At 42.4% G+C, this 144,179-nt stretch overlaps 5 protein-coding genes across 11 annotated transcripts; 2 read left to right on the top strand and 3 right to left on the bottom strand.

The window, feature by feature from the left end:
• Window positions 1-2,350: 2,350 nt before the first annotated feature.
• On the top strand, window positions 2,351-4,634 carry LOC140278052 (uncharacterized). The gene is made up of 2 exons (XM_072372936.1): window positions 2,351-2,745; window positions 4,279-4,634. Exons 1-2 carry the CDS (start codon window positions 2,469-2,471, stop codon window positions 4,632-4,634), a joined length of 633 nt encoding a protein of 210 aa, XP_072229037.1. The 5' UTR covers window positions 2,351-2,468.
• A 2,821-nt stretch (window positions 4,635-7,455) lies between these two features.
• Window positions 7,456-21,591, bottom strand: mrtfba (myocardin related transcription factor Ba). Of its 5 annotated transcripts, none has more exons than XM_072372822.1 (15): window positions 21,359-21,591; window positions 16,317-16,382; window positions 16,105-16,160; window positions 15,813-15,888; window positions 15,511-15,672; window positions 15,256-15,449; window positions 15,027-15,158; window positions 14,660-14,907; window positions 14,029-14,200; window positions 12,799-13,833; window positions 12,583-12,690; window positions 12,241-12,390; window positions 12,008-12,142; window positions 11,401-11,461; window positions 7,456-11,303 (listed from the first exon to the last, which is right to left on the bottom strand). In XM_072372822.1, exons 1-15 carry the CDS (start codon window positions 21,522-21,524, stop codon window positions 10,789-10,791), a joined length of 3,276 nt encoding a protein of 1,091 aa, XP_072228923.1. In that variant the 5' UTR covers window positions 21,525-21,591; the 3' UTR covers window positions 7,456-10,788. The 5 variants fall into 5 exon arrangements, with proteins under 5 accessions (XP_072228923.1, XP_072228924.1, XP_072228925.1 ...); XM_072372823.1 differs by having other exon boundaries at window positions 15,027-15,155; XM_072372824.1 differs by having other exon boundaries at window positions 15,256-15,431.
• Window positions 21,592-30,145: 8,554 nt separating this feature from the next.
• Window positions 30,146-36,498, bottom strand: ercc4 (excision repair cross-complementation group 4). The gene is made up of 10 exons (XM_072373496.1): window positions 36,047-36,498; window positions 35,429-35,609; window positions 33,866-34,061; window positions 33,563-33,770; window positions 33,189-33,369; window positions 32,929-33,060; window positions 32,718-32,822; window positions 31,560-32,226; window positions 31,343-31,455; window positions 30,146-31,260 (listed from the first exon to the last, which is right to left on the bottom strand). The coding sequence occupies exons 1-10, from the start codon at window positions 36,221-36,223 to the stop codon at window positions 30,518-30,520; spliced, it is 2,703 nt and encodes a 900-aa protein (XP_072229597.1). The 5' UTR covers window positions 36,224-36,498; the 3' UTR covers window positions 30,146-30,517.
• A 17,551-nt stretch (window positions 36,499-54,049) lies between these two features.
• On the bottom strand, window positions 54,050-83,227 carry cpped1 (calcineurin-like phosphoesterase domain containing 1). Of its 3 annotated transcripts, none has more exons than XM_072373317.1 (7): window positions 83,013-83,227; window positions 80,382-80,600; window positions 68,555-68,727; window positions 67,934-68,062; window positions 67,658-67,790; window positions 56,090-56,353; window positions 54,050-55,968 (listed from the first exon to the last, which is right to left on the bottom strand). In XM_072373317.1, the coding sequence occupies exons 1-6, from the start codon at window positions 83,074-83,076 to the stop codon at window positions 56,127-56,129; spliced, it is 945 nt and encodes a 314-aa protein (XP_072229418.1). In that variant the 5' UTR covers window positions 83,077-83,227; the 3' UTR covers window positions 54,050-55,968; window positions 56,090-56,126. The 3 variants fall into 3 exon arrangements, with proteins under 3 accessions (XP_072229418.1, XP_072229417.1, XP_072229419.1); XM_072373316.1 differs by having other exon boundaries at window positions 54,050-55,956; XM_072373318.1 differs by having other exon boundaries at window positions 54,050-55,956; window positions 83,122-83,222.
• Window positions 83,228-85,294: 2,067 nt separating this feature from the next.
• On the top strand, window positions 85,295-137,177 carry shisa9a (shisa family member 9a). Its single transcript, XM_072372889.1, has 4 exons — window positions 85,295-86,662; window positions 87,184-87,290; window positions 122,290-122,466; window positions 129,899-137,177. Exons 1-4 carry the CDS (start codon window positions 86,148-86,150, stop codon window positions 130,738-130,740), a joined length of 1,641 nt encoding a protein of 546 aa, XP_072228990.1. The 5' UTR covers window positions 85,295-86,147; the 3' UTR covers window positions 130,741-137,177.
• The last annotated feature ends 7,002 nt before the right edge of the window (window positions 137,178-144,179 follow it).

The raw sequence follows: 144,179 nt of genomic DNA, 5'->3' as shown, positions 1-144,179 counted from the left end.
GCATACATATCTCATCTAATTGGCAAAGTGCAGTGAAATAAACACCATAGTGTGTTTTCTTTATACTCGTCTAAAAGAAGCTGTGGATACTACTTATCTAAAAGTAAAGCAGGCTGTCACTTATTCATGATAATGATTTGAAATAAGGTTATATTGTTTGAAGACAAACATGTTTATTGTAATGTAATTGTTCAGTCAAAGTATTACATAAAACCCAATTTTCAAAGGCAACAAAAACTGTAATTTCGTATTTTGTTTGAATCTTTTTTTCACTGTCAAAAGTCCATAGAAAATGTACATTGTCACTGTTGACTGAGCAAGATCATATTTAGAAGAAGAGGGACATAAAGATTTACAGAATGCACAGGCGACACTGTTCTGGGAGATTCTACAGTCAGCAGATTAAGTCCTAGTTTATACTCCTCCATCATGTTGACGTCGTCATTGAGCATTCAAAGTTCTGCATCGAGGGAACACCATGCCGGAAGGGAGGTGTGGCTGTGTGTCTGTGTGGTTCCTGGAGTTATAGTCAAATCCTTGCTTTTTCTTCCGATCAGAGTTAGCAACAGTAAACAATGGCAACCGAGATGGAGCAGCTGTATTTTCAGATGGAGCTCATCAATATTGAAGAACAAATGCTTATATTGCAAATGTTGAAGCGCAGGCAACAGAGAAGACGTTTGCTGGGGTGGTCTGTGCGACCGGCCTAGGCTGGGAACTGGTGTGGATTTACAACCTGGATGAATAAATGCACTTTCGATAATTTTCGAACGTCAACGAGCTTCTTCTCCGTATACAGCCATTAAGACCGGAAAATGCAACTGCCAGAAATTACGTTCTGAGCGGACCAATCACAGCCCTGACGGCCCGCGTCTACGCGACCTATTAGTTAGCATTTTTTGGAGGCGCACGTCAGGCTACGGCGTAGGGGTCCATGTCGAGGTCATAGCTAATGACGGAGAAGCATAAACGGCCCTTAACTGGTAAGAGGTGAGGGCGTCAGGATTGGGTATAAAAGCAGCATCCACAGAAGGCTTAGTCTTTCCAAGCAATGATGGATTGTGGCTCTCTGTTTTGCACCATCACAGAATCTGTAGCATAAAGTAATCTCAGGAAGACAGTAGACACATATTAAAATGAGTGGTCAGACGAATCCATGTTCTGCTCGCTTTTTTTGGGGGAAAAAATGACGCCTGATTCTACATGCCAAAGATGAGAGATAAAAACAGAACCAGAACGTAATCAGTGAAAGGTGCAAAAGCCAGCGTTAGTGATTGGGAGTGTACCAGTGTCCAGGGCAGAGGTTCATATTGGAATATTGGAAAACCTAAGCAACTGTCAAGGTCATTTCCCACGATTTTCATGGTTATTTTAGTAGGACAATGCTAGACCTTTATCTGCATGACTTCCAACGTAATGTCTTCACAGACACATAGTGTGTTTGGTTGACTGACCTGCCTCCAGTACAGATCTGTCTCCTCTTATTCAATGATTGTATTACACTGAATTGGATTACATTAGACTTGAATTGGAATATATCTTTGAAGTGCCTTGAAATGACATCTGTTGGGATTTGGCATTATATAAATGAAAGTGAACTGAATTGAATTAAACTGAATTGAATCATTGAAGGTGTATGGAGCATTATGAAGAAAAGAATCAGACAATAACCTCAGAATGTTGAGCGAATGAAATGACTGGACACAGATTCTTCCTGCACCAATCAGTATCCTCAGTATCCCAACTTCTACATATTTTTTTTTAAAACATATGTTTGAATAATAAAGATTCAAACACTGTAGATCCATGGCAGATTACAGATGAATGTTTTCATCAACACAGAAAAAACATTTTGCCTAAACAAGAATGGGAAACAAGATTTTTTTAGCAAGGTCATGGAATGTTGATACCATCTATGATGGAATAAAACTCTGGTACATCTCCATGAGACCAAAGCATGAGTCAGACCAAGGAATTTCAGCATTGCGTCACCAAGCTCCTTTTCATATTTTCTAACATACCCTCAAGCTCAACCGGCTTTCATTTGAAGTCAGTTACAGTTAATTTTCTGGCATAAGTCCCAGGCTTACAATATTTGCATGTTTTACTGACTTACAGTAACTCATTTGTTTATGTGCACTGTTTACTTAATTCAAATGGGACTAGCCTTACTGATGCCTGTGACATCATGACACGAGGCTGCACAGATGATAAAAGCATTTTCTTCTGGTGAGTCTGTTTTACAAGTTGGAGTTAGGAGTTAACTTCATGAGGCGGCACCAGGGAATGTTTGTTGCATTTTTTCTAGGCTGCAAAGAAAGCTAAACTTGTTGCCAGAGGACGGGAATTTCAGATTGTGGGTTTGAGCTGGAGGTTTTTCTTCCTGTTCATCAGCCCAGATTGAGGACTTGGGTTAACTTGGCTCAAGCTTGCTTCAGAGACGTTTGGATTTCAGTGTCGTAACTGGGATGGAGAATGCAGACAACCACGAGGTGCGCCTGCAGTGTTTCAGGTTGGTGGGAAGTAGGAAGAGGTTGAACACAGGTGAGAGTTCAGAACCAGAACAGCAGCGGACGTGCCCACTCGAACCCATCCAGGAGACACCTGAGCCGAGAAGAGGCGCCCCAACGCTGGCCGACATCGACTTCCGCATTCAGCAGCTTGAAAACAGGCGCCTCCTTCTACAGAAGATGCAGCTCTGCATTAAGAAACAAGCACAAAACTGCAAAGGGACCACAAAGGAAAGTGAGTCATTGAACAAATGTATTGTGTGTCATTTTGTGCATCTTCATATACTCAGTAACGTACACAGCCACACTTCTATTTATAAACAGCTTCCATCTGTGCTGTTTCTTAATCTGTTCACACAATCGTTATCTTTTGAAACAGCAACAACAGTCTCCAAAAGCTGCTCAAAATGGTGTGTTTTCTTCCATCACTTTGAATCTCACATTGGAAAAGAACCAATAGGTTTTCAAGAGTATTTAAGACAGGTCTTTCTGATTTAACCAGGCAGTGGAGCACTTGAATGCATTGTAGGGGTCTTGAATGCTGACGATTACTTCCTGAAACACTCCTCGGTGAGAGTGTCTTCCAGAAAGCAGCAGCTGATTTTGTTGTTGATTTTCAGTCCATCTTCAACCCAAGAAGGTCTGTTGAGCTCATCCACATTAACGGCAGCCCACACCAGTACTCCTCCTCCACCCAGCTGGGGCCTCTCTTTGGGTGCTGGCCCTTCTCCGTGCTCCATGAACTGTTCCTCTCATTACATCTGACCATTAAACCTTTGAAAAGTCCATCTTAAGGTATTTCTTGGGCCAGTTTTGATGCTCCAGCTTGTCCAGCCCTCAGGAGTCTGTTCCTTGGCCATGGTGCTGAGCACTGGACACCTTATCCATCTGGGCCCTCCAGGTGGTACAGGATGATACTGAGTTCCTTGTGGATTAACATTTAATATTTCATCATTTTTTATTTTGACAAATTCGGTAAAATGTAAGTGATGCCATATCAGAAAAAACAACAACTTTTCATACATTTTTTTTTTCATTTTAAGACTCCAATACATTCCAAAAAGATTTTACCAGTGTTGCCACCGTTTCGCACAATACTTTCAACATTCTGGTATTGAGGATACCAAGTGCTGAAGCATTTCAGGTGTTACTTCCTGTTCACAATACAGCATCGTCATTGTCGCATTCATAAGTTCTAAAGTCTCAACCCATGTTGGTCAGGCCCGACCAGCACCCGCACACCTCTTCTTCCTCAGACTTGCCTTTGAAAAGTGTTGAGTGTGGTTTTCTATTGTATAAAATGCACAAAACGCTCTTGAAGTTAACATCTGTTGCTCTAAAATCTCAGTGAACTTTTCTGCTTTGATGCTGCCATCACAGAGGTGGAAATTACCTTTGCCAAAGTCACCGATACAGCCCCACACCATCACAGAGCCTGGCTTTTGGACTGATCTTTGGTCCAGATCATATGACATCAATTTCTTCTCGAAAATATCTTGAATACTGATTGGTCTGATCACAGTACACAATTCCACTTCCATCCCAGATTCCTCCGAGCCCAGAGAAGTTGACACCACCTCTGGACAAAGTTAACAGAAAGTAGCATTCATAAATGGAACTCCTTCCTCTTGTTCTGGACAAAGATTTCTCACAGTAATCCGTTGCTACCTCCCTCCCCCTTGTCTACCATCTATTTTATAAGTGAGCTATATTAAAAATGACAAATAGTTAATACGCATTTAAACTCTGGCTTGTGTTGTGTCGTCAGTTACCAGTGAGGACGATGAAGAACAGTGTGAGCTGGTGGCCATTCAGAAAGAGCTGGAGGAGCTGCACGGGAAGAAGGAGGAGATGAAGAAAAACGGAGCAAGCTCCAAACCCCAAGCAAACAGAGGCACGAGCTCTTCTCTCCACTCAGTTTACTGTTGGTATTCTGAGTCTCTAACGAACATCTTTGAACTTCTCATTTTTGAAAAGCAGGAGACCAACAAGAACCTGCTGTTTATAAAGAGACTCCCCGCAGAGGTATCTACATACTGCCTCCTGCCCAGCTGGAACAGAGCGACCTTACAGCTGCAAAACCAACAAGTCTCATCGTCCCAGGTGTGTAATATCTTTTCATAAAGTGACGTATTTCTTCAAACAGTCACAGTAATGCTTAGTTCTAGAAAGACTTGCTCTGTTTTGTTTTAGAACATTACAAACAGCACGTGTAGTCACCTGTGTTCTTGGTCTTCCTGTTTCTCTTTGGGTGAAGTGGAGAGTCTGGGTCTAACAGCAGAGATCACAAAGTGTCCAGCATGTGAGGAGGTCGTTGTCACGGAAACCAGCAGCAATGTGGGCGAGGCAGCGTGGATAATGTGCATACTGAGCTCCATGATGGGGTGAGTTGTTGGGGAATGGACACAATAACTAACCTCTTACCCTGAATCCAGTTCAGAAAAGACTGTGATGTGTGATAAAATGTGAATAAAACAGAATGCAGAGACTCATAAGCAAACATTTTATTCATATTTGAAAATAGACAAAAATGAAATGCTGAAAGAGGGACATTTTACTATTTAATGAATAACATTAGCTGATCTTGAAGTTGTCAGCAGCATCACGCCTAAAAAACAGATGGGATGGGGCAAGAAAAGGCTGGAAAAGGGAGTGGTGCTAAAAGAAGAAAGGTCAGTAACGTTATTGTGTCTTAAAAGAGCACCTCGGAGAGGCAGAGTCTCTCAGAAGTGAGGAGGGGCAAAGGTTCATCAACTTTCAAAAACTATATTCCTTCATCTACGGTTGACGTATTTTAAAAAATGCCTCTGTGCAAAAGGAACGCAGCTGAAAGTCAATACTGGAGGTCCGAGGTCCTCAGGAGGCTCTGCATTAGAAACGGGTCTGATTCTGTCACGGAAGTCACTGTTTGGGCTCAGGAACACTTCCAGAAATCCTTATCTGTGGACACTGTGCCATCCACAGATGCAGGTTAAAGCTCTATCATGAAAAAAAACCTGTTGATAAAAGAAGAGAAGAAGAGGGGGTGCTACACAGTGGTAAGCGTGGCCCCGTACCCACTTATTGCTGCCATCATATTCGAGATGATCTAATATATTTTTGTGAAATAGTAAAATGTGTGACTTTCCACATTTGATGTTTCTCTGTTCTGTTGAAATATGAAACGTGCAAGTCACTGCATTCTGTTCTTATTGATATTCTACACAGCGCACCACCTTCTAAAAATGAATTTTTCTTACTCATGATGACAGCAATGTTCCAATTCACGCTTTATTACTGCCTTTATTTTTAGCTAATGTGCTCTCCTCCCAACAGCTGTGTCGCAGGCTGCTGTTTGATCCCCCTCTACATGAAGCGTCTCAGGGACATCCACCACCGGTGTCCTCAGTGTCGGGCCCTTATTCACACACACAAGCCATTGTGACACGACATTTGTGTGTTTGAGGGACTGTACCCATTTAGGGTGCTCACACTTGTACTTTGTATGATGATGGATTGTGCAGTGCTCCAACGCCTCGAGCACCAGAAACGCTCTGACATTTTTGCCTTCATCTGGACTAGACCTTATTTTGCTCCTGATGCTCCTACTCATGTATTCTTTGTGATTACTGCTGTTCATCCTTCCTCACAGATAGGAAACGAGCCGAGTACGTAGTCAGTCCGTTCCACAACCGGGAAATTTGCATATTCATTATTCCTACAAAACACGATGCTGAGGGGAAAGTTTCCAGACCCCTGAAACTCTTCCATATTCTGTATCGTTTCAGACTAGTCTTAAAAAAAAAGAATAAATAAATAATCTATTTATTCTACACACAATGTCATTTCCACAGGTTTCCAAACACTTTGCCATGTTTAAACTTTTCTGTGATGCATCCTACTTTTGTCAGTGACTACGCAGAACTATCTATGACAGGTAATACCACGGCGACGGCAGCATCATCCTGTGACATGTTTTTCTGTGACAGAAGCTGGGATACTCGTTGGGTTAGTTTTCCCAGGAAAACTGGAACTGAAGCTGGTGCGAATAGGTACTAAATATTTAAAGAAGTATAAACATAAATAGAAAAAACTGATTGTACAACTCTAACAAGCTTGTCAGTCAATATTTGGTATAAGCACCTTTATTCTTCGGAACCGTCTCAGACGAGCTTACTTGTCATTTCTTTAAGGAGCCTTCAGGAATAGTTCTCCAGGCTTCTTGAAGGACATCCCAAAGCTCCTCTCTGGGTGTTGGCTGCCTTTTGTTCCATTTTGTGTCAAGGTGACACAACACCCCAACACAACACTGGTTCATCCCTAAAGTTAGGCGCTTTTATGCTCAAATGATTTATAAATCAGTGTTAAGCTGCTTGACCAACCAAAAAGCACATTCCTCTGAAAATGGTCAGAGGCGGCCAACGTTCAAAGAAAACACTTTGCAAGAGCCCCAGAAAGCCTGGACAACTATGACTCAAGAAGGGTTAGGAGAGAATCAGGCTGCTTGGAAGCAAAATATTAAGAAATGAAGGGCGATGCAAGACTTTTGTGGACTGTGGAGATGATGATGGGGGGATCTAAATCCATTTTAAGATGAGTAGAAGATCTGAAATGGGTGGTGAGCGCTTCTCTAACTGGTTCTCGTGTAAAACTTTAAAAAAACTAATCCATAAATAAAAAATCATGACCTTTAAGTGGCTCCAATGTTTACCGTTCCCAGTTCTCTGCTTTGGAAAAACATATTTACGCATATCCATCACCACAGGGAAACATGGAAATGCATTTTCTGTATGCAAACACAGACGTACAGACAGTTAACAGGGGACCAAAGCGCCATTTTAAACACAATACAGACCGATATGCTGCGACTGGCTTGATTCCCTGTTTTATGGAAATAAAGTCGGCATTGATATCATCTGAAATGATTAGATGAGGGGGAAAAAAAAACTGATTTCTGCTGAAGCTCTTCACAGTACACCAAATTTTATTGACACATAAAAGCAGACAGTACTTATATACATCTTTTAGAGTATGTACAAAATAGAGAGCCCATGGATGTTACACATGTATAAAAATATGCATTACATCTATATAAATATGTACACAATGTGCAAAACATATGGCGTTACAAACAAGGAGAGGCATGGCATGGGTGGTGGACATGGACAGGAGACTCGGCTACAATGTGCAGTGGAAATCTTTCCTGGTTCTCCTCAACTGTGCATCAGCTGATGAGGGAGACGACTCTCGCTGCCTCACCTGCGCTCCCCGCCAATGTCCTCTAAACGCACGCCTTTGAGCGTAAATCCAGCGGAGACCCTTTGTTTAACCCCTCCACAAACAGAAAAACGCAGGGTTGTCACCTGATGACGAAGGGTGAGGAGGCCGAGAGCCGCACCGTTCACAGAACCGGCAGCGGTTCTTTTCACTGGTGCCGGCTCCACAAACCTCCCGCTCAATCCGCCGGCTCAAACGAACCCCCCCCCCCCAACCACTCAGATATGAAGTGCTTTTAAACCGTATTACTATGCAGTAAAGGCTCTTACATTAAAACCAAGGCAGGATTTGACGTGCAGAACAACATACCAGGGGAGAGCAGCCATTGTTGCTGTTAGCTGCCCTCGCCCGGCCAGGCTGCCAAACGTTTACCGCAGCTGAGAGACCTGCGCGTGTCACGATATGAAAGAGAACACCGGAAACGACTCTGCAAACCAAAAACAGAAGTATGTCAGTCCTCTTTGACAGATTTCACATGAGCATTACTTTAAATCCTAAATTAAAAAAAAAGGACAAAATACAAAACTGTGAGATACTTAACAAAACACAACAATATGTTCCAATGCCTTTTTGGCAACAGAATATCAGACACGCCAGCCTTAAAGATGGCAGACTTCACTTTTAACTCGTGGTCTACGTCATCCTGTGTGAAACCTAACAGCATTGTGAAGAAAAAAAAAGTAAAAATAGGTATATTGTAGTCCAAACACTCAAGACAACAGCAGGGGACCAAAGCTGCACAAAGCAGAGGATGAGGTCCTCCAAAAGTATTTGGCATTACTTATTCAGGTGGGCCTACATTTCCCATTTGAGATGAAGACGGTGAATGAGTAAGAGCGCACGCTGCTGAGGACAAATCAGCACTAAACTGGCAGAAAACATTCCGTTTGTTCTAATCTGCTGTGAGAAAATGACCCTGAAGCGTCAAACAGCTGGAGTTGAAGCTGTGCCGTGAGGCCGCGGGAGAAGAGAGACTCTGCCCTCTAGTGCCCGTGGATGCAATTACAGGACAAAGTGGTTCAAAAGGTACTGAGACGATTAAAAAAAGAAAAAGAAAGAAAAGGGTTTTATACAGAAGTGACACTTTGCAGCGATCCTAATGAAATAAAAAAGTGGAACATAAACAACAACAAAAAAATACATACAGCAAGTAGAATAAAATGGAACACTGATCCCCCCCCCCCGCTGTGCGTTTTCCACTGTAGGACACAAGCAGTCAAACAGTCATCAGAGGCCTTTTTATGGGGAAGATTTGGAACATGTTGAGCAGAGCGCAAAGGATTTGCAACTTGGGTTGTTTTTGTTTTTTTTGGGACGACTTGCAGTCAGCAAAGAGCTTGAAACGCTTAGACGCGAACACAATCATGCACACGGACAGACACGTACATGCAAGAGGCGGGAATCCACGCTTGAGCGCGCGCGCGCACACACACACACACACACACACACACACACACACACACACTAAACATGCTCGCTTCTCTCCCTCACCCACACGGCCGGGAAAGCTAAGGCTGTCTACAAGCTGATGCGACGATTGTCACCAGCCACACATCATGCTGGAATATTCCAATTCCTCCAAAGAGTGGTTGGTTACTTTAAAGTGAACTAGTAAAGCAAACTAATCTCCCATCCTGACACACACACACACACACACACAGAGACAAAGTGCAGGGATACTGTATGACAGCTTGATATAAAGCTCATCGAAGACATCTTCACTCCTCTTCCCAGCTTGCAGCGCACTCATTCCAGATGTGCGTCTCCTAAACTCCTTTGTTCCCTTTAAGCTGTTTTTTTTTTCTCTTTAAATCAGAAGAAGAAAAGAAAAGCTGCCAACTTTTTAAGTAAAGTCAGATTTTTCCTCCTTTTTTTTGCTTTGATATCTTTAAAAGTACATTCAAAATAAGAGACTTGGACGACTGCATCGTGATCTCTATCTCACAGTCATAGCAATGACTCTTTAACCATCGCCATGGATACGCAGCGATCACACTTCCTTGTTCTGAGGCGCGTCCGTGTGAGCTTTCTGCCTCTGTAGTGCATAGCTCACGCGTTGACGGAGGCATAGCTCACGCGTCTTTCGAGTCGTCGGTCGATCGGCTCGACCTGGAGCGGTCGCGGCGGGAAGAAAAACAATCGTATCGGATTAGTCAGCGAACGCATCGCCCACAGTGTGCGGGAGACTGACCCCTCTGTTGTCCCTTTAAAACTTGGCGTCAGATCGAGACATCGAGTCAGGAAAAAAAACAAAACGTAGACAGATATGAGCACCTCAGAAAGGCTGAGGCTGCTTCTTGAAGCCCTAGACTGATTTTGTCTGAGTCCAACGTCCTGAGACGCGGAATTTCCTTTAAAGAGACCGTTTTGTTGTAACCACCAGATTTTGTAACCTAGTATGGCACAGAATGCTTCAGTGGAGCAAAGACCCTCATATTGGACCACGTCAGGAAGAGCTTAGAAACCCTTTTACACGTTTTAGATACTGCGCTCTGACAGGCTTCACTGAAAGCCAACCAGTGAATCCTCCAGTAGAAATCAATACTACTCAGGCTCTCTAAGAGAGTGAAATTGAAGTTGTATTAGTGCGGTTTAAACTGTATTTACAAACAGTCCGTTCTGCCAGTCTTCATTTGGCTCCGTCTCCTTGGCTCTGTAAGGAATCAATAAAATGGTGACATCAGACAGAGAAAGTCTGCTCTGTTTAAAATCCCTTCATCACCTCAGCTGCGAGTGACTTTTCCTGGCAGGTCAGCCATCATCTATTCTAAAGCTGTGCAAACACTAGTTGTAGTTCCACTAGAATCAGTGCCCTGCCTGTGCAGGCCGTCTTCTTGTAGGAAAGTGGAAATAATACAGATGTTGAATGATTTGGCACCGGAATGCCAGGTTTTCTCCTTCTTTTGCCTCTTCGTTGCAGATGTCTGCCTCCTTTCTGCCTCCTTTCTCCATCCATCACTCACTCCAGCCTCAGCCTCAGCCGCTCTGCCCGCTCTCTTCTCCATCCTCCTCGTCCGATCAGTCATTCCCAGTGCAGCTGCAGATCATGCGTATCCAGGAAGTCCGTCGGGATTCCCAGTGGTGTGAGCGCCCCAGCGGGACCCGGAGGCATGGTGAGGTCCAACCACTCCATGTTGTCCAGCGCCGGGTCGGACAGGCCCATGTTGAGCGAGGATGGGGGCGAGGAGGAGTCACAGAAAGACAGGTCTGATGTGTCCATGGGGGAGTAGGGCTGCTGGTCCATTAGCTGGGCCTGCAGCTCCTCCATCAGGCCCTGAGTGCGAGGGTCTGAGGTCGGCGGTGTGTTGGCCAGCGTCTGCTCCAGGAAGGCTTCCAGCTGATTGTCTGTGGCCAGAGAGGAGAGGCTGGGCAGGCTGGGGTTCATGAGGGAGCTCATCGTGGGAGGGGGGCCCACCTGGATCTGTGGAGGGGGTCTGGACAGGGCGGTGTTGACCGGGAGGGTGGTGATGTTGGCTGTGACCGGGAGGGTCTTAGTCATAGAGGCTGGAGGCTCTTGCTGAATAAATGGAGTGATTTCTGGTGGAGGGGACAGAGAGTTGGAACGAAACATGAAATACCACCAAGAATCATCAAATGATGTCACCACACTGAGAGGAGGAAACACGCCAATTACCTCCACTCTCTATAAGGATGTCAAACAAGTCGTCCATATGTTGGCTTGTTGCCGTGGGAACCTGAAAACATTCAAGAACACGGAGACACTTGAGCATCACCACACATTTAAAAAAAAACAAAAAACTTTTCTTGTAGTGTGAAAACACGCAGCAGCTCACATCACCGACCATCGACCTACGGGCCAGCTGTGTTCTGACACTCATGCAGATGTTATTCTGGCTATTCTCAGGCCAGAGGCCCGAATCTGCTTTCTGGCACATCAAAGTCGCGTGTAGGTTGATTTTTTTCCTGTGATTAACCTGCAAAACCAGATTCAAAATATATCTGGAGGTGGCTTCAAATCGGATTCTGATGTGATTTCTACAAGTTCTCCTGCTCGGACATTCAGAGCATTGAAGGGACAAAACCCCCCAGAAAAACTCATTTCAAACGCCACACTTCGATTAAATGAAGGGAAGCCAGCTAATAAGAGAGGGATCTACAGGGATCCAGACTACCTTTCCCCCCAGTAGCCCTGCTGCTCTTAAAACTGAGGCTGGTCAGTGCGCATACAGGACGGTTTTAGTGGCGTTCATGTCTGAGTTTTGGCGTTGCGTGCGTCCCACCTGTGACACGTTGTTAATGTGCAGGTTGCGGCTCTGTTTGACGGCGTCCTCGTAGCGGGGAGGCTCTTTTGTCTTAGGAGGCTGAGCGACCAGGGAGGTGTGCTGGAGGACGAAGGCAGGCTGTGGTGAGGAAGACTGCGAGGATCAGAGAAAGAATTACACTCCCGTCCAATCAGATTTGTAATAAAAGCAAATGATCCGAATAAGTAGTAGAAACAGTTCATTGCTGATACCTTACTGAGGGGTCCGTTGGAGATCTGATGGTTGGGAGAAGCCCTTGGAGACACTCTGCTCTCTGGGGAGCTTCTCAGGAAACACTGGGGATTCAGCTCGGGTCTAGTCTGGTTGTCCAAACCAGTCGTGTTATTGCACATAGTCAGAGTCTATCAAGGCAGAATTTTGGGTCAGATCATCATGTGACACAAGCTCAGCGCACAGCAACGACATGACAGTGATTCAAAACATATCATCTTCATCCACACAAATTGCAGCTGTTTCAAATATTCGGAGAAACCGAATGCGGCCAACAAATCAAACGTTAAATAAAACACAACTAAGTAGAACGTGAGACTGACTTGTAGCAGCGACTGATGGCTGGGCGCCATCTCCATCTTGGAGTTCTGCAGCTGGGGAGCTGAAGCCTGGACCAGGCCTGGATTTGAGACTGTAGCCTGGAGAACAGGCTGAGAGGAAACAGAGAATTAACTTTGTGGGACGAGCACACTGCACACTGTCACTGATATTTCTCTTTCTTTTAATACCACAATCATCTTCAGCAGAGGCCTACATACCTGCAGCTGAATGGTAGCAGCGCTGTTGGGTAGTGAGACTGGGAGGAGGATCTGAGTTCCAGCCTGGCCAGTCGTGGTCAGCAGAGTCTGAGGTTGCCCAGAAGCGGTTAACAAGGTCTGAGGCTGACCCAGCACTTGGGACATCCCGCCACGGTGGCTGATGAAGAACTGCTGCAGGCTGGGAGCTGCGGGTTGAGTCTGTGCCTGGACCTGAATCTGAGGACTTTTCTGGGACTGGGAGCGGAGCTGTGGGCTGGGGGTTACTGGAGGCTGGATCTGGGTAATGAGCCCTGTTTGGGACTGGAGATTCAGCGGCTTGCCAGAAGAAACAGTTACATCCTCCAACTTCACCACCGTAGGGAGGGGGGCTGGGAGACCCTGGGAGCCAAAAATTGAGTTTGGGATGGCAGCAGTGGTGGACGAACAGTTTGACAGGACGGTACCCTCCATCTTTACTACATTTGAGTTGAGGGCAGACGGAAACGTGTTGACAGCAGGCAAAGAAGAGGGAGATGCAGAGGAAGAGTCGGCCTGACCTCTCTTCTCCACCTGAAGCTGCATTTTAAGCTCCTCCACCAACCTCTGCTCCTGTGCCAGCTTCCTCATCAACTCCTCTATCTGCCGCTCCTTCTCATGGAGCCTTCTGTCCTTTTCCGCAGGGACTTGGAAAGGCGACAGAGGCGAGAGCTGTATCCCCGTGGAGCCAAAGCTCCCGATCTGAATCTCAGCTGGAGCCTCAGACATACCTACATCCTGCTGGAGGGTGGAGGGATCAGCGGGACTGGGCGAAACCGGCGGTGTGGAGGTCATGCCCTCTGTGGCAACCTGCTGGACTGGAAGGACGAGGGCAGGTGCAGTGGTTGTGGTGACCTCCATGGGGATGGATGAGAGGGTGGTAGTGGCAGGAGTGAGAATGTTGGATGGAGTGGTGGTGCTGGGATTGTCCTGGAAAGGCTTCAGTCTTTCTATCAGATCTGTTTTCGTTCCCGACACCGGGAGGCCACGGAGCTTTAGCTCCAATTTTAGCTCAGCCACCTAAAAGACAAATATGATCACGTTAGCTTCAAGTTTACACCGGGGACGGAATACAGTTGATCTGAAAGGGAGCTCATCATAAATTTTGGAAGTTTGCTACTTTGGTATCTGTGCGGCTGGAGTCAACAGATAGCTTAGCATAAAGACAGCAACCCTGGCTCTGTTTAAAGGGAGAAAAATCAGCAAACTAGATACCTTCATCTCCTCCAGATTGGCTGGCAAGACTCCTGGCTTGCGATTGGACAGAGAGTTGTTTGGCCGAGTTGGAGCTGGAGGCGGAGGGGGGAGGGGAGGTGCGGAGGGCAGGGACACCATAATGGAAGTCGGCAGCGTACCGGCAGCGTTACTCTGACCTTCTGCCATGGGTCTGCAGCGAGACAGAGCCACAAGGTCACTGTTATTTCAGCTAATGTAGCACTGAACAGACAACTGGACAGAGACAGAAGAGTAAAGAGAGGAAACAGTAACAACAATATCTGTTGTGAGTGTGAGCAGCGCCTCCGTCCTGCGAGCTTCGCCTCACTAACCGAACCAAAGCGCACCAGCGCAGTTCAAAGGCAGCCTGAACGTAACGTGCCGCCCCAGTGAGAGCATTTCTGATAACAGCTGCAGACCCAGCATCCTGTTAGTATTGTTCTTTTACATGATCAGACACAAAGTTGTTATTGGAACACAGCTAAAGGCCCTCAGCGTTGCTGCACACAACAAAACCTGGCTCGGGTTTAAGGGATCAGGGATAAAAAATAAAAACCCTTCCATAAATCGCTGTGATGTAGGCAGAAAAAGAAACAAGAGAGCTATTGTTTGCATTGTTTTTCACACGTACTTCAGTGGTGCTGGTAGTATAGTCTGGTAGTTGTAGTGCTGCTGTTGCTGACTGAGGATCTGCAGCTGCAGGAACAGCTGCTGCTGCTGCAGGAGTCGAGCGTATGAGGAGTCCATGGGCGCCTCGCTGGCCTCCTGCTTCTGGTCAGGGGGAACGTACTGGTGGTACTTTAGCTTTTTCACCCTCGACTTTGCCTCTTTGCCCTTCTTGCTCCGACTCTTCTCTGAGGGAGCTTTCTGCTGGCTTTGCTGTTGTGAAAGTGGGAAAAACTCTTAATAACACACTCTGCCCGGCAGGAGGCGGATAAAAAGACTGAGGCGGTGTTATATTCAGTGGGGGGGGGGGGGGGCATGAGCGATGCGCTTACTTTCACCAGAGTAGGGGCTGGTTTGGGGGGAGCAGCTGTAGTGGCTGGCTGAGCAGGGGGGGCAGCTGGGCGGCTGGCGGGCAGCTCTGTGGTGGAAGTCGCTCTTGTGAAGTCTATAGTTGGCAGGGCCTGCTGAAACAAACACAATATTCCTTAGAAACGTTGCTCAAGTCCAACAATGGGGTTGGGAAATGACAGAAATGTGTGAATAAATAGTCCACAGTCAGACCTGCAGCATGGGGCTGGGTTGTGGTGCTGGTGCCGGGCCTGGAGAGGGTGTTTCTGGCACCCTGTTCTCCCCTGGAGAGGGGGCAGGGCTCTGAGACTCCTGGCTGGCCGGCTGCTCCGGGGACAGGGCCTCATTGCTGTCTTCATCCAAAACCTTGGGATAATTCACCTGGCCTACTAAACACAAGCACAGAGCTAAATGACAGATTTTTATGACTTGGTCGATCAAACAGAGATGAATGGCCTGGCCTCTCACCTATGATGGCCTCTTTGAGGCTGGAATCGACCGGCAGGATGTTTTTCTCCACCAGCTCCATTGGGCCTGGTCTCTGGGCGATCTTCTCGTTCAGGTTGTCAGCCAGCCGAGCCCGTTTCAGCTTCATCTGAGTGGCCTGCAGCGAGGGTTCAGCTCCAGTCTCTAGGTTACCAGAAAAAAAAAAAAAAAAAATCAATTCAGCCCAATTCACATAAATCTGGGCAGCTGCTATCAGCTTTCGGCATCTTATTTGCAGATTAGACACAAAGTGTTTGCATGTGGAACTGCAGGATTATCAGCACCTTGCAGGATGTGCATCCTGACCAGCTCTGCTCGCTCCGGACGACTGCGGATCTTGTGCTTGAGGAAATTCTCAGTCTGAAAAGAGAGACACAAGCATATCACTGAGTTGATTCTTTACATTTTAAAACGTTGCCTGCACTTCTCATACAAGTCCAATTTTTAGCCGATGAATTGAAAGTAGCTGGAGATTCTTTGTAGATAAAACTTTTTCACAGAGATGAAGTTTTTAAGGCTCGCTGCTTTTATTTCTGTCCAGGTTTGCCCCCCCCCCCCCAAACAGGTGCTGCTTACCCTCGCTCTCTCCAAGCTGCGAATCTGCCCATGGAAAGCTGCCGGACTCTTCAGAGCTGCAACGCATAACATTTTTGATCAACGCTCAAGCCTAAGCACAACTTAACCTGCGGCGAAGTCCCGCAGATCAACAGAACAGAAAACATCCACACCCCCCCCCACTACATTAGGCCTTCTGCGTGCAATGGACACCTGGCTGCGTGGCTACTCACGTGGCATTATGCCCTGATCAACCAGCTGCTCCCGGGTTCGCCTCTGTTGAAGCCTCAGCTGCAGCACTGAAAGCAAAAGGGAGAAATGTTGGAAATTACAAAAGCAACTGAGAAGTAAAGCAAAAGAAAACAAGTAAGAAAGCAGAAGGTGTGGTCAAAAACAAACTCAAAAGGTAACCCGTCTCGCCCCGCCCTCACGTGTGGCTCATTTCCTTTCTGCACACGAAGCCGACATCACACAGCGGCCGCCTTGTGGCTCGGATTTGATAGCACAGACGTTTAATGTCAGAGGTGGATCTCACAAACAAAGCAAGTAATAAATGCAACAGCTCCATAAACCGCTGTGAGAGAGGCCTGCTGTGTTAAATCAGCCTTCCACCAGTGTCCAGATCAAATCTTTGTTCATTCTTACGGAATACAAAAATTCCGCTGCTCAACAGTCAGACTCCTCCAGAACGGTGTCACGTGTATATGTTATGCATTCTTTTTCCTTTTCCTGTAACCTCTGCAAACGTTTGCCTGCGGAAATGAGGCTTGTGAAGACGAAGACGACTTTGGGAAAGACGAAGGCATCCGTCAAAGATTTCATCCGATTGATTTAACCAAAGCTCATGGACGTAACGGATTATCAACCAGACAGAATGAATATCAAGACCCGCTGTTAACACGACACACGTGCCAGCCAAGTGGTGCCGTCACCATGGCGATGACAACAAACAGGAGGCGCTCTCACCTGCTTTTGTTCTGAAGCTGGAGCAGCACTCGCTGAGACTCTCCAACTCCATACAGTCCATAGGTTTGAACTGTCCACATCCAACTGAGCGAGTGGCCCATTTACTTCCAGGATGACAGCCGTATTAGAACCTCTGACACGTCCAAACTGTTCAGCACAGCCAAGTGTAGAAATAGTGCACCGCTTGACTGTCCCTCCCTCACATTTCTGTTTATGTTACAGGGCTGCTACCCCAGTCCTCCCCTTCCACTCTTACCTCCCCATCTCGCTCAGGACGGTTCGGAATGGAATATTTTCTGGCTGTACAACATTCTGCCAAAGCACAGCCAGAGGTTGTGCCTCTGGTTTCGTGAAACTTCCGAGGAAGTGCCTGACTCAGCGCTGACAAAGAGCGACGACAGTAACTGCATCCTAAACATAGAAAGAGGAGCTCGTGGCAGCGATGCTTCTTTTACTTTTGCAATTTTGATCGTCTGCAAGACAAGGAAGCGTCACACTGAAGGGATTTGCACAGTTTAAAAAGGGACCACGAGTGCAAACACTCCTCCCACAAAGAAAACTTACAGCAAAACAGATGTTCAGACAGGAAACAGCTGGCCTGACTAACTTCACCTCTTTTGTCTCCCTGTCTCTGTTCCACTTCATCGCACTAATAAAAAAATGCACAGAACACAAAGCCCTTTTCACTTTTTTTCCCGGGGAGCACCGCAGCCGTGAAACATTGACAGAAATCTTTCATGTGACATTGATGCAGGCACGCTGCAGCTTTGGAAGCTTGAGGGGGGGTCCTTGAACTGAAGGTGGAGCCTCACTACACTCTGCAAACAGTGATGTGTGTGTTTAAGGTGACTCAGACAGCGCTGTCCTCGACTCCTCCGGGAAAAGCTGCTGCTCAGCCAGACAAACACAAGTTGACCTGTGACCTCATCGGTATGAGGAAGGGTGGACGACATGACTAAGCTGTTTTGACACACACAGGCACACAGACAGAACCACAAGCAGCGCCAGAGGACACAGTGGCTTCCTTGCTAGTAAATGAATCATTTTTCACCTGCAGTTAGTAATCTAGCTCCTCAAATGTATTCGCAGAGGTTCTTAGGACACAGATATGTTTCAAAACACATGTTATCACTAAAATAAGAAGTCCACTTGCCCTTATTCAAACTCTTAGGTATGGAAAAAAGGCTAGTTTTGCTTTATCCAAAGGTAAAATATAGTTGTGAATTTCAAGCTGGCTTTCTGCATACAGATCAACCTGAAGGCAACACGGTGGAGTTTTTCCACTCAACCTTGAAGGATCCAGGTTAGCCTACGCGCTATTCGTGCCTCAGCCACATGTGACCGGGCTTCCACCTTATATTTCACCGCCAGAAGCGTCGATAATCACATCCAACTAACAGCTGGACTTTGATCACACTGCGGCTTTTTCAAACTCCAGGATTTGCAATCTTTTTTCAGATGAATGGTATTCCCTGTCACACAGAGAAGGAGAATTCAACAACACTGGTTTTGGTCAGGCTGACACAATAATTTGCTTCTTTTCTTGCGTCATGGTAACATGCTCAAGTCTGAAGCAAAATCTCCCACTTTATTTGGAGAGCGTCCGTATTCTCATCTTTACGCAACAGCAGAAGCTTTTCCTTCACGGAGCCTCCTCAGGCAGCCTTAAGTTGCTACTTTCCTGAGAAAAAGCTGCTTTAAGCACCTAAAAAGGAGGTAAAAAGTGAAAACCCAATGAGCTTCTCTGCCACAAAGCGATCCTGCGTCTGCATCGTGCTACAGATTATTGGGGTCACATTTATCATCTTGCAAAAACCGGAATGACAAATGGGATTAAAGAAAGTGCCCACGGTGGTTCTTTGACATTTGGCTGCAAAACTAAATCCACAGTATTGCTCATCAAAATGCAGGAAGTTGAATAACAGACACAGAGGCCCTCGAGGTAAACAGCTGGCATTGGTACTTCTCTCCCTAAAGCACCATCACCGCCGCAGAAGGAGGGTGGAATGAGATGGTGGCATTAAAAAGAGCAGCAGTCCCACCCTAAATAGTGGAAAATGAAGTGGAAATGGAGATGAAAATGTGTTTCTGTTAGATTCATCCTGCTGTTTTCATACAGAGGATTAGAGTGATTAATGGAAAACGACAGGCACCTCAAACAATTGCGATCATGCCATTATGTAATGATTGCGGCAGCTCCGCCTACAGCGGGATATCTCCATGAATTTGCATTAAAATGCCAAAAGGTAAAGCTGGATAAACACGAGGATGTGCGAGTGCAGTCACTAGTGAGTCAGCGCATTTTACAAAAATCGGCGTAAAGTTTAAAAAGTAAAGTAAAAAATTTAAAAATAAATAAAATCAACTACATTTTTTTTTTTTTTTTTTAAGAATTACTCTACCGAAAAGTTTGGTTTAGCAAAGAGTCACCTTCTTAATTTCAAGGATAGTTTACTGGCTTCAAGGGGGCTTCTTAAGAAAGTCCCGACAAGCTCCGATTGTGCTGACAGCAGCACTCTCGCCTTCCCGTCTCTCTCTGAGCTGTCACCACGGCAGACAGATTAACACCTGCGCACCTAAAACCAACACGACTGAGGGGACTTTGCGGCTGGCAGAGTGCTGGGAACGGCTCCTTCGGTGGAAAGTATGAGGTGCGAGTTCTCACTGGAGGGGGAAATGACAAAAGCCGAGATGATGAGTGGGTGCTACTACTGTTGACATTCCACAGAAACTTTCCACCGCCAAAGCGCTTCACTGAGCTCTCCTGCAGACAGCAGCAGCAGCGGTGCGTGACAGCACAGAACCCCAAACTGGGCCTAAACATTCTGGATCCAGCCTGGAGGAGCCCTGACTAAACACCCCGTGTTTGTTGAGATTGTATCTGACTAATCAAACAATAGTTTGCTGTGCTTGGGAATCAATACCGCAGTCACTGAACTGAGTGACTGAACTCATCTCTTTTCACCATCTAAACCATGATTAGGAGCTGGCAAACGCAGCAGCGAATAAGACTCGCTCCTAAAGCCTGATAATAACGGACCCATCCATCAGTGTCAGAGCTGGTTCCATGTAGCAGCTTAAAAAACACCGACAGGCTGAGGGTGAGGAAAAGCAAACGTGCAGCCTGGCCAGCGCCATGAGCATAATTGCCATGTGCACGGAAAAAAAAAAGAGGCCAAACTTAAATTATCAGTCGATTCGGAGTGTACGTGCTTGTTTATGTGTCCATCATCCGTGTATGAGGGACGTTAAGGGCTAATCAAGAGCTGCTGTACAAAAATAAAGAGTCTGACTCATTCTTGGCTGATATGCGACAGCCTGCATGCATGAGTACATGAGTGAGCTTTATCACATCTTATTCTCCAGCATGTTCAGGGGTAACGTCGTGTAGCCTAACCACAGCCACCGAATTTCCCTCTAAAGGTCACTGCTTTTTATTTTGTGGACAAAACAAGTCTGCAGCGATGACTCCGAGGCTCCCGTTTGATCATAATAATAACAAAAAATAACATTAAGAGCACGTAGCGCTTTGACCAGGAGGAGGAATCCCTCTGGTTTAATCATCTCACTACTAAATGTGCAGATCTCTGTGTGCCTGAGTGCCCTCTTCACCGAGCAGTGGTGATGGTAGGTAGGTGTGGGATATTCCTGCACCTTGGAAATGGTTTACAGGGAAGCTTTCATAACTATTTGAATCGGGTAGTCTGACTTCACTGGAGGAGGGTTTGATACCCAGAGGGACCCGACAGACAGCAAAACCTCTGCAGCACGTTCATGTAACAATTCTAACAGGCAGGCTCGGCTTGGGAGTCACAGGATAGCAACTCTGCAGTCGACCTCAACTACATTTAGCCCTCGAAACAAGCCAGACGGGAGGGTGGTTGTCTGGTGGACAGCTAAGCCTCGGAGGGTGGGTTTGACCGTGGCGACAACCGTGATATCCCTCCGGTTGGAGGTAATGGCCTGCTGTGGCGGACAGGGAAAACAACGAGAAGCCAGCGGACTGTGGTGCTCCCTGGGAGATCTTACACGAGCGGTATGCTTTATATGATGCATCTGTCAGGCTATCCTGAATTATGGCAACATGTCCTTTAGTAAGAAGATACTGGGATCAAACCTCATTCTATCGCACTATACAATCCCACAAAAATAGCAGAAAAAAGATAAAAGCATGCATGTGCCTTAGCTGCCGTACATCTGCAGGAAGCTGTAAGAAGCGGCAAAAGCATGATGTGAAATGTGGGACAGGAAAAACAGAAAAATGACACATGACACGCAGTGGGATCATATGGCGGCGGCGTGTTCTCACCATTTTTGCGTTCGCTGAGCGGCAGCAGACTCTGTGTGGGCTGCAGGGACAGCTCCTCCATCTCGTGGGTCACCGCCTCGCTCTGCGGACTGGGCACCAGTAGATTTGACATCCCACAATCCCCCTCTGCCCCTAGCTGCCCCTGGGAGGCCTGGGGCTCCATCATGGCTCAGGAGGGGCTTTTTGGAGGGCAAGCAAGAGGCGTATAGGTCACCAGTCCCTTTATGCTACGTCTCCTTTTAGGAAACAAGGAAGGAAAAAATAAAATTAAAAAGAGGGAGAAAATGAGCATTTTGAAGGAAATCAAATGACTGCTCCCCTCCTCAACAGGAGCAAAGCATCACTCAGTGACATTTTGTGGCCTCCTGAAAAACAACCGCTATTCAGTATCATCATTGGTATGACGACTTCACCCAACTGGTGAAATTCGAAGGATGGCATTTCACTTCAGCCATCTGGAAGAGTTCAGTCGGAGCCGAAATTATTCATTAAAGAAGCCGGTTGACTATTACGTCGCATAATCCCTTCAAACCGCTGCTCAAAGCAAACAACGCCAGTTTGGGCATGAATGTCCTCTCTGTTCAGACAGGACACATCATCTGGGGTGTGAGGTCACCGTGGTGGTTTCAGGGAAGTAAAACATTTTGGGGAGCAAAACAAACAGTTTAGTATCCATGGATTCCCAACTGTGGATGTCATTTATCGCTTTCCAGCAGCACTTATTCTTTACCAACCACCCTGATGTCTTGCTTTTGGCTAAAAACATCATGGCTGACTTTTAATCTTCATCTGTTAAAGACATTACAGGATTGTAGGATATGCAATAGATGCCTCTCTTGACAATTCGGTGCTTTTTTTTGTTTTTTTTCCACATCAGAAGTGTACATCCAGCTTCACCGAGTCACAGTTCACTTGGGACTTGATCTAAATAGCTCCATTTTGAAAGTGGCTTTGGCTACAAAATTCTCCCACGCTTCAATCCTTGGCTTCTAATCACGCTCTCTGGGCCGTAGTGATGATAAAGTGCCACTAAAACTCCAATTTACACATGCAATTCAAGCCTTGATGGCAAACTGTTAAGCCTAAGTGGTTCTCTATTCCAGGCCTGCAGTAATATCTCTAGTTTGGTATCCGTTTTCCATAGATAACAATAAAATACTGCACGGTTCTACAAGGGTTTTTTTTTCGTTGAATTTCTGGGGTCATGTCAATAACTGGACTTGTACTTTGGATCTTCATCGTCCTACCGTCTTGCAGCTCCTCGAATGCACCAGACTTAAAGCAATCGACATCAATTAAAAGTCGATGCCGGCTTTAAAAACAGAGCCTTTAATGCGTATTAACATAACTGATACAAGTGGTGAGAAAGAAATTTCACAAAGCGTCACATTTCATCTCAAATTTACAAGAAAGGACGGGAGGGGAAAAAAAAAAAATATCACAAACTTGTGCTTGTGGTTTTTCACCTTGTCTAAGGTGGTCTAAATCCCCAAACCATAAGCTGCTAATCGTAAGGCTGCTCCTGCATCGTGTAATCATACGCAGCGGGCGGTGACTAAATCAGCTCAGGGATAAGTGCAACTGTTTTCAGTTTAAAGGGAGCGCTGAGAGAGACACACACATACGGAACAGGAAATGTCATCGAACCGTTTCTACCCTTGTGGGTTCCGTCCAATCACAAGAAAGAGCCGCCGTCCCTACTTTTCCCTGTGAAAATGTTGTTGTGTTTTGTGAAATGTTTCTCTTTCACATTTGGAATGGTATAGAAGAAATAAGTCCCTCACAGAAGAGTTTTACCTGACTAAAGGAAACATTGCTACCTCTTTCACAGAGAGGCACACGGAGGGGAGTGTCATGGAAAACTGAAACGGGTTCTATTTGTTTGCATCATCGCATGGCTGGGAGCTGACTGCAGGGCACATAGCGTTGCTACTTGTATATCAACTTTACGGGAGTCTATTCCTACCTGTGGTAGCAGAAGACAAAGGGACAGGTACACGGGATGTCTGGGCTAGAAGCTGGCAGGCTTCACGCTAAGCCATCGAGTTGAACCTAGAGGAAGATAAAAACAGAACATTACAACATAAACAGTGTTTTCTTTGGACTTCTGCCTTTGGCCACTTATTCTGGCTGTTGCCGATCCATCTCACTCTTTGCTGATGGAAATCAGTCTCGCTGCCTTTTCTGTCGTGCGATTAGTGTAAATGCAGGGTAACAGACTTTTAAAGGTGAAACGGTGGAAAAAGAAACCACATAATGGGACGACTACTCCAACCTGGTGAGATATTAGACATATAAATGTCAAGTTCATTAATAAAAACAAAACTTAAATGACAACCCACGCGCGCAGACACAGAACAGTGATGCTGCTTGAATAAGAGTGTTTGAAGATAAGTGGAGAATAAAACATGATGATGGAGTACCTCTTCAAGCTGCCTGGCTGATGCTCAAAGCTGCATCAAGGTCTGAAAATTATTGTTTACAGAGAAAACCTGCAGTGGATATGTATTACCCACAGACACACAAGAGAAAGTCCTGAAGTAGAAAAAAACAACAGCATGCAGAAGCTTTTAGGACTCCTCAAGATATGTGCTTAAAATACAAAGCAAAGAACTCAATTAGATGCTGTATGAGTTTAGAGACACTCTGGGCACACAAAAGCTGATAGCTTTTCCAGTTATGTTGGTTTATACAGGTTTCTCTCCATCGCCACGGAATAGGGCTGGTTGGAGTCGACCAACCTCATGTGTAAAGCAGCACATAGTGGTCTGACAGCTTTATTATATCTGTGTGGGCTTTGAAAATATCATGCAATCACTGTCCGAGGCTGTAAAAATGATATGAAGTGTAGGGCTCAGTGTTTCAATGTAAACAGAGTCACAGATTACATGACAGCCATGGTAGACAAAACAAAAGTGCTGCTTCATCACTGTAGCCAAATGCTGGGAAGTTAATAGCAAACTGGCAATGCTTTGTGGGGGAAAAAAAATGCACACTTCAGTGAAGCATCCATTTGGTCAAAGTCAGGGTGCTGTTTTAAAGGTAGAAATGTATACACAATGACAAAATATGTACTTTATTGGTCTTCCATCTACTTCTAGAAAGTTATTTAGTTTTGCGCTTCACTTGATAGTGTGACCTATTTGTGCTATTAATAAATGTACAATTTAGCTTATAATATTTGATGTACCTCAAATATTAGCACGTTTGTACTATAACACATGGATAAACATTCTGTTTAGTTTAGTCCGGTGGCTTTGAAAAGAGCAATATTACCATAATCAGAAGTGTCGTGGAGCACCTGTCTTATGAAAAGTGGAAAAAATGTTCAATCGAGTTCATACAGGTCCAATAAGAAAAAATCTAAGTAATTACATTGCCTAATTCTTACTTCCAAGTCTTTTCAGAAACTGATTTTAAAGGATTGTTAATGTGAAATGAGCGCAAGTTTAGTGCGTTTGTGTAACAGCAGCTGCTTACTCGTACTTAATCTGATTGGCTCAGAAGGCCGAGAACTGAAGAGTGAGCTGAATCCTATTTAATATAGTTGTGCATCCTCACCACAGAGCCTAAAAAAGCAGCAATAAATATCAACTTTTGCCAAATGTTGGCCACTTAATAATTCTATCGTGCGCTGAAGACTATAGCTATTAATTCTACTTATGTAGTAGGGAAATGTGTGTGCAATTTTCTTTTTGATTGTGTAAAATGCTAGTAAACATGATTAAAGTTTAGATCAATAGCTCTAAAACTGTAGATCTGGGGAAAGAAATACATTAGTCAAGCTGTCAAATATCAAAAGGATGACAGATGGAGTTTATTTTGCAACAACATAAGATGGTAGAGAAGGATGGAGGCATTCCAGCCAAGAGAGCTACAAGCTGTGAGGGGATACAGGTTGGAGGGGTGAGCAAGTGAGCACAAGAGAGAAAGAAATAAACAACTGTAACGGCTGAAAAGGCATTGTGGGATAAACGGTGTGCTGCCCCAGCAGAATCAAAGAGCAGATCCAGATGGCAGGCGCAGCATGTGCTCAGCCCTTCACTGTTCTCTTAATGGCACGGGGCAACAAGTGCCATGTGTTTGATCAAAGGGCAGCGTCCACGTACATGGAAGCACATTCTGAGAATCAAAAGCAGGCGCCATGGTAAAGGATGAGCTAAGTCTACAATTGTAATACAGTTCCGTTTGGTGTACAGGTTTCCACAATAAATGACGAGTCACCTTTACAAAAGAGTTGCAGATATGTCGCAGGACGAGTCCAATGAGTGCTGCAGTTCTTTTGATACCGTCTGTGTTTGACGTTTTAAAAACAAAAGCAACACGCAGGGTCACTGCAGTCACACATACCTCCGTCAATCATCGACACTGCGCTACGCAACCACCAAAATACTGACTGACATATTTGCAGCATTAGACGGGGTGTCAGTGCCACATAGATAGTGGGTCCTATGCAGGATATACAATCAAAATCTGCTCTTATTGTTTTTTGTTGCTGTTTGCATCCACAATTTGAGCTTATTTTCTTATCCCTCAAATCGCTGTGGCTGATGGATTCACAATAGAACATCTGAATGCCCTTCAGGTGTACTTCATATCTTGGCGCAGCTGGTTTGACAGCACAGACATGCACAACACCTGACTTTTCACCCAATCCAGTGGGTGGGTAGCTTTGGGCTGCTTGTTACCACTCTGAAGCCGTAGTAGTAGAAGTTAACACTGCAGTGTGTTAATTCCCTTGCCTCTCAGCAGTCCTGTAACTGAACCATAATCTGATTAGAAACCTGGCAGGGTCATCCTTTCATTTATTTATTTACTTCTAAAGTCTACTTGTGAGACTTTCACCTCTAGTTGTCCTGCTGATGTCATTATGGCATGGGCCTTCCATCTTTGTTTTTGGCTTCCATTTTGATATCAGTCAGCGCTGACACTGCACTGACAGCAACACAAACTTTTCATTTTTTCATCCCATTACGCAACTTCTACTGTTCTGGAAGAGCACATCTTTACTTAAAGTTCAAGTATCCCAGTTTCCCTCCTGTTGGAGATCTTCTTCTTAGAGAGTATTTTCACACAGCCCAACACCTTCCTTTACCGTTCAGGGGACATAACCATAAAAATTCAGGCAAAGCACATAAAACAGGGAGTCTGCAAGAGCCTGAAAAGCTCGACCTAAAGACTCAACAAGCCAAGTGAAAAAGCCACCCTCAGATCCCCGTCCTCTAACTCAGTTTAGCTTCATGCACAGTTGAGTCGAGCTCAATTTGGCCATCTATTTTCCTTGTAACAGCTTGCATTCACAGGAGGGGAATTTAATTATTGACCAGGGCATGTCTGATGCCGGAACCTCGTGGACAGTTCGAGAAAACATTCAAGACATCCTGTTGCCTCTAACCGTCTCTATAGGACAGTGTTACACAAGCAAAGCCAAATTCACCGCACTGATGTCGTCTTTAAGCTACTTGAATGGTGAAACGCTAAGGTTGTACAATCAAACTTTTATTAGAGCAGAGCGACCGAAAGTTGGCCCGTAGACATAAGGGGCTGATTTTCAGTCACAATTTCTGAGCCGTTTAGCCGTCTGACAAAAGAAACAGAAAAACGTGAATGAGAGCAGCGTTCCTGGGAACTCGGCTGTATTTACGTTCACTTACACTTGACTGTTTTTAACAAAAATTTGCATACAATTAAAAAAAAAAAAAAAAGGAACTTTGGAACCCCCAGGCCCGTTTGAATCTAGTTGAGTGAATACATGTAGATAATTCAATCCCAAACCACAATATCTGGGTGTGTTAGTTTGAATGTTTGACTTAAAATAGAGTAACAGTGCTTTTACCAAAACAGACCTGAGCTTGATAGCCATTTAAAGATATGTCCCCACAGTGGCTGTATGTCTACGCAGCACCCAGTGAATGCATCTCAGATAAAAACTAACCTCACAAGTGCAGAGATTTAACTCATAACAAACGCTGGTTTCAGGTTTCATCTTTGATTCAATATGCTGTGAGTGGTAATATCTTGAAAAAACTTTTCTGCAGATCGATGACACTGTTTGGGTGTGCCGGTTACCTCGGGCTATTATAAAAGCCTTCCCAGACGCTGTGTAGGTGAGAGGTTTCGTACTTTTGTACTGGGAACACTTTGCTCATCGGGACTGAACGACAAAGACAGAGGGACTGATGATGAAACATAAAATTTCAATACACACGCACAATAAGCACAATAGTTACATCCTCGAACGCAGCCGTTAGAGGAAATGAGAACAGTGACAACCGCGGTCCTGTGGGACAAGAGCAGAAACAGTATCTGCATACTGTGGGAAGGAGGCCACGGGTCAACACTACTACTGATAGGCCAGGATGTGAGGAATGCCTGTGATAAAGTGCCCAAGAGGAGTCACATACACACACATTCACTGCAGTGAGAGCATGACAGGAGCTCATAAACTATGAACAGTGCTGTCTGGTTTCTGTTAATGGACATTAATACAGCAACTCCCAATAGCATTTCACAGAATTAACTGAGACGCTGATGAAATATCTCACTATCAGAGACGGTGAGAAGGTCACAGGAAACAAACAAAGAAGAATGTCTGAAAAGTTCTATATTGAGCACTGGCAGGAAAGTACCACAATCTGTATCCTGAGTTCAAGCCTCATCCCACACCCTAATTGAGTTTGTTGTTTTTTTTCAACCTACTGCTTTGCGCTGCGAGACGGGCCAGAAGTTGAGCATGACACAGCAAAAAGAAGTACCCTCTCTGTACCGAATCTCGTTAGATTTTCAAGAAACCTTACATAAAACAACGCGAAGCACGCTAAAGAAATGTGGCCCACACATGCACAACACAAACAGCATGAGAACCACTCTGCGCCACACTGCCGTTCAAGTATGCAGTTCTCTGGGCTTTAAATAGAGCCCTCTTTGTCCAACAAAAACATCTACTTTTATCCTGAAATAAGACAGAAATGATGTCATCACTGTGGCTCACTGACAGAGTCAGTATTCAGCCCTGTTCCCACAGACATGTGGTGCAGTTTCCTTCCGCCCCTGCCTTTGTGGACTTGGAATGAAAACACAAAAGAAAATGATTTACAAACAAATACATGACGTCGCCTACTCAAAGTTAAAGCATTACCGCTGCCTCCAAGTCTAATCTCAACTCTAGTGCTAACCGGTTTAATTTCCATTTCATTGCTCAGAGGGAGAGACATAGCCCAAGTCTATGGGAGCAGACATAGCCCAAGTCTATGGGAGCAGACAGCGTTCATGCAAACTCGCTGGGATGTTAAAAAAAAAAAAAAAAAAACAGGCAAATCACATATGGATCCAAAGCGTACATACCTGACATGAACCGCGCACCACCGTGTGTGTGTGTGGTGATTAAGTTAACGTGGATATTTCACACTTTTCAGTGACAGACTGAGCGGATAAAGCCGCCTCTGAAATCACCACATCCTGCCTGATGGTCTGCATGAGTCAGACAAAACGCGACCTGCTTGGATTTGCTGCAGCACCACCTCAGTCTGCACACCTCCACCGATTGGAATGCACTACGGACCATTAGCTTCGTGTTACACAGCGTCCGTGATTGGAACGACTATAACAACCAAGGCAGGCTGCTCACAGTGATACAGGAGACTTGCCTTGAATTAATTCAGAGCGCATCTGGGCTCAAGAGGCTGATATAAGCGCATACACAATACAAATACCACATGCATTAAATTAATTTTGAAAGCGAGGTTAGAATAACACGTTTCATTGCTTCAGTGACATGGCTGTCGGAATAACTAAAACCACGGGCATAGCAGCGGTGAGGGTGGTTGGGTGTGGAATAAGCTAACACTGGCTAGCTACTTTAAATCTGACAGGTGAGTGAGTTGCATCCAGTGCAGAGCCTTAAAGGCGGCGAGGCGTTTTCTTGGTGGTAATTTATAGAAACGGAAAAACGTACCTTATGACATTTAATAGTCAAATACACGTCCATGCTTTACGGTTTTAATTGTACCTAGACGTGTCTGCTGTCTCAGACTGCATTTCACGAACGTTCCTCAACAACAATCTTTTCACATTTTCACTAGTTAGCTCGTTTTAGCCAAGACAGGCTAGCATGCTAAAAACAAGACAGCGCCGCGCGGGGGCTGTGGTCTTACCGAATTGCGATGACACAAAACTAAAATCCATTCGAGCTGGGGTTCACAACAAGGTATCCATCATTGTAGAAAAAATCATGGGAGACACTTGGTTTTTCGTCTGGGTTTGAGAGTGAAGTTTATTTCGCGGAGTAAAATGGCTGCGACTGGTCTAGCTTCGGATGCAGAGTGACGTAATGACGTCGCATAGGAAGCGTTGGGGGGCGGAGACCCTTTGGACTACTTACTTACTGATCTGCATGAACGAGCGAGTTGTAAACGGGTGTAACGGTGCACTCTGTGACCCAAATACTTTATTAATTTTAAATTAATTACCATTGACAGATGCTGTATTATTCTCGTACTATCTCGTACTTTTTCACGAGGTGTTACCAAAAATATGTAATGTACAAGTAAACTCGAAAATCAGTGGCAACAATATTGTAACAAGACTTTTCATGATAGTTAAAAAAATAAACCATTGCTGCAGGTCCTGTCTGTATAGCACAAACAATTCAGTGGTCAATATTTGGTCAAACTTCCATGAAAATGAATTGTGAGCCACTGTAAATACCGTTACCCTTCTGGATAAAACATTTATGTACATTCATTTAAAAAAAAAAAAAGAATGATCGAAACATAAATTTAGAGACGATTCAAAGCCAGAGCGTTCTTTATTTCTCTCCAACAGCTGATCATTCCATGATAAATGGGAGCATGAAAACTGAGCAGAAAGCAATCTCTGATGGACGTGAATCTAAATATGGTTGAGCTGTACGAAGCTGCTGTTTCAGAAAGCTTTAGTTTGAAATACCAGGTAATTATAACTCATACAAGACATTATTATTAAAATATTTTATTACCCCCCCATATATAATTTTAAAATGTATAAAAGTTTCACACCGTTTGCACAAGCTGTTACAAAAGTCTGTACTGTCCTTTTAGCACCGCTTTCATCCAATCTTTAAAATGCTAAACTAACCTTTATGACGAGTAAAATTCATTAATATACACAAGTCAGAACTGGTCATGTCTGTTTGGCCTTCTGTCCACCAGGAGCGGGTACATCTGCAACATTATGCAGAAAGTCATGCAGCAACTTTGCATTGTTGGCGTTCCCAAGTATTTCTGCTAGCTTTTCCTGGCTGAGTTTGGCTAAGTCTGCCAGGCTGTCGGCATTTTTTACGAGCGCCCTGTAGTTTTTCATATTGACACCCGGCATTTTCAACAGAAAGTCATAAGGTCCGGGGTTGTAGAGGTCTGCCGATTCGGCCACCGTGTCAGACTCGGCCGTGATTGCCTGGGCAGCTGAGGCGTCTGGCTCTGCGCGGCCCTGCTTCAGTTCCAGGAAGAGCTCGGCTGTGGCGTGTGGGGACGGGCACCAGAGAATACGGAGCCGGGGGAAGTGCAGTGTGAGTAAGGTGAGTTTTGAAGAAATGTCGTTCGATGAAATCTCATTACGGAAATCTGACCGGGCAGTCAAGGAAAATGGTTTAGCTGGGTCGAACTCAATGAGCAGCACCGGCTTTCTGTAGTAGCGGGTCATGGAGAGGCACTGGGTGTAGAGGCGGCCGCTCTGCAACGAGCCAATCAGGTCGCTTACGCTCTTCCGCTCAACGCATGTGTCTGGGGTCAGAATGTAGTCGCCCACTTCGAGGGTGATGGGGTCGATGTCCAGCCCACGGCGGTGAAGCAGCGAGGGCAGTTCACTGCGGAACTCACGCATGTCCACGATGACTCTTGAGGGCTCTTTGGGCTGATCCTGACCTCCTGGGAATGGAAATAAAAATCCAAACCGGTCAGATGTTAACCGAGGAACATTTTGAATGTATATGAAACAGAGCAAGTATACCTGCTTTGCGGGTATTAGTGGTGGCGTTGGCAGGCTCTAAATTTCTGGCGAGGTCCAAGTTGGTGTCCTCTCGTCCTTCCCTCTCCTCTGGGATGACCATTGTAGCCTTTTCTCTTCATAAGAACACACATACAAGCAGCATTGAGAGGCCAACGCTTCAACAAAGCACATGACAGATACTCCGAAGGGACCTGACAAATAAAGAGATGTTTCTTACCTGATGAGGTGTTCGAAGGCTTTCTTTTCCTTCGACAGTGCTGTCAGGTACTTCTGCTCTTCTGTCGAGCCTCCATAGATGAGGAAATACACTCTAAGCGGCTTTCCAGGTCGGTTAGCTTTGTAGATCTCCAGCTGGCGGACAAAACTCAGTTCAGCATCGTACAGCACCACAAAACTGGGCTCCACCTCACGCAGCACTCGGGTCAAGCTGTGGGGGTCGGTGCAGCCTTTCAGAGGGTGGATGACGGTCAGCGGCTCCTTCACGACACCGTAATAGGAGTCCGACGACAGATCTAGCTTCAGCTGCTCGTCCTCGTCTTCATCTCCCTCCATCAGACCATCCTCATCTCCACTGTAGCCCATAACTCCTGCTTCACCCGTCTCTTCTTTCCCCATCATCTGGGTCAGGGTCAGAGAAGGTCTGCTTTTGCTCTTTGCTGACTTTGCGGTTTTTTTCTGCACAGGCTCCTTTCCCTTGGCTCCTTTTTTGACCCAGCCTTTTCCCTTTTTGTGGGAGTCCAGCTCGAAGGCAGCGGCTGCAGAAGAGTCCCGTTTGCCGATCGTGCGGGCATAAAGTCGGTTGAGGAGCCAATCGGAGCCGTGCCTGATGTACTGCTGGAGCTGGGCACAAGTCCGGTCGTCACTGGCACAAATCAGCACACGACCTACGGGTGACAGGTTACAGTCAGACCAACTCACACACACATCCTGGTCACACTTGGTGAATCAACATCTTAATGACTCTGCGTGGACCCTTACGTTCTCTACAATTTAGAATCATAACACTGTGAGGCTACATTTGTCAGTAACAACAGCTGTATAACTCTCACCAATGGGAAAGTCAAAGTTAAAATATCTGTTTATACTGCTTAGTTGGAAATCTGACTTGAGAGATGTCCTGGACTAAATGCCCATGGTTCTAAAAGGAGTGCTCATCAAATCTTAGCATTTAGGCTAACACCGGTTAGCTTTTCCAGCTAATGGGCAGATACTGAACCACCCTGAGAACATCTTTGTTCTCATGAGCTGTATTAGCATAGAATTTAAAAACCCAATCATAATGTTCAGAATCTAAAGTGGAACCATAAAAGAATTCTCTTAATATGGTAGATCATATGTACATTCATAGTTTAACAGCACTAACTTGAGCTCTAACCTGGTTCATGCTGAGAGCTCTTGTTTTCCCTCTCAATCTCCTCCAGCACCTCCATCAGAGCCTCCCACTTTGGGCTCTTCTCCAGCACCAGTTCTCGCTTCACCTCTGAAACCCACACACACGCACAAAGTGCCTTTAGTCATTTCAACACAAGCAGTGGATAAATACTCTGACCAATGAGTAGGTCTCTGATGACGTCTTCTTCAGTTACCCGAGGCAGAGGAGGACTTCTGTTTTTCAGCCTCTGCTCCAACTCTGAGTTTCTTTTTGCTCTCAGGAATCCTGTACACTCTGCTTCTGGCGTTCACAAACATGGAGGTACTTGAGTCCAAGAAAAGCCAACCTGATGGATCAAATCAAACACAAACAAAGAAGATTGATTACAATCATTAAAACAGATGCTTTTTTTTTTTTTTTTTTACAGAGTGGTTCCAATCAGAAATTGGAAACAGCGAAGTGCGTTTAGTTCACCTGAATTGGAGCCAAAGATCTTTTGGCTGGAGTGCAGCGACTCGAGCAGATTGAGAAAGGTGATGCAGTCGTACTGGGTGAGGTAGAGTAGGAGCACCCTGAGCACCTTGAGGTCCTGAACCAGGGCCTTTGTTTTTGCTCCTAACTGATGCCACAGCGGGTCCAGGTAGTGACGGATAGTCTGGATGGGAGGAAAGAAAAAAACAAACCCTTAAAGGAAATCCCTTACAAGTCATCAAGAGGGTGTCACTGCAACAGTTTTGTTGGTGTAAGTCTTATCGTTCTACTTTAAGTGGAAGTTTTAATTACACTCATTAGCTCTAACTCCAGAGTGTTTGCAAAAGCAGATTAACGAGTCTATTTGATGGTAAGACCTTTTCAAATGCATTTCCAAGAGTGTTCTCCAGTGACAGATCCTCAGCCTCTAGGGTAGGGTTGTAGCGTTTCAGCTCCTTCAGGCAGGCGCTCATAATGTCCATAATGGAGCTCTGGATGGCCCTCATCGCTGGGGTCAGAGACACATGCAGCTCCACCACTTCCGGTTTGTGCCTGTCCAGCGCTGCGTTCACTGACGCTTGGAACCTGTTGAATTAGGCCCACGGATAGAAAAAGTGAGAAGAGATGACGGAAGCCTGGACTTGTTATGTTATTGATACAATACAACGCGTTTGTTTTACCTGGGCCACAGGTAGAGCTTCTTTACAAACAGGTTTCTCATGACACGCTCCACTTGGCAGAAGCCAGTGGAGAAGGCTGTGGCCTTGTCAGTGAAGGCCTTGATGAAGCCGGTCTTGTTCTTCTGTCTGAACAGACGGAGGATGAAGGCCTCCTGGCACGACTCAATGATTTTATGGGCTCGATACACCAGAATCCCTAAACAAAGAGGATTACAAAGACAGAAAGAAATGGTAGTCTACAGCTGTAGTAACGCAATGAAGAGTCCATCAGTAATTATCATGGAGCCCCTAAAGTTGAAACTACCACTACTGTGGTTGATCCTTTATTAAGTACCAATAAAATCAGACAAACACTGAGGATCAGGTGAATTTCTTCAATTTCACTGACAACTCACAACTGTTCATGTGAAAAAGAAAGCACAACCTCTTTCAAATCTATGCATTTGAATGCATCAGGAGGTCATTAAAATCCTGTGGTCCTTACTAGGTCTTGGAATTAGGCTAATAAAGCCTCAGATGAACAACAACCTATAGCATATTACGCTTTCATTAGTAATTGAACTGAAACTAAGACAAAAAACAGAAGTAGTTTGTTAAAAACTAAGTACACCCCATGAATCGCCAGCTTTAAGAACCATCTTTCGCAGCAGTAATTTAAGGTCATCGTTTTCTGTACGAGATTATCTTTCAAATTTCTACAAAACCCACCTTACTCCCCCTGCACTTCCCCCGGTACCGTATACTCTGGAATTCTGACTCTTCTTTACAACGATGCGTGGATATTTTGAAGTCCAACCACAGTGTTTAAATGAGGCTGAGGTCTGGACTTTGACGGGACTGTTCTAAGGCCTCGATTCTTTTCTTTCTCAGACATTGTCTTGCAGATTTGCTGCTGTGCTTGGGATCATTGTTCGTTTGCGTTACCCTATCCTGTAGCTGTGAGGCAGATGGCCTCACATTTGACTCTGGAATACTTTGGTGTACAGAAGTCCAGGTCCCGTGACTGCAAAACAAGCCCAAATCATCAGCCCTCCACCACCATGCTTGACAGTAACCCAAACACGTTGCTCTCATCTCTCCAGAGGACATTGTTCCAGAGCTCTTGTGGTTTGTTCAGAGGCAACTTTGCAAATCTAAGCTGCGCTGCCACATTCTTTTAAAAGAAAAGAGGCTTTCTCCTGCTATCCTTCCAAACAAGCCACACTAACTGTACCAACATTAATTCAAAGAATGAACATGCTATTTGAGGCTGTAGAGTCTGAGGTGTAGCTTTTAGTTTACGCAGTCTGACCGTGAATGTGTTGTTGTTCAGCGGAGGTTGTATTTGCTTTATCTTAAACCTTTTTAATCCTCAGATGATCTATTACTCTGTCCTGATACGTAAGACTTTAGAGTTGAAAGAAGGTATGCTCTTCTTTTTCACATGCCCACACAAACTGTTTCATAAGTACTCTTCTTGTTAGAGGAAACCAATACATGTACATTAACAAAATTTCACAAAACAATTTAAACTAATAAAGGTCTCAATCATGAACTGAACAAGAGTATTGATCAGTGTCTGACCTGATACAAGATGAGCCGGGATGCGGTCGGTGAGGAAGTCCACCACCAATATTCTGCTGGTGACGAACAGCACCCCTCCCTGGGTGTAAACATTGTACCGCTCCGCACTCTGGACATCGCTGGTCACTGTCCTGGGCAGGTAGGTCACACCCTCCACCCGCAGCTGCTCTGTGAAATACTCCTGCAAGGGAAGGATGGGAAAGCCACCTTTTCGTAAAGCTGATAGACAGAAGTGATGTGAAATAAGTTCTATTTATACTTTTTCTTTGGAAAACCGGAATGGCTTGTGACTGCAATTAATGAGTAGTTAATATCTAAAAACGTGATGATTTTCTGACATTTGCCAGCAAGGGCATGAGAAACATTAACCACAGAGACCGCCTCAGTATATCCGATATTATAATTGTGATACTGTATTGCTTCATATCCCAGTAACACGACATTACTGGCTTGCTGTGGGGTCATTTTTCAGTCTCTTTTTGTCTCTGCACAAACGAGCCATTCTTTCATTTACAATAACATTAGCAACAGGTCCATTAACCACCTTGCTAGCACAAATCACCTAGCAACGACATTTATGAGGCGTTCATTAGCGACGTGTAGCTAAAATATTCTCACCTGCTCAGGTGTGGTTGTGTTGAGCAGAAGGACCAGGCTGCCCTCCTCAGAGTAAACCCGCATGAACTGCATCAGGATACGGTCTATCCCCATCCCCTCAGCCACCACAAGCAGCCCGTCAGAGCCGAAAAGACTCAGGAACATCTCGGTCTCAAACTCCAGCAGCGGTCCCGCCATGTTGTAAAAATCAAATCCTTCTTTAAGATGCTGTAGCGACGGAGCCGTCTATCACTGCCAGTGCTTTCTGTCAGCTAAAAGTGACAGAAGTCACTGTGGACAGCCACAACTGAAGCAGCTCACTCCTGTGAGATTGTTTTGAAACGGCACACATCCTGTGACGACAAAAGCCGAAGAACGTGGTGGTGACGTTCAAGACAAAGAGCGCCACCAAGTGACAGGGAGGATTATGGCATGTGTCATTCTGAAAGTTTCTTTATTCGTGGAGGAACAAAAAAAACAACAAAAAACTGATGGTTAACTGATGGTTTAGCCTAACGTTTACCTTCTAAAATGGAGGCAAGCTATTGAATAGACAACTTTATATCCTCTGAGGTTGAAATTAACTTTTGAACTCAACAGATATGGAAAATCATAGGCTTAGCCAGAATCAGAGCATTTTCTTTCCTTATCAAACTGATAGCATTACCTTAGTTTGATACGTACCTAAATCCCTCTGTTTCAACATTTAATACGTCGTTCTTTTACATTTTACTTAGCATCCTAACTTTTTGTTTTTAAAGAACAGTTTCATGACATACCAATAGGACACCAATAGGTGTTTTTGCTGCAATATCTATGTGCTATTAGGTAGCTTGTTCATGTAATCCACCAACATAACCACTACTGTAGTGTGTTTTCATAACAATACCTGCCAGCTGAGCTTTTGGAAGTGGAAGACTCTTTTGTGTCAGCCCACATTACTCTGCCATAAGAGACGAGGCTGAGGGGACCAGAGTGGGTCTATGCCAGTGAATGACAGCACAGGAGCAGGATGATGCTGAGCCCACCAGCACTTCCAACACAACAACACTCGCACTCAGACGGGCACAGAGCCTGTGACTCATCATAGCTGTGAGACGCCAGGCTTCAATTAGATGTTTATATCAGTTTTTTTTCCCCCTTCACTGTGATGTGCTTACTTTGTACCACATTATGGAAAACAAAACATAAGCCCGTTTAACGAGCCTCCCTTGGTTCCTTCCTTACTTCTGACTCTGTCCTGTGCTTCAAAGTTAGCTCTATAGTGCTTACCCTTGAGACGACACAGGAAACTCTGTGTGGATGTGTGTTCACACTATGTCAACTAAATATGTCAGGAAACTTGATTTATTTCAAATATCGTGAATTTGAATAAATGAGGGATGCCAGGTTGTTGCAGATATTAACTAAGCGGTAATTCAAACTCATATTTCAGTTACTAATGAATTTCATTAGTGCGAGGACAGATTTAAATTTTTTTTTCTAGCAGAATATGTTTTCTCCACTCCACTACACCGTATACCAAAATGTCGTAGAGTCCAACTTGAGGCCATCTTTCTGACAGCTAAAGCTGGGCAGAAACAGGATCATCCAACAGGACAATGAGCAAGCACAAGCACAGCAGCAAATCTACAACAGAATGGCTGAAGAAGAAAACAATCGAGGTGTTTTGCAGTGGTCCGGTCAAAGTCCAGACCTCGACCTGATTCAAATGCTGTTGTGGGACCTTAAGAGAGCTTATCATAAACAAACACCTGCAAACCTCAATGAACTGAAGCAAAGTTGTGGAGAAGCATTGGCCAATATTACACAATGATCTGAGAGACTGATAACGTCACACAGAAAATGATCACTTCAAGTTACTGTGGCCAAAGGGGTTCTATAAGCTATTGAATCATGGGATGAACTTTTTTTTTACTTCTTCATTTTGTCAGTTTTGTTGAATGAATTTTGACACAGTGTAATTTGTTATGAATGGGAGATACTTCTAAAGGTTGTGGAGAATAACAGAGCTAAGATCTCCTGGGGCTTTCAGATCCAGACTCATAAACTGGTGATTGGCAAGGCAACCGGGTATTGTGGTGGTCGACAAACTACTGAGGAAGCTACAGATTTAGCAATCCCAAATGACCGCAAAATCAAGAGTAAGGAACACGAGAAGCTTGAAAAATACCTAGAGTCAAAGGAGGATGCAGAAAAGATGTGGAGCTCTTTTTTTGAAGTGGTATAATCACACAGCTCGGGTCAGTCACAACCCATCGTGGATGGTGGTCAGCATCAAAGCTGCTGCACAGCTGTTCATCAAATGGGTCACAAATTTAGATCATTCTGAGGATCCTATCAAAACAGCCACAGGATGGATGGACAATGTCAGAGTACCTGCTCATGCATTCAGGCTGAAAAAGTGACAGAAGACATTTTTTTTTATCATAATCATTGTTAAAAAAGAATGTTAATAATGTGCATTTTCCATACCACTCTAATGTCTTCTTATTTGGGTTTATCCAGTGAGAAAATAGCTGTTGGGAACACACTGGTCATTGTGTTCGCATCGTGAGAAAACCTGATTTAGTTTACATCCTGTTACATTTTGAATCGGTTAGTGTATGTTTAAGGAAGGCAGAATGCCATGTAAACACATAAAAGGACCAGTAACAGTCGCTGCAGGTTGGGCTTTATATAAGCTACGTGGAAAAAAATGTGACACAGGATACAGCACAGAGCACACAACTCTGGAGCAACCTGATTGTGACGTAGAAATCAAGATTACCTGTGTGTCTACCAGTCCATAGTCTGAAAACTCTTACAAACTTCAGGATGAAAGAATGATGAGAAAAGAAGAGTTAGAAGGAAGATGCAACTCTTCAGCTATGATCAAATATGATGCTGAAGGTAGCAGGAAGGGCCTATGCCACCTCACCTGGGCAGTGAGACGCTACCAGGAAGGTTTTACCTTTGCTTTGAACAGACACTGGACACTTGATATGAGTGTGGTGGAATCTGAGTAAACCAAGAATGAAAAATAATGTGTCATAAAAGGGTTGTAAGTAAATCTGAGAGCCACTCAAAGCCTTGTGTTGAGCTTGAAAATGATCACAAAGGTTGAAGCTATTCTGCATACCAGTGATCATTTGATCAGTTTTAGCAGCTGAAGCACAGTTAAAAGGTCTGTCACAGTATCAGTTTGGTCAGTAAATTAGAATCTTACACTTCAAGTGACCGAAGGCACTACTAGCCGCACCTCGTTGCTGAAATAGAACACAAACGCAAGTGAGTGCACATTTGCACAGGATTAAAATAATGCATTTCCCCGAACAAACCTATAGGGAGCAGTGGAGCACTTTGTTTTCCAAACTCATGCATCTTACAAGTCTGCCTCTGGGTTGATCGGTGTGTTAGAACGTTCATGTTCGTCCAGCCTCTTTTTGGACACAATCAGCAGCTTAACACCAAGATGAAAACGTGAAACAGGCAGCTGGGACAGACCAGTGACGTGAAATCACGACGACAGTGAGGGGAGGATAAATGCAACACAACCGATTCAGCTATTCTTACAGTTTTGAAGGACATGAAACTGATTGCAATGGATAAATAAATGTGCTTGTCTCCCATAATGCAGCATTGGGTCATGTTAAAGATTTAGGTGAAAACTAGGTATGTGCTTCTCTTTGCACCAAGACGAGTAAAATCGCACATTTGGCAGCTAATGCGCGTCCTGACATCACGGTTTGTGGAGCAGTACTGTAAATGAGAGGGGAACAGCTTGAAATTGATGGCAGCCTGGAGGATAAAATAAGATGAGATATTTAACACTGCCTGTTTGACTGCAGTGTAGGAGGGAAGAGAGAGACACCGTCAAAGAGAAGAGAAAACAGTTAAAGGCCTCATACGTCCCTCCAGCCCTCATTAGGAAAAGCGGAGCAGCAGGGTTTTGTTGTATGTAGATTGAAGGCTAAAGCTGAGGGCCAATTCGGCTCCAAGGGCCAAACTCAAGGCCTCCTAAGGTTAAGACACGTTTTCTATCTCTGGTGAATTTAGGAGCTTTAAATCACTATTAGTGTGCAGAGTTCCTAGGCAACTAATTTACAAAAATATCAAGACATATAACTCATTTTTGAGATCTCTGCTGAATTGCAAGGCAGTGAAGTAATGAGATGGATGTAATGAATTGCTGTCCTGCAAAAAAACATCACAGCCATGTTAAATTTGTGGACTTTTTTTTGTGCCATGGCTTCAGTATTTTTTCGGGACTGGCAGCAAGTTTAGGTGCTGATTTTTAATTCATCCTCAACCCCAAATGGTTCAGCTATAGCTCACTCCAAATGACTACAACCCATACCAGCCCCCCCTCCTCAATCTTGCTGGTCCCTGGTTCTCTGAGGATCTTAAAAGTCTGTCTTTTTGTTATTTCTTGGCCCTATTTAGACATTTACATTTTTCAATTTCATTCAGAGTGTTGACTTTTCTCAGCTAAATAATTGATTGTCAGGTGATCCCGTCTAAGTACTTGAGCTTTCTAAAAAGAGCTGTGTTTCTGTCTGAAAGAAATCTTAAGGAATTTTGGAAATATTAACAGTGTCAGTTAAATGTCTTTTTTGCCCCATTTTACCTGAGGTGAGAAAGCTTTTTTTTTTGGAAATTACACACAACCTAATATAAATTGTCAGTCTCTTTTTGGACGATCTGCCTCATTGTGTAAATACATGTCACCTTTAAAAATATTAAATTCAAAGTATACAATTTTATATGGTTTAGAGTTGTGCACAGAAACAATGTCAGAATATTCGCCCCACAGTTTGCTTTATGCTAATCCCTGCTACTCATATTGACATCAAATTGGCTATTAAGCCAAAATCCTTTTTCCTGAAGAGGGAACAAATGGCCAACAAGTTCATCTAAAGACTAAAACTTTTCAAAGTGTAGTTATTTTATGAGGAAATGCGTGCTAGATTTTTTACACTGCTAGCAAGCTAGTGGAGTTAGCGTTAGTAGCTTGTAAAGTAAAGTTGCTTCCTAACACGGAGAAGTTTGTTGCAGAGATGTTCCTAAACCTGAACCTGACTTGTTTGAGAGTGAGGGTGTGGGGGGATAAAACTCCTCCAAACTGTAGCTGAAAATAAGAAATGAAAACCTAAATTGAAACTGCAGTAATGACAAAATGCCAATGCTTTATACCTCCACCACCCCTTCAACCTTCAAATTTGGACTTAATTACTTGACTTTATCACTTGTATCCATCCTGACCCAGCTTGCTACTTCTACTTTTTGAGCTAAATGAACTTACAACTGGGTTGCTGTAGTACCCTTACTTCTCAACATGAAACAATATGTTTGTTTTAGTGATCTTCTTTTAATCTCTGCCAATGAGAGCAACTTGAAAATGAATAACTCCTAATGCTAATCTGGTTTTGGATGCAGACATGTTTTCATTCATTTTATTCAGCCTTGCTAACATATGTAGCATCACATTGCTCTTCGTACAGTTAAGCAATATGCAACATTTTCAAATGATATCCATGCTGCATGTTCGAGGGCAAAACTCATAGTCTGCACATTAGGGTGAACCAACCCATTCAGGGTCAAAATCTGACAAGGATGACTCACTGAAAGCCTTTCAGCTCTAAGAGGAGTCATGCATTTAGAAAATACTGTGAGTTGAAATGCTTTTCGGTGGAAATAAAACTAGAGCAGTAGAAGAAATGGCTGCTGCAGTCACAACATAGATAACATTTCTGGGTGTCGTGACCAATGTTCACGGCAGCACCTTAGCGAAATGTGCCTAAAGATTAAGGTGCTCTTACATACTTAAGTGGCAGCTGCACTCTCTCTAATTGGGATTATTACAGGACAGCTTTGGTGTACTGAGATGCAGATGAGGTAGAGGAGCATTTTGGCACTCAGAGTAGGGTCAAACAGCACCAATCAAGCAGCCTCAGCAATGCTCAACCATAGTGACCCACACACAAGCAATTTCTTTGTTTTAATGTAATGGTGAGAGCTGATTACCAAAAGCAACAAGACTTTTCCAGGTCTGCAATTTGCATATATTATCAGTGACAAAACAGGGGAGTAGATGTAAAGTAGAAAAGAGAAAGCACTCTCTCCTGATCAAGCACAGCATGGAAGAATTTCCACTGAAGCAAAAATGGGGCTTGTATAAGAGGCATGTGGAAGGCTCGCCACCCATAAAGTCCACTTTAGCAAATCTCTGTGACCGTTGATGCTGATAAAGAGGGAAGGAATGAAGCATTTAGAAAAATGATGAGAAATAGAAATGTGTTAGGGAGCGGGCTAAAATAAGAAATGGCAACAGCAAGAAGTGAAAAAGTGACAAAGAGACAAAGTCATTTTTCTGGCTTGCAATGTCGGGAAAGCTGGTGAAAGTGCTGGCTTCGTCAAAATGGCAAATTAGATTTTTTTTTTCAATTTATGGTGGCTGACAGCCCAGATGTTTGGATGGTGTCAGTCAGTGGCTGCAAAGATACGTTGGGCTGGAACGACTTTTAGTGATTCACTAGAGGGGAGTGGTAGGATGCATCAAGACCAAATTGCTATGTCTCCTCTTGATCTTTCAGATCGGCAGAAGGAGCCCCGCTGATTATTCCCCAGTCACAGTGCTTGACAAGAAGTGTTCAAACTTTATGCATGGAACTCTCTGGCAGCTTAACTCAAACGCACTAGTTTCTCGCTACTTTCAAGTCTCTTCTTAAATTGTCTCATTTTAGTAAAAGCTTTTGCAAAAGTCTCAAGTTTTGTCTTTATTTAAAGAGTTTTTTTTTAAATACACATTTAATCTTACTCATTCGATAGAATCTACTCCTTCTGCTCTCATATTGTGTTTGGTCTTGTTCTCATTTTTTTTGCGCCCCCCCAGTCTGTCTCTTTATGTACCTTTGTTCACATTGTTGTTTTAAGTTGCAGAACAACTGACTGTGTGCTTTTGAGACTAAGATCCAGGCACCAGCTTGAACAAAGAAACACTGCAGAGTTCTCAGGAACCATCAACATGTAGCACAGTCCTGCTGATGCGTGATCCTGGGTAAACTGCAAATTCTGTGTCCATGGAGGGGTTTTTTTTGCCCCAGCACAGATTGCTGCTGCGAGGTTTTCTAATTGATGTTGCAGACACAGATTTCCTCAGTCCATAAACCAATACACTGTAATCCTGACGAACCTGAGGCCCGTTATCGACATGATATCCACAATGCTGCACCTCCTGGAATAAAAGATAGAGGGGCGAGGAGGTAAAAGAGACAGCCAAGTAAGTGAAGCAGAGATCAGAGCAGCTTGAATGCTGATTTGATAGCTAATAACAACATCATGGGGAAGGAAAACCTTCAAACTCTGTGATGTGGACAGTGTGGCTGAGGTGCGGAGGTCAAGAGTACTCATGTTGTGTTTAAAACCTTTGAACAAAGACCTTTTAGACCTTGGACAATAATGAAATTGCCAGAATGCAGTTGTTGAACACGTTCTATACTGACAGAGCTGACAAGTTTCTTGTTATTTTGCGGAAACTCTGTAAGTTATTATTCTCTTTTGGCCTTTAAAAAGATTTAAAGTGATTGTTGTATCTGTTTTGTGTCTCGACACACATCGAGGAAAGTGAAAGAATGGGTATTTTTCTTTAGACTATAAAAAAGACTTGGGGAAAATCAACAGGGGGAGGAAATACAAAGGTGAATAAACAATAATAAACAAATGCACAAATGAATCTAAAAAATGACAACAACTGAAAAATGTGTTTTGATTGAAATGAAGATTAAACATTGAAATAAAAATGTTTGGGGAATAAGTGGAGTGCAAATGATTTAGTATAAGTTTAATTGGATTTATTGGTGTATGAATTGATTTAATATAGAAATAGGTTTATTTCTATATTTTTGTGCTCATTTTTAACATTGTTTATTTAGGCAGTGTCAATCCTCCATTCTGTAAAAGTCTTGGACATTTTGAGGGAAATCTGGGCAGCTTTCAAATACAGGGCATGCTGAATGAACTTGTATCCATCCTGACCCAGCAAGACGACCCAGCCGGACTGTCTGGCCTGTCATGATAAGCGGAACTGTTTGAATTCACTAAATGCTGAAAAACTAAATGTCAGTGCTTCTTTTTTAAATTTTTTTTTAAATCTTATTTATCCAGTCATACAAAAATTCATGAGGATGAATATGAGGACAGCTCTGGACAATAGTGAGGATTGGAATATAGATCAACTGGCAAATGGACAAACAGACAAGTCCGCCGCACTGAAGACGGTGCCTGGTTTCTCTCCCGCTCCTTTCTACCCCCACCAGTGAACAGTGTCTAAGATAATTAAACTCCTACAACTGAGGCAGTGACTCACCTCAAACCTGGAGTGGACAATTCACCCTTTTCCAACTGAGGAGCATGACTCCAGACTGTTCCTGGGTCAACTGAAAAACCCAGTTACCTCGCCAGGCCTACCAGGCCTCCCCTGGAGCCTGGCCTGGAGGAGAGGCCCGTTAGCGAGCGACTGGTGGTCGGACCTTTTCCCACGGCGTCCAGCTGGGCGCAGCCTGAAGGAGCTACATAGGACAACCCTTCTGTGAACCCACCACCTGCAGAAGATGCCGTAAGGGTCCGGTGCTTTGTAGATTGGGTGGTATTCAAAGGCGGAGGCCTAAAATCCCCGACTGCTAAAATGGTCTTTTTAACAGTCTATAGTGTTTAAATGGTAATGTTGATGTTAACATGTTAATGTATGTCAGGGCCCATGTCATCCCACTGCAACATGGTCGCTAGTTTAACCTGTAACTTGACATGAGTACCTGCAATTGTAACACTTCACTGTCCTTTTATTTATGACCAGCAGGTTAACATCAGCGTAAACTGCGGGATAAGGTTCATTTGAAATCTGGTCATCAAAGGCTAACTAGATATTGGAGAGTCAAGCATAGCCCTTTGTTGCTATTCCCAAAGGCAATAAGATGCCGCGTCAGAATCTCTTGCTGTTATTTTGACCTGCGATGGAGAGTAATGCAGGGTCTTGGTATGTGAGCAGGGGGACTGGCATAAAGTGGAGGTTTAGGAACTATGCACTTGTGACATGAAAGGCCTCTTGTAAACCCACACAAACACAAAGAAATACCCTCTTTTCGTGAGAGCCAGATAGCTGTCTGATGTGTCGAATCAAAGGCAAAGGAAGATTTCAAATATTAACATTTCATCCTAATTCTTTTTAATCCAAACACCAATGTAACATTAAGAAATTTAATCTCATTGAGGAAAGGGTGAAAGCCAAGAATATCCTGCTTTGGGAAAGAAAACTGGTTTAATAATTATTGTTGTTGTGAGGTGCACCATAAGTGTGTTTGACTGTGCAAATGTTTTTTCTGTGTGTACCATACTTTGCCCATGTAAGCCCATGCACGTGCGTGTGTTTGAAAGTGCACAAGAGGGTAATTGTTTCTGTGTCGTTCCTTATATGCGGAGCCACCACCTCACCAGTGAATGTTCACTGTCATAAGAAGCATGTTTGATGGGATTTTCCCGTTTTAATCACTCTGCCTCTATATTTGCCGATGGTGGTGGTAATTACAAGGATGGATTTAATTTCAGTGTCGACATGTTAAAGGCATGCAGTCACGGTCATAAACACCACAAACGCTAAGAGGGGAATCTGGAGGCACTGTTTTAATGAATCGACCGTGTTTGTTTGTATGTATGTACATGTTTGTGAGAATAGGAGCATACCTATATCTGCTGATGCAAGATGTTTTTATTCTCAGCTGAGAGGGCCGAGATCTTTCCCATCGTATTTCTACAAAAGCGCTCCAGTTGCGTGAACGTGCAAAAGCTGAAAGAAATGTACATCTTGAGGGAATGCACAAGTTTGTACTTGTTAACATCACATAACATCACAGTTAACAGTTTACATGCACAGCTGAGCTGGTTAAAGTTGGGCCAGGCCATCAAATTGGACAGCTGTCCTCAGCACTAGGTGGCAGTATGGCTGTTTTCATCTTGTTGACACTGCGCCTTTAATGGTTGACCTTTTACACCAAGCACCAAAACCCCATCAAACAATTGAGCTGCCAACATATCGGTACCATGTCAGACAGCCTCACAGGTCTGTATATTCTGTAAGGCTGTACACTTTACTGTTTTTACAAAAATATGCACTAAATCCCATGTGGTCATTCTCTGTTGTTACTGGCTTTTTCTTCTTTTGTTTACCAGCATCTTCTGTTGTCTCAAAGCCGGGGACGTGAACCGCAGAGCATATGCAAAAGTGCCGAGGGCAGTTTGAATCTAGCGGAGCACATACATGCATGAGTAACTCTGTCCCAAACTGCATTATCTGGGTGTGTAAGACAAGCTTTGAGAGCTTTGATTTCAAACAGTTCAAAGTTTATGTGTATTTCAAAAGTCTGGATTTGGCCTGACTTACACAATGTTTTTTCCCCCCTTAGTGTCATATAAAAATGCAAAGGTAACATTTGCTTTATTAACTGGAGAGCATTCCTTTAAACGTTCATGCCGCCGTGATGAGCTGACGACGTCATTAAAAAATGTCCTTCACATCCTGTTTTTGTACCAGCAGTCAGTTTTTCAATTATGCTTTCCACAGATGTATGAACTGCGTGCAAAAGAATGACCAAACCTAATGTGAAGAAGATAGTGTGGAAGGGAATCATAGTGTAATACAATTAACGTCCGGCTCAAATTGACTCATTCAGAAGTGTCAAAGTCTCATGAAATATCAAGTGAGTTGCTAGCGTAGGTTGACAAAACAATAAATCAAAATGTCCCTTGATGGAGCATTTTAAAACAACAATAATATCTTGAAAGAATTAGACCAACATATACAGTCTTTACTACAAATCTTAGTTCCTACGTGTCATCAAACATCATTGTTCCCCTCGTGTTCCTGTTCAGTAAGGTTCCAGTTCACTACAGACAATGAGTTGGACTGACTGAGTCAACACGTTAATCCTGAGCTTTTCTCCTTTCATCCTTCTCTGAGAAACTGGGGAATATTAATATTTAGAATGATGATAGTCTCGCTCAGTCTTTTGGTGATGCACGGCTTGTCACCACCTGTCAGCTTAGTGTGTTATTAGCCCCCATCTCGGGTGCTAATGTTACCCCACAGTTTATTGCTCGGTGAAATGGCTCCATAAGTGTAGAAACCCACAACAACGGCATGCAGATGGGCTGCCATGCTCTAAGCAAGCTAAGGGTTGTCAAAGCGAATGCTGACTGACAGACAGGAAAGTCAAAAACATCTACGCCTGACTTCAAACCTTGTGCATGTATGAATAAAATGTTCCACTTTTCTAATGATTCTGGGTATATGCATTCACAGCACACACATGTGCTGGGTGTCCAAATGTGTGTTTGTCATATTTAACTAACATTAGTTAACATGTGAGAGTCTCTGAGAAATAGACATGTTCACTTCTATTCAGCTGTTACAATCTGCTGCTCCTTAGGGGCCTTACTGATGCTACACAGCAGCGAGGGGAGAGTGTTGTGATGACAGTGGGAAACGGTCGCCATGCCACACTACAAACTGCTTTGCTGGCTAAAAGAAACTTTAAGTTGGTTAGCAGTTGCCTCCAGGAACTCTGAACCTACAAACTTAAGGGAAATGTATTTGGCTGCACTGCTGCTTCAGCATTTTGGGGGGAAAAAAAAGCATTTTTTTAAAAAAATGTTGCCACTTCTGCCACTGACTCCTGTGGTATTAACTTACATCTTATTGCTCTATAAAGTGAAAGGAACGTACACTGAAAAAATGCTTGGCGATATTTATCCAGTTGTGTGTTTTTTTTAGCTTATTGCTCCAATTATTTAATTTTTATTTGGAGACATATACTCACAACAGAACCCATATTCCTGGCATAGACCCCGTTTTTTGTCTCTGCTCTTGTTTGTGAAATTGACAGGACAGGTTCAAGGTGCAGTTCAGGGAGAGTAGGAACTGTTCAAATGACTTTGGTGTATGAAAGCCCTAAAAGACTGACTTTGGGGTGTGGACATTGGGCGTTTCAGAGGAGAGATTACCTTTGATTTAAAAGGAACAAGTTCTGTTGGTTTAGGCATCCATTTGGGGGGAGGGGGTGTCTTTCAGCCAGGGGGACTCTCGGGATAGAAGCAGGACATCGTGGCACCTCAGGATCCCCAATGTGTGCTGGTGGTGAAACCATGGACTGAATACCAAAGACTGACTTTTGAATTGCTCTCATAAGTACAATGATGGTTCAAATATGGTCAAATCTGACTCTAAATAGACCAAGACAGTTGCGGCCAAACGCCAAACTCCAGTTCACAAACCACCTAGCTGCATCATGGTGCCTATGTGCAGTTTTTATGCGGTGTGAGAATATAACTCAAAGATCAGAATTCCTGTTTTCAGTGGCCCTTGGACATAAAATGACTTTTTAGAAACTCCCTCCATATAAGCTTTAACTCAAATATTGTTATGTGGGAAAATACTGACACGTTCATCATGACTCTACTAGATTCCCAGGAGGTGGCCTTCCTGCCAACTCAGATCCCAAGAATCACGGGAGGTCGTGTTAAATTTGCACCTCAGACGGAGAGAAATTGCACAAAATGGTCTTAGATGGGTGCAGCATTCATTTTAAAGAGCCAAAATATTTTTAGCACGCCCTCTAAAGCTGGATTTTAGTTGTTCATCTGAAAAAACACCAGTATTTGTAGATGTTTTTCAGTTTAGAGAATTACACAAGAGTTGCTGTGACCACAAACATAACTGGCAGTAAAACACAGACACGCAGGGCGCTGCTGCTCCTCGTCCTACCGATGAACCATTCCAGCTTCTGTCCGCCTCTCAGCCCCTTCATTCACATCCTTGAGTGCTGGTAACAGCATTCAGCCATTTTTAGCCGGCAGGTGGCTTGTTGTTGTGTTCTGTGTCCAAACAAACTGTTGAAACAATCTTCCCTCTTCACTCGTTGAGAGTGGGAGTCCAGTTGGTGGTGGTGTGAAGAACAGCATTGTGGGTAAATGTCACTGAGAGCCTTCTGCTGCGTATCTGACTAAGTGAACGAAAAAGAAAAAAAAGGAAAAGAAAAGAAAATTGCCAACACATCCACCACTTTGTCTGTTCTGACAACAGACAGAGAAAGGGAACACTGCTGCTGAATAGTGTCACTTATCATTTTAGGCACATAGCCACTGTGCAACAACACTGTTTTCCTTAATGTTCAATGGACCGAACATGAACTCATTTTCCACATAATTGACTTCTGGCTCATTCCAAAAGGATCCGTGTACACTGTTCAGTATCTTCTCGTGTGTGGGCGTGTCACGGAATTATTTAACTGCTGCAGACATATGGCCCACTTCCTGTTTTGTGTCTGTTGTTGCGCTCACGTCATATGGGATAGACAGTGAAGACGAAAAGTTTCTCGTCATCTCACCTTTTATTTGAAGCATCTTGAAAAATGCCCAGAACTAAAAAGAAAAAGAGATTGATGTCATTTTAAACGTATGGTACGGCGTAGTTCAAATATTCTAAAGGCCCGAGCTTTTCCGATGAGGAACTGAAGCCAGCGGCCTCACGGACCGTAGTAGTTGCCGGCTTAGTGTTGCCCGAAAGTCTCACAATAATCAGCCCCAAAAGATGTGTGTGAAACCGGAACAGTCGTCCACACGTCCAATAAGTAGTAGCTATAATAGCTAGAAAACAACAAAGACACCAAGGTAAGACTCAAGGCACATGCTCAGGAGTGAGGTATCTATCCACAGACTCCCTCCGACCACCTTATGCAGCTGATAAACCAGCTTTATAAAAGGACGTCAGGGTTTTATACAACTGTAGCTGTGGAAACTGACACTAAAGGGGTATATTGACAGCCAAATTGGGATGAGCTGGGATTGAGAGAGTGCTTTTTTTTTCTCTGACTGAGTCACTTGTATTATACCTGGCCGTATAGTACAAAAGACATTTGTGTCTGAACGCAAGTAGAGGACCGATCGACCGTCAGACTAACATTGCCATGGGTAGAACTCCAATGGCTTAAAAGGTTTGATGGGGAAAATGGAGCAGAATTTATATTAATAGCTGTTGTGTCAGCGTCTGGCCACATAACAGCACCTTTTAGAGGTGGAAAAATGTCAATGTCTCTCTCTCAGACACAACAGCAGGCACAAATGTCATTAATGCTGGAAGAAAGTTCCTTCCAGCCTTTTTTCCTCCTCAAGGGAGGGATTTCAATGGCAAACTTTTCAATTGAATCCTAATGAGAAATGGGGTTTTGGTTAAGATAGGTAAACAATTATCATTTTAATTTTCTCATCACCTCTGGGCTCCACCATCATCGCCCAGTTTCCTGTGCAAATATGTGCGTGTACCTCACCGGAGGGTGTTTAAACCCTCTTACTTTTTCTTTTTGCACGTTTGCCATCATTGTTGATTCGCCGCTCAGCCAGCAATGTGTCTCCCAGGCATTCATTCCTGGACAAACTGCTGTGACATCTGGGTATGACAGAGATATGGAGAAACATGTTCAATAGCAGGGGAAAAAAAACAGCAGAGATGGTGCATTTGCCGAGGGACACTGGTCAGTGAAACCGTGTATAGACAAAAAACATTTCACATAAACTGGTGATAGTGGGAAAGAATTTATGTGGAAAGCTGAGATGCTATTTGCGGCCTTCAGGCAACAGTCAGGACGCATCTGTGACCAGTCAGACTGGATGAAACCAAGCCGAAGATTTAAATAAGGTGAATCATGCAGGTTATTGACCCCCGCTGAATGCTAGAGTGATCAAAACATGCTCCAGCTTGGCGAGCAAGTGAGGAGCGCTGATCCCCTGCCAGCTCTCCCAGTCTGTCTCCCTGGCGGCGGGCCCAGAGGGCAGGGCGCAAGAATGGAGGGCCCGGTCGCCGCTTCTCTGCTTCCCAGATGGCTCGTTCTGTCAGCGGGCGCAACGCCATAATGGGTGGCACCCTGACGTCAGGGCGCGATTGGTTACGCCAAATTTCATCTGCTCACCCCCAAACACCTGTGGACTCCGTGGAGAAATGGAGGGGGTGGTGGCACTGGAACCTGGCCAAGTGTGTGTGTGTATTTCTGTGTTCTTGTGTCCTTCGAGAGCCAAGTTTTACACTTGTGGCGTGCGGGCATTATTGTACACAGAAGGCTGACAGGTGCAAGGATTCTTTTTAGTTTTAGAATGCAAGGTCACTCTTTTAATCAAACAGCCCTGCCACAGTTGTTCTGGAAATGTTCATTGTTTTGCATCTTTATAAGCGAACAGTTTGAGGAAAAAGTTTGCCGTTCAATTTCAGTTGAATTCATTGATTTATGGAGCACCAAATCCCAACAAACGCCATCTCAAGGCGCTTTAAAGATCCAATCCAAGTCAAGCATGTGACAATCCTATTCACAGGAACACAATCATGATATAATCAAGTTCATTAAGATCCAAATGAGTCCAATTCATACAAAGCCAATAATAATAATAAAAATATAAAAGAAAATAGGAAGCCAGCTATAGAAACCCAACAGACTGCATTGAAACTTCTCTTCGATTCGATCTCCCATCCTGTGACGGTGGGAAGAAAAACATTCCCGAAACCTCCGGCAGAACCAGACTCATTCACGTTTCCATCTTCAACTACAAAGCGACAACAGCTGGTACCGTGAGAGCACCAGCACATCAAATCATTCAAGGAATGTCAAATAAGTCGCTCCAAACGAAGAAATTAATAAGCAAAAAAATGACAAACCCTTTCCCGTCTAACTCCACAAAACACCTCTCTGCGTTCCGCCAGCAGAGAGACAGCAACTTGTTTTGTCCGGGTTTTTGTCAGAGCTCTGGACAAAAGGAAACGTTGTGTGATTTGTACTACTTGTTCCTGGAAAACGACGATTGCTGCCCTGGTTTGTTTGTTCCTCACAAATAATGTCTCAAAACTACCAAAACCAAATTTCACGAAACACTGAGGAACTCAAAGGAGCCCAAAGAAACTTTCTGCCGTGCTTCATGTCCCCCTTTGCTCTGCCTCACAGGTTTCCATCAGGAACCCAAACACTCAGGCGAGCATAAGCTCCTCTTTGTGTCAACGTTAACATCCCCCTCGTGCTTTAAGTCTGCGCGTGAAGCTCTCACAGGGCGTTGAAAAGCAGATGACCCGAGTGATCTGAGTCCTCCACGTGCACTCAAACGTGTGCTCTTGTTCGAAGAAAAACATCAATGTTGAGGATTTTAAACCCTGGCTGCCGATGGAAAAAATTGCCGTGGAGAGGCTTGTGTCTTTTTTTTTTTCCCTTCTGTGTTTACATGTGTGAGCACTCAGCTGGGACACAGCAGCACGTGAGATCGATAGACAGGAACCAGCTTTCATCCGTCACACTAGATGAAAGTGCAGCAGGAGAGGAGCAGAGACCAAAGGCTCAACAGTCAGCTGCTGTCTCATGAAGATGTTTTATGTTCTGACATGATCTCTGTGTCCAGTAACAGCCATTCGGTTCAACAATGATGTTGTTGAACACTGATGTCACTCACCTCCAGCGGCGCTGTGGCCAGCTAGCATCTAATTAGTGGAAAAACAATACAAACAGTGTCATAGGCTTGGTGAGTGAAATGAACTCAGCTCAAGAAGAAGGTGTGACTAACTTGGGAGTGTTCCACCGTGTTCATCCTCCAAATTTATGTCAGTTTGAAACACAAAAAAAATGAGAGACAAATCTTTGACCCCATGGATGGACGGATGTCAGAAAACACCAGCTTTCATCTGGCAGAAAGAAATGCAATCCTTTCTTCTTTGTTTGGCTGAAACAAGCCTTTGGAAAATGGTAAATAGGAACTATCACAGATCCTAGAACAGGAAGGAGACGAAGAGAAAAAGTTCTTGTTAAAATGCGATCTGGAAACATCCCACATCCACTGACTGCTCTCTGCTTCTCTGTAAGAGGACGAACTCAAATGAGCCTAAAAAGGGACATTAGCTCAAGCTGTGCTTCCTCTTTCTCCCCACCCCTCCGCTTTCTTTGGGTTAATTGACAGTGATGTCACACATAACATCACATTTCCTTTTGATTCTATTTAGACCATGGTGAGTCTGGAAGACGGAGTTAAAGCTCTCCTTTCCCCATCTCCTGACTACTACTAGGCTGCAACAAAGGAAGCCTCTTAAGAGGCCGATTCAAGTTTCAATCAAAGGCGGTTTGAACAGTTTGTAGGAAAACGTGCGTGTGGAAAGAGAACATTCATCACAGTTGCTGAGGAGTTTCTACAGCCTGGTCAACACCGTGCGATCCTCAGCCGTCCCAGAGGAACGATGACCAAAGCGAGAGAATCGTGGTGATACCCTTGATCCCCTCTAAAAATGGAAGTGAGAGGTTCATAGTCTCGTGACCAAAAACAGTTACAATGATCCTCCTGCAGCATTTGTTGTTTGTGGTGGTAAATCGAGCTTCGTCACCCTGTGAAATACATGCCTGAGAAAATTAAGTTTGTGCTTGTGTAAAAAAAATAAAGACTGAATTCTGACTCATTCTTTGCATCTTTAGCTGACATATCAAACCCTCCAATCAGAGGGCAGATGGATTTGTTGGATTGGACTCCATTGCTGCTGTCCTCTTGGGTTGTTTGCTCAGCAGGCCACGATCTGTAACCCCCTTCAAAGAACACGCGACCTCTAGTGGTCGCGAGGGCTGCTGCGTGTGAATTGTACGAAGAATGCATTTCTGCTCTAACCACGGTGCTTATCTAATCCTAACCATGTTATGTTGTCACCTCCAGCTGAATAGAATAAAACAAAAGGGTTTTTTTTAGTAAAGGGCTGCCATATTTTTCACAGAATGTAAGTCAGAATTGATTAAAAACAGCTCCGCCGTACGGTTTGGTAGAGCGCATTATTCAGTGTTTAGCTCTAGTGTTTCTGGGATCTGACCTGAGAGATGTTTCATTAAAAAACAAGCCAATACTTTGCCTCACTACTGTAAATTAATATAAAAAAAGCCCGATAAGATGTGTGTGAAACTGTTAGCAAGGAAAGCAAAGTACCACACAAAGCAATTATTTGATAAAAATCAACATTTATTACCAAAAATACAAGCAGCCGTCCCAGTCGCGGTGCTCGGTGTGGTCAGTCGTTACAATGCAGAGCAAGAACAAGTCAAAGTGTGGGATCTTTCTCAAATTCATAGAGCAAATGTGCTTTAAAGCAAATTCAAACACGCACACACTCAAGAGATAACAAACGATGTGACTGAGCTCTGCTACCATGAGGATATAAAAATAGATAAGGACATAAGGTTCCTTCCCAGACAGGAAATGAAGGAGATGGACTGAGTTGTCTTTCACACATCACACTCATTATCCATTCCTCATAGACACCCCCCCTCCTCCCTCCATCACACGCCGACTTTTTGGAAAAGAGAAAGAATCCGTCAGAGTGAAATGAGGTCAGCGAACGTGTCGCTGGTGGAAAATCACCTACACAGTGCCCACTAGACCGCGGACGGACACGCAGTCAGGGAGAGCGCACGCTCCCCCCCCCCCCCCCGACGCTTGCAGCCACTCTGTCACGCGCACAGACACACAGATGTGTTGCTAGAGGGTTGCCATGACAACCCTCTTCTGTTCCCAGTCGGTCAGGACGAGTGCGAGAGTCAGTGTGTGGAAAGCGTAATCGAGTGGAGTCATTTTGGGCCGCACAGAGAAAGTCATTTTGTTGTAGAAATGTTCAGCTAAAAAAAAAAAAAAAACATGTCAGGAGCTCCCAAATCAGCCTGCAGCTGGTGGACTGCGATGCTGAGGTCGCTTCAGCGCTGATTAAACAGTCACATGAAGGAGTTCCTCCAGCCAAAGCTGACCGACGATTACGCTGATATCATGAAAATCTCAAAGAGACCCCCCCCCCCGTCAGACTAGGATCTGTTGGCGATTACTGGTGGAAGATGAGGGACATTGGTCACGCCCACCGCCGCAGCTCATGCCTCTGGGGCGTTGTCAGGTGTTGCAACAAGCACCACCCGTGAGTTCAAGTTATCACCGCTGACCCAGAATGCACTGCGGGTAGAAAGAAATATGCACGGTGTTTTTAAGGTATTTTAGTAGAAAACAGCAGCAAGAACAAATTAAAGGCACATAAGCGTTACTGGTTGGGATTCCTTTTTAAGCTTTTAAAAAGATTTTATTCTCATCTTTTTGTGTCGGTGGCTACAAAGTCTGATCAGAGGTCAGTCAATCAAAAAAAAAAAAAAACCACACACAGTATATGACAACACATAGTTTGCAAAGGTTAATCAACAATGCATAAGAAACAGCTGTGACAGGTCATTCATTAAAGGACAATTGCAACCTTTTCATAGTTTTGATATTTCACATCTGCATTATCTGCACATAAAACGTGTCATTTCCTGCATTTGCGTCGTCTTAAAATAAAAATAAAAACATTCCTAGAGTGAATTTAGCTAAAGAAATCTGCAGCTGCGACAATAATCTGCAGACGCAACCGCGTAACAAAAATGGGCCTGAAATATCCATGAGGACATAGTATTTTAGGGTGGAATCTCCCTTTAATGAAGGGAAAACGTAGGATGTATTTAAAATCACACAGACAACACCTGAAATGCTCAGACAGGCAGAAAAAGTGCTACTTCGGATACAGAAGAGTGTGGATTACTTCAAAACCAAGACAAAACACACGGTTAAACACATTCTGTGAGTTCTGCGTCGTGCTTTCAGGACAGTAAAGCAGCTACAACAGCCAGTCCTATGAGAATTTCTCCCAGGAAAACATTCGATCTGTAGGAATTGGATTTAATCCTTAAGATTCTGGAGAGTTTATGAAGCGCAGCTGGTGTGCACAGTCGTATCTCTGCTGGTTTAATTAATTGCTTTGGTCTCGTGGCTGATTGGACGTACGGTATGTGCTACTTTGAAGCTGTTGGATCAGCTGGAGACACCCAGTTCTGCCTCTGGAGATTACACTGTGAAAGATTTGAACATTACACGTTCTTGAGTTGACTTAAACACGAAATCGAAAGAGACTTCAGAGAAGACGGGCTCCGACAATGTGAAAAATTAAACCAAATCAATTAAGAAAAGTACCCGGCTGTGTCGCTGACAGTCCAAACTCGACCGGCTCTCAGGCCTGCAGGAGTTTCCGGAGGTCCTCGTCTATGCCTCGCGCTCCGAGCTGCTCCAGGCTGTGGTAGCGATGGATGACTCTGTCGGCGGTCACCACCACGACTCTCACGCCGTGGGTGTCCTCGCCAAGCTGGCAGCCGATGGCTGAGCTCACGACCATGTCCAGGCCCCCGTGGCAGCCGCCGGCGTTTCGATGATAATGGCCGGAGAAGACAGCTTTCACGCCTGTGGCGAGATGTGACAGGGGTGCTGCATTTAGTACTTAACAGAGAAGCTTGAATCTGCATCTTCAACAGCTGATCTAAACAAGAAAATGAAAACTAAAGAACTACGGGTGGAAGTGGAAAGGTGAGAAGGTGGGTAAACGGGACAGGAGACTGTAAAGAAAGAGAGAAAGTAAGATGGGAAGAAAACAGAGCAAAAGAGCAGAGAAGTGAGAAAAAATGAAAGGAACTGAGGAGTCAAACGCATGTTTTATTCAGGTGGCCGAGAGCTGCAATTTGATTTCAATTACAATCGACATCCAAAACAGAGAGCCGTCGGAATGGCTGGGATGCTGCGGAGCGACACAGAAATGACATCGTGTAATCACACTTAAAATGGCACATCACACAGGCTTTTACTCAGAATGAGTGGCACAAAACGAGTTGCTTCTCCTGCTCCTACATAGTATTTGTCTGCCGGCGACAAATTTGTTTCCCTTTTAGGGCGGGAACCAATTTGACTTTCAGGCAAGCAGCTGTGGTCTTTTGGACAATTTTCACTGGAACAAGGAGAAATAACACAAGGTCACATGAGGATTTAAGGAAACGTTTAGCGTCAGGGATAAGTTTGGATAAGAGGGATGCTTGAATGGTTGGAATGCTTGAAAATGAGGTCAGAATAATGTCAAGGTAAAGAGCGAGCATGCGTATAGTAATGGGTGCCACCAGTGTAAGTGTGTGCCTGCATGGTTAAATGTACTAACGTGTAGGTGATGGGGGGGGGGGGGTTCTGGAATGAGTTTGCTGCTGCCTTTTGACAGCGAACACGAGCTGCTCCAATTTCTAACCGCGAGTGCTCCTGCAGAGGGGAAGTCTGGCTGCTCTCTGCCTCATCTCCAGCGAGGCGCGCAGCCGAAAAAAAAAATAATGAAAACGGGCAACAAAAGGGGATAAATTGCAGTCTGCGCACGACAATGGCATCGGTCTGTCCCAGAATTCTGCACAACAAAGACGGGGAAAGATCCCCGCCGAACGAGCTCTTGTGCACCCACTGCTGATACTACTTCGATGTCAGCGCCGCGAAATTGCTCTGAATCATCAAGTCCGCCACTTGGCATAATCAAACCACACCAGAATACAAATGTGACCTAAATTTTTATTAATATCGGGGAGCTGTGTGAGGAAAGCGATTGCACACGCAGGAACATTGAATTATTAATCCACCATAGATGAAAATTGATGATTTAAGCCCGTATGTGTGTATGACTAAATTCATTTCCAATCAAACTCTGGGGTAGCAAATGTGTGTGTGCCCACCCCTCTGCGACTTGTGGGTGGGCCTCCAGCTATCACATTACGGACTGCACATGAATTAGTTTGTATGTGTGCCGCAGGGATGGTGGGCTTTCATGTAACCTTGCCACTGTTACTAGGAAGGATCAACAAATGTGTGCCGGTGTAAATATGTGTCCTTGATTTGTTTTCAAATGAGGGCTGAAGGGCCAAAAATGGCCTCTCTGTACTTATTATTCTGTATGACTAAGTGTGCATAGGTGTGTGTGTGTGGTGCAGTCCATCCGTGCCAGTGTTCTAAAGCATCAAACACAGCTCCCGTTCTCAGATCCTGTGAAAGAAAGAGCGCCGACGTCTTTGTCACCTCAGGGGACGAGGAGTTGAGATGAAGATGCTTAGACGGTAAAGAAGTGATAGATGCGCAATAATCCGGCGATAATTGTGACGAAAGAACCGGGAGGAAAAGAGAAATCATTTTAAAGTTCTTTTTTCTTTTTTCTGAGCCTCCCAAATACGCTACAATTAGTCACGGCACCAAATAAAGTGTGTGGGGGTAAAGTGTGCATATGTACATGTGTGTCAGTACATCTGAGTGCTGTCACCACATCCCACACACCACTATGCCGCATCAGAGAGCCGCCACCCCCCCCCACCCACTGTGTGTATATGACAGATCTGTGACGAAGCCGTGTGGTGGGACAGAGGCAACGTCTGCTGCAGGTCCATGCTGCTAAAGGAGATTCTACAGGTCTCTAAACTCAGAAGCTAACTAAGTTTTAAACAGAGACGCAAACCCGTCCGTGCGCTTTCAGCTGAGCCGGACAGTGTTTGAATAGAAATAGCACAGTAAACTGACAGGCTGACATCATGTTCAGCGTGTGTGTACAGAAATGTCTGATGTGATTAACGGAAACTTCAATATAATGCTGCCAGGAATGTTTTTGGAATAATTTTTAATTTTTAAAAAAAAAAATAGCTAACAAGGAAATAATAACCTTAAAACAGTTTGAAATAAACAGGGTGCAAAGCTAAGCAAATAGCAGAACTAAATATATGGGAGTTAGGAACATCACGCATGAAACTTACTTTAATGCATTAAATATTCAGTTTGTCTAATTATACATAAAATAGATTAGTAAATAGCATCTTAAGGATTTAAACTGGTCAGAATGCTGGAAAATACTTGATTTTGGTTAAGATTGCATTCTTTTTATGAGCAGGACAGAAGAGAGGAGAAAGGGAACAGGAGGATGTGACTTTATACAAGCTGGACAGGTGAAGAAGAGGGAACCATCAGGTGGACGAAGCACAGGGTGAACACAGCATGTCACAGTTAGCAGCAACTGTAAAACGTGAGATCGTAAATTCAAAGAACATTTGCGATATAACATTTAGCATCATAAAAACAGCATATGAAATTTCATTAACTAAAAAGAAATGCTGGTATAGGTTAAGTTAAGTGCCCCACAGCTTAAACAGTACATCAGCCAATTTCACGACAAGCATCTTCGGCCAGACAGGGCGACCTGTAACTGCAAAAACAACGGCGATAATCCTCTTCTGCGGTGAAACCCTGAGAGCTGGTGGCCCCACATACACTGCTGTAGAGCAGCAATGACTCCAAGACAGCGCATACCACCAGCCTCACTCTGGGTTCATGACTGTAAAGTCGTAGTATCACATTCATTAGAGGATTGTTCATGTGTTACAAGAGAATCTGTCAATTTGCTCATGTCCTCTCCCTACGGCTGTGGGATGTCTCACTACTGTTGCAAAAAGATATTTCCGTCTGAGCCGTGCACACGCGCAGACATACGTTTAGTGTTTCGTTATAGAGGCTAACAAAGACACCCGCAGAAGCTACCAAGACATTTCAAGCGACGAAGCAGGATAATGGGGCAAGACTGTACGTTTTCATACGAACAAACAAGCTCACAAAAAAAGAAAAAAAGAAGCTTTTTCTGGTTTCCATTTTAGAGGGATTTTAAGTATGAAAAAAAAAATTAAAATACACGTGCAATGTAGTTCCCTTAGAGAAGCAAGAGAGGCAGAGAAACCTTTGAAAGGCTGCAAACTTCCACGACTTTGACGTAAAATTGGCGTTTTAAGCTCTGATAAGTAACATAACATGGATTAAGATGGAGCTGCTGCAAAGTCGTGGCTTCCAGGAAGCTGTGATGCAGAGCGCTAAAGTAAATTTCAGGTTTTTTGGTTGTTTTTTTTTTTTAAATCATAGGAATCAACATTGCTTTGCTGAATTCTATATACTCCCTTTTCTTGCCGAGTAGACGTGCCCACTAAAACATGCACCCTCCATGCTCGTAACTACACATCTCGTCTCGCTCTTTGTGGAAAGTCCCATCCGCCCGTCAGCCCTGAAACAGCGTTGGCTCTTTTGTGCTTTTCTGTGTGATAAAGACTCTCGTTTAGAGACCGGCCTTTGCTTTGACAGACAGATGTGGTGAGGGTGGGGAAAAAGGGAGGCAGGAGGGTATTATAGCGCTCAGAAAATATCCAGAGTAAGCAGGCGGAGTGATGAAAACATATTGAACGCAAACGGAGGAAAATTACCCAGAGTCAAATTGAATTCTGGTCAGGGGTTGCAGAAAAATGCACAGAAAGGGGAGCAGAGACTCTTCCAATATGCAGAGTATCCTGTGTATATTACACCTTTTATGTGCTGCAGTCATCAGAACCACATAATCCTTAATTTGAGAATCTGTTTGAATAGAACATTATGATGCAACTCATTCTGTTTAAATGCAAATAGCACATACTGAAGGGAGCCGCGAAATAAGAGAATAAAAGAAGGAAAAAAACCACATCAGTTCAGGTTTGAGGTTTGTGATCCTTCCTTTAATCTGCCCTCCCCCGTTTTTCTCTTCTCACTCTCCATAAATTGGCCTTTCATCTTCTGGTCACTGATTTGTGAAGTTGCTAATTGCAAGCTGAGCTCCTGTCTCGACACTAAACAACCTCCTATGAGTAAAAACCTCGAAGAGAATCGTTTTCCTTCAGACTTTTTTGACCGTCTGTTTAGAAGCACACTCCTAATGTAGCTCCTAACAAAGCTGTCGTTGAAAGGTCTTTGAGAATGGGCTGCGTGGGAGTTAACATTGAGCGTGTGCGCTGGTATTGAACGGCAGTTGTCATTAAAGTGCAGGTCTGGGAAATAATTCATGATGAAATGGTAGTTGTTCTATGATTTGTACGACATAGGGGCACAAAATGATGGAGCGTGGTGATGCATCCACAATAATTGCCCTGGTGCCACATAAATCAGACCCAGGCATCAGTTACCATACACAAGGCCTTACGGTGCTAAAGATATCATAGCAAAATGCACTTATTAATGATAAGAAATATGATGTTTCTCGGGTTAAAATGTTTCTCATGAGGACAAAGAAAGGTCATACAGCATTGTATACCGATACCCAGAAGGATTCCCAAACTCAAACAAAACCGTCAGGTGCATCTGTAACAACCTTCTAAAACAAACCAATGTTCCGCAGAGGAGACGTTTGCATGACAAGCTGGATCATGAAAACAACTCGTACACGTATATGATGTGTGCTCCACACACATCAAAGTCAGCTATGGAGTTCCACAGGGTTCTGGGCTGGGACCAGTTCTGCTCTCCTTGTATATGCTTCTTATCACAGGGACATGTGACGTTTCCATAGATATCTACTGTGCATGCAGATGACAGCTCTGACAGCTCAGCTCCATTTATTGCCAAACTAGACAAAACAAATGAGTTAGTGAGGTTAAAGGATTGTCTTGGAGACATAAAGGGTTGGATGACCTGTATTTTTCGACTACCGTTTTGTCTTTGGCTGGATCGCAATGTCCTTGGCTTCAAGTACTACTGTGAGGAGCCTTTGAGTCATTCTTGACCTTTTGAGCTGCCTTCGTTCATCTAAGATATATTATCCAAATCAGGAGCTTCAACCTAACTGTATTATCCAGAATTACAAGATGTCTGGTGCTCAGAGACGTCACAGAGACCAAAGTGACGAAGGTTGAAACACTTTCGCATCCAAATTGAAAAGTTCAAGGATCAAAACGGGGGGCCAAAAAGTCCCTGAAGACGAGAGTGACTCTTCATGGTGTGGATGGATGCACCTGTGCCGGATCGATATTCCACATCTATTCGGCTTGAAGATGGACTGAAAATCAGCTAAAAACCTCAGTTTGAGGAAGACAGTGTCTCATTTTAGACATCTAATAAGCTTTTGGATTGACTGAGATCATGGTTTTTATTTAACAAAAAAAGAACATGGCACTGCCTGGCGTTTTTTGGTCAGATGGCCCAGTAAGATATCCACAAGACCTTTTTTTTTTTTTGATGCCGTGGAGTAAGAGACCAAGAAACAGAAAAAGCAGCGCTAAAACAGTGAGGTTAATGGCTTAAGCGTCGCCCCTTATCAAATCGGTGATAAATGTGTTGTTGCTGAGCATCGTCCCTCACTGACAACTACAACCAGTGGCAAGAGACCCAGGAAGAGATGGAGCAAAGGAGGCAAAGGTGCGTAGGCTCTGCAGAGCTCATCCTCGTCCCTAATTGCCTACTGTATGTACGACTGTAGAGCCGCAAGCAACGCAGAGAAATCCGATGAATCTCTGAGCAGCTCTCCTGCTACCATCGCTCGTCTTTAAACGTATAAACAAGGTGGCGAACAAAGGGAGCACGGAGGTGTGCGTCTGTGCGTTCATTCGTCTGCGTTTGTTTACGTGTTGATCATAAAAGTAGGCTGTAAACCTCAAAGGAGAGGGAAGGAGGAGAAAAAGGGGGTTTGGGCACAGGAATCTAATTAGAGTACTTCGTCTATGAGGATGGGAGAAGAGGTTGAGAGCACAGCTGGGACTTTCTGCTTTTCCACTCAGAAAGCGACACCGGCCCCCCCCAGCAGCAGGAATTCAATCATCTCCGACGAGACTCTCTGTTCCGACGTGAATTCAAGCGTTTCCAACAAGCTGTCAACCGACAGTTTTTGTCTTTTCTTCTACACACAGTAAATAAATGCTAGCTGACTTGCGCTCAAGCCCTGAAAACAGAGAGAGCAGCGTTTACTATGATTAGGGGCACGACAGCGACGAGGCAGCACAGAAGCATCCACGACGGGAGCAGGAACTTCCTTCAGGGTTCTCAGGGATCTGAGTGATTTCTGCCAACAGCTGGCTGCACTGAACCAAAGGTCGTCCACATTATAGTAAACACCACAAGACGCGTATAAACAAGTCGCTCTCCGGCGTCCTTTTGCTTTCGGGCTGTTGTAACAGCTTGCAAAATGGCCAGTCCATTTCAAACTCGTTTTTTTATTACTTACTTTTCTTTTCCCAATCAGGTGCTCGTTTTCAAAATCATAACAGGAGACAGAGAGTGGGTGCACAACGAAAGCCTGGATTTAACTTTGAACAAACTAGTGTAAAACGAAAAACCATCGTAATCGCTTATGCAATTAATAAATTAAAAAAAAAGAAAAAAAAAAAGGGGGGGGGGGGGGGTCATCACCCAGAGAGTTTCATTAATATGAGCTGGGACGCAGTCAACAGCTTGCAGAGTGGAACTGCTCGCTCTGATGAGCCAGAAGATGATTAATTGGTGTTGCACTCCTCCTTTGCGCGGCTGCGTTGCACAGATAGCGTGCAGATATTTACCCAATAAATACATTTCTTTGTCAGCTTTGGACTACATTTTCCACGTCACTGGAATGGTGACATGCTGAGCCAAAAAAAAACATCCTTGGAGTAATCAGGAACCAAGTCCTACAGGGTTACCCTCCGTGGAGTTACAACTATTCACCTGATGCCAGCAAAAACATTTGTATAACATCCTGTTACTCTATGTCGAGGCTGCCTTCCATAGTGCAAGAAGCAGTAGACAAAGAAGAAGGAAAGCTCTCCTGTTTTTCACCTCCTAATTGTCAGACTGCCGATTGGCTTTGTTCAAAAGGAGAACTTTGAGGCCGCCAACTAAGAAGAATATCCCCACTTAAGCATACACCACTTTTTGAACAATGTTCATGCTTTATTGGTACTGAATCACACAGAGCTTTGTAGTCATTTTATACAATAAAACTTGTAATACTTCAGCTGCCACTAAAGCTACATTTGTCCTCGGGGCAAAATTATATGAGCACCGGCTTCTCAAAAACAGAAACTTATTCTTGTCAACTGCTTACTTAATGAAAATTTCAGAAGAATAATGATATCCGTGCTTTACGTGCCAGAGCTGAGCCGTTTCTCAGTGTTCTTGAAACCTTTGGAGAAACGGGGATGAATAAGAAGTGTGCTTACAAGTGTGTGTGAGAGGTTAAACAGGACAAATTATTCTCATTTTCAGCTCCCTATATTTATTCTGGGTCTAGACTAGAGCAGCAATGCTAAAACACAGACAACGAAATCCGTCTATCACACACTGGCTGTTCTGTTCCCTCCCAGTTTAGCTTCTAACCTGAATGCTGTAAGCATCATTTCACACATCTTTATGTCGTATTGAACAAGTCGGCTACATGATCTCTGAACATCCAACACTAAAACATACAGTGCACACATATGACAGAAAATAAGAGAAAATCATCTTTAATGATGCTGTCATTTGCAGTAATGATTGCCAGAGTGCAAGAGCACATCTGGAGGCTCGGCTCACAGGGTGCAGCGGTGAAGACAGACCAACAGGGGAGGGAGATGATGCGTGATTAATGCGCCACAAAGAGGCAAGGACAAAAATAAGAAAAATACCGTGGCCGACACATCTCCAAAAGAGACATAATTTGCCACGGATGGCAGGAAACGTGACCCCTCATCACACCGACAAGAGGACAAACAACATACTTGGGCCGAAACCCTGCGGCTCCAAATCTTTTTCTTCAACGTGCCGTAAAAAACTCATCCTGTTTGTCTGTAATTCTCCTCTGAAAAGCCAGCATTTGCTCCCTTGGGATTGTTCATTTAGAGAACTCCTACTTAAGGTGTATACATTTTACAGTGGACGTGAGAAATATTAGCGTCGTTCATTTTTTGATAGTTTTTTTTTTATTTTTTTTACCTTTTGTCAAATTATCATTAGTAAATACAGTATTTATAATACAAAACATGTTAGCATAATGCTAGCATGCTAACCGGCTCCCAGTGACTTCAGGCTTTGGTTTGTCTCATTTATCTGCCACTACCACTTGATAGTGGCTGCAGAGTTTGATGTGGAGATTAAGGGTCGCTAAAGATCATGTCACGACTTTGGGTTTCGTACTCTTCTTTACGAGAGGTGATTGGTGCATATATCCTGAGTGGGGCAACCCATCCATGGTGCTTTTATGTGTGCTGAATTTGGTGAGTCGATGTCTTGGAGGCACAAACATCTCTGTGGGGGCATAGACGTTTAAATCCTCCGTTCGTGCATGTAGCAGAGTTAGGATTTGAGAGTGTTGGTGTGATAGGTGCAGGTATATACTATCTGAGGTCTTACTGGAGACAAATAGGAGAGAAAAAAAAACTCAAGTTATGCGCTTTGTAGGAGAGGACGCAAAGGTCAGGGTCTAAGGAGGTTTAAAGTGAGGGATCGTGGTGTTTCTCATTAAAGTTGTAATCTAATATGCCCTGTGTTGGAAGGCAAATTGTAATCTGGAGGCTGAGAAAAAGGGGAGTTTGGGTCAGGTGTCATGCTCAGCAGGGACAGTTTTGACCTTTTCAACTTCATATTTCTAGCCCCGACCTTAACCCCTAATGACTGCAGAGCATCTGATACAGCTACACCACAAACTGACTCAGAATCAAGATGATCAGTCTCCTTTACAAAAAACACCCTCAGGTCAAATCCCACCAGATTCAGGCTAAAGATGTTACAGCATCAGCGTCTGGCTCGTTTCCACTGGGAGATAATGGAGAAAGCTGAGAGAGCATGAAAGTGAGCAGAGAGACCAGAGGGGAGAAGAAACTAACAAAGGATGCAATATTCAACATGAACTGATCGGATTTGTGCAATAAAAAAAGCTACCATGAGCTACAAAAGGATATAGTTGTGTGTGCAAGGTTTGAATGAAATCGACAACCATCAAGTGCCAAATGTGGGTAGATTTACTGTTTGGAGAGTAAATCCCAGGAGGCTATCTGCCACATGGGGGGTTAAAAGTTTTTGCCAAAACGTTTGCCCATTTTGGTGCTTTTCTTTTTGCAACCGCTCTGGTTCTGTCATATGCTATTTTGGCATGAGTTTGACGCTAAAAAAATAAATAAATAAATACAAATAAATAAATAAAAATACAAGACAGACTCCCCACTGTGTGTCTGACTGAGCCTGTCAGACAAATCTTCTTTCCAAACCTCAGCCATTTAACAGTCAACCTAACCTTGTAATGAACACCGGAGACGGAGGAGAGGTGGTACTTCCTGCTGCAGAGAGTGAGGCTGGCTGAGCGACTTTTACGTTCATCCTTAAATATTTAGAGGTTTGTTTTTTGTTTTTTAATGAAAATAATCCTCTCGTGCCTTAAAAAGGCTCAGAAGTCTGAGGTATTAGATATGGAGTGTTGGGGAATATATGAACATGAGACTAACCCCCTTCTCAGTTCACCTCCAACCCTCGGGGAAGCCTGTCTGTTGATCCAAACGACACTGAGCGCGGACGTTTCAGGGTTGAAATGCTCACGCCATGGGGCAGACTGCTTGTTTTCATCACTTTATTATTTTTTTTGTTCAGCTTTGATACCCATATGAGCATGAGATCAAGATTGACAACTTGATTTTAACAGTGCGAGTGAAAAAGCTATTTTTGGACATGGCTGTCCCTGTCGTTTTTAAACATAATGGCTTCCTGTAGTCAGAGAGTCCGAGAACCAGAAATTCCAGATGCATTTAATAGCTTAGCATCACTGTAATGTATTGGGCAGAGAGGGTATGTGAGCATGATGAGTTGAGCAGAACTTCTGAGAGATAATTCCCAGAAATCACATCACTTTTCTCGCTATATTTGGAAATACTTACACTTAGACTCAAATATATGGCCATGCTCTACGTGGCTTTAGCACGTTGTAAACGCCCGTGACCTTTACAGTCATCCATTATTCATAACAACGTGCATGTTTGCATATAGTTCATGTACATCCCTCTGTATGTAGTCTGAATGCATAACTGCTGGTGGGGCATATGTGAACGAGAGCATAAATGATAAAAGGATACTTGCATGCGTGTAAAGCAGCCGCCTCTGTTCCTGCATCATAAAAAGCTTGTATATTTGCCCTTTGAAACTTCAACCAGTGTTCTCCCTCTGAGGAAGAATCTATTATGAGAGAGAAGGGTCGCCAGACCAAAACGGGCCAACATGGTTAAATACATGCTGGAATAATGGATGGGTAATGAAATTAAAGCCATCTCCCAACAGTCACCTTGATGCATGATTAAGAAATGGTGCACACGTCCGCACGAGAGGCCCTGTCAATCAATAGCGAAGCGCTGGCTGGATGGCGCAATGCCACATGTCCTTCTCAAAGTCTTATTGTCCTTGTGAGAGTTTCCTTGTCTGGTACCCTTATATCATCTTTATTGAAGCCGACAACAATGGAATTTGAGTTAGGAGTTATTCTCCCTATAGGAGATGAACGCATTAATTAATTCAATTACGCCATGTGTTGCCTGTGTACCCGGCGCTCCGCCTGTACTTCTGGATAATGGCATAATAATCCTCTGGGCAGGAATCCTAGCTGTGCTTCAGTTAGATATGCTTGAAATTAACAGGTTTAACAGGAGCATTAGCAAAGACGTATTAAGACAAGAAACTTAAGACCACTTCACAGTGGCCTAGATCCATCATCACAGAAAATACAGCTGCTATTTCAGGCTCTGGAAGAGGGAGCTGGCTTTCACAAGTGATCTCTGATTTATCTCTTTTACGACTTCTAAACGTTACTAAAAATATAGAAAGGTGGATTTAAAATAGACAACAAAGATATCCTACTATACAGAGAAATACTGGCCATAAATGTAGAGTCACACAAGGAAAAACTGTTTTCTTTCCTTTAATAATAACTTTTCCTACCTGCCTTCTTGAACCTGTCCAGTAGGTTTTGTCTGACTTCCCTCTGCAGGTTGAAATAGTCATTCTCTTCATCAGGGCTCTTTAAGTACAGTGGAATGTGCTGGAATACCAAGATGTGTTTGGGTTTGGGCTCCTGAGAACAGACAGACATTAATTCAGATGTTGTGTCCTACAGACAGAAGTAGCTACCAAGACCACAAGATCCAAAAGCAGCAAAGGAAGAGCTGATTTAGCAGAACGTCCTCATGAATCAGATGGAAAGTCATGCCATCCTACCGCTGAAGTGGAGGAGGCCCTGCTCAGCTGCGCCTCCAGCCACGTCTCCTGAGCCTCCTTCTGCTGAGGGCAGGCCGAGGCGTCGTAGAAAAGCTGGGAGTTCAGAACCAGGCAGAGAACTCCACCCACCTGAGGCAGCAAGGGTGTGAGAAACAGAAAAGAGAAAGACCACTAACAAATGGAAACTCATATATCCTCTGTTTCCATTTCATTTCTCTATTCTAACGCTGTCCACTTTCACGACAAAGGACCAATAAAACTTAGACTTGTTACACATTAATGGCCAATTACCGCGTATTTTCTACCGTTTAATTCTAAGTGCATTGTGTGAGAAATATCTTTCTGATAAACTGTCAGACTTCTGATCTTTGATTGCTGTGAAATACATTTGGCAATTTTTTTTAATTCACCAGCAAAACCAATCTGAAGCAATCTTTTAAATCTCCGCATGAAAGAGATGTGAATCCAGCCTGGAAGGTCAGACATGACTCCCAACTGGCAACAAAAACAACAATCTCAAACAAGCATATACATTTTTGTGCATTATTAGGTATGTTTTCCTCAGTGAATCACTGCTATAACCACTGCAATTTCCCCAGAGGTATTTATGTGTCTGCTTACCCAAAAGCTGAAATAGTCATCGCCCCATGCACTGCAATACTGCTCCACGGTGCTGGGGGTGGGGGTGTTGCCCAGGTCATGGTTCCCACTGACAAACACAAGCGGGATGGAGGGATCCGTCCCCTTCAAGGCCGCCTTCAGGTCTCGCTCCTGATCTTCTCTGAATGACGTGCCTGTGGGGAAACCGGGGATTTACTGTCACACGCTGATGGATCAGCGGCAAACACAGAGATGGGTACATTTATCGTTCTAAATACAAAACAATATTGATCAAGAACTGAAGAACAGTCACTGCGTGACTGTAGGATTTTACAAACAGCAGATGAAATGAGCCAAATGGAGATGGAGAGACGAGCGTTGGTTAAAACCCTCGGGATGAAAAGTGTGAAAGGTCCTCCTGGGGAGGGAAGAGGAATTATTTGGATAATGACGACAGCTTGGAGAATAATCAATGCTCTGTACAGCTCAACTTTACATCATCGTGGTTAATGACACGATGAGAAGTGTTCTGGTGCTTTTCCTCTTAAGACAAAATCTCACAGGCAACTGTAATGAACAATTGCCAAATTCTGCGTTGCAGGATATTCAAGGCTCTTATGAAGCAAGTTTCATTATCTATTCAAATCAGGCATATTACAATATTGAAGTGGAGTTTGCAAAGAGAAGAAGGGAGCATATAACTGGTAGGTTTTCAGTTAAATTAATTCAGTCCCAGAGTGGTTAAAGCACTGAGAATGAGTGAAACTCAAATCTATGTGTAATTTTGAATTCATATCAAACAAACCATCAGCTACTGCCCTTAAGATATTCCATTTAGTCCTTTCTTCTTTTCCTTTTTTTTTTTTTTTTTCTGTCCAAGAAATGATTTTACTGGCCTACTTTCGGAGCAAACGTTTCCTTGGATGTTTGGATAGAGCTCATTATGTAAGAGCCTTTTCTGAAAGAACAGCTTGTACATGACGGTGGCAAAAAAAAAAAAAAAAGTAGTTTAAAAAGCACATAGATACAAGGTAAATCATTGTTTTCACTTGTCACTCTACAAATAAAGGTCCTCCTTTTTCTGTGAAACACTGTGCATGACACTCTAATACAGTAGTAGTAGTCAGGCAAGACAGGTACCAGTATACAGTGTTCTTATGTTATCACATGCACTGGTTATTTCAGCAGGAACAACACATCAATGGAGGAATATCTTCACAGATCAATGCCAGTGTTTAAGACTAATAGTCCTGCAGGTGAAAGACTAGACTAACCTGAGCAGATGGTACCTGTGGGTTAATCTCTAAACAGATGTCTGCATACATGAATAAGGCTGTGAGAAGCGCAAAAGAGGCAGAATGTATTGGATCTCAAAATCGTAGGGTGTAGTCTTACATCTATTAAGTCTCTTTATTAGTCTACCAAGCCGCACAGAACATGTAGTCTTGGCCCAGAAGTCCATTAACCTGTATACCAACTGATCAAAGTGTGAACCCTGTTACTCCTAAATCTTTTCCAAATAAGTCTGTATTTCTTGTCCAATATTGTCGTACATTCAAAAATAATCCCAATGTCACATAATGTCAATCATATTTAGTCTTCCAATGATCAAATTGATCGTTTGTTTTAAATAAGATCCATAAAAATATCCTGTCAAGTAAGAAGTTACAAGCGGCAGTTGGGAAATACGGCTCATGTGGTCGTTTTATTTTTCTGACATATGATTCGTATGTAATCCATCCAATAACACAAAGACACTTTCAGTATCAATATCACTACTATATCACTACTTCTGTAAGGTGAGAAATTGATAATGTTGGGGAAATACATTCTTGAAATTCAATGCAATACATTCTTTTTACAATGCAATCCTAACAGTCATTGATGCCACTTTATTGGTTCCCATGGTAACATGTAAATGCAACATGCTATGACACTTTGCCACTTTCTGGTTGGCTTTAGTCAGTAAAGTTCACACAGAATAAAAAGTGACTGTTACCATGATGGATGCCATTTTTATACCTTCAAATGTAGTTGCTTGCATGACCACTAGAGATCACATTTCTGTGAAATGGAATTATTGGCTGTATCCACCTACATGAACAAGTAGCCAGTGGGTACATTTTGGAGAGGATGATAGTCTCATATCTATACTTTAACTCTGAAGGTTTCGTTTATTCTTAAAGTTTCAGAATAGATTTTTTTTTTTTCACTTATACTAACCAAAATCCATTTTTAAAGCTGCTTCTCCACTTGGGCTCGTATAAAAACCTTATGATCAAAAATAACATCTAACAAACTGATTAACTCTCCAAGTACTGTAAAGCAGACAGGATTTATTAGATCATAGCAACTAGGTTAGTGTTAGTTTATATAATATGTGGTTCCAGTACTGCAGGAAGGGTATGAAAGTGAACCACTGACATACTGAAATACACCAGAAAATAAACAGTCAGGATTATTCTGTTGCTCTTTTATAAGCTGGTGAAGCTCTTGAGTCTTGATGACAGACTGGATGCAACTGGAATTTATTTAGAAATGAGAGGCCCATAAAATCATCCTCGCTGCTTGACAGCTCCATTTTGCCTTGTATAGCGAGATCCATAATGGATAGATTAATAAAATGCCAAAGACTCAGTGTGCAAGCTTTCTGTGTGTAACAATTTCTGTCTGATGATGGATTTAGAAGACGCTCACTAAAATGGCAAAGTTGGTGTGCAAAGGCCCTATGTCATCTGATAATAGCAAATGGCCTCCAAGATCGCCTGAATAGTTCAGCTGATAGTAAAGCATAATATACCAGCTCTGGTACACTTGAAATAGTCTAGTAATGTGTTTGTTACAACTGGCTTTCACATCAGATAAATAACACATCTAAATACAATAGATCCAGACCCGAGATCATCATACTTATCCCAAATAAATCCACAGTAGTCTATGACTTTATGTGCTCAAACATACAAGACTACGGTTCAGAGCACTTCTGAAGCAGGGTCTGGCTCAGGATTAGCATCTAGCGACACTTAACTTTGTTTAGCTAAATATATGCGAAGACATAAGAGTGATAGTTTCACACAGTGGCAGGGACACTGCGCTGCCTTCTACTTCCTCACACCAAAAGCTGCTTGCCCTCAACTACAGCCATCTGCTAACAGGACATAAACATTCATCAGACATCTGCAAGACAGCTCAAAAAAGTCCTCAATCAAACCCCACCTGCATTCAAAGCCGTTTTCTCTCTCTCACACACACACAGACATTTTTCAGAGGCAAAAATTTTGCAACACTCACTCTCACTTTCTTGTGGAAATTGTCCGACCAGCGACCGTGTGAATAGTCCGGAATATCAGCGAGTGTGCCCACATACGAGGCTCGAGCATTTATAGCTAGCAAGTGAGTCCTGATGACATTTACTGTTCCATGCTCGTTTCTGCTTATGTGTATGTTGCTTTATGCTGCCCCATAAATACTGTGGATATGTTCAAACACACGATGCTAACAACTAACATTTCTTATCTACAAGATATAATGAGGAAGCCTAAGCATTGTATGAAAAGAATATCTTGCTGCATCTGTTTTCTTGCCCTCCTTTCATACAGAAGTGCAGAGTGGGGTATAGGTAAATAAAAACACAACAACGCTCTGCCTTCTCTCTTGGGGCTCTGACTGAGCGGCCTTGTTCCTTTAATGAGATTGCAACACCAATTCTCAAACCTTGACAGGAGACTTTGGCAGGCTCTAGTTGAGCTTGTCCAACACTGTAAGCACTTCTCTCAATATCCTTTAAAGACTGGCTGTCGAGGTTGCATAGACCCCTCAGTGTGTGGGGTCTTGCAGTCACATTCATTTTCAGCACTTAAACAATAGTGTTTGCAATGTGTGTGTCTCACTCAAGCGTGCATGGACAAGTTGTGTTGATATGACTTTGGCCTAAAATTGAAAGACATGGTTTTACAAGGGATGAAGCCATGCTAAGTGTGTGTTGTACTACCTTCCACACACACAGTGAATATCTTTACACCGTTCATCACTGAGATGAAATTCACAGCAAAACCTTTAACCTGTAGAACCGAGTGAATTCTAACCATAAAAATCAAAAGCTTCCACGTTAAACACGGCAAAAAGAGTATTTGTTTGTGACATTAACCTCAGTGTATCCATTACCTGTTGAGCTTTATCAGAGTAGAGTTAACGCCAGCTCTTCACTACAGGGTGTACAAAATGTGAAATAGCTGTGTGAAACACATTACCTGTAAATTACCAGCAGCTACCAGCAGAGCAGAAAAGTCTAAACCAATTACCTCAAAACGTGCTGCTTTAGTATCCATATCTATATTTCATGAGGCAAGTGAAAGATGTCTTGTTACTGTGCATGTATTCAGTGATTGAATACAAGTGTTTGCCCACCAGTTAAGGCTGATATTACCCAAGTACCGCACTCTGAAAATGAGTACAAGATAGCAGGTGAAATACCGATACCAGTGGCCTCTAGGAGTTTCCTTCCCAGGGTGACCGGACTTAAAGGCGCAAGCCCAATTCTCCCCCTTGGACCTATGACTCTGACCACTGTGATTTGCATTCTGGGGGATAGAGTCTTTTTATTTGAGAAAACTATTTAAGGGGCAGTTGTCATCTCGCCCTTCTAATGGAAATGGAAGATAAACTGGATGCTACTCTGCCATCCCCAAAAGAAAAGTGACATTGCACAGACTTCCAGGATGAAAAATGGAGGGATAGAACCAAGAGGTAAGACCAAGAGGACCTGCTGCTTACAAAGATTCTACCAAGCAACAAATCGTGTTTGTGCAAAATTTCAATAACCGAGAAGTCATCTTGGCTAGATGATAAAGTACTGAAAAAGAGCAACAGGGCAACGTGTTTGAGTTTAGTTTTTTTTTTGCCATGTTCTAGGAAAGACAATCTTTGGAATATGAACAAAAAAGGATGGATGCATTTACCTTGACAAACATTCCAATATTTTAAATCACACGCTGTAAGTGACCATGTTTGGTGGGAACCATGCAGCATGGCGGGGGGTAAGGGAAGTGCTCCTCCCATTCAGTGCAAGACACAAAAATCACCTTTCAGCCCACAGATTGTAAATTCAGACTAAATTTTGGGTGCTTGCGCCTGTTTCTGAGAGTGATCTTTAGATGATCTGTGATTTTAGACAAGCATCATGATCAAGTGCTAGAGAATAAAGGGGTGAACATCTTTAGGCTTCTCGCCAATAATGGCTGTGAGATAAGTAATAAGATGGACATGTTTTAGATTAGAAAAGCATCCCACGAGTCTCCAAGTAAGTACCAACAGAGAGACATTTTTCTAAAATTCGGACTCAGTATCCCTAGCAGTCTCACACCCCTAAAGAAACCAATTACAGCCTACAAGCTATTCTTTTTAAAAGACCAATGAAAATCCCCATTTGGTGTGCCTTCAACAGCAATTAAAAAGTTACATAGAAGGGACGAGGAAGGGACAAGGAAGGAACAGGGAAGCCCCAATGTAACCTATACTTCCCCTATGTGAGTTTTAGGTATATGCCAGTGCGCACACGTACTTAAATACCCCCACTATACTGGATCACGCGTAACATCCCTTGCAAACCCCAAGAGACAAAGCTTGAATCCTTTGTAGTGCTCATTAGATGAGTGTCAAGTCCAACATGTTTTTCTAATCTAATCATCTCTCCATCTCGGCTCCCCCCCCTCATCTCATCCCTCGGCTGCGGCACCCCTCTCTGCACTTTATCCTCTTCGTTCGCCAGCTTTGAAAGGAAGTGAGAGACAGACACAGTCAAGTGAAAGCAAAAAAGAGAGGAGCATAGATAAGGGGTAAGAAAAAGAGGAGAGTTTGAAGGCAGTCCTTGAGATGAGAAAAACATCTCTTGAATGGAGTTAGCTTGTGTTGGAGAGGAAACAGTAAATTGGGGCTGAAGAATAGTAGAGGTCTATACGGCATGATGGTGTGAGAGCAAATGCTGGCCAACATTTCTTTGCCAATTTTTCTTTGATCCTAGTTTGGGAAGGGTAGGTTGTTCCTTGTGGACCACTGGGATAAAATACACCTGGGGTCCTCTCCAACTTCTGTGTTTAAGAAAACTGCTCCCAACAACGTCTCTGATTAGAAAAGATATTTTTTATTTAATAAAAACATCCCTACTTAGCCCCTTAAGTCTGCGCTCTACTCCAAACAACCCACAATTACAAGAACAAACAGAACCTTTGATGCCTCTATGTAAGATCTATGGATACTTCAAAAGGGATTAATCAAAGGCAAGCGTCAAAGTGAGCGCTTGTATATGCTGACAGACTTGCAAATAAAAGTTGCGAAAATAAAGTACGGGGCATGTGACCACGACTGTTTGGTAACAAGAACAGACAAATAACAGCGAAGAGACACAGAGGAACACTGAATGAGAGAGCAACGAAAAGGAGAGATGGACAGTGAAATCTGTGGGAACAGAACTACAGTTGCCAATTTCCTGTCGCCGGCAGGCAGCAGTGTTCACAATGCCAGTTGACAGCCAGCTTCCTCTGTCCGCCACCCATTCATTCTGTATTGTAAATAAACAGTTTAAGGGGAAATGTCAGCCGAGAGACGGTGGGAGCAGCTCCAGCTATAATGTCTCTTCCCTCCTCCCCGTCGATGCAGCGGTGCGGTTACCAGGCTACTGACGGACGTGGTGAATAATGAGGACGGCAAACACAACCTGCTCTGCCGAGAATGACAGTAACGAGGGCTGATGCCTCACCGTTGAAAGGCCTTTGGGTGGAAACCCCATGCCCTCACAATCCACTGTCCCGCTGCATGTGGAATACATCTCGCTCTCACCTCTAAATGTGACTGATCGGTGGGAGATGGAGAGAGTGTAGTGGAAGTTGGATCGCGGGCACGTTTTGGTTTAAATCATGTTGTCATAATAGTGATAAGGATACTTGGATGCCTGCAGCAATACTCTCGTCTGATAGGGAAAGACAGCTCAAAGAGCGTGCATGACTGCTGCTGTGTGGCCACAACTGTTGGCCATTATGACCCAGAAAGGAAGAGGAAAGCAAGAGCTGCTCTGTGACTTAGCCAAGCCGATCCTGTGTTGAATATGAATAGTTTGCCTTGAGTTGAATTTCAGAATCAGGGACCCAAGGACATTTTACAGATGGCATGCTGCACTGCACATAACAAAATATTCTAATTATGATTAATATCTCACTTAGCCTGTAGGAGGAAGGCCAGTGAAACTTTGATCCCTCTCCAATCAAACATGTCAACAGAATACTGAGAGGGAGGACATGCAGAGAAGAGGTAGGTTTGCCTGCTGACTTATCTCTTTCAGTCCCCATTCCTTGAGGCCAGTTGGCCAGTCAGGAATCTCACGCTACCCCCCCTAATTGTCATGCAAAGGTGGTTTGCGGAGGTTGGTGGCTTGCGGCTCTTTTTGCTGAGCATTAGCACAGCAGTGGGGGCCCCCGCCAACACATTCCTACCATGTTAAGAAGTCAGGCTGCTGGATAACAGATGCTTCTATAAAAGCATCAACATGCCACCAAAACAGCACACAGTAACGTCGTGTCTCCACGTACCTGTGTGTTCGTAGGGGAGTCTGTTCATTCCTTTGAGAGTCAGGAAGAGGTCTCTGCAGAACTGAGGGGGGAGTTTCCCCCAATCTCTGTGCGTACATGGTTGGCTAATTAAACTGGAAGCTTGAATGTGCTGTTGACACAACTGTCCCTGGTGCTAAGGCACTGAGGCTCCCAATGACTTTATCATTTTGATTTATTATGTGGTTTGCAGGCGACAGGAGCTGGAGGCCGGATCAGACCAAGTAAAATGTTTTGTTTTGTCCATTTTTATTTAAATATCCACAGCGAGAGAGGCGTTTGGTTTGCTTAATTCAGGAAAGAGCAAGGGAAAACTCGCTGTGCTGCGCCATCTTGCAGACACTAGCCAAAAGCTTCTATTTGTTCACTGCCATGGTTTTTTTTCCCCTGGAAGAACCAGTACCTGTGCAGCGCAGTTACTGACTGGTTCTAAATTCCCACTCTGACTGGGAAACTCCACCTTCCATTCTGCAGAGAACCCTTACTCTTGAGAGTCGAGGTAATTTCAATGTAACCCTTCATTCTTTTATATTTTTCTCCCCAAGCAGCCTTTATTGCAATAAAAGTGATCTTGAGTAATAGTCTTTCAAAGCTTTTTCCTTTGGACCTCTGCTATTTCGCCTATTTTCAATCCAGTCACGTTACTGTGCTTCACCATTTTCAGAGGAATGCGTTTTCTTTCGTTTGTAAAGCCACTTAATACTATCTTATGAATCATTCACTCGTAAAAAAGTCACCTGACTCAAGCAGAGTATATGAAAGCAATGCCCTTAAGAAATGGCAACAAATCCACAGCTGATCCATCCACTGTTCACTGAGGCCTCATCAGAAATGGTCTCTGTGGAAAGGTGGCTGTCAAGAAGCCGTTCTTAAGGAAGGGAAACGGAGAGAAAAGGCTGAGGTATGCCAAATTATTCTGAAGCATTTAGCTAAAGTGCTGAATCTCATTTATCACTAAAAAGATGGCTTTTTTTTCTTCTAATTCATGGTTGTAAAAATAAGTAACATCCGAACCTCCTTCAGTAAAACAACAACAAAAAAAATTCTATTTAGAACCTCGCTGCACATGCACTGTATGGCACCGCTGAGGAGCGAACACAGGGGAGAACAACTGAACACGGGACTAATTGAATGCAGAATGCTTATGCAGTTTCTGGAGGATACCAGCTACTCTATAACACCGGTCCTATTGTAAACATTCATCTGTCAGGCTGAACAGGACAACAGGTGACAAAAGAAGGCTTTCCAGGTATCGTAATGCGTTCCTTCCAGAAAAAAAAAAGATGTTTGATAGTAAGAAACCAGAATAACCTACTAAAAGATACTATTTCTAAATCAAATGGTTAAACAAAAATGTCTGTATTCATTATCAGCAACTGATAGTCTTCTACAGAACCATTGTAAGATTTCATAAATGGCTTGAAGGTAACCAGGTGCATTCTGCAGATAAGTATGTCATGCTGTCGTGAGGGGGGGGGGGGGGGGGGGGGGGGGGGGTCTTATGTTTACAAGCTAGACTTTACAAACAGATCAGACAACTAACTTTTCTTCTGCCTCCCAGCAACAGTGGCTGCAGCGCCTAATAAAACGCAGCAGCGGCTATCACGGGTCAAGATTTTCCGGATTGGACAAGAATCTTAAGTCTGCTGAGCCTGATCAATAGCTAAAGTCTTCATCAGCCTGAGAATAGCCAAAGGCCCTTTGCTTTTCATAGATAAATATCAGCCGAGGTCTTATGGGAAAACGTTGCTTGCAGACTCTGGCTGGGAAAAAGGCTAATGGGATGCCAGAGGCTGGTGTTCAAACCAGCCTCAGTGAGAAATACTCCGTGGCTGTGCCATCCTAAGGCTTCTGCTCTTCACAGAGTGCATTAATTAGATTAGGACGAGAATACATTAATCAACACACACACCAGACATCTTCCATTCACTTTTAAGGCTGGTGGATGTCAGGAAACTTTTGCACTGCTTTTGCCAACACATCTGCACAATTGCACAATTCCCAGGCAATTAATACTCTGACATTATCGCTGCTTCTATTCACAATTTCCAACCCCAATCCTTATAAACTTGAACACATTTTGGATTTAATCGTGTCAGCAGATGCATTTGTGAGTCGGCGCGAGCTGAATTGATCGCTGCTGCCCTTGTAAGGGGCAGCTGTGCTTGAAAGTTTCTGTCAAACTTTTAGAACTCGAGTGACTTGATTGAATAATTCAGGCTGTCAAATTCTAACCCAAGACCAAGAGGGCTCCGCCGAACAAACGAGACATAAATATCAGAAGTGGTTATTTACTTCTTGAGGAAATTCGATCCAGTGTTGATTGTGAGAGTGGCAGCTTCACACGAACCTGCAGGATTAGCAGTGTATTTGAAAAGTGAGATAAGAAAAACATGTTTTCAGTCAATGACAATCGGGGTGCGAGTGGGCTGGCCGATAGGAAACTAAATCCATATTATTCTATTATTAAACGGACTGATAGCACGATAGGTAAATCTGCGTGAGGTTGCAAACAAGCAGAACTGCTGATAATCAGGTACAGGCAGGTTCTGAAAAGGATTTAATGAAAAATTAAAACTACACCCACGTAACAGGCCGTATGAGCGTGAAAGTGATTCTCCTGCTTACATGTTAAGCCGTGGAGCTTTCTTACTTCTGAGTGATGTCATCTACCTGCTTAGAGAATCAGTTTCTTTATGGACAGACGGAACTGATCGCTCTTTTAAACACATTTAAATTTCTGAGGTACAGCGAATGCAGCACGTGAAGTTAAAGATGTGAAGGCGGAATATTTCTACTCATCGCTGTTGATAGTGACTTCAGGCACCCAAATGTGTCCCCTTCACTAAATAATCTCCTGTTTACATCTGGAAATAATATTTTCTTTAAGTATGTGGAAATAAAAAAGGCCATCACATAGATCCAGCGATCTGCCCCCCTTTTCTCACCTGACTTCAACCCAACTGAAAGCTTGCGATTCCCTCTCAAACATGAGATCTGCAGTGAGGGAACACTGCACCTTTCTGAATGCTAATATTTGCCTAATAACTGTGCAAACTCACTTTTTATCTCTCCTCCTCCCTTTCCATTTCTCAAACATTCCAGTTGGAGGTTCAACATCATCTTGGATGGACTCAGATGGACTCAGTGTGTGTGTGTGTGTGTGTGTGTGTGTGTGTGTGTGTGTGTGTGTGTGTGTGTGTGTGTTCAACGATCGTTTTTTAATCCTGAGGAATGGATTCTGCTTCATAACGTGCGAGTATGTGGGTCCTGGACGGCTGCGTTGAATATTTTTGGTCAAATGACATTTACAGTTGAAAGAAATGCATGCATGCATTGATTTTCCAGGTCACCTCAAACCTCTCCCACCTGCAACACTGAGAGGGGGGGGGGTAATCAATCAATTCTGCCCGAGGCTCATATATGACATCCGTGTCTCATCACGAGACTCGGATTACACGGAGTGACTTTCTGGAATCTAGTTTGACAGAAAGGCGGGTGATTAGAATACTTTCCATCAGAAGCATTCCTGTAAAATTAGCAGTAGCATCGAAGACATGAAAGACTCAGAGCAACCTTCCCGGATGGCTCAGGGACAGTTTTACATTCAGTGTTTTGGCGCCGCTCCAGAGCTTTGGGGCACACCGACTCGAAAGCTTAAGCACTCGTTGTGGCCACTTTAAGAACTAAAACTGACCCATTTGTGACGTTGGTGTCCCCCCCCAAAAAAAAATTCCTACAAAAAGAAGGAAGTAAGGGCATTTAGCAACACACATCTTGCGAAGCCATGTCTAAAATGCATTTACAAAACACTAAAAAAATAAAAAAAAGTTCTCAAAGTTCATAGCATTGGCTCCATCATTCAAAGGGTCTGCAGTTATCTGTAATTTGGACCTGTTCATACGGCTTGAAAGGTGTGCCAAAGCTTGGGTAAGACATGGCTGCATTATTTAGTCTGATCAAGAGCATGAGTAGCGTAAGCATCTGTGGGCCAAAATTATGTCTTCAAACAGGCCCCAACAGCTTGTTTTCACTGTCCACACACATTATGTTTCCATAAAGAGCCTTACTCTGCTGCTGCAGCCCCCATTTGTCAGGAAGCACGTTGCAGTTGGGGTTCATAACTCTGAATGCGAGAGCAGTGTCCTTCAAACTGCGGCCGTCATAAAGCATAAGGAGGACCCGCCTTTGTTTTTGGTTCGAGCTGGAGCCTAGTGGCTAAACAGATTTCTCTCACGCTCCGTCCCTACCTGGCATAGCATGGACGAGGTCGCCACACAGCGCCATGAACCTCGGCTTAGGTCTCAGCTGGTTGACGGCCCCCACAGCCAGTTTCGTGAGCTCCACTTCCTCGGCCCATTCGTCCCCCGCTTCGTCACAGTCGCCGTCCCTCCAGGCCTTCATTAGCCCCAGCTGGGGGTCTGCAGCTTGGATGAAGCAGAAGGGTCCGGTCCACTTGCTCTCTGCTCCTGCAAAGAAAAAAAAAACAAAAAACAGGCAACATGTTGTAAGAAGAACGGAAAACGAATGATCAACATTCTTACATTAACAGTGCGACTTTGATAACACTGTGAGGTTAAAGTTGGAATTGATATACTTATTCTCTCTAATATTTGAAGTACCCGCTTGTACAGTTGACTCCTCTTGCTCACCTGTGGGTAAGGCTGGGTGGTATACCTACTTTTTAATATTTACCAGAATTCTTTTCAAAGGGGGCACAAACTCAGGCGATACCGCTTATACCAACGCAGTCTAATGCTGCCATAATCCTGTGTAAAGCTGCCAAAGTGCATCTCTATTGGCGGCACGGGAGAAATACGCAGGAGGATGTACGTGGCAGATTTTGGCAGACAAAGTCGAGAACTGTGACGATTCATTGTCTGTTAAAAGTGAGCATCCAGGCTATGAAATTGTAGTAAAAAAGGTAAAGAAAATATCTCCGGCCAGCTTAATACGGTTTGTATCGTATATTCTGTATACTGCCCCCTGGTGGGCAAAAAAAAAGCTTTGAGCAGCTTCAATGAGGGACAGAGAGCTGCATGTTGAAGAAGGAACGTTCACATAATCTCCACATTATACAACACAATCTGATCGCTCTAATATTCATTAACAAGCTGAACAGAGCCTGCAGCTCGGCTGATGGTAATGACAAGGGATGACACGGAGAAAAAGCCCAGCAAAGTGGTATGGAAATGGAGTGCGCATGGACAGATGTTAAGAGCAGGTGTAAACAACAGCCTTTTCAGCTCCACTCATTTAGCTTCCGGAGGATGTGGGAGCGCTACCACTGTAGTTATGCGCTGCTGTCGCTGTGGAGAGCCTGCATTCAGCTCAAATCCCCTCCCTCACACCCAGCAGGGGCCAGTAGCTGTTCAGCATCCACTGTGCTTAATATGCTCTCCATGTGTCACTCCCCCCTCAAATGAGTTTATGATAATTCAATCCTCTGGAGTAACTGGAGCTAAGGTGGCAAAAGGAAAGCAAGACAAAGAGCGCGTTGGTCCTGGGAGGGACTTGAGAAAAAGGCTCAATGATCAAAACAAGGATCTCCTCTGTGTCACTGACATTTAAGAAATGATGACAGGAAATGCCATCTGCTTTTATTTGTTTTTTCTATCATTGCCATCTTTACAGACAAATCACTTTTAGACGCTTTCAGTCCAAACTAACCTGGCCTTGACCGTGATTTACGCACTGGGCTGATGAATTTAGCCGCCAACAGCGAAGACTCGTCGATGAATTTTCAACTTCACCAGCCGCCAAGATCAGTACAGTGAAAAGTTTCCAGCTATGGCTTAAAGCCTCAACGTGTCTTTGTAGCTTTTATCCCCCACATTCACTTCTTGAGAGGATGCAGACTCAATCCCTTTTTGTTTCCTTTTCTTTCGTAAAGTTTTTTTTATTTTTCATAAACACCTTTATTGAACCGAAAGAGTCGGGGAAGACATGAAGCAAAGGGCTCCCGGACGGGAATCTGTTTTTTCTTTTTTCTAAAACAGATCCAAAACTTTCATCACTAATGTTTTCTCAAGGAAGTCAGAACCTGAGAAAATCGACCCCACAGTAATCACACAAACCCAAGAAATAGGAAAGAAAAACAGAAAAATAAATGAAGAGAGCTACGGGAACTTTGAACTAGCTTAATATGTGACTACTTCATGAACAAATGATGGGAGATACGAGGATGTAGTCTTATGTGGCAGCACGATTTCTCAGGTTTTTCAGTTTGTGATCTTTAAATGTGTCATCTCACAGGATTTAATACCCTCACCCAAGTTTCCCCATGTTAGATTGTATCCAGCAGGGGGTGCCAACTGTCAAGTCAGATAAAAGGGGGCAGAAACTGACGAAAACTTTCTGAAACCGTCTTAACTGCAGAGGTGAACCTCTCACTTTAGTGGTGAAACCTCTAAATCCAATCATATAAATTTAGGGGATTAAAATCTTGATTAAAAAAAAGTCTGTCTCAAGCTTAATGAATGCTTAGTTCAAGTAAAATCAGATGAGAAATACAAATATTACATTTAAATAACAATATTCCCACATATATATCATAAATGCGTGCATGCATCCACAGTAAGATCTTTAAAAGCACGTTTGAGACGCAGTAACATCCACACCCACTGTGTTTACTCCCTGCAAATGCTGGGTTTGTTGCTGCAGCAGTGGCCAAAGCTCACAGCTGAAAACGCAGTACTCACAAGCTAGCGAGCACTTTGCCAACAGTAACCGGTTTATCGAATAAAACTTTTAAAACGCTGCCACGTGACAGCATTAAACTGCCTTCGACGGCCAATAAAGTTGTGTATGTGCCAGGTTATGCAGCATTAGCTCATAAGTTAGCCCGCGGGGATAAAAACTAGCTAACAGCTGTCGGATACCTTCTGTCAATCCGCTGAACGTCCGGTGTTTAGCTCTGAGAAACATGTCCTCACTCTCAGCCATGGCTCCGACAATTTCAGGAGCTGTCCAAGCAAACTAAAGGGTCACTTGTGATCCAGTTGGCCTGCCTCTGCGAACACTTGTTGGGTAGTTGTTGCTCAACCTGTCTGTGCTGTTAGCTGTGACTGGCGACTATAGTATCGGTGATCGACTACACGGCCTGTTTTGTTTTTTTTGGAGCGGAAGTTTTATCCGCGGCTACTTTTACACGCAGTTATGTGTTACTACAGGATAGAAGTCCGTAGCGAAGGCACTGAGAGTGTCCTTTCTCAAATGTACCTTAACCATCCCCAAACATACAAAACAGAGACATTATGAGAAGAGGTTCATCGGCACTAACGTGTAAAAGGCTCGAGGCTTGATACACACGATGAAAGGAGACGCAAAAACAGCTTAGATACTGAGCAGCTTGTGGTTGTTTAGTGTGTTTTTTGCGTATTTTGCATCGATTTTCAACCCTTTGTAATGTTTCGGTGTCTCTCGTTTTTCTTTTTCCACCTCCTTGTACTGTTTTGTTCACAATTTTGTTTGGTGTCTCTGTTCACTTTGTGTTTCATGTTTTAATGCATTCAGGTTGATTTTTTAAAATATAAATCACATTTTCACGTTAGTTTGCATGCATCTATTCAAGTGTATCGGGATGAACCGTGTTTTTTTCTATGATCTTTGCTCATTAGTTAAAATTACCACAGGGACAAGTGGCAACCACTTGTCCCTGTGGTAATTTTCCATCTATTCGTGTACAACAGTTTTCATATTAAATTTGAGTCTCTTTTCTCTGATGGCATAAATGTGGTATTTATGAGTGCAAAACCCATGGGCCCCTGACTACTTGGAAACCTAGACTTGTGTCCAGGAAGCCTGTCAAATTATTTGTCCGTGGATTTAAATGCTCTCATGTTTACTACTTCACTAGTAGATTTCTTTTCAATGTGGTTATCAAAGCAGTCTATCACTATCCAGAGAAGCTTAACCCAAGTGCACAATGGAGAAGGTTGTGGATTGTGGTATTTTAGGTAATTTAGAAACAAGTTTGAACTAATTATGTTACAGCAATCCTGTGACAATTATAATTAAAATGTTAATTAAAAGGTGTTTTCCCTTACCATCCAACATACACATCTGCCGTGAACCGAGCTTCATAAAGGAAACAGTTGCATATCCATATAATCTGAATTTGATCACCAGCCCACAGCTCTCTGTTCACATTATGAGATGGACCTTGGACAGAGGCTGAAGCCTTTTGGGACGATGGAGAGAGGTCATTATCCTCCCATTCTCTCTAGCGATATGAACAAAAAGTCATTATCAGGTTGCTTTCGGACTTATAATGTTGGAATGTTTACAGTTTTTTTCTTACTCACCTTTTCTTTTTTTATTTCCGATGATTTGAATATCCCAGAAGTCTATTCTGCTGTGGAAGCAGCTCCTAACTTTTTCTGTTGCTTTAGGTTACCATCCCTCAGCTATGCTGCATAAGAGAAGTAAAAAAAGGAGTTTTTTCCCTTATCTGTCAGCAAGTGTTTGCTCAGTGAATTGATGGGCTTCTCTTTACTTTAAAGGTTGACCTTCATACAGCACACTGAGATGATTTCATTTCTTGAAATAGCCATTTTTTTGTGATAGCAATTGATGTGTCTTTGCAACAGGCTGCTAGTAACTAAGTGTCTGAAATTACCATTTAAAATATGTTCTTTTCTTTTCTGCTATGTGTAAACAAAACACTGGTTAGGTGCCCTTTTATGCTTGAATGGTTCAGGGGTCAGTGTTAAGAGGCTTAACATAAAAAAGGAATGACACATTCCTCTAAACACGGTCAGGTACAGGGACTGGACTGCAAAAAGCAAACAATTTCCAAAGAAAAATCTTGGAGAACTATAACCCAGAACCACTATGAACTATTTCAACAAAGTCTGTCTCCTTGGAAACAAAATTTAAAGAAAAATGAGGAATGGCTGAAGACCTTTGCATATATAGGTAGGGAAGTAAATCTATAAAGTTTGGCATCTGTAAATAATACTGAGAGTGGGAATTTTTTTTCTCTGAGTATAAAATGATTGTGAGAAAACACGACTGAAAGACATGGATTCCTCCAACAGATGTCCCCCATAAACCTGAGCTGGTCACTTATTCTCATGGTTAAATACAAGTCTTTCAAGTTTTCTAAAATGTTGTGACTTAATATTCAAATTGATAAATTTAATTAATTTATGCAACGAATGTCCGGTAGACTGCACACAATGGAGTCAAATAAATTGAGTTTTTTCCTTGGTGATGTGGCTGTTTTCCAAAACTATTCCTCGGTTTACGCAACTCTGCCAGCCACTGTCTATTGTAACATATTAAGCCTCTTGTGATTTCAGAATATCTCAAATACTGGCACAAGAAAATGCACAAAGAAAGGGGGACTAAGGAGGTGTTGTGGGTGCGCTTCCCACGCATTTCCTAGCAAAACAGAATGGTGATGTGCGTATTTTGGAGCATTTGTAATAATATGTGATAATAAAGCCTCTCTCTCCCCTCTCCGTCTCTTCCTCCAACCCATCCTCTTTCTCTTTCTCTCCTCCCTCGCAGTCTCTCTCCCTCCTGTTTTCCTCCTCCTCTCCTTTTGCGCACCAGGCTCTCCCACCCTCGGCTCTTCTATTCGCTCACTGCGCTCTCCTCCTCGGCGTGGCTTGTGTCTCTGCCTACTCCTGTGCGTAAGAGCGCGCAGATGGATATGTAAACTGATGCACCGGTGAAAACGTGAAATCCGAGCTTGTAAAAGCCTCCCTGGAAGGACGGAAAGATGCGCATCAGGGAGCAGAGGAGTTACTTAGATTAAGTCAAGTTCAGTCCACTGAGATTTTTTTTCTGCGTGTGAATTTTTTTTGTTTTTGTTTTTTAATTTTTTGATCTCTCTCTCTTTAATTTGATGATGACATGTTGGTAAAGATGTTCCTCAGCGCGGATGACGGTGCGTTGCTGTTCGGGTGTATGTTTCTGGACTTTTCCGCCTGTCATGAGCGCGCGCCTTTCCCCCTCTCTCCAAGTCTTTTTATCTCCGCGTGAAGTTGAACAGAGGAGAAAGCAAAATGAGAGGGAAATACTTTCTCCTCGGCTTCTTGTTGCTCAAACTTATGGCTCTCGTGTGCAAGGCTGACGGAGAGCCGGGACTTCTAGGGGGATTCGTTATGATTGCCACCTCCAACGGCTCCAGGGAGGAGGAGAGTGTGTCCGAGGAGACCCCGCACACCGAGGACAAATGCCGGGGCTACTACGACGTGATGGGTCAGTGGGACCCACCATTCATCTGCAAAACGGGCAATTATCTGTACTGCTGCGGCACCTGTGGCTTCCGCTTCTGCTGCTCCTTCAAGCACTCGCGGCTGGACCAGAGCACTTGTAAAAATTATGACACCCCGGTGTGGATGAAGACCGGACAGACTCCCTACAAAAAAATTAACAAGATGCACGACAGCACCAAAGACAAGACGAACTTAATTGTTTACATCATCTGTGGAGTAGTTGCCATCATGGCTCTTGTGGGGATTTTCACCAAACTGGGATTGGAGAAGGCGCACCGGCCCCAGAGAGAGAACATGTCCAGGTGAGTCCCTCCTTCTCTCAGTGCGCGTGTTTACAAAAATACTTGCGATAGATGCCTATACCCGCGCAGTGGTCTGGAGCACGCAGCGTGAGGTTCATCTGCCCAGAAGTACATCAAATGAATTAACGCGATAAATGAACTCCGACTCGCTTTAAACGCATCATATTTCTCACACTGGCCGTGGTTTCCAGGCAACCAACTTATGACATCTTCTGATTCATGATTAACAGTTGTAGATAGACAGATCTCCACTCCCGGTTATCTCTTCATTATGTATTTTTTTCTGACAGGAGATCACTGTTTTTTTTTTACACTCTCACAATGATTGCAGCGACAGCAGAGTAAATCTCTTTCATTCTTGGGGGGAAATATCTTTTTTTCCACAGTCGGCTGCAGAGCACAGTTTCATGAAAAGATGCAGCCTAACTGAATGATTGAATTAAATATGTTACACAGCTCCTCATGCGTGCACCTCTCTCCTTCCTCTCTTCTTCTCTCCTCTCCTCTCTTATGTCTGACAGGGCCGTCGCCAGTGTGCTGCAGGGCGGGTGTCCAGGTGAGCAGTATCGGGGGGAGGAGGCCCTTGGGATGCATTCACAGCACTTCGTGTCCAGGGCCACAAACCTCCGTGAGTTTTTGGTTATTTCTAAGAGCTTTAAACAACCCATGAAAGGCTGCCATGAAGTGTTTGTGCAACTTAAAGCATCATATGAACAGTGGGATGGGCGTGTGTCAGCAAATAGGCTGCTTCTCCAGCATGTCCGGGTTGGCGGCTCCTGTCAAGTCATCCGCAGCGATGTATGGATGAGAGGGTTTCGGGATCAAGTTGATCGCCTCAGCTGGAGTAAAAAAAAAACCCAGGCTTGCTCCTGTTTTCTTTCAAATGAAAACGCTGGGTTTAGTTTGGATATCTATCTTAGTTTAAATATCCATCCATAACAAAAAAAAAGAAGAGAGAGAGAATATCTTCCTGTCTTCTCTGCAGCTTTTCAAATCCAGCCGTTGTTCACTGTTTTATTTTGGTTTGTGCCCACATGATATAATGAGAGAGAGAAAGAGGGAAGTGGGAGTGTGTGCGTGAGTCGGCAACGAAGAGGTGGTGGTGATGGTAGTGAGTGGCTTGTGTGAAGGGTTTTTGTTGTTGTCTTTTGGAGAGGGGGGAGAGGGAGAGGAGGGTTATGATACAAAGAATGCAATCTATTTCTGCTGCGTCCCGTGGGCTGCTACAGTACCGAGCTTCTTTGTGTTTTTAACACCGGAGATCAAACAGATGAATACTAGCAAAACACACACACACACACACACACACGCACACGCAAATATGTACAGACAGGGCAGACCGAGCATGTAGAGATGATACAAACAGGAGGCGCACAACATTCAGATTCCATCAAAGTTGCATCATCAACCTGTACTTTTTGTGCCAATACAAAGCGCAGATCTGTTCATCATAAAGGTGTCAGAGACAGAGACAAAAAGAAGCGTCCTTGTCGCATTTCTTATGTTGTACATGTCATGCTACACGTGAGTGGCATCTCGTGTGATTCTGGCTGAAATCCTCACACATCAGAGGGACGGATTTCACCTCTTTGAGTGGAATTTTCCACTCTGGCGCACATTTTACAACAGAGTTTAAAACCATAAACTGTAATTGTGACATTAAATTATGAAATATTAATATACTGAGAATATACTTATCATATTGTTGTGATGTGATATCAGCTGATAAAATAACAACATAATGATTGCAAATTGGGGACTTTGTATGATTTTTACACTCTTTTTCAACAGTACTTAAAGTAACTGAAAGACAGGGAATAAATGTAAAAGCAGAGGTTAATTATTTTCACAGCAATATTTTTTCTTCAAGTTTTCCATTGATGTCATGATGATATAGTTATCATGAATGCCTTTACCCAAATTAATAGGAAAACAAAATAATTGGATGGCAGTGTTTCTCTATGTCCGATACATCACAAGCTGTGTCAAGAGCAACACCCAATTTCTATTTGTACAATTCCTCTTAATTTCAAATTATACATCTGGAAACTTTGTACAATTTACAGTATTATGCGATTACAGTTGAATCAGGAGGAGTATGTGTTAGGAAGTAGTTGGTAGAGGTTGGGAGCTGAGTTTCTGCTGCTGTTTGTGAAAATGAGATAATATTACAATCCTACAACAGCTTCCCTGGCTAACAGTGTGGTGACATAACCCTTCTCAGCATGAAGCACTACACCCACAGAAGCCATCGAATTCATAAAGAGAGCACATCTCATGAAAAATAGGGGAGGAGGGGGTGTGGGGTGGTGTGTTTTTTTTTCCCTTTTCTTTTCTTTCAGTAGGGGTGGCAGAGGCTTCCTGGAAAAGAGATCAATGATAAGGCGCATTCAGCCGGTGTCAGGGTCTGCTCAAGCCTTTTTTTTCCCTTGCAGCGTGGCCTTTCACCTCGAGGACGAGGCTGTGGAGCAGCGACTTTTGTTTGCAACGCGGAACCTGGTCCCCTGAACCCTCTAATCCTCAGGCTTGTGTGTAATAATGTGGAATGTTATTAACCTCTGTCATCTGGCGGCATCCTGCGCCGGCGATCACCTGTTCGGGTCCGTCTCCCGGAGGTGGAGGCCGATTACCACGGTTGTAGGAGAGCAAAGGAATTAGATATGGATTTTGCTGGATGTGGATGTGTTGTTTTTAACTTCAAGTGATTAACAGAAGGTAAATAGACTCAAAAGGGCAAGGTGGTCAGAGTGCAGCTATGAATGCAAAGGACAGATGGGGGAGGTGGGGGATGAGTGAGGAGAGCTGTAATTACAATGTAAAGATAATTGTCCAGGTTAAAAGGCCTGGTTGTGCATATGTTTGTACAGACAAAGGGAGTTTGTGCAAACCTAGAGCAGGATTGCGCTTGAATATCTATTCCTAGTGCAAACCATATTGATTGTAGCTTATGTTCAGATTGCCCTATTACTGGCATCAGTGATTCTGCTCTGACAGGCCTCAGCTTCTGATATACGGGAGAAAATTCCTTTGGGTCAGAAATGTGTTTGTCTGTGCAGGAATCAACTTAAAACCAGCACTGCTTCATCATTTATAAGTTGTCTAGAGAGGTATAGAACAACAAGCAACCCCTACATTAATAATTCATGCTTTGCTGTGCAGTGTTAATTCTTGATTATTATCACATGAACTACATAAGTGAGAAACACTCAGTATCAATATATAACACCCCAGCCTGAGGTCTGGGTTTACTTTGTGTAGGGCTCCCCACGCATTTCCAGCCAGGGCCCCCCATAAGCTCCTGCAAATTTGCAAATTTGAAATGAACGCTTGGGTCACGTTGTGAACCAGATGAAGCCAACCTGCAAATTTCCCCAGCTGGGCTGGCTTAGAGGCTTTCATGTCGTCTGAAAACCTGGAGACTTTGTTTGAATCTTTGAAAGGCTGAGAAATCCAGCTTCTCCTCACTTTCAGCATCAAAGGGAGGAAGAGACAAAGAGAAGAGGAAAGGAGAAAGAGTTGGAACGGGGAAGGAGAGAAAAGGTACAAAGCGAGGAGTCAAACGATCTCGTTGGCAACTTCCAGACTGCTGACAGTGATCATTCTTGAAGGACAGGGCTTTGGATCTGCCAGACGTTCTACATTAATGCTTTGTCAATGGAATTCAATGAAAAAGTCTTAAAGCATCTAGAGCCATTACCATCTAATTCAAGGTTACTGTGACCAAACGTTTTAGCACAATAAACTCAAAATCTTCCTCTTAAACCGCTAATCTCTTTGTTACCACACCTACTGTATAATCTAACAAATGTGTTAGCTGTGAAGTTTAATTTGAAATATGTAGTTATCCCTATGAATTACTCCACTGAACACATCCTCCTGGATGAAGAATGTACCTCTATGTTCTGTAATTGTCATTTTGGGTCTCACACTAAAGAGCTTTAGGTGGGCAGCACTATCTTATGAAGACTAAAGACACACAACATACACATTTCTCTGTATTCACAACTCAGTTCACCATTTGCACCTTAATTACCTTCCAGACTGTTATAATCTTTTCCTAAACACTCAGAGTGGAGAAGGATGAAATTTTAATAGGTAATTGCTTCTGAGATAGCACGGCAATGAGAAAAGACGGCGTCTGCAAAATACTCCTGCTCTGGTGTATATGTGTGTGTGAGTGCATGTACGAGTTGGCAAAAGAGTGTGCACGTGCACAGTGGGTATGCATTGGATAAATGACTTTTTTATGCGCAGCACAAGGCTGTCAAAAGAAGTTGTACATATCCTTCGTTAAAAGAAGGTGACTGTGTGACCTCGTCTTCCCAGCTGTCATCCGAGCCTTCAGCATGTCACATCTGATTGCAGAGTGTCAGAGCCAACCTACAGTCGGGCCGGAGAAACAAGCAAAAAGAGGCTGTGAAGGAGAAAATGACAGAGCTGGTAGGTAGTTATCTGTGAGGCTTCAGTCTTCGTTTGAAGCTGCTATTCTGTCCTTGTGTTCAAACACGAAAGACAAGCACAGCTGAGGTTCTATCCCTGACTTTTACACTCAAATCCCACCGGAGTGACATCCACTATATCTACAGCTAATTTTCTGTCACTCGCCGAGGAAAATATTTGTAACATTTTTTAATTTGGTCTGGTTATGATGATAAGTCACTCCATTCAAACCATCTGCCTAATATTATCTAGCCCCCCACTCCTAATGCTGCTAAAACACCTCTGCCTTAGCAGAGAACAAACATTCCAATTCTAAGCAACCTCAGCTGTCTGGCACTATGGCAGTGTTGGTGAATCGTTTTGTCCTCTCGGTTGTTATATCATTTAGTATGTGTTCATGACCCCAGAAAGTAACCGAATCATTATGATAGGCCAACCAAAACCAGATTACACGGAAACGTGTCAGTCCAACCCGACCCGGATGAAATCAAACTTCTCAAAACTGGATTAACACACCCAGAAAAAACGGGGCTCCATCATTTTGCATTGTTTTGCCAAAAACAGCAAAGTGTAAGTGTACATTAATACAGCCAAATTCCCAGTAAAGCTGCTCACCCTCGCATAAAGTTTCTTTTGTCAGAGATTGTGAGTAAAAAAATGAACCCATTAAGACTACCTAGTCCAAATAACTAGTCAAGTTGACCTGTAACTGTGGCTCATTTTAACTGTCCGTGCAAATGTGGATCAGGATTGTTCCAGTGCATCCTGCAAATGCTTGATCATGTTAGCCAGGGGAGTATCATGCCAAAGCATGTAATAGTGGACATGCCTGTCCAGCACTGGATACCATGTGCCATGTTTTCTCTTGCTTAGGCATGAAAACCAGATGCCTCACCCAGTGAGAAGGGATGAGGCATTACCAGAGAAGGGACATTCAAATTGTTGACTTAGTCATTAAAAGGGTTGCAATGACACCACAAACAGGTTGCCACATTAAGACAGACAACAATGCATGTTCATACTCACGACTACAGTCTAATAGGACCCTCGTATCATCCAATTTGGACGGTGGGAGCAAACTAGAACACACAGAGGAAACCCATAGAGCCCCAGGGAAAGCATGCAAACTACATACAGAGATGATTAAAACCCCAAACCTGCTTTTAGATTGTGTTTGGTTATCACCCTGCAACCAGATATTGCAAATATAAATCATAGATATGATCCCTTCATGCCAACCCTTAAAAGAAGAAAAAACAAAAGGTAATTTGTACATGAACAGGTCATCAAGTCACAGAAATAAAACCGTTGTCAGCGCTGAGTGTTTTTACGTTGACATGTGCAATCCATGCTCTGCAAATGAAAATGTAGCAACGTCTTCCATGATGCAAGGTAGCCTTATGAAACCCTACATAATGGGTGACTTGGTTGGTTTGAAAGCCTACTAAATCTTGTCCTTCTGAGTCACTTAGAGTCTCACAGCCAGGTTTAATCCAGCTACAGGGAGCAACAAAGCAAAAGAAACAGTAAGTCACAGGCTAAGGCTCCAAATACACAAGTGTCTTCTCCTCCTCTCTAAGGCCTTATTTCTTCATCCTCTCTCTGACTAATTATCCTAATGTGCAAGGCTCTCGGCAGCTCTGGGACGCCATTAGACTCCTGCTTATTAGGGCTCTGAGGCGGAGCAGCCAGCTAGCACTGAGCAACAGCAGACTACTCAAGTTTAGAGGGATGCCGGCCAAGGAGGTGTCACCACAGCCAGGGGAGGAACGGAGATTCGGAAGGGGAAGGAAAAGAAAGGCAAATATATATTTAAAAATGAGATGGGTGAAGTAGAAAATCCAGAGAGGAGGGAATGTTTTAACCTCTTTTCTGAAACCCTACATGTAGAGAGGTGGCAGGTGACACTGAGCTGCTTCCTGTTGGTAAGCACGAGTTTCTTTTTTAGAGGTGATACATATCAAAGTGAAGCAGGCTAATGCATGCTGTCCATCTTTTTCTGTGCTTAGTGTTCTGCATCTTAAGGTGTGTAAAGTGGTAGGCACGGAGAATAACAGAGAATATCCTAACCTCTAATCAGCTGAACACCCCCACCCTTTCTCACAAATAGCAATCAGTTAATTTACTCTCAGGAAGTCTTGCATTTGACAGGTAATTATGTCTGCGTCGGTGTGTGTGCGGGCTCATGCCTATGTTCACCTACATGCTCGTCATATACACCCGCATCTGTGTGCCTGTGTATGTCATACATTGCTGTGCTCTTCAGTGAAATCCTGAGTGCGATAAGGAATATTACATCCATCCATCTTCATCTGGTTCAGTCTCATTTATATTTGACTATCTGTAATGATATAGCACTCGCAGGCAGTCATGGGCTAAGCGCACAGACTCCCCATCTGCATGTTTGAACAGGTGGTTATCGCCACTGGTTTCTAATTAACTGCCACGATAACTCTTCGCAATCAGTTGTTCGAGTTAATGAGTCAAACCTTTTTGCGAATATTGGGATTTTTCCTGAAAAAAAAAAAAAAAGTTTTAATAATTAAAACAGGTAACTGTAAAGTCAATGGATTTAATATTAAAGATAAAGTTAAAAATGTTAGAGGTAACTGTAAAGTCAATGGATTTAATATTTTTGGCAGTGTCTAAAGTTAAAAAATGGAGTTGGATCTATGGAAAAGCTTCCAAGTGCCAATACAGCAGAGGAGCTTATAGGAAAACAGATATGTTCCTTATAACAATAACAAGCTTAATGTCTGCAGTGAAGCAAGGTAAATCTCATAGTGGCATTGTGAGTGTATTTAGACCCCCTAACATGTAAATGTGTTAACACTGTGTAATATGCTTTGTCAAATCCCCTGTAATCTGCAGCTATTTCCCCTCAGTTTTCCCTTTCTCGACTTTTTATAAAATAGCTGTACTCCTCTGTATTGTGGTAATATAGTACCCATATTTTTTAGTTGTGTTCTAAGAGGTACTGCTTGTTTAATTAGGTAAAATACATTAATTTGGGCACCCTCCTGGTTAAAATGACTGCTGCTCAGACTAGCTGCTATAAGTGAACAAAAAGTGACCAGGTTTTCAAAAGGCATAAAGATCACTCTTCTTTTTTTTTTCCCCTTTTGCATTTACAAGGTATTCAAGAGGTAAAAGGATCCGGCTAGTAAACATATTCTGTACCTAGTTTTTGGCTCTTCTTTGGTGGATCCTTGCCCACTCTTCTTGCAAAAGGCTTGTAATAGAGTTATGTATGCAGTGTTCTTCTGAGGTTTGCCCATTTCTTTGGACGACTGATGTCGAACACGGTTGGTGAGGGCAACCATATATCCTGACATATGTTTGCTTATTGCTTTTCACCCTAAACTCTGTAATGAGGACGTGGGAGAGGGTTTTTTTCTGATCCACTAAGGTTTGAACATCTGCTCGAGTCCACTGCCATTTAACACTTTGATTTACCTAAATACAGATAAAATTCCCTTCTGAAAGTTTTCTGGGTCTTCCACACCTCAACATGATGATGCTGTCCCTGCTGGCTTCCATCTTGTAATTACATTTTCAACACGCAGCCTTCTCCTGCTTTGTGTGCAGCTGCTTTGAGGAACCCATGGCTGGTCCATGAATGATTACTCGGAGTATTACAAAGTATGATGATGAACAAACCCATTCAGCTCATGTGTATGCCCACCAAGCTCATTTTTAGTTTTTGACATGATATGAAATGGGGTGTTTTTTAATGGAGTTTGCAGGAAGTGATTGATGACTCTTATGTTAAAATATCTGACCACAATGACCCAGTTACATGAGAAAATATTGTTACAATCTTGACTCTTTAGAGGGTAATTCAAACAGAATTACAGCACCACTTTAGTTTATTTAGCAGGTGTGGGGACTACTGCAGTATATCTTCTGATATTCAACGTATTGCAGGAGCTGAGCTGTGTTTTCACCTCTCCATATGCATATATTCTGAAAGTCTTGGCTCTAAAACAGAACAGTCTGTTTTGGATGAACCGGCCAAAGCAACAGATCACTCTCCATGTTCCCAAACTAATGATAGCCCTTATTTTCTTCTCTATTTCTTATGCACACACATACATATGCACACCAAAGGATGCCTACACGTGTACAATCTCCACATACACACTAAAATTCTGTTCCAGGCCTGTGCAGCCCATGGGAAGCCGGCAGATTTGCTTGGCTAGATGACTGAAGCCACCAGCGTTATAAGCAAGGAAAGCTCACGCTGAGACAGCACATTTGAAACCTTCCCCTCCTCCCCAAGCATTTTCAACCCCCCCCACTGATATATATGATATGTATGCCCATCACCAAGCTCAGGGCAAAAGTCTTCAGAGACTGAGCTCCACCCGTTTGTCTCTCTTTTGCCTGCAGGCTTCAGTATGGCCTGGCTCACTCACCACCTTGCCCCGAGGAGGTCAGGATAGTTTGGCTTCGTTCCTTCTGCTCACCCTTCCATCTTCATACATGCATATGGACACTCACAAACAGTAAAACACACTGTCATGGACAGGCTTACATTCCCTGCTCCCTCTGCCGACCCCCCTCCTGAAGGGCACTGGCCCATGGAAAGGAGACATGTGGCTGGGTGAAATGCGTCACGATGCCGGGCTCTCGCTCGACAGATCTTGTGCCTCTCTGCAAATTACCAGCCTGCAACGGCTCCCAAAAACAGAGATGGAGTTTTGTTTTTGTGCTGTTCTGATTGCAGCAATCACGCCTGTCTCAGCTCCACTTGGCTTCTGGCCACTGTTTCCTTTTCACTTGGCATTTTCTCCCTCTTACGGCAGGATTTGGTTCCATCTTTTTTTTTCCCCTTTCTACACTTTAGTTTTTGTTGTAGATTAGACTCCCAATTTTATCTTGAGAAAAGCAGAAGTGTGTCTCTGGCTTACAATTTGGTGTGTGTGTATGCAGCAGGGTTGAAATGTTCAGAAAAACATACTCAGATTATTTTCTTATGTTTTGTGCAGTATATCTGGGAATGATCAAAGTCTACAATTGTGCAACAGCTCGAACTCCTTGACGGATTTAGACTATAAGGCTGAACTCTTTTTTTTCTTTTTCTTTCAGGACTTTTTCTTTCAGAAAAGGTCAGAGTAGTAGTTTGTGTTCATTTTGCCCATCCTAATGCTGTTAGAGAAAGGATCACACAGACCAGAGGGTCAAGGAGAGCAAACTGACTGAATACGTGATAGTAATGGTAAGAGCTATAACTAACCTCAAAAAGGTTTGAACATAAAAGATGGTTCTTTATCATTTCCATCTTTGAATGAATGGTGGGAAATGTTAAAGCTTATTTGCTTTCTTACTAGACACTTAGATGAGACAATTTATACCATTCTGATACCTTGCCTCTGCTGCCATTGAAATTCCATACTATTGTGCCATTTAGGATGCCAACCTATGAAAATTTTTTTCTAGAGCATCAACATAACAAACAAAACAAATTAAAAAAATACGGTGGTTGGTTAGCTTTACTTTCAGTGACTCTTCTAAGTGTCATACCTGTATATGCTGACCTAAGCTTGTGATCAGGGTGGCATTGCAGCGCCACTTGAGAACTTGAATGTCACGTGCATCCAACAAGTTTCTGTACTTGGCCTTTATGCGTGGAGATTTACCCAAACTCTGTGAATCTTTTCACACACTGTAATACCAAAAGCAAGCAAGCCAAGTGCCAAAAATTGTGCATTGATCTGACAAACGCCATAAGCATTTGTTAGTTGGCTTGGTTATATGAAGGCAGTCGGTTTGCATCATTTTTCCAAGTTAGCCAATTGAACTTTACAGTGCAATATTATGCACTGTAGATGTTGAAAGACCAACATTCTTTGCAACTCTGGGTGGAATTTTGCACAAAGTGGTGAGCCATGACCCGTCACTGCTTAGAAAGGCTAGAGCTTTGGTGGATGCTCCTTTTATACCCAATCCTGACACCCTCACCTGTCACCAATCAGCCTGCTCATTGCAGAATCTTCGGCAATGGTGTAACTTGTATACCTTGTAAACTTTTCTTCTCTATTTTGCTCTCTTCCAATGGAAAATCATTTATTTGAGGTTCTGCTTGTTAAATCAAGATTCAAACCATTAACCAAATTACCAATTTAGGTTTTAGTTTAATTTTGGAACCTTTCTGAAAATCTTCTGTCCGAGTTACTAGCATAATTCATTTTCAAACACAGTTATCTGTCTGTAGTAATTTAGCAGCAACTTTCTTATGATGAACATATTTGAGTCAATTTATTAATGGAATCATAATGCTGCAGCAGATCCCCTGCATCAGCATTCATAAAGGGAGAAATGGTCTTTGTGTGCATTATCAGTTTGAAAGCTGGCATTTTGGATTCAGAAAGGAATCTGAAACTCACAGACTTAATATGGAAATTAGGGTTGTTTTCCTGCCCTTTTATTGGCCACTGTGTTTCCACTCATACATTTATGCAAATGCCCCATTTCGGTGTCTTCTCATCAGATCACAGATGGCAACATGACACCCTGTCCGCACACAAAGCATCTTAATGAGCTTTATAATCCCAAGGGGCCTTACCTTATTGGAAAAGCAGTGAGCACATTAATATATTTTGCTGCTCAGAAGTGCAAAGCATAAACTACACATCACATGATGAAGCATTAAACTTTTATTTAGTTTGGGTAGCACACAGTTGCATTCAGATTTGATACCGGACAGCAACTTATCATTCAACTCTGTACGTCTTTACTCATTTGACGATATGATCTCCAGTGGTATTCTTTCACCATGCAGAGATTGCAATTGCTCTGAGCGTTACGGTGAGAGGACAAATTCCAGAGAAGTTTAAGAGTCATGCATCCAGAGGGAGAGGTACCTTCAGATGTCACTGTCAACCTCCCCAGCAGGCAGCGATTGAATCAGTCAACCTCAGGAGTCTTTGGAAATAGAAGTAGAAGAAAGCGCCTCTTCCCCACCACACCCCCTGCTCTCCTGATCTACAAAGCCTGATAGAGTATAGTTGTACATGCAAAGTCTTCAAAGATATAGAGAGAATGTGAAAGCACTAAAGTGAATGAACAAAAATGAGATGAGTGCTAGTGGAGGGCACAAGATGGGAAAAGACCGATTGTGAGAAAGAAGGAAGATTGGAGGTGACTGAGCGGAGGCTGAGGCTGTTTGACGTGTGAAGAACTCTGTATCTAAGCCCATCGATCTTCCAGGCCTCTCCTGCTATGAGAGAGAAAAGACACAGCGTTGATAGGATTCAGCCAAAGCCCCCTGTTGCGTTTCGCCTTTGAGAACACAATGGCGGCATTCTTTTGTTGTGGCAACGTGACTCCTCTGTGTTCTAAGCCCACAGTTGCTGTTGCATCTGCGACTCTGTTGCATGTGAAATGCGCATGGGCAGTGTTGATGTGACTATGGCAGGTGCGTGAGTCCTGCACAGATTGTATGAAGAAGATGAGGGATAGTTATGTCATAGTTTTGCTGGTGGACAATGAGAGAGAGTTTAGTAGGAGGACAAAGATTCAGAAGACAGTGACTGGTGTTTGGAGTGCAATACTGATATGAATGTTGATACTTTAAATGAATTGCTCGTTCATCATGTACCTTACCAAATTAGTACCACTTTTGATTTAGATGTCCTTCCCCAGTAAGCATTTAATGTTACAAAAATTGATTTCTGGTGCTACTTGGCTTTATTGCACATTTAATTGGTTGGCCATAAAAATAACATACTATCTAAACCATTTGCTTCGTGAATGCACATCACAGTGCTTCAACTCTTTCTCTTGGCTTTGCTCAAACCCCCAGAAAAATGTCTCAGTTTATTAAAATTGCATATTGAGAATTGAAAATGTCCCTTCGTAAAATAGACCATCACCTTTGCCTCAGTTACTTTGCATGGCTCTTCTTAGTCCATCTCTTCGTTCACCTTTGCTCACTACTGACTCTGCTCCACAGCACAAAACGTCGCAGTTTCACAAAAAAAAGGTTCAAAGAAATGTACAATGACAAAGTTCTACTTACTCTGTCTCCTCCACAGATACAGATTTAGTTTAGGTTTTATCACCTAACACCAAAATTGCACATGTTCGTGTTCCTATATCATGATGTACGCTATCCATATATCAGGTCTTGTTATTGGTAACATGTAGGTATCATCCGTCTTGATCTCACCCCATGCAGAGTCAAGTATTCCAACAGCACTGACAGGCTTGTGAGTCATCCTCCAAAAACTTAACAGCACACAGCCCTCAGTGATGACACCACTTGTTGGTCTAATGCTAACTGGTTGAAAGTTAGCTTGAGCCAGGAGGGGGCTGACCACGGATTTTTTCACAAAGCGTATGGGTGAAAAGCACAAAAACCAGCTGCACTGGCAAATCCTCATTTTTGTCCAGTGTGAGCTCTGTCTTTCCCACAGCAGATCAAAGCTGAAGATCCAACTAACACCAACACAACAGCAAAAAAACATTAGAGCAAAAATGGTATGACACGCAGACGTCGTTGGCAAAAAACCAATCCCTCACTAGTGTTCATTTGGCCACAAATGCTTAAAAAGGAGGAAGGAGGGGACAGTGGAAGGTGTTAATCCACGGTCCCTCCTGCAAAAGTTCACTAGATTGCAAACAGATCTTGCGAGTGAGCAAATGACAGCTGCGTTGCTCCACAGCTCTAAATGCAGCAGTTTCATCATCAAGGCTCAAAAATTGTATGATTACATTTTCCTTCCTCTATTTTCCTAAACAGTTCGAGTTTTGATTGATCAGCACGCCATTATGCTACATCTTCCGTGCATGTTTAACATGTCCCAAATTCCCCCACTTACAAGTGTTAATTTGATCTCAAAAACTTAAATGGAGGAAGGAGAGGATGGCAGAAGGCACTAATGCATTAACCTTCATGCAGCAGATTGCAAGTTGGCCCCAAGTCCACAATTTGATCTGATTTGTTCCCTAACGTTTGTTACAGATGAAGATGTCTGCATTCATGAATGTTTTTGGAACTGTCTCTGCACTGCAGGTTCAAGGTGGGAATGTGCAGCCGCGTCAGAACTTCTTCCTTTGTTCATGTTGTGTATGTTGTCGGCTGTGACGTGCCTTTTATGTAAAAATATCATCTGAATGTGTGATCAGGGTTAGAAACTAGAAGATGTCATTTAAAAACTCACCCTCACCCCACACACAAGCGCAAGTCCTTTCAGTGCACAAGTCTAATAATTAAATTTTCAAGCCCCGTGGCTTTGCAAAACCTACATGACAGTCTTCATGAATTTTTTACTGTGCAGGGGTTTTGAACGGTCAAAACCCGATTCAAGTTCAATCTTTAGGCGGATGAGTGTCAAGTCACCATTGAGCCTGAGATTCAAATCAAGTCTCTATTTTCTGGCTGATTACAGATTTCTATTTTTGTATGTTTGTGTGCATCCATATATGCAGGGGTTTATGTGCTTTGTGGTTGGGTACACCACAATGTGACATGTTACATGCATACTGCTGAGTTCAAATCTTTCACTTTAGCTTTCTTTGCTTTATATTATTTCAGCGTCATATCGGATTTCATCTCACTGTACCTCTGTCATTTAGTCAAGCTGCATGTTTGTATTGATTTTAATCTGCTTGTTCAATAGATCCTCATCATCAGCTACTTCCCCTCCACCTATCTATTTTTTCTTTTAAAATCCACAACCTCCCTCCTCTCTTATTGAATGCGTTGTTCCGCCAGCTTTTTCAAAGCCCTATATCAACAGTTAAAAGGCATAAATGATGTATAAGTCATTCCATTCCACACAGCAGTGTGTGCTCAACAGATTAGATTTATGTGCAATCGCCTCTTTTGACCCTCAATATCTATCGCCTGCTACTTTGCTCAATTATAATGCTTCTGGCAGCATTTGAGACTTTTGTGTGTATTTGTGAGAAAAGCTAAGTAGAAGTCTGTCTGGTTTGGACCTTGAAGTTAATTAAATCAATTTCACAATTCGAACACTTTAAAACATGCAGGCATAAAAGCATTTATCAATCGAAAAATTATTAACATATCTTTGTAAATCAAGTAAGGCTATGATATGGTTTCATTAACGCTGTTGAGTAATATACAAAAATGCTGACTAAACACCTTCTCTCAGTTGAGATTGCCTGATCATAGCATAACGTATGTAAATTTGAAACATCGGCCGAGTTTAGCTTTTTGTTTTCTCTCCATGTTAAAGAAGTATGCACCTGTAAAAGAAATACATAGCATTTTTCAAGTTTGGAGGATGTTTTATTCTTTAGTCTTTCCCAAGAGAAAACACAAATGAGAGGAAAAGAAGTGGTTTAAAAGGTAGCTTATAGTCCCAGGGTCCCTTGTTTCCTCGTTCCATAATGACCATGTTTTGTGTTCAGGTTCAATTTGACCCACTTTGAGTTAAAATACCCTCTCATATGTCAATGTTTAGTTTTTATTTAGCTTTGTTTGTATAGGAGAAAGACAACTTCATTATACAACTCTAAAGCCGGTGAAGATAGAATCCGGAGAGCACAAGAATGACTCAGAGTGTTTATAGATGAGCTCCAAACATTAGCTAATGAAATGATTGTTTTCAGAGAGAAGGTGATAGATGGAAAATAGTTTATATGGTGAGCAGCCAGAGAAGGTTGTTTTTTTAATTTATCATCAAACCTAGAGTACAATGAGTAACCTGAGGTTGTAACCAGTGTTGACTTGTTGTTTGCAGTTCTTTTTTTTTCAGCAGCATAGCTCATTGTATGTGAGTCACCAAGGATGTGTTAAGATCGCTTTCTCTACAAATTCCGTTTTTAACCTCATCAACATGTACATACGATTGTTTCTTATGTGTTACACGACATATAATGAGCAAAACTTGTGTAACAATGGAAGGACTAAACCTGACCTCTTGCTGGGCGCATACACATGTAAATGAGAGGATAGTTAAAGCTAGTGGAGAAGTGTGGAGCAGTGCTGTAAAAGCGAGGCCAAGCGAAGAGGAGCAGAGTTCTGCTGGCAGGCAAGCAGTGCACTCCTAAAACTGTAAAAAGCAATAGAATGTGAAAGAGAGTGACTACATTATCATCTTGATACTTTCACTTGCACGCAGCCTTGGATAATTTAGCTTCTTCTTAAGAATTGCTCCCTGTTTCAAACATGTACACTTGGATTAATCCAGTATAGGAGGCACCAAACAGCCGTGCAAATTTAAGGCTGTGAGAGGCAAAAGCTTTGAAATGTACAATTTTGAGGATTTTTTTTGAAGGCTATAAGAATTTTTTTATTTTTTCTCTGTTGATTTAGTATCTAATTAAACATTTTCATGATCAGTCTGGTCTCAGACGCTTGTGGTCTTTGTCAATACAACTTCATTTGATGTATTTTCAGTTAAGGTCCACTTTAGAGAAAAATAGACAATAAAACAGGTTGTGTCTTTGCAACGGGGGTCCACGAACCAGTCAATGCCACAGATGATATCACAGTGGTAATGTCCATTTATAGTGAACAAACTATGGTTGTAGGTTCCTTAGTTATTACTTCTGCAGTTCTGTTAGCTCCAAAAACCTTTTTACAGTATTAAAACGCATAAGAGTAGAAAAAGAAACAGAGTGCAGGGTACAGCCAGACAGAGCTGCCAAGCACCATTTGTCTTATCTTAGCTTATTTGTACTGCAATTGTATAGTTCACAGCTTTTTTAATTTTTTTAAGGCTGTGTTTATGAAGAAGATTATCCTTATTTCCCCCAAAATATGTTATCCGCTGTACATCTTCAACCTGCATATATGTATCAATATCAGACTGAGAGGAGACTCAAACACATGAAGAGGAATAATTGATAACCTCTTGCAATACATCTATGCAGTCCTGCAGTGACAGCATTACTATCAAGTGGTTGACTTCTGATTAAATTTACAACACGTCTTAAAGTTTTATGGTACACCTTTGGTTTGAATGTCAACATGAAGTTGTAAGACTGCACATTTGCTTTGCCAGCCACCACCAGAGCCAGGACCTCCACCATCCCAGCATTAGCGCGATCCTAAATTATTCAATGCTTCTCTGATTGCATTTGCCAACTGACATCACAGGTTTCTCCATCGCCACGCCAACACTTTATACACCAGCTACCCATCTGTGGTTGATGGAATTCCAGAACCGTTTTATCTACAAGTTTGGCCATCACTTAGCTTATTTATTTTTCTGGGATGATTTGCTAACAGCAGGCATGGGGCACAGAGGTTGATGGAGGTAAATAAGCAACGGAGAAAGAAAGGAAGAGGGAGCTAAGAGAGCGACAGAGACTGATGCTGGCTAAACTGTGTTTTCATGGAGGATAATTTTTCTCCCCAGAAGGCAGTGATTGGCATTAATTACCCAACAGGTGCTAACAGCGACGAATCTCATAATTAACCAGTTTAGATTTTGTTCATTTGGGAAGGCATGAGTATGAAGCAGTGGGTGGGGAGGCTTATGCGTGTGCTTGTATGGCAAAACATGTGCTTAGTGTGTGTGTGTTTGTGTATCCATGGGGGAATACAGAATTGAGAGACAAAATGAAAAAACTATTTCAGACAGAGAAAAGCAGGATGCAGGTACTGTAAGTGTGCGTGCTGCTGATTTCTCTGCTGGATGTCTGCTTCTTTTGAGGATTCGCGACGCTCTCCTTTGATCTGCTGATCTTACAGTTGTAGCTTTTTTGTTCACTGCATCTTGGGTCGATGAGTGAAACATTTGTAGCCAAACCTCACTGAAGATATCAGACCTTACAAATGGAAATATACAAATGAACATAATGATAAATATAATATGAATTAAGAAAATTTAAAATTCCTTGCAGGGAGGGACTCCTCTCGATCTGTAACCAGACATAACTATATGCCTTTTTGGGATGTTTCATCAGACTTTTCCTGCAGACTTCTACAGTTGTGTCATGATCTACGGGTTTAGCTATTTTTCTTGTTTCTGGATTTTAATTTGGACTTTGTCTTTTAGATGATCACATTCTGGGTTTTAGCTTTACTTCCTCTTTTATTTTCATCCTGTTGACATTTGCCTTTGATTTATCATTAGTGTATATATACTACCAGGTTTTCTTCCTTCAGCATCAGCTTGTAATTGTGTTGTTGGATTTCTCTTTTTGGACTTTATGCCACTGTGGCACTTTTATAGTTTACTTAATGAAGGTTTAAGATTTTTTTTTATCTACCTGCCAACTGCCTGTGAGTCCTACATTTGGGTCCACACCTGTCCTTCATTTGTTTATATACTGTCAGGTTTTCTTTGTTTATTGCCAGCTTGTCATCATTGTCATTGTGTGTTGGTCTTCGTCATGCTAAATCTAGTTCGGTGTCTGCCTTGCCTCATGCTGCATGGTATTGCTGCATAGTAATTTGGGAATTCTGTTTTTGGACTTCCTTGCATTGCCGCATTTTTGGTTTTGTGTTTAGTTAATGACAATTTATTAATTTCTCATCCACACACCAAATACCTGTTGCAGTGAGTTGTTGTTGGAGGAAGTGAAAAGCAGGATTAGATAGGCAGGAAACTGGAGAAAGAAACTAGTAAACTTTATTAACCAAAGACAAACCCTTAAATGCTGTCAAGGATGTAATGTAGGTGAGTAATGAGTAATACAGAACAGGCGGTGACTTCGTGATTTATGCAAAAATAAGGGTAGCTGAGGACATCTAGGGACAAATGCAGGAAATTGCATAAAAAGCAGGAATTACGCAATGAAATAAGAAATCAAACATTCGCCCATTCGTTTTCTATACCTAGTTTATCCAATTCAGAATTGTGGGGGATGGCTTGCTAGAGCCTATCCCAGCTGCCACTGGGAGTGACATAGTACACCCTGGACAGGTCGCCAGTCCTTCACAGGGCCACACAGACAAACAAGACAAACAGCCATGCATGAAACACTAATTAACCTAACATGGATGTTTTTGAATGGCAGGAGGAAGCTGGAGAACCCAGAGAGAACCCGTGCATACACGGGGAGAACATGCAAACTGCACACAGAAAGGCTTTAGCCGGGATTTAAATCAGGAACCCTCTTGCTGTGAGGGGACATTGCTAACCACCACTAATCAAACATATATAACCATGGGAAAAAAATACACCCATAGACCATAACACTTTGCACTTTTTTGCCTTCCGCAAGTGAAATGCAGATAGATGAGAATAGAAGCATGCATATATGCTCCTGCCATCAAATGACCTCTTAGTGTTTGACGGTTTATGTTGTACGCACAAGAACAAAAGCTGTTCCGGGCCTTCTCCATGTTTTTTCCCTATCATCCTGATTCAGGCTCACCTTATTTCATCTGTCGAAAGAGTGCTCCTGGACTGGTCTGTCTTCCGAGTTTGTGAATGTTTTTTCTACTTCTCTTGGTCCTGCTCTCTCTCTCCAATAGACAGCATTATTTTTTTCTTTTCTATAACCTAAAAAAAAGGGCCATTTTTCACTTGCATTTAGATCTCCTTTGATGGCATGTTGTTGATTTAGCAGCTTTCAAATGCCAAAAAATGCATATCAGAATTAACTCCAAACCTTTTACTCGCCTAACCGATGAAAAAAAAGAGCTCATAGTTGTCCTTGACACATCTTTTAAGCCAATAGTCTAATTGTGTCCACGTTTGTGTCTGTGTAAAATACAGTTCTACATATTAAATAACTATATTTCCTAAATCCTTCATCCAGTTTGTATGTAAAAAACAATGTTTACCTAATATGAGTTTGTACTTTAGTCATGTATTCATTATTTAATTGTAACTCTGAGTTTGATTTGGTAAACTGTTTAAATCAATAACTCTAGTAATGATAGTATTTAGTCACAGTCTTAATATCTCTTAACGTAACTGTATAATACATGTCATCACAGATTAGTGACCCTTGCTAGGAGCTCTGGGTTAGTTTTGAAGGGTTTCTGGCAGCGCAAACAGTGCCCAGCGGGTAGGAGGGGTAGGAGCATAGGGTCGTCCATATGGGGAATTCCTTGTGACCCACTTTTAACCCCCATGCTGTTGCACAGAAGCCATCTTTCGCCTGCCTGCCTCCCCACTCTGCAGCAATCGTCAGGCAGATGGAGGTGTCTTTGTCTGCTCACGCTGGTTCCCTCACACTCCCTGTTGCCAAGACACAGAGCGGTGGAGAAGAGCCGACAGTTGCACTGCCACCCTGCAGGACCATTGCCTTGCTCAGACCCTCACATCAGTGCCATTAAAAACATTCAGATCGTCAGAACATGCAGATCTGTACATGAAACAAAGGCGCATGGAAGGACAAAGCTATTCACATAGAAACAACAGCTCTAAATTGTTGCGCGTAACGGACACTTGCGAGTGCAAGCACCCATGAGACGATACGCACCGATTCATTAGAGCGTGTACATGTGCACAGATAAAGTACATCTACTTGCATGCATCACTGCTGCCATTTCTACTGTTCTTTGTACAGTTTTTTCATTTCTACCCACCCTCAAAGTCTAAGAATTTCTTATAAAGGCACACACACACACACATGCACACTGTACACTTAGCACCATGCCAGTGCTTGTGTTCTCATGCTTACAAATGGAGCGAGACAGTCCGTCTTTCTTGTGTAACCTACTTTTTTTCCTCGCCTCCCTAACTCGCCAAGGGAGTATAGATGTCTTACTTGAGTCGATCCTTGCAGCATGGGCTATCTATAAGCACTGTGTTTAGTTGTTATTTCTAATAATAGAGTGTAATCAAGGCAATCTTTGTGGATGAATCGACAGGTCTTGCGGTGGTGTGTGGGATGAAAATGTTGGCTAATCTGTCCCTCTTCGCACACAGAACCCTCCAGACCTCTCTAGAGATTCCTGATACAATATTCTTCCCCCGAAAAAGCCTAAATATTTCATAAACTGAAGGAAAGCGGGAGACAGGTGTTAGATGCCCTCCTAGATATGTGCATTAGTACTCAATGGTGCAAGGAATGTGTGCTGACCTGCTTTGTCACTCTATTTGGAAAAAAAAAAGAAATTGAAAACAGCAAAGAGACAGGCACAAAAATACTCGGGCTACTTTTGACAACAGATGGACTCGAGGAGCAGGGGACTCAGAGAGAGGAGGAGGCACAGAGAGAAGGATGAGACAGATAAACAGGTACACAAATAAACAGGCACATGGATAAGAGTGTGCTGATGTCAGACTGGCATATGGCTGAAATACATAGGCGGTAGGAGAGAAGAGATCACTCTCAACACCAAGTGTCTCAAGCTGGTCCTGCACTGAACCACCCCCCCGTCAGCCACATACACATCGCAAAACATATGCAGCCTTCGTTAAGTATAAACTTAACTTCACATCACCCCCTGTGAGCAAACAGAAGGCAAAATTACAGTTTTTAGTTAAATAGGGAAAGCAGTATGAGACAGATGCACCTCGCAGAAGGAGTGATGAGCAGGATGCAGTGTGGAACCGTCGCCTTGACACCCTTCATCACTGATGTGTTGTTGAGGAGAAAGAACTCTGCGTGGAATGTCCTTGTTGGGGAAACTCTAAATGCCACAAAGTTATGAGTCTTGGAGCAAAACAAATTACAGCTGAAGATCATGTTATTGAGCAGTTTGGCTTGGAGCCAGTCCAAGGTGTTGTTACATACTTTCTAGAAGCCCTTTCTTTGTTCACCAAACAATAAAAGCCTGCTAATTGCTGACTGGCACTGATTAAATGGCTCTGATGTTGTGTGAACCGCATGTAGCTTAAGCCCTCACCTCTCGCATTTCCCTCTGCTTTTCGCCTGAGTTAAACAATTACGGCAATGCTTTTCTCATCCTGCTGGTGCCGGCTGGCTTCGAAGGGATGAGCAAGGAGGGAATCTGCCTACCGCCCTGCCTCTTCTTTACAGGCCAAGAAAAACCCCTCACAGCTGTGCTCCAACGCTTTAACCTGCCAGGGATTCAGCCCAGGGGCCAGGTGCTGCAGACTTACACTTTCAAACATAAAGCCTCTCTTCAGCAAAGCCAGACTGTGGGTCAGAGACTGCAGGGGAAATACATTCAGAGGTTATGCTTAATTAAACACTATCAGCTATCAGAGTCTTGCCTTGAGTTATTCTGCTGGATTAAGTGTTAAAGGGTGATTTGTATCTTAATTTAGCCCCTTCTAGAAATCAGATACCAGTTTTTTTCCCCACATAACAAAGCTGAATCTAACTGAAGGAGCCCACACTCAGCTAATTTAGAGGCTCATAAACTTTGCCGGAATACATCTTATGTTCTAATGTTATGAAAACCATATTGTCACATTTTTCTTATTGAGTGTATAGAATATACTGACAAGCATCTATTGTCACCTATCTGAAACTCTACGTATGAGCTCCTGTCCATGAAAGGCTCTGATTGGTTAGCTGGTTGGTAAAGCAAGTGCCAGGCTGCAGATTCAATCAGCTGTTTCAGACATCCTTTGAAGTTGTGCTTTTTTCTGGATGTAAAGAATAAACACAGAGGCAATGAAGGAGGCTAGCATTTGGTTGATGTTAGATTATTCAGAAGAAGAGACAGCTGTAGCATTACAAAGCCCCTAAATCGTGGATGTTGGATATCTGGTGCCTCTTACTGCCTGTTCCTGTCACCTCCATATCGCATCTTGTGTAATAGGATGCGTAATATTACATTTCTGAGGATGTGCACAACGTGATCACATGACTGATCTCGTGAACAGTGTGCTGTTACTGCTTCCTGAAAAACAAACGGCCAACACGCTCGCCTTTTTCTCTCATAGACGGCCAAGTGTACAAAGTTTATTTAGTCTCTTCTTCTGTTTTCTTTAAGCTCAGTGATACACTGGCAGGCTTTTGGAGCCTCCAGCTTCATTCGGGGTCTTTTAGAAGCTTTTCTTTCCAGAGGAACTTGGAGAATTAACTCAGATTTTGTTTGGTCGCTTTCTTATTTTGGAGGGCTTGATTGATTAATGCGCAGACAACCTAAGATATTTACTACAATGTAAATAGGTTGCACGATCATCAGTCCTTCCTTTTAACCAAATCTCAAGTCAAAGATGAGAGAACCTAGATGACATCATCAGGCTTATTTTTCTAAAACTGTGGACAGAACCTGACTGAACATCCTTATGACATGTCAGTGTTACTTAATTTAGCTTTACTAATAGAAACTATTCCCAACTTAATGTAATGTTACTTAGTTTAAATCACATATGTTTTGTCATCCTCAATATCTTATCTAACAGGATCTCACAAGAGGCGTCTTTCCCACCTCTCCAGGGTGGTATGTGGGTCGTTACTGCTGACATGTTGTCAGAGGTGTCAGCCCCCCAAGGAGACACACATCATTATCATCACCGTTTTTCATTGCCTCCCTCCTGATCTGTCTGCCTCTGTCTGGCTTGCTTTGTCTCTAACAGCATGTTGCCCTCACTTGATAGAATTCAGCCCCACTGCTGACTCATAACACTGGATGAGGGGAGAGACAACATGGCCAAGAAAGTCAAGATGGCACTGCAGTGGTTGCACCCTGCCAGTCGGGAAGGTCAGAAAGACTCAAATGAGATGAGATTCACAAGAAGAAGATATAAGTTAGTGGGACATAGTAAATTTGCCGAGACATCCTCTTTATGTGGTGAGAATAGAGAAATAATCCTGCCATGGCTTAAAAATGGGGCATTTGGCTAGAAAGAGACAGATGATTGTGGTGAAAAACAACAGGCCCTAGTGTTGTTGTTGACGCTCTGTTTCCTTTCGTGATGCTCCATCATCATGATGAATAAGGGCCCCTCTTTGTCAGTCATGTGCTTTAGCGGAGCAGGTGTTTATTTCTCTGTTTTTGCTGTGTGGCTGTCTCCTTCTGTCTCTGTGGCAAGGTAACTGATGAGCCCCATCACAGGGAGGAACACCCAGTCAGTAAGCACCACAAACGTCTGGCTAAGGCTCTGAGTGCTGATATTAATGAAATCCGAAGAAAAGAAACTATCGAAACTCATTGTGAGGTGTGGGAGTGTGTGAAATGAAAAGACTTTTAAAAGATTAAATTTCAGTTTTGGGAGTAAAGCCGCCACATCATGCAGTTTGGACTCCCTGTACTTGAGTATGTTATTTATCTCATTGTGCACATAAATTGGCCAATTACCATTTTCTTTCTATGTCAGAGTAACAGCTGGTTCCTGATCAGAACAGGTCAAACTGAAAATTGTTCAGTTTCAATAACTTATGGCTAATTTGTCATATTTCAAAAAAGGCCTAGTTCACATGGAGATTAGCACATATTCTTATGTCGAACCAAGACCCAAACAGACACCAAAACCCCAGCTACCCTGTTCACGTGACAACACAAAAGCTGGAGTTTTTCAATATCTTGACTCTGCTTGGAGTTCATGAGAATATTTGTTGCATAGACAAGACCAAAGAAGGTCACAAATGTGAGAGGACTGGGCTTTTCAGGAGGGAGGCCTTAAAGAGACAGGAACTAAAACAGAGCGCATCATACAGAAGGGGAGAAAGGGCAAAGTGCACCATGGGAATAAAGCTTATGTTCTTAAGGATCAAGCATGTTAGCCTTTTCAAGGGTACTACGAAAATAAAATTATGGAAGTAATTGAGCGTAATAGGGGCTCTTTAAATTAAATCCAATTACCTTTGAATTAATTGTACATATTAGATTAGATTGGATTAGATTAGTGTCATTGCATGAAAAAAGACAACCTGAGGTGCCGCAGATGCAGCATAACCATTTTTTCTCTCCTGATATGTCTACTAAAGCTTTTCCTCAATTACAAAATCACTATACTTCATGCATAGAAATCATTACAGTCCCTCTTAGGTCAGGTAACATGATGCCTGGAACTACTGTGCTGCCACGAGTCTATAAGTCAGTGGTGTAAAATAAAATTGACGAAATCACGGAAAAATTGTGGAAACAGAATTGTTACAAAGCAAAGAAACTTTATTTCGCGTGAACGGTCGGTAAGGTCAGATCTAACACCTATTTTGTGGCAGACGCTGTGTGCAGAAATCCCACGGGAAAGTACATACGGACTTCTTGTACCTCATGATTGGTTTGCTGTCGTAATACTTTAACTTAAAGCTAAAGTGTTGCTCACTGCCCAGTGAAGCACAAGGCTATGTTAGGGCTTGATTTCTTGTTGATAAAAATTGCAGTTATTAGATGTTATTCTGCTTATCCTTTTTTCTCGCACATTCTGTTTTATACCTGTTATTCTCTCACACATCGGTCAGCGCTCCACAGGACAGAAGACTTATGGTTTCAACCATCTGATAAACAGGCCTTTTTTAAAAAAAAAAGAGGTATTATTATTTTTTTTTTTGCCTGTGCGGGCTTAATATGTGAGCTGTTCCCATGCACTCATGCAGTATAGATGCCACAATGTAGATTCCCTTGACTTTATGTATGAGAATGAGGTCCATTCCAATGACACATTGTATGATAACATCTGTAACAGCTGGCTCCATCTGCTATTTAAGTTTAAGGATTGCAAACTGATACGAGGCAGATAGGGAAGTGACATCATGACATATGTTAAAATGTAGTGCTTTATGTGTCAAGGAGGATCATTAACAGAATTTGTGTAGGATAAACTCTTCACCAAGATCAATTTTAAAACAACCTTGGACTGAAAAATGGATTTAAACAGGTGCTTGTGTGATTTCTCGCAACAGATTCTGAGATTGGCTTTAAGAATGTCCTGTTGGATTTGAGGCAGGTCTCTGTCCAGTGAAAAGACAATGCATGAGGGATTCAGCTGTTGAATCCCACTGCAAGTATTCCAGCAACAGAGGAGAGAAAAACAAAGACAAACAATAGAAATCGATAGCACTTCAAGATGGGGAAGGTATGACTGAATGCTCTAACATAAAGGTACACAGTGAGAGTCATTGTGCTTTCAAAAGCTCAGGGAGGAACAATTAAGTGTAGATAAGCTGTTCTCGCTGCTATCATTTCCCTCCACCAGCTCCCATGACAGGCTTTTCAATAATGCTGTCTCTCTGCATCGCACTATCTGCTTAATGGTCAGTCCTCATGGGAATAACTCAGAGATATGTGATCGGGTTTGGAATAGAGTTGGCTGCACACGTTTTTCTGTCGCACATTTCTCCACATCTCTTAATGATTTGATGACGCTCTCCCCACCATGCACCCCCACCCCCTGAGCTCTCTTTCACCATCCTTTCCAAAATGGGAGTGCAATGCGCTAATGAGTCAAGACAAAGCTAGCAGCATATGGTGATGATAATGAGATGAACAATGTTTGGAAAACAAGGCCATAGATAAGGCTGATGATCTGACACATTGCTGTGGAACAAAACAGTCTGTATTGCACAGTGAATCTGCACAGAGCAGCCTTAAGGCTAAGCTACATGACATATATATTATTCATGATCATACATGCCCAAGTTCTTAAGGCTCTGTTTCTGGGCAAATAAGTGACTGCTGATACCAGTGACCTGCCTTTGTTATGGTAAGAGTCTTTTCATTACATTGCACATATGTAGAGTTTGCTGCTCAGACATCATACAAGTTCTTATGTTATGCGAAACATGGAAGTAAGGCACAGGTTTCTTCTATGTACCCATGAACTTGCTAATAATTAAGAAAGAGAATATGGAATTTGCAACAAACCTACTATCCTTTAGGTTTATGTATTCTCTTTGTGTTGTATTGGAAAAGCTGGACATTTGAAGTATTTTAGCTGTTTGTATTCTTTTAGCCAGCAGTTGAACCATTCGTCTACTGCCTCCAGGTCACTATTTATCCTGTAGCTATCTATTTCAGCTGCCCATCTATTAGTTATTAATTACCCATTCCCCCACAGGCATATAAAAGAGTAATGTGGCCTCTGGGTCTGAAAAATGAAGCCAGCGAGGAAGTGCCCTAAGTCTGGATTAATTCTAATGGCCGGGGGCGGGGGGGCGGGGTGCCTCACCTGCTCTACTTGTAAAAAGAAAACCATCGTAAAGTTTTCTTCAATATAGTCCAATTTTCAGTTTGTATATGAATGTCCCATTTGTAGAAAAAATGGTCATAAAGCTGCATATGCCATAAGGCTGGGTTTCTTTTGAAGGCGGTGAGATGTTTAGAGGAGAGCTGGAGCCAAATGAGCAGCATACACAAGCAGAAAAATGATCAGGAATCTTTTTTTGTTGAGTCAGGCTATATCAGAAACCACTCCTTGCGATACTGCCAGCAACTAGTTAGTGTTATATGACTCAATATGCATGCAAAGTTTGGATATTTTTCCATTTGCTGTTGGGTTAACAATACACAGAAAAAAAAATAGGCTAATTCAAGACCATTCCTGAAGGGGGACACTGGCAAAAATATGGATCTTTGAGATCAAATGTCTATTTAACCATGTGATTTTATTTTTTTTTAAAGATGACCATCGGTAACAGATCAGAAAGAGTGAATCAAGCCAATGACAACACAAAAACTTTGATAGAGACAATACGCAGAGAGGATGACTTAATGCGGCTGCCACTCACAAAATTTGGTTGAAATTTGGTGCAAGCTTAAAGTTTAAGGACTGAAAGATAGCTTCAGTCGGTGAGCTTTTTGGCCCTTGAAATTCAGCATTGCTTCCTCCGACCGACAGTGCCAGATGGTAGCAAGACCCATTGAGCCTTGTTCTTCTTCCCTTATTGTCTGTCTGTCTCTCATTCTCAAAAACGTTGCTGTTGATACTGTATATCACCAGCATCTGGTGATATTTCTCCCGAATGCCATGCAGCTCATGGGCCTGCAGACCCTACGCAAAGAGGATTTTACACCCGGCTCCTGGGCTCAGTTGCCACATAGCATGACGTCTGCAAGCTTTGTGATCCTCACTGTCCTCCATGCTGCTGGGGAGAGATATGGGCTGACGGGATGAGGTCAAGACCAATACAGCTTCTTATGTGCTGTGAACAGACAGAAGGGCAAATAAAGAGGAAGCTTTCCACTCCCCCCCCCCCCTCACTCAGGCTCACACATAACCTGCTTACCATTTTTAGTGTGACTAAACAGAGAAACACAGAGGACCCCACACACTCCCACTCAAACTTGAGGACGACTGTCACATGAGGGTGAACGATTTTTGACAAGTCAAGAATGAGCAACGTGATGAATAGACTTGTTCATTTATATTACACTTTTACTTGTATCAAAAAGATGTCAACGGTAGGTTGAAACTTCACCAAATACAAGCAGCAGCTTTGCTTGCCTCTCGTCTTTCATTTTCACGCTCTGTTTACACAAGTTTTTATTGTCAGCGCAGACTTTTCTGTCAACATCTATTCGATTTCAATGTTTTTCACACAGAGATGACTCATAAAATATCCTTTTTCACAAACCGGAGCAGGTCTTTCAGTAAACTATCAGTGCCTTTTTTTGACAACACCTGACAAAGATGCTTGGAGGTGACCCAAAACAAGCTGAGCGCAGGCAAGCAGACGTGTGAGGAATAGTGGAGAGAGTTGAACGGGCAGACCGACGGAGCAGCAGGCAGCATAACATAGGTTGCATAACAATGACTTTCAGTACAGTACAGCCGGCCTGCCTGTTGATATGTGGGCGCGGGTGACTGCGGGACAATGCGAACTCGCCGTGTGCTGCCGAGCAAATACTACACGAGAGAATACTGTTGCCATGACAAGAGAGAGGAAGAGAAAGATGAGTAATGACAGAGAAGCGGGGCTGCAGCCGAGGAAAAGAAGAGGGTTTATCCACTTTCAGAGTGAGGAAAAAGAGGGAATAATAGATGAGTCAGCTGCTTACAAATTTCAGAGCTGAATCAAACAGGCAGTGAAATTATACTGTACAGCCAGTGGCAATGGAGTCAAGCCAAGCAGGAGATAGAAGCACTCCCACATGCATACATGTGCTCAGGCTGGATATTTCTGTCTGTCTTTATGTCTTTGCCTCTTCATTTTGTTTTGCTCTCACACAGTTATGCAGCACATATTCAGGACACACAGTTGAACGTGTTTTCCTACTATATTTTCACACTTTGATTATATTCTTGTCTGGCACACAAGTAAAGCACAGGTATCGCTCCTGCCCCGGGAGGATTGCCTCAAAGCTCCATGTTGGATGCTTTGAAATCACTCTGTGGTTTGGGGCTGTACAACTTTGCCTCTCCAGCGATATGTGCACACTCACATAGTGCACTGCTGACTGCACTGTCTGTTACCTGGCGGTCGTAAGCTCATCATCCACACGCTGTGTCATCAGCGCAGTCACACTTACTGTAATACTGGCATTTATGCATCATGCAGTGTAAATTCATGTAAATGTCTGCTTGAATGCTAAAGTGAAGATTCAAACCGTGGCATGTATTTCAGACGCAAATGCAACTATTCTCCCACCCACCCACCCACAGTTTCTCAAGCACTCCTCTGGTATGTCTTTATGTTCATAAATCCACTGTTTGCCCCCATCAGTGACTGATGTGGCATACTGTAGCAATCATTTAACCTTAAGCCAGTTTCCAGACTTTGCTACAATACACATCAGCAAAGAGCCAGTGTTATGAGAGAAGAAATTTAGTCAAACTCACAAAGGAGTGATGAAAAACATAAAAACAACAACCTTTAGGACAACTATGAGTCACAACAAGGGCCTGTAGATAAAATATGGTTGGATTTGACTATAACCATATATTTACACTTATGGACTGAACTGTTTTCTTTTTTCATGAGATTTTCTGCATGTTCTCTTGAAAACGACTGAGCCCAGCTAGCAAGCTAACAGCTAGCTAGCAGCTAACTTTTTTTTTTAAGGTTATGTTCTCAAACTGACTCATCTGCTTTGAGTATATTGTACCCTTTATCACTTCATTGCAGATAGATTAACCTTAATTACCAATTCATACCTAATATGATCCTCAACCTTAACCCAAATTCAAACTTTAGCCCTAACGCCAAGACCCCCAAAATGATGTTTCGCCTCAGTAGAGCATTATGTATACACAATACAAGTCAAGCTGTGGGGGCTGGTAAGGAGACTTTAGTGCAAAAAAGATGAAAAGCCTTGGTGACAACATAATTCCCACGAGGCCAGTGCATCATGGAATCCTGTGATTAAATTGCCTTTTTGTTAAGAGCTGATTTAGCACAATATCAACTAAACAATGAACTTCAGACTTGTAACTTTAAACATTTCCTTATGTACTTGTCTATGTTTTTGCTCAATAGTCATTCTGCAATAGGGCCCTATGCAACAATGCAGCCTTATTGAAATGAAGGAGTAATCCAGTGCCATTTTTTTTTTTTTTTGCCATTGTCAAAGTGAAAGCCCTCTTACAGGATTACTGTACATCCCCATACAGGATTATACCCATAGTCAGCAATTAGTATTTCCAGTTGCATACAAATGGGCTGCTTCAGACACCACAGAGCAGAGTTTCTCCATGTCCAGTTTTGTTAGAAGTCAATCTGTAAAATCACTCATGGCAATGTGTAAATGTTCAAATTAACTGAATTGTGGTTCAAGACTGAACTACAATGTGAGATTCTAGTTATATCTGAAGAAAGAGACAAATAATTTGACTGATACTATATCAATTTAATGCAACCAGAGTCCATCTTCTAATTTGACTGCTGGGAAAGTCTCAAGAATATATTTCCTAAAAATGTGTAATTTTGAATCTAAAAAGACCAGCTGGGCCTTTCATTTTCAGCATACAATCTGAATGAAAAAGGCATTCAGTAATAAGCTGCTGGTTGTGGTTAACACCAGGTTGTGGAAGAAGTAAGCGTACCTGTGTACAGTCATCTCTGTTCATCCATTTGTCTTTCACAAACACTATCTACCAGATGGCCCACTTGGTCTTAAAATACTTTGAGAACATGACACTTTTGCAAAGTGTTTTAATTTGGTTAATTTATTTACTCTTTCCCTCAAACACTTAACATCAAATCAGTTTTCTGGATCATGCTCATACTTCGTTAAACTAATGTAAGTTTATTCCGGTGAAGGCATTTAATGGCTAAAATGTCTTTATTGTGGCTTAGGAGTACACTTTTGAGGAATCCAAGTGTTTCAATACTTTTAATTTAAAACATTTTTTTTTATTTCTTGTCGATAGACAGCCTCTTGTTGCTTGAGGACTGTTGTGACCTCGGACGATCAGGTTGTTTTTGTTTCAGCTTAGTGAGGCACCATGACCACACTGGCAAACTCCGACCTCATCACCTTGATCATCCCGACAGACGTCCTGCTGACAGCTGTCAGTCTGGTGAATGTGTTCAGATTGTGATGATGTCATCTGGGTCTGTTTTCCTTCTGAGCATTTGTACGTGCATGTGTGACTTTGCTCAGACTATAACTAAGGGGTTTTAGATTTTGAGTAGCATGCATTTGCATTTCTTTACAATGTACAAAACTACAGTTGCAGTTTTTTCTTTGTTTATTTATTCAAAGATACATTAGCCAAGGAGGCTTAAATCCATCTTGCCTCATTTTTTAAGCCTTGTTACCCTCAGACAGTATTTCTGTAAATGAGCTGAAAAGATAATTGTACTGTGTAAGCAAACGGGAGTGAGAGTTGTTTCCACACCAAAAACAAAGGTGCATCGGAACCAGTTTAGGAGGAAACTTTCAGTGTGATCTCCAGAGAGAAGCTGCATGATTTACATTTCTCATGCAAACAAAGTTAAGAAAATCTCGCCATGAACAGTTGTCAAGGGACAATTAGCAGTTGAATTTTTACACTGGAAAATAATGTGATAAATCATAGAAAACATTCCATCCTAAATGAACTCTGAGTGCCTACTAAAACTGTGCCACAGCCCACAATTTTACAAGCACTGCTACAAATTGTTGTATGAATCACCATTCCTACTTAAGCACCTTATGAGGTGTTGAATTGCTTTTGAATGTGGTCCTGTACAAATTTGATTTGCCACTGAGAGTGGATGATTCAGCCCTGGAGATGCTGGAGTGGGTATCCAAAGCATAATCTGAGCTGGCATATTCTTTTTAATGCTGTTGTAATAATCTCAACATTACAGTCTGTGACATACTGAATAAATGTATGCAGTAGAGGAGATAGTGAGGAGTAGTTTACCTTCAAATCAGTTTAACTTACTGGTTCTAGACTGGAGGTAGCCTGTTATATTCAACCTCTTAGAAAAGTATCTGTTCATGGATCATGACATGGCTCAGATGTTGGAGTGGTCCAACATTAGGTTAAGAATTAAAAGTAGAAAATCAAAAAGGTTTTAGAAAATGTTGGATATGCTGGGGCTCCAAAATTTTTTAAAAGTATTTAAATTTTCTACTTCAGCGTAAAACAAAATTGGTTAGGTTGACCGATACAGTACAATACACCAGCGCTTTTATCTTATGAGCACTGATCTTGAGGAGGGCCTGAAGGAATAGTGGCTCTTCCCCAAATTCCCTCCAAATGCAGTGCCCTCACTACAGATGATAAAGCCCCAATCCAAAATACCTAAACATACCATTTTTAAAAACATTTCCTTCATTACTACAACAGCCTACATGCTGAAAATGGCACATTTTGTCAAGATTTGGATCATACAATTCAGGCCTGCACAGTTCTTTTTGTTAAATTATTCATATCAGAAATGGAAACAGTTGCAGGCAGGCCAGCAAGCGAAAGTGTATTCCCCAAACTCGACATGGCCAATCTTCTCCTCTGACTTACCTGAGATAAGCACATTTAAAAAAAAAATTTATTATTAGGTGTCTTATCTTGACACACTCTGCCTCACCTGATTTCTATCTGAAAACATAAAGCAATTAGCATAAAGTCTGAACCTGAGGACCTGAGGATCTGTTTTTCTTGCTGTCATTTAATTGATTTAAATATGTGTAATAGTGAGTTTTGTTGTTCTGTACAGCCATGACTGTTCGTGGATTTGCTGTGAGTCAGTTCATGGCATTGTGCCCAAAAAGATGAAGATGCATCTCTGCTTTGTTAGAATATTGAATTTTACAGATGTCCTTAACCAGACAAAATCCATTACAAAATGAGAAAACTGGTGACCTCATGTTGGCCATTTTTTCTTTTCTTTTTTTTTTTTTTACCTCCTATGAAAAATAAAGCAGTGTACCAGCTTGTATCGTGACTGCAGTGAATTTCTATTAAATTCAAGAGAGTGATGGCACCAGCATCATAATGACTCAATGCCATTAGCTCCTTTTCTTCTTTGTTCCCGCCTTTATCTTTTATCATGGCCTTTATCTTTTCCTGTTTCTCTTTTCCTCCCTTTCACACGGTATGTCGAACTCCCGACATTGTCTCAGTTTACTAAAACCCAGCTTTCATTAAGCCGGTGTTTTCCAGATCAATGACCACACATTCATTTTCTACACCCACTTTATGGTATTCAGTGCAGCCCTGTTCATCACTAGGCCAACATTAAGCCATGATCATTTCTATTAAAAGTGTTTGAAATCTTTGCACATCAAGGAATCTCACGTATTTTTCTTTTCCATCTGTGTGTTATTTATCTATTCCTCTGATATTTTAATTTTCTCTGCTCTCCCTCCACCTCGTCAATCAGCATGCAAGTTTGTGTGTGGTTTGACTCAGTGCCAGGGCTAAGTGTTTAATTAGTACCAACGCAACTTGCTTTGCCTTGACAGTCGCAGGTTTACAAGGCCCTCAACTGCACCTCCTGGCTCAGCAATGCACCACCGAGATAAAACAGAGAATTTGGTGGAGAAAATCAATGGTGTACAAGTGTGGATATACAACCTCCCCATTTCTGTTTGCAGAGGCAACCTGCCTGTGTATAAAGAAAGGAAGGCGAGGACCCTTTGAGATGGTCCTTCTTTTTAACAATCTCCCTTTCTCCCTTAACAATTCTCTCAGGCGTATTTTGTGCTTTTCGTACCTCCTTTATGTCATTGCAAACCATCTTGGTCACATTTTCTGTCTTTCCCCTCCATTCTTTGTGTCCTTATCCCTCTCCCCTCTCTTGCTCCTTTGTCTTTCACTGTGTCTCTTGTTTCTTCTTTTCAAATGATCAAGTGTCAGTATCTGAGCTTTTAAGAGAATGCATTTACTCAGCAAGGACACCTTTGCCCCTCAGTAACAGGAATTTGCCATTTTCTGTCAGGCTCAGCACAGCAAGAAAACAATTCCAACATTACATTTTTATCATTCAGCTGTGCTGTAATGTTAGGCATTCCCCCCTTATTTAACCCACTGCACACCTTTAGAAATCTAATTATCGCTTATTTAATTAGAGGAAGACATTATTACCCTATTATGAAGTCATAATACTGTAAGTAATTGAAGACATCTGTTACATCCTACGCCATGAGCCAGGAGCACAAAAAAAAAAAAAAAAGCATTCAGAAGGATACTAATATATAGAAATGCTGAAAAGGTGGGCGTTTGATGTGTCACTGTGTCTGTGGCTAGAAGAAGAACGAGTGCTCTCACCTGCACAAATCACTTGACTGAATCTTCGGGGGTCAGGTGAGATAAGCAGAAAAATTTTCTCTTGACCGCACTTTAGCAGTAGATTGAGCCATATGTGGTTTTCTGTTTTTGCACCTCTTCTTTACATTGATCCATGGAGGCAGCTGTTAGGTGGAGTCACCTGTACAGTGCTTTGATAAAAAAGAAACGTAAAATGGGAAAATAGAGTCCCAAAACAACAGTTAGTCTACAGTGAGGGGATATCAACTGATTTACTAGTATTTTTACAGTCATATCGCACCTTCAGGCCAAATGTGAACTACAAGAAGATTTAATGTTTCATATAAGATGTTGTAAATTTTAAACTTCTCAAAAGACGTGTGCTGCCAACAAGAAGCACCCAGACTATCATAATGTGAGCAGCTGCAGTCGTTAACATTAGGAGTTGGGCATGCCTGTACTTAAGGGTTACAGAAGTAACTACTCCAGTAGTAGAATATGACCTTTCAATAACTTCAAATCATCAGTAAAAAACAAAACTTAAATGGCAAATGTCATCAACACTTTTCAAAGTTCGAACATCTGTTTAACTATGGGGAAACTTCAACAATCCATTCAAATTGAAAAATAAGAGTCTGTAAGTGCTTTGACACCTTCAAACCATGGGCTGTGTAGACGGATGCATCAGACTGTTAGAAGTAGATTGTGATTAAGCAGAGGGCGCTCTAATAGTGGCTTGACCTAATGTACACCCTTGTGACTTCTTGGTAAAATAAGCTAATGCTATGTATGCTCTGTTCCTACGAAACTGGAGGAAACTACTGAGTAGCTGTCTTAAAAAGATAATCTGTGTTTGGAAGTGGTAGATTTTACACCATACATGGTGCTGTAACGAATGAAAATAAGGCTGTTTGTCAATTCTGTACAAAGCAGCTGTTTTTCTTTACAATGACAGCAAATCTGTGGGATCACATGCTAGCTTGCCACTCAAGTGAGGCAATGGAGGCATCCCGTGGAGGCATCCCATGGAGGCACCAAACGTCAACATCACATGTTTAGTGTGGTCCGACTGCAACCCATCTGTATTGTTTTGGTAGAGCTATGTCAAGCTCTTATCATGGAACTGGAGCAGTGATATATCTGTAAGACACCACATAAAGAAACATTATTTTACCAATCACTAATCACACACAATGGACAATGCTGACCACCCGTGCTTCTGTGACAGCCGCAGCTCACTGCGTTTCAGACTCGAGGGAACGTGACATTTTGAAATAAAATTTAAAAGAAATAAATCATGACATGGACACTTTGAGCCTTCAACCAAATTTTATTTTATTTGTTTGAGTCCCTGAAGTCACACAGTGAGATGTCTATATGTGAGAGACGTTTTTCTAGTTTTTTCTAGTCTCAAGAAATATATATATATAAAGATATTTTTAATTCCTGGAGCAAGAAAAAAAATACTGTTGAAATAATAAAGGCAGCAGATGCAGCTTGTGTGTATCTATACACACTGGATAGTCTCCAAATGTATATTAGGCAGCAATACATACAATAGGCTGCAGCTGGAGAATTATGGCAAGAGTCCATCTGCTGATGCTCATGTGAAATGTGAAGCAAAGACAGAATTATGAGACAGCTCATCATACAGTATTGAAAAAGCAACTGGATGCTAAACTGTCAATGAGAATTGTTCCTGTCAAGTTGACCTTTAGCAAGCAATTTAACAAGCCTGTGCCACTTTGAGGCTTCTCATTGGCCAATAGATTGGGGCTTTTATTGTATTTATGACCTCACGCTGTCCTGTGTCCTTTTCTGCAGAGGCAGGCCAGATCAACAACAATGTGGGACCAGGCTCAAACATTGGCCAGCAGCACCCATATCCTAACCTTGGCCAACTGGCGCACGTCTACGAACAGCAGCAGCAGCAGCAGCAACAGCAGCAGCAGCAGCAGCAAAACAAGGATCTCAACAAGTACGCCTCCCTGAAGGCTGTAGGTGAGTGTCTGTCAGTTTTTACTGATTAACATCTTTACATTTTGGGATGAGGCAGAGCGGTTTGAGAAAGGCAGTTATGACGTGAGTGCCGCTGCTCAAAGGTGCCGCATCCTGACTGTGAATCTTGGGGCCGCTTCCAGTTCTGTTTGTGAAGTGGGATGAGCAGACTGCAGTGAATCTTGACAGAAGAAAAACTGGAGCTTTTATTGATTTGTTTTTCAGCACAGGTAACTGAAAGTTTTGTGATCCCCCCACCCCCCCAGCTCCACTCAAAGGGCAGCAGATACTTTTTGTTGCGGTCTGAAGGACGGATGTGACTCAACTAAAGCAGTCAGGCAGGCTGATTTGACAAGTGTTATTGATTACACTACGAAAATGGACATGCTGTAAGACAGAAACTGCTCATTGAGCTTTTTGACTGCTCGGTGCATGCCAGGAATTTCAATGAGTTAGCTGCCAGTGCAGCTGATTTGAATTTTCGGCACATTTCTCATATGTTATTTGGCAGTGGCATCACTATTTCATCACCTGTATTAATTTGAGATTGACTTGAATTTTTCAGTGTGTCTGTCAGCTTGTTTATGCTCGACAGATACCCTGCACCTCAGTTGCTTTAGAATTCAATCCACTATGCCACATGTTATCTACAAAAAGATATCAGTATAAAGTGATACAAGATAGTATTTCATGCATCTGTGCACTTTATTGGAAAATTTACCATATCGAGCATGTCCTCGGGAAACCTTATTTACACACACATACCAGACAAATTGAGGATAGATTTCCATGCTATTCTCTTTTCCAGAAGCAGGAAGACATGTTATGAGGGTATCAGCATTGAAAACACATAGACAGGTGTATGGACTTCTTCTTCAAATTGATGATTAAAAGTGATTAACGCTGTTATCTTAAGTCCTTGTTCATGTATTTTATTTTTATAATTCCCAAAAGAATGGGCAAATATAGACATCAGAAAATTTCTACATACTTTCAGTTGTGTTTGACTTTAAAAAGAAAGCTCTTCTTTTTTTTCTTCTTACAAATGCCAACAGAGAACATCTCGATGTCAGTCCGTAAAGATCAAAGAACAAATGGATTCTGTCTCAACCCAACATTTCACACCAACATTTAGTGTGGAGAAACTCATCATCATAGGAGAGGCAGACATGCCAATTTCTTCACTGACAGGAGCTTCAATAGATCAGAGTGCAGAGCATCCATAAGACATGCCGCAATTTGAGCATGGCATGAAACCCGACTGTTCCTCAACTGGAAAACCTGTCTCTGATGTTAGGCTCCCGCCTCCTTTTATCTCACCGCGCATAAACCCAACAGATGGATGCCACACATGCTGTGGGGATTGCAGAAAGTTTTTTGCAAATGACTTAAATCTCTATCTGCAGGGAGAACAGATGAGACAGGTTTATGATATTTGATTAGCAGGTACACGAACAGCCTACCATTTGCAGTAATGTCTCAACTTTCACAGATGAAGAATATGCAATAGTGATTACAGTAGCCGATTTTTAAAAAATGTTCCTTTGAAGCGCCTACTTTTGCTCCCTAAAAGCATTCACTCTGAATCACAGAATCGTTTCTGACAACTTGAAGAGACAAGCTATAATCAAAAAGGACTGTTAGAAAAAGCACATTTTTACTTTCATTGCTTCAGTATAGATTATTTCATCCATATTTTTTCAAACGTTACAGTTTGAAGTTTTTTTGAAAACGATTATAGGAATTACTGTTATTTAATCAGTGGTGTTGTTTAGGGGCTATATTTCTGTGTATACTTTATCTACTGTACATCAAAATGATTGACTACAAATTAACAGATCCCACTCAGCTTCATATGGCCCAAACTGCGATTTCTCATTGGCAAAAAGTGTATTTAATCGAGTCTGATCTTTTATGAACAGTAAATAGATAAGATAATAAATAAGTAGATCCCTTGCTGTTGACTCAGTGAGTGCATGTAAAAGCCTTTTAATGCGTTACGCATAAGGAGTGAATTTGAACCCAAATCATGATCTTTTTCTAACACTGACACGAGCTTTACTCTAAATAATTAATAACAGTATCATGGAGAAAGAGCCCCAGTCTCTGCAGTAAAGTTCCTGCTTAGTAAGGTCAAAATGAAAAAAAATTAAAATAGAATTTAGTTAAAAAAAAAAAGAGACTGTTTGAGAAGACATGCCGATTGAACAAAATAACTGGAACTTGGAAAGTAGTTGTTGAGGTGGCTGCATGGCGGTGGGGTGGTCAGCACCGTCGCCTCACAGCAAGGGTGTTCCTGACTGAATTCTTTTCATTTTTGTGCATGAAGACACAAATCTGTACCTACAGTATATGAGTCTCTGTGGTTGGAACAGATGAAAAAAAGTAGGAGCTTTGAGGGCGTGGTGGTGGGGTACTTGTACTTGTACACTTCACACCGTGTGCTATCTTGAATCAGCATGATTCAGAGGTGCTAGATCATATTGGATTGTCATTGTTTCCGTGGTGCTGTAGGGTGCAATTTCAATGCATAAAGTACCGCCACGTTTGAAAGAGGTCAAATTGATTCTAAATACATCCATGAGATCAAAAAAGTCAGAGACCTCCTTTTTCCAAGCGTACCAGGTGACAGTTCCCACCCTGCATGCAATCAGCATAAAGTTGGTGCATGCAGAAAAAAAAATTAGAAAACAGAAAACAATGTCGGTCAGTAAATTACACACAGTTGCATCACTGGAAGACTGAAAGACACCTATGACTGTGCTTTCCAGTTAAACCTTTCATACCTTTTCAAATGAAACGCTGAATTTTCCCAGCTGCCAGATCTTTAGTAAGAACCTGAAGCTTCCCCCTCCCACTCAGAGGATAAACTTGTTTTGAACCATGAATGATTTCTGATCAAATCCTAACACCAACATTCGGAATCCATTTGTGACATTTCGTTTTTCGTCACTTATTGATCATGGTTAGCATCATCAGCTGATTATATGGAACAAAACTTGGGATTATAATAGTGATATAAATACAGTGAGATGCAAATTGAAATATTTGCTTATGGCCATCAATTAGTCCACTAATAGTGTTTGTTTTGAGTCTTTTCCTGCATGATATCAAAAAGAAAAAAATTATAAATGAAAGTAAATCTATTTTTTTCTTACATTGTGTAGTTTGCTTCACGGTTACCCATCTGTGTCTTGGGCTGCCTGAGGCTGCTGCTTTGTACACAGCCAAATGAAAATGTGAAAAATGGAAAACTGAGTTTCCTTGAAACTGATGACAAACTGCCAAAAAGGAGATACCGAGATGGAGCAGAGAAAGAGTGCTCCTCGGGCTATCTCGTGTAATGTGGTCTGCTCAAACAATGAGGAACAGCCATAGCTGCTGGTGACACAGACAGGCAAAAAAGCAGCGACTGCCTCCAGGCCATAAAATCAATCTGAGAAGCAGGGTCACATACTAAAAATCATTTAGTGTCCATTGTTTCAAGTTAATGGGATAGAATGTGCAACTCCATCCGTGTAGACCATCTAAAAAGAGAAAATGATTTTATATTCAGCTTTTACAAGAATTTCTTTTTTATGATAAAAGTTGGTCCAGGCAGCAGTTTAGAGGCAATATTCAAACCTGCCAATATTCTTCCTTCTTTTCTCTCTGACTCCTTTCGAAACAACTTTTCATCCCTGCTCTTTTACATCTAGAATGGTCCTCATTTTCCTTCCACCACTCCCCCGAGACCATCTTCCTCTCTCCTGTTTGCTCTGCTAACCTTTAATGTCTGTGCTCACTTTACTCTACTGCTCCTCCTCCTGGCCCCCTCCCGGTCCCCTTCATTTCCTCTCAACTCCTCTCCTGCTCCTTCCCTCCCTCCTCTTCCCCATTTCCAATCTTCACCTTTTCCATCTTTCATATCGCCGCCTATATCATTTACCTCCTGCCCTTTTCTCTGCGCTCCCCTAACCTTCTCTTTTCACCACTTTTGTCTGCCCCTCTTCTCTTCACCCCTGGACAATGACCCGCTTTTCACCCTTAATACATCCTCCATATTGCTCAAAGAGTCATTCGACCGCTAATCAGAGTCTCCTCCTATAGCTTCTCATATCTGATTCCATTTCCATTTAACTGAAGGGATGCTCCCACCCCCTCTCCCTCTCAGGCTCTTAGTTTACTGGCAGATTTATATTTCACAGGTGGTATTCAAAAAGGCATCTTTAAAATGATTGGAAACCAGAAATACACAGCACAGGAACCCTGGATTTTAGGGAGTCCAATAATGTAAATGTCACACGTACGCTTGGGAAAATGCCTGTGTGAGTACCGGAGAGGAAGAAGTTATGGCAGAAAACACTCCGCAGACTTGTGTGTTCACTATCTGTTGACCCCATTAGATATGGAGCTAAACCCAAGATAAGCACCAGTTTCTCACCTCTCCCTATCTGCACCTCCTCTCCACCCCCGTTCTTTAATTGCCTCTGCCACTTTCCCAATGGTCTGATGAGCCACACTTCTGTCAATCAATAGCCCTCTCCAGTGTCCCCCTGTGCATTTATATAAGGTCACTTTATTGAATTCAAACAGCAACCAAGGCACAAACCAACTAAAAAAGGTCTCTGGATGTAGGCTCAGCCCAAAGAAGGACACAGACGTCTGCAAGTACAGATGACCAATTATGATCATCATGTAAGGTACAAATGATCCGCTGAATCTAACAACGGTCCTTTCTCCTGCATCACTGTTAACAAGTTAGTTTTCTCGCTAAATCCACAGTAATTTGGGAGGGAATTGGTCAATTTTATTTTTCCCTTTTTAGCCTCACTTTCACCTCTGTTGCATTATGCTTCACACAGTGAAAGCATACAGTACTGTAATTCAAATCGGAGGCTGCCCAAAGTATTGAACCGGTTTACATCTGATGGCTTTCAGATGGCAAACGCTTTATGCACTGTTCACAGAGGCAATAGTTTCATCAGTAGGTAGTATTAAAAATCTAAAAAGCTCAGAGAACTTGTTGATTATTTATCTTTACACCTAACCTGTGATTTAATCTTGTACAATCCACTTAAGATACAAATAATTTTCAAAAATGAAATTTGTGTTTAGATTTAGCGCTACAATGTAGTTATCACATGTCTTACTGAGTGATACAAATGATACTTTTGTGTGGATAAAGAACACATTTAGAAAAATCTGGATGAAATTGCACACCCTTTTATAACAACTAACGGATGAATTGGAATAAAATCACCTACATTTGATCGTTGGGCCTGCCTACACTTGCATTTGACATTAGCAGAGAAGCAGTGATGTATTGAGTTGTTTGAAAGAAGACAAGATCATGCTTATTTGGTGTAGAATTGGGTTGTAGGTTTGCATGTACTGAGATTATCAGTAGAAAATAGCTGTTAGAAATAGAAATTCTATATCAAAGGTCTCTGAATTTGGAAAAAACTGATGTAAACTGATAATCAAAATGTAAAAACATCTTCAGAATAGTAAACCCTTCATAGTCTTGGCAGTAGATGACCTAATTGCCTAAGAAAAAGCAGACTGACATGCACATCTAACTCTAATAAGGTTTTTTATGTTACTGGCACCGAGGGGCTTCATAGAAGCAGTGCTCTCTTTTTTTTTTTTGTCCTGATGCATAATGTTGGTCTCAGTGGGATGCTGGCTTTCTCAGGCAGAAACATGCAGAGCCCACACTGCGTAACAGCGGTGTTTTACGTTTCCACTCACGTACGCCGCTGGATGTTTGCACCGTCGAGCTGACTACCTCCAGATTGATTCACCTGTCGCCTGAGCAAGTTTGATCCCCAGGGGCGGTCTAGCTGGGACTCGTCGGGCGAGACACTGCGCTCCTCCAACCCCCTTCCTCACCCACAACTCTGCTATTCCCTCACAGCGCCCCTTACTCATTTCTCTCCACCGCTCACAGAGCGATAAACGAGATTTATAGTTAGAGCAGCAAAGCAAACTCGCTGAGTGTGTTAACTTTATCTTCAAGGACGTGAAGGCAACAAGGAGCTAAAGAGCAATGACTTGACTGTGACCGTGAATCAGAAGGAAAAAAAGGTCACATTTCGCAGTGATAAGCGGGACTGAAGCTTGGTGACACCAACTGACAGAGGAAAGAATAAATGTGAGGGCTTTAAAGCTGACTGCTCAGATGCTGAGGAGACACACACACACACACACAAACATACGCACACGAATACGGAGGCAGAGGACGCTTGCACTAACACAGCCAAGGTTAAGAACTTTATGAACTACTTTTCACAGAACTTTTTCTAATGGCAAATTAACTGTTGCACCTGATGTTGCATACAGTAACAAATGGTAAACTTGAATTTTTAACTTGTGACTTGTGAAATGCATAAAGAATACAAAATGAAAGCTTGAATTTCTAGTTGGGATACAAAACGTGAAAGTAATGGTACATCATTATTTGCTCATTTCTTTCCTAAGTACTTGTTATTAGCAAAGCAAAAAATAAGAACAAGAAGTTTCTACTCCCCATTTTTGAGGTATAGTGAATGCTGCAGGATCTGAGGTCAAGGTTTTATTGAGATGAAGATGTAGCTGCTGAGCTAGGAGAGTGGCGTTGTTAGGGTTTGTGGATTAATTTTTATTTTTTTTTAGGTTTCTGCAGTCTGTTTAAGTCCAGTCTTTAGTTGTCTTTTATAGTTGGATTCAAGGTTAGTCTTTGTTGTTCTTGCTTTTGGCAGGTAAATTTAGTCTTTTCAGTTCCATTTTGTTTCATCATATACTCACGCATTATTTCCTCAGTCTTCATGTTTAGGTCACTAGCTTCACTACTCACCTGGGTTAATTGTCTCAGAGGTTCTCCATTCACAAATCAGTTGTCCTCTGTATCTAAGTTCCCTGGTTTTCCAGACTCTGACACAAGGACTCGCTGTTACCTGTTCATAGTTCTTTCAAGCTGTTGTCCATGTTCACAGTCTTAGTCAGGTTTCTGTTGTTTCTGTGTTTTGTTTTTTTTCCCCCAAGTTTAGCTTATGGTGTTCCGGCTTGGGGGCATTTTTTTGTCATGGTTTTAAATAACTCAAGTTCTGTTCCCTCACAACCTCCTGCCTTTATCTGCATCTGCATTTGGCATACATCTCCTTAACAAGCCCAGTTAGTCAAAACTAACTGCAGAGTATATGACACTGTATATGGAACTTAGAGAATCATATATTGTACAATCACTGCTGCAGGTATACTTCCAAAGGGACATTATTGTTTGTCTTGTCATCTTTGAGCAATTGCATCAAAAATGGACATGCAGCCGAAGTGAGTAGTGGGTTTTATCCACTTGTCTTCACATCAGAAAGCAGTCTTGTCATTTAATTGTACAATTCAGCTACACTCTGGAGCAACTCTTTGTTGTTGACCTAACAGCCTCATTATTTCTGTTTCTCTCTTCCTCTCATGATAGCTGCCAAATACAACGGTGAACTCTACAACAAGCGTCGGCTGATGGTAGAGCTGCCATCGAAAGGGGGTCTTCCTCTCCAGCCTATGGGCAACTCCAGACCCTCTGTGGGCAACATGTCATCAATGACTACTCCAATTCCCACCAACCCCATGACTTCGAACCCTATGACCTCCAATCACATGAACCCCAGCATCACTCAGATGACTTCAATGACGCCAATGACATCTATGACACCAATGACTTCGCTCACCCAGATGACCTCCATGACTCCCATGACCTCCTTGGGGCCACTGACTCCAGAACCAGTGGCCACCTATGTCACTGAGATGCCTAGCATCTCCTCTGTCTCAACCCTCCCAACAGAGAGGCACATAGCTGGTGCAGGAGGAGGGGGACTCAAGCCAAATGGCCAGAAACCCAAAGGCAGCCATGGTCTTGCTGCCCACAGCTCTCACACTCATGCTCACAGCCACAGTAGCAAGACACAAGGACTTGGGGCTACTTCCCTGGCACATATGGCAGGGACCATGCCAGGTGGCACATCCCTGGGCATCTCCAGAGCCGCCGCGACCGCCTTTGGCTCAAACTCAGCCACCATGGGTCGCCCATTGGCGTACAGTTCCAACACAATCGCAGCTGGGCATGTAATGGGGTTTGGGCTAAAGGGCTGGGATGGGACTGAGACAGTGGGCAGGAGGAAGAGCTATGGGCATAAGAGGCCTCAGTGTACAGTGCTGGAGCCAAACCAGCTTCATGACACCAGGGGCCACAGCCACAGCCACCACTTCCTCCCCACACAGCCCTATTTTGTGACCAACAGCAAGACAGAGGTGACTGTGTGAGAGAGGATGAAAGGGAGAAAGAGAGGAGGAGAGGATGTATGTGGAGTGATGACACAAGCAATCTCTAAGTGGACGCGCCAACTCCTGGGGTGTTCAAAGGTGCCGGTCTACGTATGTGTTTAAGTGAAGAAGCTGATGCTCATTGGCCTAGTGTGTCCAAGTGGTTCTTGTTTCACAGAACTCACCAATCAAATCACTCAACAGACTTGGACAGTATCCAAGTTGGTGGCACCTATAACAATACTATATTAGGAACCTTGCGAGCGGGGATGTCTGTACTCATGTGGCAGTGTTAAGAGTGTTGTCTCGCAGCTAACATCTGCTCTGTAATGCTGAATATTACAGGGCAGCTACATGCAGGTGTTAAAGGGGAAACAATGCTGAAAATCAAACAGATTGGCTTTAAAAACCAAACCTTTGAAGCAATATAAGGTATGAAGTGTAAAGCATTAAAACATCATGGAAAAGGATAAAGGCAGCATGTTTAGCTATAAAAAGAGAGATTCTCATCTGCCAAAAGAAAAAAGAAGAAGCATTGAACGGTTTGGAAGAAATACCATTCCCACACCCAAATCGGCTGAGGGCTTTGAAGCAGACACACATGATGAGGGCGCTGGGATTTGGACTGCAGACATGCTTTGTACTGTGGCTATTCAGAAGCGCCTTCATAAGCTCTGCAGCTGAAGGTCGCCCTTTTTCCACGAGGCTCCAGCACAGAGAATGGAGGCTGTCGCACTGGCATTGTTGTGTTCTGATCTCGTCTGTGTGGTGACAGCTCGCCCAGAGGAGGGGTGAGGAGGCAGGGAGGTAGCATCTGGGTAATGCTGCAGCAAAGTGGTGGCTCCTCAGACCATCATGCTCGCCACGCACACACAAATGCACACATTCAGAAGCAGACACATGCAAACATATTTTCACAGTCACAGAAATATACAGTAGAAACACCACACACCCAGGTAAGCCGAAAAAAGGGTTTTTGAATGATACCAATAGATTTTTTTTCCATTAAAAGAAATACAATTTCATTAAAATATTCAGTTATTTAAGATAACAAGACCCTGGAAGTTTTGAAAATGGCAGCTATTCTAAAAATTAAAAACTATTTGCAAAATAATTGCACAATCAAATAGACTGTTTGGCATGTATGCCTTGTTGCTAAGTATGAAATGAGAAAATTAGTGCCACTTTTCTGTCCGTTCCCTAGTTATGATGCAAGAGGCATCAGGTAATTAACTCTGCAGGCAACAAACACAAGAAACAAGAGTAAAACACTATTGTCCTTTGCAATGATATATTGCATAATGGTGCCTAAAAAATACATGACTAATTAACATGCCGTATGTAGCTAATTTAATCTGAACAAAAACTCTACTGTTAAAAAGACATTCTGTGGTTTTAGGGGCTGCTTCACGGTGGTCAAAGAGTACCCTGATCATCCTGGAAGTCAATAAAATGAGTCTTTTAATTAAAGAATGTTTTTTATGTATTTATCACAAATGGCACGCATAGAAATGTGTCTAACTATATGCCTGCAATCATAACATGGACCAAATGTAAGTTTGGACTTGCAGGAATGAAAAATGAATAAGAAAGGTAACTAACAACACTTTTTATGTTAGTGTAAGACACTGCCACATGGAACTATGCTTGATTAGATCACTCACTGTACTGAGGCTCTGGCTGGAGGCAAAAAAGCATCACAACCAGCTGGAAAAATCTATGTGGGTTACATGACTCAAACATAAAAATAAACCCGCGAGTCTGACAAACAGGCCAAATCTTCGAAGGGTTTCTTCAAGCCTATTTACATGCTTTTGTTTTTTCTTATGTGAACCGCAACCACTAATATAATTGTGACCTTGTCATCTTAAGAGCCGTTTCCACCTCAATTATCTAAGTGAGCATTGATAGGCATTTTAACTGATAAGATTATTTCTAAGAAGGTTTGTGTAAACCCAAGTGAAGCACATACAGCTACCAAGTGGCTGGGACAGTAACGGAACACTAACAAGGAAATTATATATAGTGAATAAGAAAAAAGAAGAATTTTAAAGAAGATTGTCCATTTCAAAGCTTCAGAGCATCAGAGGGAAAGGTGCACACGACAATCTGATGAGAGGCAAAAAGACATTGAGTTATAATGTAATGCCGTCAGAGCGACACACACTTTGAATACAGACTGCATGTAGATTTGAGGTGCAAAGAAGAGCCTAATGTTACAGCTCCTAAATAAAAAAAAGACTACACCAGCTGAGCAGAAGATAAGCGCGTCTGAGAAGGGGATTTTTGTGCCTCATGCTGTGCAACACCCTGCTGCCTTGGGGGTCACATAACTGGAGACCTGAGGCCTGACTGAAAGCAGGGAACAGGATTTTAAAAAAAATCGAAAGAGCATTTAAAATAGGTCACCTATACACCCATATGTGACACACTATCACATGTGCACTCACGCACGCTGAGAATATATTAGAGGGTGGACTTTTCTTGTGCTACCACGGTGCCGAGCGGCAGGTGTCATCACAGCAGAGAGACAAAGAGTCAGCACTGTTACTGCGCCTGCTCTTCATGAAAGACTGTGAAACTCCAGATCTTGGCCCTTTGTAGCGATCAATGATATGATTTTTATATATAGATATACATAGCCTTTCTCTCTTTTCTATTCCTTTTCATCCTTTCTTGTTCCACGCCTCTTTTCACCCCCTCTCTCTTTCCCCATGTCAGAATGGATCATCTTCAGAGATCAGAAATATCAGAAACAAAATGTGGGGCTGTGATGAATCTTTCCTGTTATAGTGAAATATAGTTGTGATGAGGCAGAGAGTAGTAATAATTCACTCCCACATTTTAAGTTGTGTTTGTGTCTCCCCATGTGCATTGCACTTGCAGGAAATTAAAGTGATTGATTCTGTAAGGCAAAAGAAAAGAAAAAAGAGAGAAAAGAAATGTAATTCCATTTGCAATTTTGTACCGTTATGTGTCCTCTTGAACACTGCACACATTTCACTGCTTTTAAAATTGTGTATGGCTGTGTGTGTGAATCCAACTTTGGCATACAGTTATTGTCTCTGAAGATGTCAAAGCCCAAACAAAGCAAACAAATTCAATCAATGCGGTATATACCATTCAAAATGTGTTTGGTGCCAATGAAAATCCCATGAAGATTTCGCCTCCCTCAACCTCCACTCCTTTTTTTTTTTTAAATCAATTTTCTTTTTTTGCTGGTTTCTGCTGCTTTTTTGTTTTGTTTTTCTTGTTTTTGTGCCAGAGTTGAGAGAAAGGTCAGGGTTTGCTGACTTGACTTAATCCAGCAAAGCAGAAATGTGTAAACCCCCATTGCTTGCCACTGCCGCGCTTTTCTAACATGTCTGTTAAGCTCTCCAAAAGTAGCTACAGGAACAACTGTTTAGCAAGCAGAAGAGTGGAAGCATTACATGAACAAACAACGGAAAAAAAATTCCCTCATCATTCAGGCTTAGAACTAAAATAAACTGACAGAAAGTGGGGAATTGGTTGTGCTGGCTGGGTCACGGTTGGCAGGGTTGGGACCGCAGATGAGCGGGTTCAGGAGGCAGCTATGTCTGGCATTGTTCATCAGCTGGTCAAGCAAAAAGGTGCCACAGCAGAGACAAAAGGACACAGGCAGTCTGCAGGCTCAAAGCAGCCTCAAATTGTTACAGGGTAAAAGTTCTCGAGGAGTGCGTTTCTATTCATTATTTATTTAAAAAATGTGCGAGACTGGTCTTGTTGAAAGCAATTTGGTGATAAAATAATTATTGTTGGTGGCAGCTTAATGCACGAGGATAAGAAAACAATCTTTAATTCAGAAAGTGCAAAAATTATCTGTAGATTAAACTCATGGGGGCAACTACCTTATTAACTATAATAGCTTGGCTGGAGTCTATATAGAGACAGTTGGCTTTCGTAAGGGGCTTTAGCATTCAAGCTAGCTAGCTTTCTATAAATATTTCTATAAAAAGGAGGTCCAATAAGGGATGGAGATGCCATAGACCTAATTATATTAACAGTCATACCCAAGGTGAGTGCAGTGGCTCACTGATATTGATCAGCAACACAGGCAGGAGCTGGGTTAGCAGTGTGAATATACCTTCACCTTGTGACCTAAAGTTGATAGGTAATATTTGCTGTTTATGGATGCAGCCTTTCGTCTAGATAACACGTATTGTTTTTATATAACCATGCGAGATGAATCCAGGGTTGTTGTTGAGCTGGTGTCCAGTTAGTGGGTTCCGGGTGTCAAATTAATAAGGGCTCAAAGAAAAGCAAACGGCAAGAGTGGCAGAGGCAGTGTCAAAACATAAAAGAGGAAAAGCTGCAAGGCAAACACCCAACAAACTCACCCACTCACAAAATACACAGACCACGACAGCGCTAAAAACTAAAGTAATACAAAAGCTTGTGCTCCCACTAGCCCACACAAGCTCCACTCAGAGATAAAAAGAGGCAACAGAGGTGGCAGTGAGAAGCGGAGATGTGATTGGGATATGAAATTAGGGATTGTTACTCAACCGCCCCTCTCTCTGTTTGGTTATAGAGGCCCACTGATACAAACAAAGTGTCAAGATACCCCTGAAATATGTCCCAGCCAGCTGCTGGGCAAAACAGCAGAATTTTCATCTACGGTACAAGGAATATACAATAATGAGCAGAATTGCATGCTGCATTGGGGACATTGGCTAAGGGGGCTTTAATCAACAATACACAAAAATGCAAGACTCCTTAATCCATAGAGGCACACAGAGACTAGGATTGAATAGGAAGTTAATATCAACAGCTGATGGGGAAGAAGCTTTCAATTATTGATGTTGTAAAAATGTTTGTAGTGCACAGCACGTTAGCACTAACAGCCTCACGTTGGAAGCTGTGAATCAGACAGCTGATGGCTCACACACACATCCACACACATAAAATCTCCTTTGTCCAGTTATTTCATGTTAATAAGATATTGTGACACTCAACACGCTGACTATTGATCATCAATGCAGTCCATGCAACTCATTTGATTCATAAACCAATAACTGATCCCAGCATAACAGATTGGCTATTTCTAATGTCCACTCGTACACTTTGCAAGCTCCTGTTGGGTATGTTGAGTATTTTTTTCAACTCTTTGTCCAATTTATGCTGACAATATAAAGCACGGATTGTTCTTGATGTCAGTCTGAATCAGGAAAGCACTGTTGTTCTGTAAATATTCATGTCTTGGTGGGAAGTATTGATGTCTTTTCCCCTGAATTTGAACAGAAAAAATGCAGTATACTCTTTTTACTGATGAGAGGGCAGAGCAGTGTCATCTTGACTGGAAAATGTGACATGTACAGTTTATCGGAATGACACTAAAGGGCTCAAACACAAGCTTACATTTGTAAGATTTTCCTTCTTTCATTTCTTTTCTGCCCTTTACCATTGCTTTTGGTTGGACTTGATGGCATTGTCAATAGTGCTGCCAGCAAGAGCAGCGTCTGTATGATCAAAAATCCATATATCGCTATATAAGGAAAGGGTTCTTATCACCGATGTTTACAACTTTGTATAGTGTTGATTTTTATGTGCAATGTTTTCACCAATCTGGAGCTGTCCACTTATGCACACGGAGACAGAAGAGATGCAGTGTTTGTAGTCCAGTAACACTCAACATCTGCTTTAATAGGATTTGCTCCTATGGTCTACTTTATATATATGATTTCGATCATGAGCCCACATGAAATACGCCTGCTGTTAGAATTAATCAAAGGATTTAAACCAGTGAAGGAAAATAGTCGTGTGGATATTGCCCTCTTCTATTGTCCAGAGCTGAGGAATTTCCCATCACCTTTGCTGAATCAATAAGCTATTTGCGAGATATATTAACAACTATCCTTTAGCAAGTATATCCTTTTATAGAAAGACTCATTGATTAACTCATTTTGGTGTTAATCATGCATTACATACAAAGTTATATGAGATCCAATTTTCTATTTTTGATGTCCAAACCAGTTTGTGGTATTTATGCATATGTGTATATGAATACATATGGCCCCAACACAGCATTTAAGCGTGGCTAGTAAAGCATATTTTCTATGGTAGAACCCATCTCCCAATATTGTTTGCACAGTAGCTTCTAATATGCACCGTGATGCCCCATCGTCCTTTTAATGTTGACTAACTTTATGATTTGTGAAATTAAGTTATGAAAAAGCTGTATTTTGGTACTATACAACTATTGTAAAAAATAAATAAATAATAACAAAAAAGAAAAAAAGAAATATAGCAGACGTATTGTCCAAGAAATATATTACCATAGTGTTGCTATGACTGTTTTCCTTTATTTTGGGAAGGGATGACAGGGATATTTTTGTTCTTTTGTTGTTGATTTGCCATCTGACAGTATATTACCATTGTTATATACAGTATAACAACTTTCTTACGTGGCAATAAAAGATGACTTCTGTAAAAGCGCTGCTCTCTTTGCCTTCTTTTGGTGTCTTTTTCAGTTTGCTTTTGTTTCCTTGCCCTTTTGTCCTCGGAAAGAGATGTTGTACAGTCCCTCAGCTCCTCCTTATCTCTTTTACGTCTATATTATTGTCTCCTTTCCGACTTTCCTCTTGTGTTTCCCTCAACACTTTTCTTCCCGACAAACTTTTATATATAATATGTTGTTAGGACAGATTGAACTGAGTTCGGTACATTTATAGACTGCAGCCCAGTGAAGGTTGAGGCAGTGCTCACACATAAGCTGCTTCTTGCTTTGTTTCTGAGCCTGACACATACATGTCTCACAGATGTCAAATCAAAATGCCAAATTCCAAAAGTTTATATTACAGAGCTTATGCTTGAACACAATGTCATGGCTTTTGGTTGGATGGACGAACTAAATAATGGCTGACAGGCAAGGTATGAGGTATGAGATTGATGAGTACACTAAACTTTTAAACTGTTAACAGGGAGACTGGTAACAAGGACGGTAACCGTATCTAAGAGAACAAAAAACTAAACTGAGAGAATGTTAAAAATGAAAGAAAATACACACTGACAGTAACAAGGCAACTGTTAAACAAGTGTGACAATCAGTAACCTGTGACCGGGTGAGCAACAGCAACAAACGTAATACTAAATAGGATACAAAAGGGAACAGATGACACGATAAATTAGGAAGTAAAGGTAACAAAAGTGCAGAAGGAAACCAGTTTCAAAATAAAACAGAAATAAGGTGGACTGGAATGCAGAATATGGAAGTCCAAGGCACAAGATTAACACTGAAACAACAAAACAAGGAACACAACAAAAGCCATAAACCATTTAAAAAGTCTCTTGAAGGAGAAGCTGAAGAACCTGCTGTTGCTGAACTTCATGTCAAGATCCTGTCACAGAATTGTAAGATCCTGTCTAACACTCTTTTTTTTTAAATAAGTACCACTTGAAAACTGCTTGCTTTTACAGCAAAAATATTTTAAATTTTCATATCACTTTATACAAAAATAGAAGACACAAATAGTGATTGATAGTGTTGAGTATGTGATTCCTCATTTCCTATTGTTATCCAGTTTCTGTCAGAAACGTATCCTTCTGGCATTGTTTTCAGTCTCATAATAGTTCTTCTGAGGGTTTTTTGTATAAAAATTGCCATATTTTCATGAGCTATCCGTGGTCCTGAACTGAAAAAATAAAAAAATCTTAAAAATTAAAGAAAAATCTTAAAAATGTGAAGACAGTCAAAGAAAAGATGAAAGTTGTACATATGTGAAAGTAGGAGTTAAAATAAATGAGAATGCCAGATAAACTGTATCTGATCAACTCATTCAAACAATTAATATAGCATAATATGGAATATAATCAAGAAAAACACGATGTTCACAAATGATCGGTTATTTGTAAGACACCTTGTATGGTTAAAGTCGTCTGCATGCCAAAAGTCTGCATCTCTATCCTTTGGCTCTTCAGTCACCTCAGCTGCCTTTCCCACTGCGCACTGCAGTCTTCTGAAACCTGAGGCAGAATGACTTGGAAAAACTTTTCTGTGCGTGGAGAAGTGCTCGCCCGGTTGGGTGAAAGATCTGGAAACACATCACAGGATCACGCTTCTGTAACTGTTTCGGTTGAAGTGCTCCTCTGACAGTGATGTCTGGACATGTGGACCAGTGTCACGATTCAGGGGTGTAAATTGGAAGCGCGGTCACCTTCACGCTTGCAGCCCGGAATGATTGTCAGATTACAATTAAGAAGATGTGCCTGTCGTCGACCTACACCCTCATCAGGTCTGCTTGATTGCAGGCCTATGCTAATTTCCACTACTCTTGGCAGATTACCTTGCTCATTACTGAAATAACCCAACTACGTTTGTAATCAGAAATGTATACATTGTTAATAGATTGGCCATGTCGCTATTTTTTTTTCCAACCTAATTTGCATTGGTTAATCTGGTCATTTGTGTTGGATTCCGGTGTTTTTCAATGAGAACAGTGTGCCGTGTGTTACAAAAACGGACATATTCAAATGTGTAAAAAAGTGTATAAGAAGGTTAAGACTATCAACTTTTAACAAATTTCACCTTTTGTGTTTTGTTTGATGCTTGCTGTTTGGGATGCAGCCGAATTAAAAAAAAAAACAACTGAAAATTGAAGCTACTTTTTTTTTCTGCACATAGTTTTGGTAGATTTGACTCTCATTAATAATGACTTCAGATATGAAAAGGCCCCAGTCTAGATGAAAAATGCCCCAGTCTAAAATGGCATAACGTTTAAATAGATATTTATTCACTCTGCATGCCGAGCTGAAGGGTGAGAGTTAATGAGTCCTCGGTATTCAAATGGAGCATCACTACGAGTAAAAGTCCAACCTACTGTTTTGGTTCTAAAAGTTTTTCCTTAAATATGCTATTTTAAAAAGTGGGAAAAATCTTTTAACTACACACAAATGTTGCTTTCACACCTATCCAAATGCAAACACATAGACCCATTCCCACAATGTGAGCGTATACTAATTACTTAGGCGGGCGGTATTGCTGGCAGCGAGGAAACAGTCCAGGGATTCAACCTAAAACAAAGCAAAACCTGCTTTTTCTTCTGCTCCCCTGCCGATCCCGCTCTACCTTCCCTGAATGCTGCTCGGCAGAGCAGAGCGGCACAACAAGAACTCTGTGTATGTTTAAAGCCATCTGGCACTGATCCCTGCTTCAGCCTTTAGGGGCATCAATGTGATCATCACAATTGTCATCATTTTATTCTTGTTTTTATCGCCACTTTGCTGCTCCAGTAGCAACACCATTATCAATACACTATTACCATTATTATCACTATTCTTTCAATCATCTGCACCCACCATCATTTTCCCAACACATTGGTTAGGATCGTGATTTCCATAACAAAGTGACGTTACAAATGTGCGGAGAAGATAAAGGTTAAATTTATTTTCTTTGTTAGCTTTTCTTCATGCAGAGTTTCATTTTGACATTTTGGTCGGAGCCTGCTGGTTCCTGCTTTTTACCTGTTAGGCAGTGCTGACATAACAGAGAAGCAGAAAGAACAACATAGCCATCTTTAAAACTCAAAGATGTGAGTATGTCAGATGTTTTCTTTGTATTCCGGTACAGTTTTTTACAAATCACAGTGCTGCCAAAAGACAGACCTTTTCACCAGTCATGTGCTGCTCATCGATCTTTTCCAGAAAATCCTCAGGTTGGATTTCTGTCTACTGTTTTTTTCTTGGGCTTTGTGTTGTACAGTTTGGCTTGACCTAAGGAGACAGATGTGGAGCTTAATTTACTACAATGTTCCTGGAATTGTTTTGTCACAAACTGTAAAGTTCTTGGTGAAAAAGTAGCAACTACAACAATCAAGCCAGTTAGGATGATAAATACAAGTAAATCAAGATCTTAATCCCACCAAATCACACCATCGCCATGCTCTTCATAAATCAAATATGATCAACTTTAAAAATGTCACAAAACTTTCTAAACATAAACTCATCTCTAAAGGCCAATGTGGTCATCCTCATCCACTTCTCAGTGACCTTTTGGTTCCACACAGATTTACAGGCTTCATGGATTAACATCCTTAACATGTGGATTCATGGCAAACACAACTAAAACCAGAGCCTGAATGAGATTATTCTCAATAGAAACTCAAACAGTTTGTTAAGAAAGCGCAGATATTGAGTCATGAATGCCCTGCCAGTTCTCTGGTTATGCTGTTGCTGCCCTGTTTTTATTCATTTGTTCTGTCCTGTATTGTCTGGTCCACTTATGTTGTGTTTTTATGTATCAATTGTGTGTTTGTATGTCAAAGTGAGCTGTATTCCTTTATTTGCTTCATCAAATAAAAGACCCATTTGGCGATGAAAATTTCATATCAGCACAAACTATAAAAGTTATTGTGTGCAAACATTTGATGCCAAACTCTTATCCCTATGCAAATACTTATGAAAAAAAAAACAACATCAAAGAATATTTATTAAAGATTTATCTGATTGAACTGTCAGAAGATGCAATTAGAAAGTCACCAGTGAGATTTTGGCTATAGCAGTGATCACTTTTCTGGTCTTTGCTATCTTTGAGTGATGTTTTGATCTTTTAACGTTTTTCTTTTTCTTTCGTTGGTATTTTCTAAAACATCTGCAAAGCATTAGCTGAGCAGTGCAATCGATTATATAGAAAAAAGGGGAACTTTTAGAAAAATGTCATGTTTTTCTAATGGCCCTGGGGCAGTAAAAAAAAGAAAATCAGGATCTGTGAAAATGAACCATTCCCTCCCAAAAGCTTCAGACCAGGAGGAGTCGACTCTAATCTGTGAGGAGAAAACGATGTACAGCCTGGAGGGAAACCACTGACAATGACGCTGGGACTCACTTTAACATCTTTTACGCTGTTTGTTTGAACTTTGAGATCCAAGCAAAGCCTCTTCTCATAACACAGTAATAGTGTCTGTTTGAAATTGGAAATGTGCCCCGTTAGTATGAATATATCACGCGTGCTTCTATTGAGCCTTTTCTTTTTTACATTTTCTGTTCAGATTCTTTCTCCATTTCCCCCATTTTGGCAGCTCATCTTTCTTCTTTCATCGAAGATTAGGTGCCTTCGGAAAAGAAAAAACAATAGGCTTTGAAGGGGTTTAAAGAATATATAGCAGATGTCTGAAGACCTGCAATTTAGGGAGGCTGATAAGAAAGGAAAATAGAACAGATTGAAAGACAAATAATCACCCTGAAGTACGTTCATTAAAGGGTTGATCCTGCACAATGGCAATAAAGGTCTACACACAAATAATGAATATGATGAAATTATCAAAAAGTATCAGAAACTGATATTATGAAAGAAATGTTCTCTTCAACAAGGGTGCTTGAACATTTCCAAGTGACCAAGCTCTGCTGGAAAGAAAAAAACACAAGGCAAACAAAGAAGGAATCACAATTATTTTATTGAAGACACGCGTGCACATCAGCTACATCCCGGCTGAATGCCATCTGGCACACCTAAGCGAATCCCATTTTATGCCAGTTGTGAATCATAACCTCAAGCTGCATTAAAAACCCTTCTTACCTTCTCCCTTCTGCTCTGAATCCACACTCCTGGCATTGCTCCCACAAACACACGTGATCGGCAAAAGCATCTGCAGTCTGAGCGACTCCAACCTTTATCCACCTCCTGTTAGAGGCTCGTGTTCTTGTTGATGATAAAGACATCAATGCCATACGTGTCACAGGGAACGTAAAGCCGAGCAGCGTATCTAAAGTAGAGCAACGCTGTTGATGGTGTGAACGTCAAAATGAGTGCTTTTTAAAAAATAAAAATAAAAGATTTGTAATTATCTTATGCAGGGGGCAGAGTATTATGAGATGACCTTCTACGTTCAATGAGTCATCTTGTCAAAAGGACTGACTTTCCAATCTCTCTGTGGAGACTTCCTCTGTGTCGAGATAATACAGTATTCAGAGACACAGAGAGTGACAGAGTGGGTTCTGGGCACTAAGGGATAAAATGCACTATGCTAAGCTGGGCTTCTCTCCATGCTCTGCAAAGAGGGTATATAATGTGGAGAGGCTGAATAAATAACTTCTCCTTTTTATAACCTTCTTTGTCAGTCTGCCTCTCAGTGGCAAGATGTTTGACTGAAGTATGGTTTGTACAATGCTTGAGTGTTGCTCTCCAGTGTGCATCGATCCTTGTAAGAGCCAGGTCTTTATAGTGAAGCTTTATCTGTTCAAACTAGTTGCAACTTAATATAGCATGTCAGATAACACGAGTCATTTCAGCGTATTTAACGTTTCATATAAGATATATATGTGTATATATATCTTATAGATCTATATATATAGATCTATATACGCAAGTTATGTATTTAACTGGCCCAGTTTCTTATAACACTGCTCAGCAGATAGGCAAGGCAAATTGAGTTCATGCAGCAAAACTCAACAATAAGTTGATTCAAAGCGCTTTACACATAACATAAAGGCAAAAGAAATCTGAATTTAAAGCTTTTAGAAAAGAGAGTAGGACAGAGAGAGAGAGGTACGGTGAAGTCAGAGTAGCTATTCAGAGTCCTTCAGTTCAGTTTGATCAGTAAATCAAATGCAATGGTAAAAAGGAGTCATCAGCTGCTGATGAGGAATTGATGCTACGTTTGCGAAATTTTCAGCACTAGTTCTTTTGACTTTTTGCAAATTAACTTATCAGCCTTAAATCCTGGACACAGTGGATATCAATTTGAGGTTTCTGCATTTTGTACACACAAACCTGAAAAAGCTAGATTTTTGCTGATTTGACTCGTTAAGGTTCTGTCCAAGGCAAAACATTATTTCACTGCTAAATTTGACGTTGGGTATGGCTAATAAGAGCCTATAGATTAATCTGCACTACACCGAAATGGCTTTGTTTTTATTCCAGGAAACATTGTTTAGAGCACAAATGAGACACATTGCATCGACCAAAATGAAACCTCAAAGTCAAACAAGACTGGTCAGAAATTCTTGACCCTTATATTGGGTTAATGCATATCAACTAAATAAGCTAGAAACCCTCAACATTGCTCACTAAGCCCCAGAAGCTAAGTCATCATATCAAAGCCAGTGAGTTATGGACTACCTGTGCAGAGATCTGTATGCAAACCACTCAGGGGAACTACTGTGCAAATATGTCTCTCCTGGTATGCTCAGTCCAGATGTGACACAGGAATGTGCTTCTAAGCTCCAATGCCAGCATTTGTTTCATCACTATCTCTATCACCACACAGATTTCACCACATTTATCCCACAAATTAAATAAATAAAACACAAGCGGAGCAAATCCAGAAAACCTAAAAAAAACTGAACAAAAACATAAAGCTATTAAATGTGGTTTGCTGAATATTATCATTTTGATATATTTTGTTAGCATTAATGAATCAACTCCCTCTGACTATTTAAATGTTCACATTCCTCGAACCACAGGCAGAGGAGGAGGAGTGGCAGCT

Source organism: Leuresthes tenuis, unplaced genomic scaffold (assembly GCF_036924035.1).
Source record: "Leuresthes tenuis unplaced genomic scaffold, fLeuTen1.0.hap1 SCAF_20, whole genome shotgun sequence".
Taxonomy (NCBI): domain Eukaryota; kingdom Metazoa; phylum Chordata; class Actinopteri; order Atheriniformes; family Atherinopsidae; genus Leuresthes; species Leuresthes tenuis.
Note: the sequence above shows the minus strand (reverse complement) of the source record. Positions and strands in the feature narration are given on the sequence as shown.

What these genes read in the sequence shown, in the direction of transcription:
- LOC140278052 (XM_072372936.1), top strand. Translation starts at nt 2,469, where the DNA reads ATGGAGAATGCAGACAACCACGAGGTGCGCCTGCAGTGTTTCAGGTTG. An exon ending in CAAAGGGACCACAAAGGAAA is followed by an intron (nt 2,746 to 4,278) that starts GTGAGTCATTGA and finishes TTGTGTCGTCAG; the next exon opens with TTACCAGTGAGGACGATGAA.
- mrtfba (XM_072372822.1), bottom strand. Translation starts at nt 21,524, where the DNA reads ATGATGGAGCCCCAGGCCTCCCAGGGGCAGCTAGGGGCAGAGGGGGAT. An exon ending in GCTCAGCGAACGCAAAAATG is followed by an intron (nt 16,383 to 21,358) that starts GTGAGAACACGC and finishes TTTTGCTTTCAG; the next exon opens with TGCTGCAGCTGAGGCTTCAA. An exon ending in GCCATCAGTCGCTGCTACAA is followed by an intron (nt 12,391 to 12,582) that starts GTCAGTCTCACG and finishes CTGCCTTGATAG; the next exon opens with ACTCTGACTATGTGCAATAA.
- ercc4 (XM_072373496.1), bottom strand. Translation starts at nt 36,223, where the DNA reads ATGGCGGGACCGCTGCTGGAGTTTGAGACCGAGATGTTCCTGAGTCTT. An exon ending in GAGCTCTCAGCATGAACCAG is followed by an intron (nt 32,227 to 32,717) that starts GTTAGAGCTCAA and finishes TGTCACCCGTAG; the next exon opens with GTCGTGTGCTGATTTGTGCC. An exon ending in CACTAATACCCGCAAAGCAG is followed by an intron (nt 31,261 to 31,342) that starts GTATACTTGCTC and finishes TTCCATTCCCAG; the next exon opens with GAGGTCAGGATCAGCCCAAA.
- cpped1 (XM_072373317.1), bottom strand. Translation starts at nt 83,076, where the DNA reads ATGGCTGAGAGTGAGGACATGTTTCTCAGAGCTAAACACCGGACGTTC. An exon ending in GTTCAGCGGATTGACAGAAG is followed by an intron (nt 80,601 to 83,012) that starts GTATCCGACAGC and finishes TTTTCTTTGCAG; the next exon opens with GAGCAGAGAGCAAGTGGACC. An exon ending in GGACAGGTTCAAGAAGGCAG is followed by an intron (nt 56,354 to 67,657) that starts GTAGGAAAAGTT and finishes ATCTCGCCACAG; the next exon opens with GCGTGAAAGCTGTCTTCTCC.
- shisa9a (XM_072372889.1), top strand. Translation starts at nt 86,148, where the DNA reads ATGAGAGGGAAATACTTTCTCCTCGGCTTCTTGTTGCTCAAACTTATG. An exon ending in GTCCAGGGCCACAAACCTCC is followed by an intron (nt 87,291 to 122,289) that starts GTGAGTTTTTGG and finishes CCTTTTCTGCAG; the next exon opens with AGGCAGGCCAGATCAACAAC. An exon ending in CGCCTCCCTGAAGGCTGTAG is followed by an intron (nt 122,467 to 129,898) that starts GTGAGTGTCTGT and finishes CTCTCATGATAG; the next exon opens with CTGCCAAATACAACGGTGAA.